At 44.4% G+C, this 144,179-nt stretch overlaps 2 protein-coding genes and 3 pseudogenes across 2 annotated transcripts; 4 read left to right on the top strand and 1 right to left on the bottom strand.

Moving 5' to 3' along the window:
* Positions 1-5,219: 5,219 nt before the first annotated feature.
* LOC120665577 lies at positions 5,220-17,569 on the top strand (annotated as a pseudogene).
* A 13,539-nt stretch (positions 17,570-31,108) lies between these two features.
* Positions 31,109-43,641, top strand: LOC120665569 (annotated as a pseudogene).
* Positions 43,642-63,215: 19,574 nt separating this feature from the next.
* Positions 63,216-65,341, top strand: LOC120695053 (annotated as a pseudogene).
* A 5,241-nt stretch (positions 65,342-70,582) lies between these two features.
* LOC120695052 lies at positions 70,583-90,544 on the top strand. The gene is made up of 4 exons (XM_039978373.1): positions 70,583-70,966; positions 87,544-88,665; positions 89,756-90,251; positions 90,522-90,544. The coding sequence occupies exons 1-4, from the start codon at positions 70,583-70,585 to the stop codon at positions 90,542-90,544; spliced, it is 2,025 nt and encodes a 674-aa protein (XP_039834307.1).
* A 20,221-nt stretch (positions 90,545-110,765) lies between these two features.
* On the bottom strand, positions 110,766-113,713 carry LOC120665560. Its single transcript, XM_039945157.1, has 2 exons — positions 113,560-113,713; positions 110,766-112,407 (listed from the first exon to the last, which is right to left on the bottom strand). Exons 1-2 carry the CDS (start codon positions 113,560-113,562, stop codon positions 110,986-110,988), a joined length of 1,425 nt encoding a protein of 474 aa, XP_039801091.1. The 5' UTR covers positions 113,563-113,713; the 3' UTR covers positions 110,766-110,985.
* Between the last annotated feature and the right edge of the window lie 30,466 nt (positions 113,714-144,179).

Here is a 144,179-nt window from a genome sequence, read left to right as displayed (position 1 = left end):
CCTTTGGGGCCTACCACTCTGGACTTCTTCTCCTTGCCACTCAAGCTCCTGCTAGAGCGTTCTAGCATAGCTGTGCTGTGAATTATTCAGAGCAAATCCGTAACAGGAAAAGTAAATCTTGCATGGATGAGAACAATGGGCGAATATCTAAGTCTTGTTGCTCACTCAAGGGGATAAATTAGCTAAAAGAAAAAAAAGATACGGTTTGCGATAATAATCGATCACCGATTATTCTCAGTAGGAATGATTTTCTATGATATATTGGCATCTAATTCGCATCAGAGTTACGTTCAATTCATCTGATCAGTAGCTCACAAGAACTATGCTGCCTTTAGGTTGTTTCCTGTATCATAAAGCTCCCATGTTTATCCTTTTTTAGGGGACATGGCTAACCTTTGACACAACATTCAAGAACATTCCCAGAAAGCAAATCACAATTAGATGCTAACTTTAAACAATAAATTGAAATATTGAATACATGCCGATTTGATCTGAAACAAAGTGTGGTTTACAGGTTAACCAATAGGCAGATCTGGCGTTACGACACTGCACTTTTTTCTTTAACGTAATTTGACACAACACAAAGGAGTTGTGAAAACGAAATATAGCATAAAGAAAACAAAGACAGACCGGAGTACAAACCAGAGCAGGGGCTATGACAACGAGAGGCACGGTCAGAAGCTTCTGTAGAAAACCACCTCAAAAAGTTGAGATGCAATCCTAGATAGAGATGGACATTGGACAATCATGCTGGAGTGAAAATCACAAACTGACAATTTTAAGCCAGAGAGAGCGATTTCGTTCCTATCACGAGAGTTAGAGCTGCAATTCATTCCACTCCAAAGAATTTTTCTTTTTCAACAGTACTTGTATTTCACAATTTAAGCCTGGCAAAACTACATTTTAATCCTTTTTAGTTATGAATAAGAGCGCAGCTGAACACGGTAAAACTTCTGACATGGCTCGACAAAACACGGTATTTTACCCCACGGGATAGTGTTTTTCAAGTTTTAGAAAAAACCAAAACTAGTATCAAAAAAAGAAAAAAAACCAAAACCTCACATTCCATGCAAGTTTCATAAACAGTAATTCAGATGTTCAAGCAAATATTCAGGATTGAAAGTAGGCATAAAAAATTCAGCCAACTTCATGTGTAAAAATAAAGTTTCGATGTTTGAAGATGCAAAACCCATGTCAAACATTTTTTTTAAAAAAAAAACACTTTTGCAGGACCTCTATCTAATCACTTGGGGGTAGAAAATCAATGTTCCAAACAATTTTCATCAAAAGTTTCACGGCATTTTACCCAAAATCCAAAGGGATTTTATGAAGAAATGATGAAGCTTCAGTCGAAGAAGAGTAAAATGAGACAGATTCAGACACCAATGTGTGCAAGATATGGAAAGACGTGCTAAGATAGCTCGTAATCGGAGGCGATTACTAGTCCTAATTACCAGGTACTGTTATCCAAAGATGTATTTCGAATGTGGTTACTGATTATATAAATATAAACATTAAAAAGATACATTTCGAATGAGCACCCAGGATCGATGTGTTGGAGGGTACGTAGGTACGCCCCGCTTCCAGTTCCAGGGAGGGACATCGGGCACGCCGTGGCTGGCAGACCAGCCGCCAGCCCGCCAGTTGCGGCGGCGGCAGCGGCTGCGGCTGGAAGGCGACGGCCAGCAGCGGAGCAGGCAAACCTGGGCCACGGAAGGTAGGTCAGACGCGGCCCACCAGCGCTCAATTCTCCGGCCCACCAGAGCGGGCTCATTTTTTTTCTCTGTTCGCCTCCCCTCCCCTCCCGTCCGGGCGGCCTCCAATGGCGTTGCTCTCTCCCCGTCCTCTGCGCGCCGCCGCGGGGCTCCTCCAGGGCCCGCCCAGCCTCGGCTGCCGCTGGAGCCGCCGCCCGTCCGCCTCGTCCCGCTCGCCGGCAGGGTACGTACGTGCCGGTTGCTGCTCTGAAGCGGCAGGTCGTGGCGGCTCGACCCCCCTTCGCTCGACCATTCGTTGCAATGGTAGCCCGGGAATCTAGGAAGCGACAGGCCAACGAGTTCTTCTCCGCGGGCGCACGCAAAGGTCTGGTGAGCGAATCGAACCACTTGCTAATCTTGTCCCTGCTGGTTCATCCTTCCCGACAGCCCCGGCCGGCTCCTTTGCTTTTTACAGCACGAAAGAGGGGAGAGATTATGCTTTAGCTAGCTTTGGTCGTCAGGTAGCTTTGGTGAAATCAAAGCTGGGAACGCAGCGTCCCGTGCGCCTCCTGACTGCAGTAGTGCAGTACAAGCACCAAAGTGATCACAAGGATCAATAAGCTTCGTCACAAATGTACGGATAAGATATATAGTTTTCGTTTTCTTCCTTTTTTTTCTTACCTCAATCACTTGCACCTGCTAATACTATTGCCGACATTTCGTTAGGGCCCGAGTCACTTTCTTGGCCTGAACCTTCACAGCTCAGTGAGAAGTTCAGAGAGCACAGGTGCGACCGTGCGTGCATGTACATGTGCTTCTCTGATTCGTTCATGTAATAACTATGCTCACGAGATGCCTCGCTCTAGCTAGTATGTCTTGGGACCCGGACACTAACCCAACATTTGGTTGCATACTTGTTGCATCCTGTAAAGAACAAGGCCCCGATAGGCTATAGTTCATGTAATATATTTGAGGTGTCCAAATGACAGCCGAGAGACGAGTCGGACAAAGTGCAGCATGAATACATGTGTCGGCCGTTGGTTGAACCGGGTATAAAAGTTGACCGGGTTGGTGCAATGGAAGTTGCAACTAGCCAACTACGATCAAGAGCTGGAAAGGAAAGAAATTGAACTAGTTAAACCGACGGGTCAGAAATTGAACTGGCCGGTGCATTGAACAGTGTAAATGGAGATCAAGTGAAAAAAGAAAGAAGAGGCACCGGTTAAACTGATGGTGTATAAGAAGTCGTCAGTGCATTGTTAGTTGCATTGTCCAGAGAGCATGTTAAGGGCGAAGGGACAAAGCCTTCAGGATAGGGTTGAACTGATGGGCGTCGGTGCAATGACGTCAGCAAAAAAGGACAGTTGGAGTTCAATGGTCAGCTCAACGGCTAGTTGCGGGATCAATGTGACCTATTAAACTGATGGTTGTAACCGGTTTAACCGACACGTTGTGCAGTTTTGGCCCAACGGCTGTGTACCGCCCCCTAGCCTATATACAGGTGTGGGCCCAGGATTTCAAATATGGGTATTCAAAATACTGAAGAGCAATTTTTTTGGCAGCCTAAACCTAATTTTTGGCATGTCTAATTGATTGTAGCATCAATTAAAGCTAATTGTACACTAATTATATCTAGATTTTTCTTCTGACTTATGCAACTGACATTATTAGACCGATATACAACAAGTGAAGAAGCATAACTAAATTTTGGTGGGGAGGGCCGGAGGGGTGGTGTGAGCTATTTCATTTTGGAGCCTCTGTCATGCTGCTGTGGTGTTCATTTTTCAATCTTTTTCTTCATATACTTGAGAAATACTATATATATAAATTTTTGGTAAAAAACAATGGGTATTCAAGTGAATACCCTTGCTCCGACTTGGGTCCGTCCCTGCCTATATAAGGGCCTCACTCCAAGCCATTTGTGGTTCACTACTACAGAAATCTTTACTGAGATGGACAAAAAGCATTAACCGAGACGGTTTTTGCATCCGCCTCGGACCCAAGGTCACGGTAAATGACCTATTTCCCGAGGCGGTTGCGTTGCCCGCCTCGGTTAATCAAATAAAAAAATTATAAAAAGAGAAAGCCCGTCGTCAGGTAGCTTTGGTGAAATCAAAGCTGGGAACGCTGCGTCCCGTGCGCCTCCTGATTGCAGTACAAGCACCAACGTGATCACAAGGATCAATAAGCTTCGTCACAAATGTACACAGAAGATAGTTTTCTTTTCCTTTTTCTTTTTACCTCAATCACTAGCACCTGCTAATACTATTGCCCAAGTCACTTTCTTGGCCTGAAACTTCACAGCTCAGTGAGAAATTCAGAAAGCACAGGTGCGTGCATGTACATGTGCCTCTCTGCATTCGTTCATGTAATACCTGTGCTCAAGAGATGCCTCGCTCTAGCTAGTATGTCTTGGGACCCGGACACCAACCCAACGTTTGGTTGCATACTCTCCCAAATTTTCTACAGAATTTGGTGTACTTTTCGTGATTTGGTTATGCTGCAGGGTACGTTACTAAAGGGGTGAGTTTTAAGATAAAAGGAAAAGAAATTCACAGGGATCTGAACCTTTTCTGGTCTTTATTGCTATAACCCAAGGGTAACTAATACTTTGAAGACTGGTCCCAAGTAATATTGGGGCTCAATGTGGCTGAAATAATTTATGTGGCATAGTAACATAAATATTCAGCTTTCTTTGGCATATATCCTTTGAGTGTGCTAACAAAGCAAGCTAGGATGTTAATGCATCTTTTTTCTTCTCGTCATCTCAAAGCCAAAGATATGAACTGATTCAGTTCTTATCTGCACTGCAAACCAAAGTATATCTTCTTTTGTGTGCCTTCATATGCATGAAAACTTCAGGCTTGGTACCTTCTAAAGTCTTTCAGTTTTGTTCTGTAAAGTTTTTTTTCAGTCACTTTACCTGGTTTGTATAGTCTTGTTTTCTCTTTCATTGTGTAAATACCCTTTCTTTCAATAAAATTTCAACAGCGGGGACTTTAACAGAGACTTAAAAACCAGGTATTTAATTATTCTGATCATTAGCTTTTCCATGCACATTCTTTTCTTATGACTTCCTCAACCTGGATCTGCTTATCCACATATACTGTTCTCAAAGCAGAGTTCAGTGGTTTTCGATTTGGTTGAGCTGCAGGATTAACAAAGAAATTCACAGAGCAGTGAACTTTTTTTTGTCCAGGTTGCTAGCCCCAGGGTAACTAGTGTGTGGAAAATCGATCCCAAATAATATTTGGCTCAATGTGGCTGAAATTTAGGTGGCATTTTTTTAGATAAAAGAAATCTAGGTGGCATGTTAACATAAATATCGAGATGCAGCTTCTCTTTGGCATATAACCTTTGAGTGTGCTAGCAAATCAAGCTAGGATTCCGATGCATCTTCTTTTCTGTTCTTTTCATCTCCGAGCCAAAGATATGGACTGATTCAGTTCTCCCCTGCAAACCAAAGTATATCTTCTCTTGCGTGCCTTGATATGCATGGAAACGTCAAGCTTGGTATCTTTTAAAGACCGTTGTCTCCAACCTATATAATCATTCTGATCGTTAGCTGTTCCATGCGCATTGTGCTCTTACCACATCCTCAACCTCGACCAGTTTATCCACATATACTGTTCTAAAAGCATACCGTGTGTGAGAGAAGAAAAGGGTGGTCATGGAAGCAACAGGATTGAGTCTGGGCAAGTCGGTGCTGGGTGGAGTGCTTGACTATGCCAAATCCGCTGTCGCGGAGGAGGTGGCTCTGCAGCTAGGTGTCCAGCGTGATCAGGCTTTCATCAAGGATGAGCTTGAGATGATGCTCGCTTTCCTGATGGCTGCGCATGAGGAGCGAGATGAGCACAAGGTGGTCAAGACCTGGGTCAAGCAGGTCCGCGACATGTCCTATGATGTTGAAGACTGCCTCCAAGATCTAAGGGTTCGACTTGGGAAGCCGTCTCGGTGGTGCTTCCTCCGGACGCTGATTGATCGGCACCGAGTGGCCACACAGATGAAGGAACTTAGAGCCAAGGTTGAGGATGTTAGCCAGAGGAACGTACGGTATCAACTCATCAAGGGCACTGGCCCCAAGCCTGCAACTGGTGCTGGGCCATCAAACATTATTTCTGGTGCAACAATGTTTGGCATAGAGGAAGCAAGGAGGCAGAAGGACAAGGCTAAAGTAGATCTTTGCCAACTGATAAACGAGGGGAATGAGGATCTTAGAGTGATCGCTGTGTGGGGAACAAGTGGTCTTCTTGGTCAGACTGTCGTCATCAAAGGAGAGTACGATAATCTGAAGAGAAGCAAGAAGTTTGAACTCTACGCTTGGATCAGGATTGTGCATCCTTTCAGTCCCCTTGAGTTCCTCCAGTGCATTATGGGTCAATTCTACCGAACTTCTTTTGAACAAGCCGGGAAGGTGCAAGAAGAAACGAACATTGGAACTCAAATTCTTATGAAGATGGGGGCGATGAAGCAAGATGATTTGGTTGATTCATTCAGTAAGCATGTGAATAAGAAGAGCTATCTGATTGTGCTTAATGACCTGTCCACCATTGAGGAATGGGAACCGATCAAGGAATACTTTCCAAACAAGAAGAAAGGAAGCCGAATCATCGTATCCACAAAGCATGGTGAAGTTGCAAGCCTATGTGCTGGCCAAGAAAGTGTAGTGTCAGAGCTCAAGCAATCATCTATTGATCAGAGTATTTTTGCTTCCTACAATAAGGTAATATCTAGGCTGTAATCATCTAATTAATTTACCTCTTCCTGTTCTTTTAGATCATTATCATATCTGTTGTAAATAAAATCTTTGGTGATTTCTGTAGCCAGTATTCTTTAAACCATATTATCACAGTCAAGTCAAATAAAATATAATGTATTAATATTTAATCTACATTTGAAGAAGGATTCTGAAGACGAGTTCGATTGCACCCTAAGCATATCTTTGCACATGTATATGATAGTGCTTTAAGCTGGTCATGATTCTTGTCTAATTTCTCATTCATAATTGGGTCAGGTTTCCATTTTCTAAAACATAACAATTAGGCCATATATTTAGCTTAATTTATTTCTTTATGTATGTATTTGAGAAATTCTCAACAGATGTAGTTGAATATGAACCCTAAAACAGTTTGAAATGGATTGGAATGCTGAAAGAAATTGTAAAAGAGGTGAACGTATGAGAAAGACCCTAAGTTTTGCATTATTTTGTGACATTATGCATTGGTCCAAATGAGGGGAAAATGGACTGTATGCCCATTATTACATCTCGTTATCTATTTGGATCCGCCCTTGTCAATGTAGGCATTTGTGTAAAGAATTATATTTTTTAAATATAACTATGTTGTATATGTTCCAGCGATGTAGTTAAATTATAAGTATGAGACTACTGGAAAACCTGCTATTAGTATCGGTTGGGAACTCCCATTAGTACTTAATTCCCAACCGATACTAAAAGGCTCAATCTTTAATACCGGATCGCTCACCTGGTAAAGCTGCCTCTAACCTGTACTAATGGGTAAGACGTCCAGACAATTTCAAACTTAGAAAAAGGACGTCACGCCCGCACCGTTGCAAGTGACAAGTCACACAAAATATACAAGGGTGCGGTGCATAGGCTTCGAACCCATGACATCTTGCCTCATACGAAGCTTTCTTACCATCTCACCTACATAACAGATCTACCCTTACCATCTCACCTACACAGCAGATCTAACTTGTACATGCTTTCCTTTTAAATTAATCCATCCAGTACTAAATGCCTCCAGAATCTTCCGTCCACCACAAATAAACTGCTGTGAATTGGATCCGGTACTAAACATAGCATTAGTACCAGGTCAGATCTCCACCGATATATTTGTGTGGATGGAAGGCACTTTCTCCAGTAGTGTTAGATCCTTGTAGAGAATGTAATTATATTGTTCAGACTTATCTGAGCAATCGCGCTTGTCTTTCTATTATACACTAATATTCTTTAAAATTTCCCATATTCATTAGATATAAAGCATAAACTTGTTATGTAGCAAACTGAGTTATGTGTTGGCTCAAACTGAGAACAAGATTGCTCGTCCGATATAGTAAATTGACTATATATATATATATATATATATATATATATATATATATATATATATATATATATATGGATGAGTTTTTTCTACACTCACGTGTAGCTACTCTCACATCAGTATACCACCGTGTGTATGTCCACATACTTATTTATCACTTCGAGTATGTCCATATACTAATTCTAAGATACTTCAAAGGGGTATATATGGAAATTTTCAAAAGCATCCTTATTTTTTAATATATTATGATTATACTTTAGTACTAGTATATAAAAATAAGTATGTCCATATACTCTTTGTATGGTCACATACCCAACGCATATATCATCATAGATATTCTAGTATGATCACATACTCCATGTACATACTCTTCTTTGGGGTCAGATACGTCCCTCTCAGTTGCAAGTGGATCGGTTTGAGTTGCAACCGGGTCGGTCTGAGTTGCAACCGGTTCGCGTCCAGTTGCAACCGGGTCGGTCTGAGTTGCAACTCATTCGCGTCCAGTTGCAACTGGTTCGTGCCCAGTTGCAACTGGTTCGTGCCCAGTTGCAACCAGTTCCGTCCAGTTGCAATTGATCTATTCTCCTAGTTGCAATCGATGTAGTCTCACGGTTGCAACTACAGGGTGGGTGCATTTTGTAAAGAGAATGCACCTTGTTGCATTTTAGCCTCGTCATATATATATTGAACGCGTTGAAAGATCTTATTCTAGCAAGATGGTTTTACATTAATTTGGATATAAAATTTTCAAATAAACATTGCAGGTACACAATTCTAAGAAGTTAACTGCATGTTGCTATTTTTGTCTACAAACGTTCTGCTTTAAGGATTCCATGAAAATACTCATGCCAAATAGAAAATTGATGTCTATTGGATATGAAATTGTTTGCAAGAAATTTACGTCAAATACAATTAGGACAAAAATTGACAGTATATTTGTGTGGATAACATCTAATCGAAAAAAAATCAAGAGCACTAAAGTTCATTGAAAAGAACATGAAATTTTGATTCATAATCCTTGGATGAAGAAACCCTTCACATTTAGATACGGCATGATTTCTAATGTGTACCTTGATAATTATTTGTGATGATGTATATAAAACCCAATGTAATATTGAAATTACAAAGAAAGAAGTAAGACATATATGCACGCATATGATTTTCATGTTTCCAAATTAAATACTTGAAAGATGTAGATAGCCCAACTTGTCAAAAGTTCAACCAAGTCCTATCCACAATGTCAAGAATTTGTGATAAGTTGGAGGATATTCAAATTTCAATCCGAACTCTAGAAACGATTCCATGTTAAAGACAGCAACCATATCAAATTTTCTAGCTATTTGTCTCAATTTTGTAATTATTAGGATTTAAACATATAGAAAGGGCTCCATGTCAAATAGGATTCTAAACTTTTGTTTTTTTGTGGATACCAATATCTACTTAGAAAAATTTATAGTTAAAAGGTGTAAAACAATAATGTGATACATAGATATTTTTAGCAAAGTACTTAGCTAATTGTATTTACAAATACCTAGATTCAAAATATTAGAAAAATATTCCATGTAAAACAGTTCTTGCATATTTTCTTCATATATGGATGACTAGAACAAATATTAAAATTGGATTGATACACACCAAATAATTTCCTGTTGTTGTGTATCTGTATGTGAATGCATGTTTCAATTTAGAAATAAAATATAGGACCACATGTCTAACACGGGCTTAAAAGAATGATCTTAGGCAATAAGATCTCGATTGCTTGCCTTAATAATTTGCATTTCTTGTTTGTTTGATTGAGATGGTTAGGTAGCTTGTGATCTGAAAGATGTTTTGCATCTACATCATATTGTTAGTAGTATAGGAACATGTATGGATTGCATGCATCACTTCGGCATGCATCTAATCTCTATAGTCCAAAATTTGTCAGGTTTCGCCTAGCCACTGCACCATATCGTGCAATACCTAAGATCGATTAGATGAAGGACCAATGATTCATAACAATGATTGAGAACTACTAAGGAAATCCGCTTGAGTCACACACACACATGAAATATTTTGAGTAAGCTTTTCAATGTGAAAAAGGATGATGTCTACCATAAAAAATATTTTGAGAAAGCTTTTCAATGTGAACAAGAATGAAGTCTACCATAATGGAACAAAAAATTAATGTTTTTTCTCAATAATTCAAGAGAAAAAAATAATCCAAGCCCTTCAATCTATAGTTCTAGTAGTAGTGGCTTAACCAAAATAAACATTCCATAACGCCAAAATAAACATTCCATAACGGCACATGTTAAACTGGGTTTGGTTCTACAAAAGTAACCACGCAAAAAACCTTAATTAGTTCATCCCTTAGAATGATAATTAGAATACCACTATGTCTTAACTGTTCGGTATTTGTGGCGTTGGACCTCTCCTTGTGATCATGATGAGGTAGATGCCTCCCAGCTAGATGACGGATCAAATCAGAGTTTCCTTAGGTAGCCAGCGGTATATAGGTCTCCTTAAATTTTGTGCTTGGTTTGTAAATTAAGGAATAATGCATGGGATATTAATTAAAGTGCATGCCATAATTTTCTTCCTGCTTTGTTATTCAATTTTAAAATGCTTGAGTTATTGAATCAGTAGCTTGCTATAGATTATGTGTAGATCCTATGGTCTGCTGGGATTCTCATATTTATGAAGAGCTACAAAACTCATCTAAACATTTACATGACTACATGACATTGTTTACTTGTGTCAGGTTCTTCAGAGTCCAACCACATTAATGAAGCCAGGCTCTAGCTCAAGTGTAGTCACACATGGTGCTAGCAACATTGCGATGCCGACTGATGAGATTCTTGAGAATCAATTTGTAGGCGACAATGAGAAGATGGTTAGAAAGAGCTTTACTCGTATTGGGATGATCTCATGTGCTTTGGTGGAATCTCAACTTGTGGGTCGTGAGAAAGAGAAGTCTGATCTTATCAATCTAATTTCAAAGCAAGACGACCAGCAATGTACAGTGATCTCAGTTTGGGGGAATGGGAGGTCTTGGGAAAACGACTCTAGTTAAAGAGGTCTACCAAAGCCAAGAGCTAAGTGGTTTGTTTGAGAAGCGTGCTTGCATCACAATCATGCGTCCGTTTGTTCTCGAGGAGGTCCTTGAGAGCTTATTTATGCAGCTAGATGCAGAATCCTCTAACATGAAGGGAAGTAATGATTTTGGGTCAGGCCCAAGAAATGTAAAGGAAGAGTTGGGTAAGCTTTTGGAAAGAAAGAGGTGTCTAATAGTTTTGGATGATTTGTCTTCTGCTGCAGAATGGGACACGATAATACAAAGTCTCCCCAAAATGGAGAATGCGAGCAAGATCGTAATCACCACAAGAGAAGAGAATATTGCAAAGTGTTGTTCACCAAAACAAGAAGACATTTACAAGCTTGAGGTTCTTGAAAATAGGGATGCTCTTGATCTCTTCACCAGAAAGGTATTTATATCGTACATCTTGCTCAATTTGGTTAATTACTTTTAGATTAAAAGCGCAACACTAACTAATCTACAAAAAATGATCTCGGAGGTGGGTGTGACCAAAGACTAGAGACAACAAAGTGGAATACACAAAAGAAATGATTAAAGGAGACACCTAATTAGTGACGTGAAAACAAAATATGTCACTAATTTAAGATTAGTGACGGGGCTGTACCGGATGCATCACCAATAGAATGGTCTTGCCCTGGTGCAAACATATCAGAGACGGGTCTAAATACAACACTTACAATAACAAAATCATTGGAGATGGATAACTTTGAGATGCATCATTAATAATGGAACATAATAGTGACGCATTGTTATACCCATGTCACCAATGTGCTACATTATAATTATTTGCTATAATATAAGCCATCGTTCACCGGCCCGTTCATTCACCCGCTCATCCACCACTCATCCATGCATTTCGGCCGCCACCAGCCCCGACGCGCTCCGGCCGCTAGCCCCCACGCGCTCCACCGTTGTCGGCGACAAGCTCATAACAAATTAAAATTGGGACGGGGTTAAAAGGACACGTCACAAGTATAGATGTCACCTGTGACACTTATGAACATAGAGACGTCACTGATACACGACATCAGTAACATGGATAGGCTAAAGCTGTTACCTTTGTGGTATCAATAGTGATTGTGGTAAACATGCAGCCACCACAGATCAACTACATTAGTGACACGCATAGTCTAGACCCGTCACCTTTTTGGTGTCATTAGTGACGGCTTTTATGCTTCACCGATGTGATTCACATCAACGATGAAAATTTAGTGACGTGGGGTTCCGCCGTCACTAATGTGTGTCTAGATCCGTAACTAATTAGTGCTTTATGACGTAGTGATATGCTGTGACTAGCATTGCGCTCGAGTTGAACCTGTTGTTCTGTAGCCTTTTTTTTTGCTTAAGATGCACATGGGGACAGCAGATTCTATAGTGGCACCGTGATCATTATCTCCTTGCACTTGAATAGCACTGGTCATCGGAGCTGGATCAACAGGTCTGGTGGCATGGAGGTGGGCGATTGGCGGGCGGAGGGTAGCTTAGATCGTATGATGAGAAGTATGGGTGTGGTCCTGAACCTCTAGGCTCTAGGGTACAGCTTCGGTGATGATGAACATACCCACAAGGTAGGGACAGAAAGAGTTTGGGGAAAAATATTCAATCTATTGCTCGAATTTAGCCATTTTATTTATAGGCCATGATACATGTGCCTCACATTCAAGGTATCAAACACATATCCTAATAAACCGAAATGCTAACAAATCAAATCTCTCCAATGTGTATGGGTCTGTTTGGATGCTTGGTTTAGGGGCTAGCCAGGCTCCGGCAATGCAGGTTCCACTAGTAGAAAAGAGGCCTTAGGTACTGGTTAGTAAGGGCCTTAGGTACCGGTTTTTGAAAAGGTACCCCGAAACCGAGACTAAAGGCCTCGATCTTCGGCACCGGGTAAATGAACCGGTGCCTATGGAGAGCCAACCGGTGCCTAAGGCTCTCCATCCACCCCAAAAATACGGGCACGGTGGCTGGGATTGGAACCCGCGACCTCTTGCCTCGCGCGTAACTCCCTTACCATCTCACCTACACATCACTTGTGATTGAGAGAGAGATATTTTTCTTTTGAAGTAACCCATGGATGAGCCTAAGGTACCGGTTGGTAACACCCAACCGGTGCCTAACCGGTGACTATAGCCTTAGGCACCGGTTGAGTGTTACCAACTGGTACCTAAGGCTCTCCATAGGCTTCCATCCACCCCAAAAGTACCGGTATGAAGAAGAACCGGTACCTGTGCTAGCATTGGTACCGGGTCTTCTTCATGCCGGTACTTTTGGAGTGGACCTTTGGCCTCTTTTCTAGTAGTGTTCCACCGTTTGGATGATTGGTCAAGACTCTAAGCCATACCCCAGCAAGCCAAAAGAGGGGCTGAGGCTGGCTTGCTGGAAACACGAGCTGAGCTCGTTTGCAGTGCAGCTAGCTAGCCAGGCTGCAACTAAGCGGTCATATAACCTTATCACAATCTTCTCACCGTAAGTAACCATGCGCCATGGATGCAGTGCTCCCCACAGCCGGCATAGCTCACCCGACACCCGTCGGCCAGCAGCACTCCTACACACGGCGGCAGAGCTCCCCCCGCGCGGCCAGTGGCGCACCCCCTCCACCTCCGCTTCCCGCGCCCACCTTCCTGCCGGCCGAGTCAACCACTCTACCACTGCTGCCAACCTTTGCAACACGAAAACACCCGCACTCCACAATCCACATCTATTCTCACATGGAATCCAATGAAACAGCTCGACCGAAATCTGCCTTCCTGCCCCCTCTTCCTCCTCGCCGCCGCCTTCATCTTCCTCCTCCTCCCCGCCCACCTCGCCCTTTGCCGCCATGCCAAGGTTCCGCGACTTCTACCTCCTCAACTGTGGCATCATGTCCACACTACCGATGGCTACGGCCTCCGCTGGAAGCTGACGGCCCCTACGTCTCCATCGATGCCCCAAGGCACCCACGCTCCCGGGCCCAAATGGCCTCCTTGACCCCCCGCTCTCCACTCTCCGCGCCTTCCCTTACCGTTGTGCGGCCAAGTTCTGCTACGAGTTCCACTTCCATATCAACAAAAACCGCTGCTACCTGCTCCGCCTCACTTTCTTCTACGGTGCGCTCACCGCTATGATGCTCAGGATTAAGGAAGATATCTCACTGGTTATGCAAATTTCTAGTGTGCAATATGTGAAAGTTGCTAGGTTTTACCATGTTTTAGTTGTAAACTTGTAATGAAAATTAGCAACCTTTTGATTTTTGCAACATAAATATATTATCCTTGAGATCCTTTTGGTACGTATCATATGTGACTTCATTGAATCTATTTTCAAGAATTTCTACCGTGTTTATTCCTAAAGTGAGAGGCGACAGACGTAAGCTCACCCAAGCATGGATGAGGTGACTGTACTTGTGAGGAAGGAAGACAACCAAACAAGATCTAACCAACATAGGCTTAGCTAGTACAAGAAACCAAACACAAGCCTATTTGCATTGGACTACCCTGGCTCAATCTGCCTAGGCTAAGTATTCTTGCCATGCTAGCTTTAGTTCAACAACCAAACACGCCCTATGTGTCTTCAAGGTCGTGAGTAGATTGTCTAGCTACTAAGAACAAGTTATAATAGGCTGTAAGCAGGCTGAATGCTAAGGTGGAGGAGAAAGTAGAGAAGAGAGAGAATTACAGCCGGCTTCAACACAAAAACCAAGAAACTTTGTGAGAGAGACAAGGGGACCATGTATTAATGGTGAAGAGCTAACTATTGACGAGTAGGCTGAGAGATAAACTGCAAAAATCCTTGCAGCTAGCAGCTGGCTGTATTATTAACCTTGCTCTAACTATAGTAGTCAACTTTTATATCTCTTTGCCACCTAAGCAAAAAGTTGATGTAAGCACCATTATAGATAGCTGATTAGGCAGTGTTGGAGATGCCATAATAAGCTGTGGTGCTGAACTCTCTCTAAAAAGCATGTGGGGCATTCAATAACCGTATATAATTTCCTTTTTTCGGTTGGGCACCACTGGTTCATTATATGTGCACGAGATTCTATATGTAAAAAAAGGGTTAGGCTAATATCTGTACCATATATATATATATATATATATATATATATATATATATATATATATATATATATATATATATATACTCCAACACAAATTAGGAATTTTATTTATACATCATTTAGTATTACAATACTTAAGCATCTTGATTCAACCAATTGCAGGTATTTAAGGAAGCCATAGATTTGAATGAACATCCCGCACTGATTGAAGAGGCAAGAACAATCCTGAAGAAGTGCAGTGGACTTCCCCTTGCAATAGTCACCATAGGTGGTTTCTTGGCAAAGCAACCGAAGACTCTCATGGAGTGGAGAAAATTGAATGAGCATATTAGTGCTGAATTGGAGATGAATCCAGAGCTTGGAATAATCAAAACTATCCTTATGAAAAGTTATGATGGTTTACCATATCATCTCAAGTCTTGTTTCTTGTATCTATCTGTCTTTCCTGAAGACTACAGCATTACCCGAAGACGCTTGGTGCACCGGTGGAGTGCAGAGGGTTACTCAAGCGAGGTGCGTGGCAAGTCTACCGGGGAAGTAGCTGATAGCTACTTCATGGAACTCATTGACCGAAGCATGATCCTACCTATCAAAGAACCAACTGGTAGTAGGAAAGGTATTTCCTCTTGCAAACTCCACGATCTCATGCGTGAAATCAGCATCTCAAAGGCAATTGAGGAGAATCTTGTCTTTAGAATGGAAGAAGGCTGCAGCATTAACACCCAAGGCACCATGCGTCACCTAGCTATAAGCAGCAATTGGGAGGGTGACCAAAGTGAGTTTGATAGCACAGTGGACTTGTCACGGATAAGGTCTTTAACTGTATTTGGGAAATGGAAGCCATTTTATATTTCTGACAAGATGAGGTTGCTGCGTGTGCTAGACTTGGAAAGCACCAAGGGTCTTGTGGATCCCCACGCCAAGTCAATTGGGAAGCTCGTGCACCTGAAATACCTTTCTTTAAGAAGATGTCAAGATATATTTCACCTGCCAGATTCATTGGGTAACTTGAAGCAACTCCAGACACTAGATATTACTGGTACACGAATAATCAAGCTGCCGCAGGCCATTATCAAGCTTAGGAAGCTGCAATACATTCGTACCGGGGGATATTATGGAATTCGTGTCGCAGAGTCATACAACGGATTTGTGGAAGATTTACCAAAGCTGATGCGGAACAAGCTATGCGTGTGGACTTGCGCTTTTGTTGGCCTTTTGTTTGTCAAGTTGCAGCCTTGAGATTGGGAGGTCTGTTACCACCGTTTATCATGATAACTTAATTAATAGGCGTGATGTGTGCACCTGGTGGTGCTGCTACATGTTCCCTTTTATAGCGAGGCTTGCAGATGCACGCGGCGTGGTAGTTCCAAGGCCCTGTTTGGAACTAAATTTTTTTCAAAAGTCCATATCACATCAAAAGGAATCTTATTATTTTATAGTATTAAATAAAATCTGTTTATAAATAATTTTTGACAGCTGAGTGTTTTTTCGCGAGACGAATCTAATGAGCCTAATTAATTCATAATTTGCTACAGTGATGCTACAGTACCATCCGCTAATCATAGATTAATATATTTCATTAGATTCGTCTTGCAATTTAGCCCTAGAGTTATGCAGTTAGTTTTATAATTAACCTTTATTTAATACTTCTAAATATTAAAAAGTTTTAGGGACTAAAAAAAGTCCCTGGTACCAAACAACCCCCTCACGAAGTTAAAAGACCTGCACACTCTGGGTACTGTGAACATCGCACGAGGGAAGGCCATCCTAGAGGATATTAAAAGGCTCACCTGATTGCACAAGTTAGCAGTGGCAGGCATCAGCAAGAACTGCCAAGAGTTCTGTTCCACCCTTGCCCATCTCAGCCGCCTGGAATCACTGTCGGTGGAGTCAGTGGAGGAGGCAGGCCTACGTGGCTGCTTGGATGACCTGCGCTCGCCTCCGAAAAACCTCCAGAGCCTTAAGCTGCGGGGCGCTTTGGGCAAATTGCCAGACTGGGTCGCAGGCCTCCAGAACCTTGTCAAGTTGAAGCTAGAATCCACCAAGCTAACGGAGGTCGATGGCACCATACAAATCCTTGGCAAGCTACAAAACCTGGCCATCCTTCGTCTATGGTACGAGTGTTTCGAGGCTGAAGAGCCCTGTTGTTTCACTTCTCGTCCAGAGGCATTATTCCCGAGTTTGACGGTGCTGGAGCTGCTAGTAGGGGCAGGCATCAGCTCGTTGGAGTTTCATAAAGGAGCAGCACCCAAGCTTGAGCTGCTATGTCTCGGACACGACGACGTCTCTTTTTCTGGGCTATCATCTCTCCGCAGCCTCAAGGAAGTCATGATTGATGAGCGCATTGCCTACAGCCAGGTGTGGTTTGAAGACGTGCGGGGCCAGCTTACCAGGAATCCGAACAAACCTGTTTTGAAGTTCGGAGCACTGTGGCGAGCTCCGTACACCACCAGCAGTCGGTCCGGGTGGTTTCCTTCACTTTGCTTCTTGTTTCCTGCTTTCCCCTTTTCCATTATGTGTGTCTAAACGGTGAACGAGGTTGCAATAATGTTTGTTTGTTTGGTGTGTGTGTGTTTCCATTTCTACTCCCTATCGCCTGTGTGTCGATCTGATGGTGCCGGCGTGCTCATCGATCTGATGGTGCCGGCGTGCTCATCGAATGTGTTATCTTGGACCGTCCCAATGCAAGTGTTTCCTTTGTGTTATCTTGCGTATGAATCAGAATAACTGGCGGGCGTGCATGCTTCATCCTGCAAGATGTAACTAATAAGTGAAACGACATGTCCAGTCCAGTAATCGTCCTCAAGAGACTCAGAGGCAATAGCATGTAGTCCTACTATTACGAGCTGTGCTTGTGCAATCAAGTACCTTTTGTTGGCGTGCCGCATGCACACAGGCGTCGGACATGGCTTTTTGTTGCCGGTTTGTTTATTTTTCTATCCCTATCATCCTCACATCTGCGACTTGCAGTCTCCTTCTGTGTACTGATGATAATAGTTTTACTTCTGACAAGATTTAATTTGCGATGGGTGTCCCCGCGCTGTTCCAGTTGAGAAACTACTCTCCGACGGGTCTTGCACGCTCTGCAGCTTGCCGTTCATCATCGTCAGTTCCCCGTGGCCGGCTGCCTCGCCTCCTCCGGCGACACCGGGCCGGGGCGGAGAAGGGGCGGACGCGTCGGAGTAGAGTAAGAAATATTCTATTGCGTGAGAGGAATTTGGCCCATGCCCGTTGGGTCCACCAGCACCGACGGCCCGGCCCAACTAGCGAGCGATGGAGATCACCTGCAGAGCTGTCCTTCCCGTCCAGCTTCTAGAAGCTTCCCGCCACGCCAGCAAATTTTTTTTAACCTTTTTTTGATAATATTTTAATTTTAACCCGTATTGGTTTTTATTTGCAGCGGGTAGCCCTTTTGGTTGCGCCAGGCCGCATGGCGCGACAGATAGCATCTGTAGCGCCAGTGCATGTGGTGCGACAGAGTGGCCACGCTAGCGGCCCGAGCCAGCGCAGCGCCGCGACGACGATGACGTGGCCCTCCCTGTCGTGCCACATGCACTGGCGCGACAAGCTTGTCGCGCCATGCGGGCTGGCGCGACATGGCCAATGTCCTGTTCCCGCGCCGGCCTCCTCCCCCACCCTCCATTTCTTTCCCTCACGCCTCCCCGCCCAGAGCTCCTCCAGGGGTGTCCGCCGGCCGCCGCCCCCCAAGATCCCCCCAAATCCGGCCTTTTGGGGGTGGGGGGAAGTTGGGGGAAAACGTTCCCCACCCTTCCCCGAAGGTATTGCTCCCATTTTTTCCTCCTTTATCCGTGCACATTTGTAGATATTTGGGATTCTTGGTGATGTTTTGGATTTGAAAAATCATATCGTAATTGATAGTTTTCTCATGATTAGGGCTTTAGATGATGCGTAGATGGTACTCTGCTCTTGATTTGGACGTGAGGTAGTACGTGCATGCATCGATTAATATGATTTCTAGGATTGAGTAGTGGGGATGTTAATATGGCTTTCACTAATGGATACTAGGCACCGTGAAGAATTGTTTGTGTAGTTCATCTAGATTGGTGTTACCATAGCCATCTATTAGCATTGCTACCTGGTCCAAATCCTAGTATGATAACAAGTAGAGTTTTGAGAGAGAAACAATTACTTGGAGTTGAGCTTATTAAATTTGCGGTCAGGTTCGTAAAAATCGGATCATCTTGTCATGGTTGGTTAAAGATCCATCTAGTTGTTCTTAGGATAAGGTGCAAGCTCATGTGATGTAATACTCGTAATATTGTTTCAAGATCCAAGGATTGTATAAGTGATGAAGGTACTCCGTTTTTTTGTTGTAGATGGACGAATTAGTTCGGGTTTTTCATGGTGGTATGGTTAAGGAAATTGGAGAGTTTGAGAATATGGTAGAGGATATCGAATTGTTCGATAGTCCTCCATTGTTAAAGGATTTGGTAGACCGGGTGGTTTCCAAACATTCATGTGGAATTGATGAAATATCTCTGAGGGGTAGATTTGATTGTGGTAAAGCTAGAGCACATTATGTTTTGATGACATTGGAATCTGAGATGCATTGGAGAAAGTACAAGGATATAGTAGCTCGTGCAAATGTGGTTTGTTTAGAAGTGGTTGTTGAAATAACCCGTAGAACAAGATTAGAAGAATTAGTTGGGATAGTAGATGAAGTTCAATTTCGTATTGAGAATATGACTCAAGAGTCAACTCTTGTAGAAGATGTCCCAAATCTCACTTGTGCTAGTGAATTTGTTGCGGACTATGATATGGCCGTTGCTTGCTTTCATTTCGACAGTGGTACCTTCGAGGAGGAGGATGAGAGGGGTGCTGGAGAGGATGATGATGTTTCTTTAGGTTCAGAGGACAATGAATACGATAGTAGTGATGATGAGGACGATGATGAAGCCACTGGGGAAGAAGAACCGGAGGGTAATGCTAGGGCGCCCCAAGCAGTGCAGGAAAATGATGATGGCGACGGATCCAGCCCTAGTCATGAGGACATAAGTGGTGATGAAGAGTGTAGGGATGGGGCAATGGGTCGAGTTGTTAATAATGCTGAGGCACGATTTAGTTATACCGCTGAAGAGTTGCGCATGATGAAGCTAGTCCACGTTGAAGTCCCGGCGGTTTCAAATGATAAGTATCTTAGTAGGATCCATAGAGCAATTTGTGGCTCATATGTCTTTGAAAGCGAGTCTGTAATTGATAGTGACAATCCAGAGATTCGCAAGGGCATGAAGTTCAATTCACTTCCAGAGTTGCAGTTTTTCTTAGCTGATTATGCAGTGCGTCATCATCGTCCATTTAATGTGGTTCATTCGGACAAGAGCGTACGGTACGATGTGCTATGCAAGCAGGGGTGCCTATGGGGTGTATGGGCACAGATTGTTAGGGGGCACGGGTAAGTGGAAAATCACCAAAGTCAAACAGGCTCACACATGTGCATCCTCCAGACCGAAGCAAGTTCACGCACAGTGCACGACACGTTACCTAGCACATCGCATTCTTGGTATTGTTCGGAAGGACAGCGACACATCCGTTCCTTCGCTTATGGAGTCAATTTTCGGCATGTGTTCTTACCGGGTGAAGTACTCGAAAGCTTGGCGTGCAAAACAGCATGCTATAGCTCTTTGCTGGGGAGATTGGCTTGAGTCATATGCAATGGTGCCCAGAGTCTTGACGGGCATGTCCCTATACAATCCAGGGATTACATGGTTCGTACACACGGGAAACATGATGCTTCCTCACAATGGAGTGTACAAACATGTTTTACAAAGGGTGTTCTGGTGCTTTCCCCAGTGTGCTGAATCATTCCAGCATTGTCGACCTGTGATCCTCGTGGATGCCACATTCTTGACGGGTAAATACAAGGGGACACTAATGATGGCAGTTGCCGTGGATCCAGAGAGGCAACTAGTTCCGTTAGCATTTGCTTTGACCGAAGGAGAAAACAACGACAGCTGGTCCTGGTACATGAAGCTGGTGCGGCAGTATGTCTTGGGTCCCTCCAGACAAGTTTGTATGATTTCTGACCGGCACCATGGCCTCTTAAACTGTGTTAAAGAGCACATACAGAATGATGGCTGGAGAGATATGGTAGAAGCACTGATTGGGATTCGGCCTCCAGAACCACCTTAGGGGGTCAAGGACAGGAAGATCTCAGGGGTTAGCTCGGCTTGGTTGAGGCAGAATTTTAACCATTGTCCTCAAGGAGCACCGCAGGGGGTTGTAGAGAGGTATGCTCGCGTCCTGGCCACGCGCCGGCCTCTTCTCCCCCACCCTCCCTTTCTATCCCCCACTCCTCCCCGACCAGAGCAACAGTAGGTCGTCGCCGCCGGCCGCCCCACCCCCTAGATCCCGCGAAATCCGGTCTTTTGGTTGGTTTGAAGTTGGGGGAAACGTTCCCCACCCTTCCCCGAAGGTATTGCTCTCATTTTTTCCTCCTTTAACCGTGCACATTTGTAGATATTAGGGATTCTTGATTTTTTCCTCCTTTAACCGTGCACATTTATGCTTGATTTTTTCCTCCTTTAACCGTGCACATTTGTAGATATTAGCGATTCTTGGTGACAGAGGGATTAGGTTGCGCTATGAAAACAACATTGAATATGCTCGATTCAATATGCTCAAAGAGAGAGTGAATAGGGATTTGAAATTAACATTGAATATGCTTGTTCATAGATTAGAGAGTTTGGGTAATAACTTGGGTATCAGGTGTTACTAACACAAATTTGAGGATGTACCGAAGGACATTCTCATTTGATAAAATCCCATTGATGGTTGCTGAAAATATCCTTCGCGGTCTTAATGTGCTAGTGCAAAGAGATAGCTAATAAATGTTTATTACTTTATTTAGGTCAACAACTGACAAATTTTGCTCCAATGTGATGCTCAATCTTTGGAACTCAGCATCTTAGAATCTTGATTATGTTCTTAGATGTGACACTCAAACACGTTTTGCTCTTCGATATGGTTTTAAATATTGTTTACATGTGGGTTTCCCATGATATAGTAGTTCCTATTCCTATTTTCTACTAATTGTTTACATGGCCCTACATATTCGAAACCGTCATTATATATATATATTCCATGATTAATGATAAAAGTTTTCCTTGCTTGTGTTATCTGAAATTTGTTTTTTCATCCACAAATGCTTCATATGGAAATTGTAGCATGCCCTTTTTCTTGTCAAGTAATTATTTTTTTAGCCTTAGGTGATCGAGACTGTGCAAGACATGTTTATAAATATGTTCAACTCAGTTATTTGTGCCAGTTATTCTACCAACTCAGTTATTTTGTTCTTGGGACTCAGTTATCCTTGTCTGACCACTCAGTTATTCTGGTATGCGGCCTCAGCTAGCCCCCCTCCCAGGCACCTCCTCCAAAATCAAGACCGCGGTGAGGCCAATTCCACCTACAACAACATCAGCAAACCCAGATCCACAGGTGAAATTTGTCTGTGTTTGCTTTGGTGGAGCAATTGAAATATCAAAGTTCTCACCAAATCCTATGACAATACGGAAGAAATTATCCAAGATGATTAGCTGGTTAGGTGGGTGTCTGCCCTGTAGCAACTGTGCTACCCATGTCAGTTGCTTCTCCAGCACCAACCACGACAACAACCCCGTCGTCACCATCAACTACTATGCCAATACTCCAAGGGAAGGAGAAAGTAGTGGTCACGGTACCCAGCTGGAAGGAGGAAGCCAAGGTCGCGGTAGCAAGCAAGATGCTTTGCCGGATCTTATATCGATGTAAGTGCTGGGAAGGTCTTATGAGATGGATTTCTGTTGCCTTATCTGTATGCATGTACATCTAGAGTATCGGTTTTCATGCTACTGAGTGCGTGATTTGTTATGGACTTGTTTGGTGATACTTGTGAGCTTCGTGGTGGACTTGGTTTGATTTGTGGACTTGTGATGATATCTGTGTACTATATGTGTGATATGTGGACTTGTTTGGTGATATATGTCATATTTGAGACATTTGTGTCATATATGTGACATTTGAGCAATTTGTGTGACATGTGAGGTGTTTGATTTGCACGAGCTGAAACTAAAAACAAAAATAAAATTGAATATATGAAAGCTTTGCCGAGTGTTTTGGCTATAACACTCGGCAAAGCGGCCCTTTGCCGAGTGTTTTGGCCAAAACACTCGGCATATATGGGTGCCGAGTGCCATCACTTTGACCTGTTGCCAAGTGCCATCACTTCTACGGTACGGTGTGCCTTCTCCTTAGGCGTTGTTACCACCTCCTCCTCATACGAGGTGCTCTGGTCAGACGACAAACCACCATCATCAATTATAACCGGACTCGAGTTGCGCCATTTTTCAGTAGGCTTGGCCGCCATTGGAAGCTATGAACAACAGACTATATGGAAAGAACAAAAGAGTATAAGGAAATTATAGAATCAAAGAGATCAATTATATATTCATGGTATAAAATATTTCTAACTCTAAAAAAAAATAGAGTATAATATTTCATACTACAAAGTCGACATTATCACTCACTCTTTTCTCTCTCTATGTATGTGTGTACGTATTTGTCTCTTGCGAATGAGACAAAGAAAGAATGGAGAAATCGCAGATTCTTTCTTATAATCAAACCGAGAACTCATCATATTTTCAACTTTGTCGCGCCATTCGGAGTGGCGCGACAAAAGGGATCTGCCGCGCCAGCAAGTCAAAAAAGCAGTCCTTACTGGCCTTGGGCACACAATGGCACGGCGGAAGGTCTTTGTCGCGCCAACACCACTGGCGCGACAAGCCTACTTTGTCGCGCCATTGTGTGCCCAAGCCCAGTAAGGACTGCGTTTTTTACTTGGTGGCGTGGCAGGTCCCTTTGGTCGCACCACTACTAATGGTGCGACAAGAACAGAATTCGGCCTTGCTGTTGGCTCTCGCTGCTGCTTGCTTCTGGTGCTGCGGCATTCCGGGTGAGTTAGAGGTTTAGAGCCGCCCTTCATTTCAACATGATCTAAAAAAGCAAAAGTTGGAACATAACCTGAAAAAGTACAGCTTTAAAATTTGGTGTTCGAACATTCATGGAAGGTATAACTGGCGGCAGGACAGCTGCCAAGATGCATTAGAACAAATTTTTTAGATAATGGAATTTTCCGGCCTCTATGATTTAACGTACACATCCTTCAATTATTACAATTTTTCCAGCTTCAAAAGCTACAATAGCAGGAGAACCAAAAAAATTATTGCAATGATACTTAACTCATATATAATACCATCGGTTGAAAACAAAAAAACTTATGTGGCAGATCGGGGACCCATCGTCTAAACTCATTGTTTACACGATATATAGCAGCTTCTTGCTTCTCTTCCTCTGTCATAGGTGGTGGATTTGGTGGGGGGAGGGACACATCGTCTAAACTCATTGTACGCCCACGACTCTGACCGATAATAAGGGAACAGCCGAATTCTAGGATCAAACTTATCCGGACCATCGATCCACTGAAAGAAAAAGCAGTGGCAAGGATTCAATGAATCATTCCACTTGCATATGTAGAATGCTCTACCGGCCGTCTTGGGATGCCTCGATTGCTTCACCTCTGCCAGCTGATTGCCCGGTTCACAACGACAGAATGGAACTGGAAGGGCATGAGGGACTGGGCATCCTCATCACACTTGGATGGGTACTGTCCACCACCAAGCACCTTGTACCGGGCATCGCTCATTGCCATGTGCACTGCAGATACATAAATTCAATTGCCATGTGAAATTAAAAAAACTTATGGAAACAAAAACAAAATAATCATGGAAACAAAGTATATACTAATTAAGCACAATATACCAACGCTCAAAATATAATATGTACATTCCTAAAACTATGGAATAAAATTACATGTAACTCATATTAACATCCCCACTACTCAATCCTAGAAATCATATTAATCGATGCATGCACGTACTACCTCACGTCCAAATCGAGAGCAGAGTACCATCTAAGTATCATCTAAAATCCTAATCATGATAAAACTATCAACAACACCACCATTTCTCATATCAAGAACCTAACCCTAATAAAAAAACCCACAAATAACTACTAATGCACACGGTTAAACGATGATATATTAGAGGCAATACCTTCGGGGAAAGGTGGGGAACAATTCCCCGTACTTTTTCCCCTAAAAATTTCCGATTTTGGGGGGGGGGGGGATCTGGGGGGTGGCGGCGGCCGGCGGCGACCCTGGCCGCGCTCTGGTCGGGGTGGAGCGACGGAAGGAAAGGGAGGGTGGGGGAGAAGGGGCCAGCGTCCCAGTACATTGGCCTTGTCGCGCCATGTCGCGCCAGGGCATGTGGCGCGAAGGGGAGGGCCACGTCATCGCCGTCGCGGCGCTGCGCTGGCTCGGGCCGCCAGCGTGGCCACACTGTCGCGCCACATGCACTGGCACTGTCGCGCCACATGCACTGGCGCGACAGAGGCTATCTGTCGCGCCATGCGGCCTGGCGCGACCAAATGGGATATGCGCTGCAAATAAAAACCAATACGAGTTAAAATTAAAATATTATTAAAAAAGGTTGAAAATAAAAAAAAATCCACGCCAGCCTGCCCTGGGGCCGGCAGGTTATTTTCGTGCACGCGTTCTGCTTAAAGGTCAAGTCTTGAAATTAAAGCCTCAAAGGGATCGTATGGACAGTTCTTCTGCACAGCGGAACAGGATTAAACCATCAAGGCATAAGGTCAGTCCCATGGTACAGTATCATTGTACAGTTATTTAGAGAGCCGTATCAGCTTAACACTAGAATAAAACTATCTCCCTTAGTGCACGGTTTCGTAGACAAGCTTTAATATTTAATTGTTAATTGGTGTTGGGATCAAAGGTGACATATAGACTATATAACACTTTGTACAATATTAAAAACAAATATGATATTTCATAGTCCCGCAGAGCTCAGAACAGTATAATCTTAGCTTGCACTGATTTGGCGATTGTCTGCACACGATAATGTATCTGTTCAAAGCAAGGAAACACAATGTATCTGTTCCTTTTTTTTTGTTCAATACATGTATCTGTTGGTGCTACCACCTCAACTGATACGAGAAACAAGCAGAAATTACCTGAGAAATTTGCGATTTGTGATTTCGCCATTCTCAAAACTGAGTTTCGCCGGAATACTATCCCGCAAATTGATTTCACCAGAATGCCATTATGAAATGGCACCATTATGCCAGAATGTGATTTGGAAAAGGCATTCCAGCGGGTCGGCGCCCTTTTGCAATGGCATTTCTGGCATAATAGCCACACATACTCCATCCATACTCGAAAAGAATTGTCGTTCTGGACAGCGACACGGTTTCCAAAGTTTAACTTTGACTTCTTATTTTTATAAGAGTTAATTATACCCATCATACGATAACTTGGCAGGTGGGTGCAAATTGGTCCAACAACTTGTAAAGTACTCAATTTAGTACAATAACTTGATAGCTGGGTACAGATTGATCCAATTACTTAGAAAATGCTTAATTTAGTGCAATAACTTGGTAAATTGGTGCATTCACACTCCAAACATTACATGATAATATCTTTGCTAACGTCAACTCACAATAAAGAGTATATTCACGTCGGAACGTATTATTTGACCAAAGATTTTTGTGTCGCAATGGACACCAATAATTTTATTTTCAGAATAAATTAATTATGATTTTATTAAAACTAATATATTATTTAATCACCATTACAACAGTAACATATTATGCAAAGTAGATGAACATCAATAATTCTTAAATTTTATAAATGAAAATTATTGATGGTGATCCGATTGTTGCTTTTCAACTATGTACTTTTTTATTAGTTCAAATACAAATAAATTTTAGAATTACACCGTTAGCATCACTCAAATACTGAAGTCGATAAGAGAGATCCTAAAACCTTAGGTTTCTTCTGCACTTCTGCTCATGTATTCAATAATTCTCATATTTGTTTCTATTTATTTAGCTCATTTTTCCTCTCTAACGAATATATGAGGCTTTAAAAATACATGTACCAAGCTCCTAAAAGGTATCAATAGCTTGTATCAATGTATTGGTTTTTTAAGTTTAACAGTGCATACAATCAAACATATCGGAAACATTGAGGGTGTATTTTTCAATATTGAATAACAAACTAAATAGTTTTAATTTAAATTAAATTAAATCAAAATATGAAAATAATTAATGTAAAGACATAACATTAATTTCTAAACAGTGAGACTTTTTATTCTGGCCAAATACATTGCCACGCAGGCGCAACACAAAAATCAATGGTCAAATAATATTTAATAATTTGTCCTAACATGAATATACACTTTATTGAGATTTTGCGTTAGTTACATTGCCGTGCAATATTTGGACTGTGAATGCACCTATTTACCAAGTTATTGCATTAAGTTGGGCATTTTACAAGTTGTTGGACCGATCTGCACCCACCTATCAAGTTATTGCACTAAATTAAGTATTTTACAATTTGTTGGACTAATTTGCACCCACCCGAGAAATTATTGTATGGTGGGTGCAATTTACTTTTTTATAAAAATATTTATCGCAAATTTATATATTTATATTTTTATGAAAGTATTTTTCAAGACAAATCTATTCATATGGTTTCTGTATTTTGAAACTCAGCAATTTGAAAGTTATTCATGATTTATATTCTCAATGTTTGATCTAAATCTTGTCCAAAACGATATTCTCTTCGAGTATGGAGGGAGTATGGATATATGGGAATAGCCACACATATGGACATATGAGATCCATCGTCAAACCACTCAAAAAATTGCCCCAGGGATCCCATATGTGTGACTTAGATTCTGTCCAAATGCAGAATCAACATGCCGAGGAGGATAGCATGCAGACCCACCCGCGGAGCCTTCTCAGTCAGCAAGTTTAACCACCCGAAGAGAGGGCATGAAAAGGGGATCAGAGAGGGCAAAGGCGGGTTATTTGGAGGCAGATAACGATGGCTTTGGCGCTCAATTTGGAGAAGAACAGCTGGTTTTGGCGCTCGATTTGAAGGAGTCGTTGGTTTTTGTGCTCGATTTGAAGGAGGCGAGCAACGAACCGAGCGGAAACACGGGAACAGCACGCGGGAGCGGATGCGCAGGAGCCGAGGGAGCTCACGGGAACCGAGTGCGGGACGGAGCGAGCGAAGTAGGGTGGAGATGGCGCCCCGAGCGCAGGCAGCGCCAGGAAGCAAGAGATCCAGCGATGAAACGAGAAGGGCCTTGCAAGTTTCATCCAGTGTCATGCGGCTTGGTAACCGTATCAGCACCGTTTTATCGCCCTGAAATGATTTTTCACTCTCTCCTCTTAATTAGCTTGCCAACTCAGCAGAACTGATGATGGGACATGTGTTTTAATGTCATGAGACATCCATTAAGAGTTTAAGACTGGCCTAAAGCAGCCAAGTGCGTAGCCACCAGTAGCGATGGGGGACATTTCAGCAAAAAAAATGTCTGTTTTTATGTTTCAGCATGCTCTGCTACAAGATTATTAATCTATCTATTATATTATTAAAGGAGTGTTAAAAGAAGCCACCACGTTCACCGAGAGGGTCTAGAAATTCTCACGTTAATCTAAAAAAGAGAAGAATTTAGATCGTTGGATTTTATGAAGATCTAACGGTCTAAACTAAGTCAAGAGAGTCCATATCAAATACTATTACTAAATAGCTAATTTCGAAATTAAAAAATAGAAAAAATTAAAAAATAGAAAAAATTAGAAATAAACTAACTCAACAATTCATATCAGATATTATTACTAAAGAGCTAATTTCGGAATTTTAAAATAGGAAAAACTTGGATATGACCAAAGAGTCCATACCACATACCAGTAGTAAAAAAATAAATTCAAAATAAAAAATTCTTCATAATAGCTAATTTCGAAATTAAAAAAGAGGAAAAATTAGGACTAAACTAACACAAAAGTCCATATCAAATACTATTATTAAAGAGCTAATTTCTGTTTAAAATATGAAAAACTAGAATATGACCAAAGAGTCCATACCAAATACGATTAGTAAAAAATAAATTCGAAATTAAAAATATCTAGATGCCTAATATGAGGAATGATATTATAAAGATAAAACATATGATATTAAGATTGTAGCTTACTGTTGTTATTAGATATTATAGAGATAAATATTATTACTAAAGAGCTATCTCAGAATTTTAAAATAGAAAAAATTAGGATATGACCAAAGAGTCCATAACAAATATGATTAGTAAAAAAATAAATTAAAAATTCTAGATGTCCAAAATGAGGAATGATATTATAAAGACAAAATGCATGATAATAAAATCGTAGTTCATTGTTGTCGTTAGATAGAAGGAATAACATCTGTCCTAGCTACCTCCAAAAGACCTAGATGACAATGCCAAAAAAATAGAACAGAGGAGGTGGCGCCAACATCTGGATGTTCCAACAGAAGCTAAAGATGTCGAAGACTTGGGACGTGGTCATCCGGTGAGTTTAGCAAAAGGCCATTGAGAGATACGAGATGCGTGCAAAGAAATCGGATCGGAAACACATGTATGTTCCTTATTTATGTTAAGTATACTCTCATACTTAGTGTGCAATCATATTTGAAATGTGATGCACGGAGCAGATACATGGTGTTCTACGTAACAAGCAGCCTCATGGGAAGTCAAAAGAATATATGGTGCTGCAATATGGTAAAAATCAGCTTAGGTAAATAAATAGTAAAAAACTAAATTATAAAAAATGAAAAATAGCATTTCATTTCCAATTGATATTTAGAAGCAAATTATACTTAAATAAAGAGCACAGATATTAAAATTTTCATGCTATTGCCACTACAGGTACAACTTCATTTTCTTCTTTTAAAATGAATTAACCATTGTCTCAATTACGTATGTCTACAACTTGCTTGATTAGTTGTCTGGCACTGTAGATTATAACAACTATGTAACTGCAATTTTCATTGGCTAACATTAAATTTTCCTATGGTACCAATAATTTGAAAAAGTTAGAAAGATGCATGTTTCTACTTTTTATCAAATTATAAATAACCAAATAAATATTAATTATTACATATCAATCACCATATATCGAAAGCTAAGTAGTGATTTGACTATGACATTCATTGAGTCTTGCATGCCCTTCATTATATGTCAACATCTCAAACACTAGTACGTTCGACGGTAACACAAGTAACCCTAACAATTATTAGGGTTTTATTTGCTGGGCTTCTCCAATAGTTTGTGATAAAGTTCTAACAAATGCATAAAAATAAAATAGCTTCGTCCAAGAAGCCCAAATGAAATCCTAGAATAGCTTGCAATATAGAAGAGGAGAAAAAAAATAGCTTCACCGGCTTCTTCTCACTCACTAAATTGTAAAGTGTTCTCAAAACTACCACATTGCCATCAACAAGATAGTTCGCTAAATATTTAAAAAAGCAGTTTCAACTCCATAAAAAAATTTGTTTCACCTTTAAAATCAAAACTAAAGAAGTTTTAGGAGAAAATGATTGGGAGCTGGTTTGGGGAGCTGTTGGAGTCCGAAATTTGCTGGTTACTTCCAAAAATGAGTTTTGGGAATAGATTTAGGGTACTTTTGGAGATGGTCTTAGTGTGCAATTTAGAAAACATGTTAACAACTAAAAAACTATTGGCATGGCCATGGAGAAGTACAATTTAATAGCATTTTACTAAAAAACTATGAATAGAAAAAAGTTAATACAACTAAGATTTTGAGAGAGTGATGATGACCATAGAGGAGGGTGAACATAAAAAAGTAGATTGTACCTTGCCGGCTATAAAAATAAATTTATAGAGCATGCACACGACACGTGATGGAGAAAAGATACCGCAGCCATTAAATCAAAATAAATGCATGTATGAATAAACTTTAAAAATTGGAGATGGAAGAATAAAAATAAAAACTAGCTACCCGCACTATTTGTGCGGGCCACCTTGCTAGTTTATTTATAATTGGATGGATGAAGAGCTTAGCGAGGATGCATATCAGCACATTAAGCATATTAGTTCTCCAAACATTCTGATTTTTAGTATTAATCCCTCTTCCATACGTATCATGAATTGTTGGAGATTGTCATCTACCCAAATACTCGCAGACCTAATGTGTATTTGATTTTGACCTACTTGGCTTCTTCTGTCTGCTTTCGATTAGCTGTCATCAAATGGTAGTTGGGACTTGGGAGTAGGTACATGGGAAACTGCCAAACTGGGAAGCCGAGCGAGGTTGTCCGCAGGCATTGGTTTTGGTACCTTGTCTGGTGGTGGAATCTCTCATCGTGCTCCCCAGCTGTTTGGTTCATCCTCCCAACTGCCATTAGTTTTCAGTCTACCTAATTTGGTTCATCATTGCCGTTATTAATAATTCAGCATTCACTATTTGATAACCAATCATTTCTCTTTTTCTTTCCCTTTATTTTTCTAACTCATTCGTTCCCCTTCCTAACCTTTACCATGATGTCCAGAAGCGCTGCAAGATTCCCTGCCGCCCGTGCTTCTCCGTGAGTCCGCCGTCCCAGCTTCCTGTCCGCTGCTGCTGCTCATCCTGCTAGGCTGCTACCCATCCACTGCTGCTCCTCCTCCTGCTACGTACCCATCCGTTGCTGCCCCAGCGCCGGCGCTAATCGAGCTGTGGCCGCCGGCGGGTCAAGCGCCCATAGCGGCCGCCGCCGGTAGTCGATCAGCGCCGGGATCCGATGCGCAGCCGCCGGGGTTCATCCATATATCTCCTTTCCCTGACCGCCCTCCGTGCTCGCACGCCGACGGCAAGTATTCTTGATAGCTAGGTAGGATGAGTTGACCAGGCATCCTGGACTCCTTGTTCTTCTTGTCATCTCAAAGAAGAAAACAAAAGTTAAGAGCTGATTCATCTAGCCAGGAAGGAAAACGGTGAGTCTGACATCTTTCAAATCCTTGTCTTCGAACATAATCATATCATTCCGATCATTATCTGTTCCTCAACTCAGCTGATCCATTATACTGTTCACAACCCCAGTGCGTGAGAGACGCGAAAAAGGGTGGCCATGGAAGCAACGGCGTTGAGCGTCGGCAAGTCTGTGCTGAATGGAGCGCTCAGCTACGCCAAGTCCACCATCGCGCAGGAGGTGGCTTTGCAGCTGGGCGTCCAGCGTGATCAGGCTTTCATCAGGGACGAGCTTGAGATGATGCTCGCCTTCCTGATGGCTGCGCACGAGGAGCGAGACGAGCACAAGGTGGTCAAGACCTGGGTGAAGCAGGTCCGCGACGTGTCCTACGACGTCGAAGACTGCCTCCAGGATTTCGCGGTTCGCCTTGGGAGGCCATCTTGGTGGCGCTTCCCACGGACGCTGCTTGATCGGCACCGTGTGGCCGCACAAATGAAGGAGCTCCGAGCTAAGGTTGACGATGTTAGCCAGAGGAACGTAAGGTATCGTCTCATCACGGGCACTAGTGGCCCCAAGCCTGCTGCAACTGGTGCTGGGTCATCAAGCATTTCTGATGCAACAATGTTTGGCATTGAGGAAGCAAGGAGGCAGAAGGACAAAGCTAAAGTAGATCTTTCCCAGCTAATCAATGAGGGTGACGAGGATCTTAGAGTGATCGCTGTGTGGGGAACAAGTGGTCTTCTTGGTCAGAGCGTTATCATCAGAGGAGAGTACGATAATCTGAAGAGAAGCAAGAAGTTCGAGCTCTATGCTTGGATCAGGATCGTGCGTCCTTTCAATGCACTGGAGGACTTCCAGTGCATTGTGAGTCAATTCTACCGAACTTCCTTTGAAGAAGCAGGGAAGTTACAAGAAGAAACAAACATTGGGATTCAAGTTCTTCAGAAGATGGGGATGATGAAGCAAGATGAGTTGGTTGATGCATTCAGTAAGCATGTGAATACGAAGAGCTATCTGATTGTGCTTAATGACTTGTCCACCATTGAAGAATGGGATGAGATCAAGGAATACTTTCCAAACAACAAGAAAAGAAGCCGAATCATCGTATCATGGTGAAGTTGCAAGCCTATGTGATGACCAAGAAAGTGTAGTGTCAGAGATCAAGCAATCATCTGTTGATCATAGTATTTTTGCTTCCTATAATAAGGTAATATCTATTGAAGGCTATAATCATCTAATTAACTTACATCTTCCCGTTTATTTAGATCATTATTATATCTGTTCCAATAAAATCATTATATTGGTGCTTTCAGTAACCAGTATTCTTTAAACCATATTATCACAGTCAAGTCAAATAAAATATGATGTATTAATATTAATCCAAATTTGGGCGAAGGGTTATGAAGACGAGTATGATTGCACCGCGAGAATCTTTGCACATGTATGTAACAAACATGGCCTCATTTAACACTAATACGAAAAGCATTTGTTGGGGCGGGTAAAAACGCATTTTTGGGGGTGGGTATAGCGCGCCCGTTGTTAGTTCTCGCTACTAAAAATACTTATTTCCAGAGGCGGGTAACGAAACCGCCCCTAAAAACACATTTGCAGGGGCGGGCCACCCCACCACTCGCCCCTACAAATCCATTTTCAGGGGCGGGCTACCCCTGCAAATGAATTTCCGACCCGTCAAAATAATTAGTAATTCATTTTTAATTTGTTTCGCAGTGTGTTTTAAAATTCAAATTCTCGCTTTATATATCAACCAAGCTAGATCTATATTGACCCATTCTGATCCAACACTCAAATAACAATGCAATCAAATCAAATTTCATAAGATAAAGGAGTAGCAGTACAAGCTGTTCAATGATAATAGTAGCGATACATCCATGCATATTACAAATTTGAAGCTACTGAAATGCTCGCAACCGTAGATATCTAAGATAGTTGAGGTCTCCAATCGTCCACCGTAGAACTTCATCAAAATATACAAGAGCACGAACAAGTGCACTCTCCTCCGCTTCCCAATGCCTACCACATATAAAACTACAAATATTGAACAATGGAGTGTTAGACTGACTTACCCTGCAAAAGGAGAGCTTTGCTTGAAACCTTAAATCTCTTGTAAAATATGGCTCTCCACCCATGCAAGTCAAACCTAAAGTGTCCATGACTTGATTCAGAATAGCCCGAAAGCTAACTGCTGCAATCGTATATTCACCATCAATAAGATCCTGAAAGGTGATAATAACATTATAAAAGTTGAAAGAATAATGCAACATTACTAAAGTTAATAATGACTAAAAAGTAAATCTCATACTCTGTCTTGTCGAGTAAGCCGACAAAGCCTCTCTGTAGTCAGAATAACATTGAAAAGTTGGGCACAAAGTACCCATGATCCTTAAGTTGCTGCAGACATGCCTCCACCGCTAGCCTCTCATAAGTTGTCCAAATGGGTGCCTCTCCACCCACTGTGGCAATTGAAACCATGAGTATCATCGAGGAGGATGGATCCTCTCCTGGTTCCATTGAGGAGAAATCTACATGTCGAACAGGTACTTGAAAAGAAATATGTGCCCTTTTGATATCCGGTTGCCGAACAAGCTCGAGGTGAACCACAGGAGTAGTACCACCCAAACCTTCGACAACATCTTTAAACCATCTAACAAGGTTGATAAGTTACATTGTATGTGAGCAAAACTATATGAAAATAACAAATGAAACTTACAACATTTGGAATTGATTCGCGCGTTCGATCACTCGGTGGCAAGGCAATGGCTTGATGGAAGTGTATGCCTGGCTGTTGAGCATCACCATCGTCCATAAGCCCACGACCGCCACCACGACTGCCACCACGAAATACCTAACAGTATTCACATTGAGTAAATATGAGTAATGAAATTCGTAGTGTAATAAAAATTCACTAATTCATGTACTCCTATTCACATTGAAATGAAAAAAGTTCTAACCCTAATCCCTAACCCTAACCCGACAGGTTCTAACCCTAACCCTAACCCTAACATGCATGGCCCACTCGGCGTGGTCAAGGGGAAGGGGAGGGAGAGGAAGGGGAGGGAGCTCACCATGTCGAACAGGAGGCGAAGGAGCGGCGCCGGAGGTCGGGGCGGCGGCAAATCGGGGCATCGACGGTGGAGGAGGAGGCGGCGGCGGCGGCGCGGAGGAGGATGAGCGGCGTTGGTGGAGGCAGGGGTGGTGGCGTGGAGGAGGAGAAGGAGGAGGACAAGGAGGAGGTGGTAGCGGCGGTGCGGAGGAGGAGGTGGTGGCGGCGGCGTAGAGGAGGAGGAGGAGGAGGGCGCGGAGGAGGAGGAGGTGGTGGTGGCGGCGGCGGCGAGGAGGAGGAGGAGGATGTGGCGGCGGCGCGGAGGAGGAGGAGGAGGAGAGGAGGAGGGCGCGGAGGAGGAGGCAGACGGAGGGGAGGCAGGCATATATGGAATGTATTTGTAGGGGCGGGTGGGGCCTGGCCCGCCCCCACAAATCGGTTTGTAGGGGCGGGAGGGGACCCGGCCCGCCCCTACAAATATTTTTCCAAATTATTCAGAAAATTGGATTAATGGAAATAAAATAGTAAAACACATGATAAAATTGTAAAATTTTTACCATAGAAATATTATGATATGTGTAATATAGAAAAAATATCAAAATCATATATTAGAGCATATAATGAATAAAAGTTTTGAAACAATAATATATACCTATGTCACACTACTATGTCATACAACTTAAGGCTAACTTTGTGTTTTCAACATTCTTTAATACTAAACGTGTCGAATTGTATTTTTCATATTTTTTTACAGTTCTACGTGACAGTACATGCTTATGGTAAAAATTGCACATTGTTTTGAAATAGTTTGCATCCCCATTTGAAATAAATAAATTTTTGGAATAATTTGGAAAATTATTTGTAGGGGCGGCTCAACCCCTCAGCCATTTTTAGGGGCAGCTCACCCCCCCCCACCCGCCCCTAAAAATCGCACCCATTTTCAGGGGCGGCTGAGGGGGCGAGCCATCCCTACAAATGTCATATTTAGTGATGGTTCATTTCTACAGTACCAGCGCCCCATTTATAGGAACGGGTGACTTTTTGGTTCGCTCCAAAAAATATTGAGGCGTTGCTTCAAATTGTTTTTTAGTAGTGTAAGCCATTTCGAGTGATTTTGGTGATCGAATGACAACGCAATCAGTGAAACTAATGAGTTTGTGAAGTGAACATTGCTAGATCCTAGAGATGAAGTACAAAAGTCCTAGCAAAGCAACACACGAAGAAAAAACTTAAAGAAACATTGAATTGGACGAGTTTGGCTTAAAATAGCAGCACCGCTTAATATGATGCCCAGCCATCGGTGAAACCGATGGTAATCGGTTATTCCGATGCTCAACATTTGTTCAAATGAGATGGACCTCAACAGCATCTTGTAGAGAATTTCACAATCTTTCCATAGAGTACAAGATCATCAAAATCGGAGTTTCGAGTAAAAAGTTAGGATCAAAACACGAGAAAGCTGATTTCTGTGTGGCACCGGTTAAACTGATGCCCTATCACCGGTTATTTCGATGCTCAAAATTTGTCAAATGAGATGGACTTTAGCATAATCTTGTAGAGAATTTCACAAGCTTTCCATAGAGTACAAGATCATCCAAATCGGTGTTCATAGTAAAAAGTTATGACTATAATACGAAGCAACTTGAAGCTGATTCCTATAAGCACCGATTAAACCGATGCTACTAAAAAAAGCATCGGTGCAATGCACCGTACTATTATCCAAAGAGCATGTTTTTTTCTCCAGAAAGTTCCTTTAGCACCGGTTAAACTAATGCTATCACCGGATAAACCGATGGTACCATATTTCAGCTGCAGAATTTGTCATAAAGGGCCAACGGTTAGTTCAAGCTATTAGTGATCGGTTAAACCGATGACTAGGCACCGGTTAAACAGATGCTTACGCAGAAATGCTCCCAACGGCTACAAATGACTACTTCGAGTCTGTGGGCTATATATATGGCATCCTCCGGCCATTTTGGAGTTCCTGGAGTTCCTAGAAGTCCCATACACACCACCTCCAAGTCATCCAAAGAGCTTAGTGATCAAATATTTAGTCTTTAGCACACATTTGTGAGTGTTAGTGCTAGGTTAGCTCCTTAGGGAGTGTGAGAGCAAGGTGATGTGCCTTGTGAGATGGTTCTAGAGTGAACCACCATTGTATTTCTGTGCCGGCCTCCTTAGAGTCTTGGTGGCTTGCCGGCACGTCATCGACCCTCCGGCTTGGTGTGGAGCGGCGACGACAACCTTGTACGGGGAACGTGGAGACCCCTTTGTGAGCAAGCTCATTAGTGGGAAGCAGGATCGAGGTGACCGTGATTGTGTTCACGGAAGAGACTTGATTGCCGAAAGCAATACTCTTCGTGAGTACTTCAACAACGTGGATGTAGGGGCACCTTTGTGGCAATCCGAACCACGGGATAAATGCTCATGTCGAGAGTTTGCTTCCTCTCATCCCTCCTATTTAAGCTTCCGCATTTCATATTGCAATCTTTGTGCCTTTACTTTCATAGAGTAGTATCTTGATAGGATTGGCTCTATAGATTGCTAAACTCTTTTGGGATAAGGGTTTACACTAAGACGAAACATAGTTGCACATCTAAATAGCATATTTTAGATTAAATTTTTGTGCAAAATAGTTGGAGCTATAGGTTAAGGTTTTAAGTTTCCTAATTCACCCCCTCCCCCTCTTAGGCTAGAGCACCTGATCACTTTTAATGTATACGGTAATGCTCTCTGGTGGTCATGATTCTTGTCCAATTTCTCATTCATAATTTGAAAGTGATTCAGTGCTCATAGACTAAGAGTGAGAGGGGGTGAATTAGACAACTTAAAACCTTAACCTATGGCTCCAACTAGTTTGCACAAAAACTTAATCTAAAACGTGCTATCTAGATGTGCAACTATGGTTCTTCTAGTGTGAAACTCTCACTCCAAAAGAGTTTTGCAACCTATAGCCAATTCTAGCAAGATACTACACTAAGAAGGTAAAGGCACACAAGTTGCAATAATAAATATGGAAACGTAAAGAGGGGACGAGAGGAAGCGAACTCTTTACACAAGGATGTATCCCGTGGTATCGGTAGGCAAATGCCACCCCTAGTCCACGTTGTTAAAGCACTCAATCAATAGTATTGCTTCTCGGTCCCCAAGTCTCTTTCGGGGATACTTAACTTTCCACAAAGTCAATGCCACCAAGGCTTACACAAGTTCCCAGTCACCTTGGCCCCGTTTTCTACTAAGGAGCTTCTCCATGAAAGATAGGGGTCTCCACGCCCCCCGCACAAAGTTCGTAGACGCTGCTCCACACCAAGCCGGAGGGTCAAAGACTAGCCGGCGAGCCACCAAGACTCCAAGGAGGCCGACGCACCAAGATACCATTGTGGTTCACTCAAGAACCAAGACACAAGGCTAAGCACCTTGCTCTCAGACTCTCTGAAGAGCTAATTCTAGCACTCACACTTACAAATCTTGTGCTAAAACCTATGGATGTGATCACTAAGCTCAATGGTTGCTTGGAGATGTTTCTAGTTGTATATGTGTCTTCTATGGTCTCCAGCAGCTCCAAAATGGCCAAGGAAGGCATATATATAGACCAAAAACTTGAAGTAGCCATTTGTAGCCGTTGGGGGCTTTTTGCACAAAGCGTTGGTTAAACCGCTACATGGGCGTCAGTTTAACCAGTCACTAATAGCTTGAAACTAGCTGTTGGCCTTTTTGACAAGCTCTGCAGCTGAAATAAGTACCGTTGGTTTAACCAGTGATAGCGTCAGTTTAAACGATGCTAAAGAAACTTTCTGGAGCAAAAAAAAAATGCTTTCTGGACAATAGTATGGTGAATGCACTAATGCTTGTTTTATTGGCGTCGGTTTAACCGGCCACTCTAAAAAATCAGCTTCGTGATGCTTCGTATTTTGGTCATAACTTTTTACTCTGAGTTCTGGTTTCGATGATCTTATACTCTATGAAAAGCTTGTGAAATACTCTACAATATTATCCAGAAGTCCATCTCATTTGACAAATTTTGAGCGTCGTTTTAACCGGTGTTAGGGTGCCGGTTTAACCGGTGCCTCATAGAGATCAGCTGCTTCATGTTTTGACCATAACTTTTGACTTGGAACTCCATTTTTGATGATCTTGGGCTCTATTGAAAGCTTATGAAATTATCTTCAAGAATATCCAGAATTCCATGTCATTTGATCAAATTTTGAGCGTTGCTTTAACCGGTGTTCGGGCGTCAGTTTAACCGGTGTTGTTATTTTATGTGAAACTCGACCAATTCTGCATTCCTTTGAGTTCTTTCTCAGATCCTTGTTTAGCTAGGGCTTTGTATTTATCCTTGAGACCTAATATGATTCACTTGACAAACTTGTTAGTCCCATGATCATATTGTCAATCAATCACCAAAATCACAAGAAATGACCTAATGGGGCCATGTTCGTTACGTAATTGAGTCATGATTCCTAACTCTCTAACAATGCTTGAGAACTACTAAGGAAATCGGCTTGAGGCATATATACCTGCACAACATGAATAGCCCATGCAATTCTCCGGCCGTACATGATCATGGACATGCAGATGAAAATTGGACTTTATTCCATGGAATTTGTGGTGATCGCGCACACACACATGAAATGTTTTTTGAGAAAAAAATTTCAAATGTGAACAAAGATTAACTCTACTATAACTTTTATGGAACAAAAAACTGAAGTTTCTTAATAATTCAAGAGAAAAATAATCCAAGCCTTTCAATCTATAGTTCTAGCATTAGTGGCTTAACCACAATAAACATTCCATAACGACACATATGTTAATAACCTGGGTTTGATTCTACAAAAGCAACCAGGAAAATAACCTTAATTAGTTCATACTTAGAATGATAATTAGAATACTACTATGTATGTCCTAATGACAGTTTGGTATTTGTGGCATTGGACCTCTCCTTGTGATCAGGTTGAGGTAGATGCCTCCTAGTATGCTGATGGATCAAATCGGAGTTTCCTTAGTAGGTAGCCAGCGACCTACAGGTCTCCTTAAACTTTGTTCTTGGTTTGTAAATTAAGGAATTATGTACGGGATATTAATTAAAGTGCATGCCATAAATTTCTTCCTTCTTTGTTATTCAATTTTCAAAAGTTGGAGTTATTGAATCAGTAGCTTGTATGTGTAGATCCTATGGTCTGCTTGGATTCTCATATATTTATAAAGAGTTGGAAAATCCATCTAAACATTCACAAGACTACTTGTGTCAGGTTCTTCACAGTCAAACCACATTAATGAAGCTAGGCTCTAGCTCAAGTGTAGTCATACATGGTGCTAACAACATTGCAATGCAGACAGATGAGATTCTTGAGAATCAATTGGTAGGCAACAATGAAAAGATGGTTAGAAATAGCCTTACTCGTATTGGGACGATCTCATGTGCTTTGATGGAATCTCAGCTTGTGGGCCGTGAGAAAGAGAAGTCTGATCTTATCAATTTAATTTCACAACAAGATGACCAGCAATGTACAGTGATCTCAGTTTGGGGAATGGGAGGTCTTGGAAAAACGACACTAGTCAAAGAGGTCTACCAAAGCCAAGAGCTAAGTGGTTTGTTTGAGAAGCGTGCTTGCGTCACAATCATGCACCCATTTGTTCTTGAAGAGGTCCTTGAGAGCTTATTTATGCAGCTAGATGCAGAATCCTCTAAAAGGAAAGGAAATGTTGATTTTGGGGCAGGCACTAGAAATGCAATGGAAGAGTTGGGTAAGCTTTTGGAAAGAAAGAGGTGTCTAATTGTTCTCGATGATTTGTCTTCTTCTGCGGAATGGAACATGATAATACAAAGTCTCCCCAAAATGGAAAATGCGAGCAGGATCGTAATCACCACAAGAGAAGAGAATATCGCGAAGTGTTGTTCACCAAAACAAGAAGACATTTACATGCTGGAAGTTCTTCAAAATAGAGACGCTTTGGATCTCTTCACCAAAAAGGTATTGATACCTAATCTTTCTCAATTTGCTTAATTACTTGTAGGTTATGAGAACAACACTAACTAATCTAGGAAAAATGATCTCAGAGGTGGGTGTGACCAAAGACTAGAGACAATAAAGTGGAATAGGTTGTGACTAGCGAGCATCGCTAGTTGAAGTGTTGAACCTGTAGCCTCTTCTGTGCTTAAGATGCATGCATGTGAATAGCAGATTCTATAGTGGCACTGTGGTCATCAACTCCTCGCACTACAATAAAACTGGTCATTGAAGCTGGAATGGAGGCGGGTGACTGATGGGCGGAGGGTATAGCTTAGATAGTACGGATGAGAAGTATGGGTGTGGAGGGGTGGTAATGGGTTATGGCTCTAGTGACCTCTTCACAGCCCATCAAGACTTTTAAATTTTTTAGCTCAAAATTGTATAAGATTAGAGCCCAGCTCTTTTAGGGCCCGGCCCTTAGATTTTCTAGTTCAAAATTTTGGGCTCTTTACCACCCCTAGGTGTGATACTAGACCTCTAAGCTCTAGAGCAGAGCTTGGGTGATGACACACCCACAAGGCTAGGAATAGCAAGAGGTTGTAACGGTAGCCCAACTTTTATCTCTCTTCGTCAACTCCCTTGGCCACCTAACCAAAAAACTTATATATTTTTGTGGTTGGGCACCAACAGCTCGTTATATGTGAGATTATATATGTAAAAAAGGGTTAGGCTAATATTTGTACCGTAAGAACTTTATTTATATACCTCATTTAGTATTACAATACTTAAGCAACTTGATTCGACCAATTGCAGGTATTTAAAAAAGCCATAAATTTGGATGACCATCCCGCATTGATTGAAGAGGCAAGAACAATCCTGAAGAAGTGCAGTGGACTTCCCCTTGCAATAGTCACTATAGGTGGCTTCTTGGCAAAGCAAGCAAAGACTCCCATGGTGTGGAGAAAATTGAATAAGCATATTAGTGCTGAGTTGGAGATGAATCCAGAGCTTGGCATAATAAAAACTATCCTTATGAAGAGCTATGATGGTTTACCATATTATCTCAAGTCTTGTTTCTTGTATCTATCTATCTTTCCTGAAGACTACAGTATTAGCCGCAGACGCTTGGCGCACCGGTGGAATGCAGAGGGTTACTCAAGCGAGGTGCGTGGCAAATCTATGGGCGAAGTATCTGATAGCTACTTCATGGAACTCATTGACCGAAGCATGATCCTACCTATCAAAGAACCAACTGGTAGTAGGAAAGGTAGTTCCTCTTGCAAACTCCACGATCTCATGCGTGAAATCAGCATCTCAAAGGCAGTGGAGGAAAATCTTGTCTTTAGAATGGAAGAAGGCCGCAGCTTAAACAGCCAGGGCACCATACGCCACCTTGCTATAAGCAGCAACTGGGAGGGTGACCAAAGTGAGTTTGATAGCACAGTGCTGGACTTGTCACGGATAAGGTCGTTAACTGTGTTTGGTGAGTGGAAACCATTTTATATTTCTGACAAGATGAGGTTGCTGCGTGTGCTAGACTTGGAAAGCACCAAGGGTCTTGTGAATCACCACCTCAATTCAATTTGGAAGCTCGTGCACCTGAAATACCTTTCTTTAAGAAGCTGTGAAGGTATATTTCACCTACCAGATTCACTGGGTAACTTGAAGCCACTCCAGACACTAGATATTACTGGTACACAAATAATCAAGTTGCCGCAGGCCATTATCAAGCTTAGGAAGCTACAATACATTCGTGCTGGTGGATATTATGATAGGCCATTAAATAGGCGTGATGTTTGCACTTCGTGGTGCTGCGGCGTCGCGTTCCCTTTTATAGCGAGGCTTGCAGATCCACGTGGCGTGGTAGTTCCAAGGGGGCTCAAGAAGTTAAAAGATCTGCACACTCTGGGTACTGTGAACATCGCAAGAGGGAATTTCATCCTACAGGACATTAAAAGGCTCACCCGATTGCACAAATTAGCGGTGACAGGCATCAACAAGAAGAACTGCCAAGAATTTTGTTCCACCCTTGAACATCTCAGCCGCCTGAAATCACTATTAGTGGAATCAAGGGAGAAGGCAGATCTACGTGGCTGCTTGGATGGCCTGCGCTCGCCTCCAAAAAACCTCGAGAGCCTCAAGCTGTTGGGCACTCTAGGCCAATTGCCAGACTGGGTTGGAAGCCTTCAGAACCTTGTGAAGTTGAAGCTAAAATTCACCATGCTAACGGAGATAGATGGAACAATACAAGTCCTTGGCAAGCTACCAAACCTGGCCATCCTTCGTCTACCGAACTGGTCTTTCAAATCTGAAGAGCCATGTTGTTTCACTTGCCATCGGGAGGCTTTATTCCCGAGTTTGACGGTGCTGGAGCTGCAATGGCCCGGCATCAGCTCGGTGGAGTTTCAAGAAGGAGCAGCGCCTAGGCTTGAGCTGCTATGTTCCGATGGCCCTATCTCTTTTTCTGGGCTATCATGTCTCCGTAGCCTCAAGGAAGTTCTGGTTGACGAGGACTATTATTACAGGTCAGAGTTGGAAGACGTGCGGGGCCAGCTTACCAGGAATCCAAACAAACCTGTTTTGAAGTCCAAAGTATGGTGGTGATCGAGCTCCATACAGCCAATCGGTTCGGTGGTTTCCTTCGCTTTGCTTGTTCCCCGTCCCCGGCCTTTTTCAATACTAGATAATAGTCCGTGCGTTGATTTTGGATCACATTTGGACCTTTAAACTTAATCCGATCCATAGTTGGTCAAATTGCAATAAAGCCGGACCTCTCAAAAGGTTAGTCATATTTGCATAACTTTGAGGCTCCAAATCTTCTAGGCTTATGATCGAACTACAACTTTGTTATGGGGTGGAGTAGTTGATTATGCAAGGAAATTGCGTGCTTATCTCCATGGGGACAAAGCTCTAGGCCCAGCTTGCATGGTGCTCCGCCCGTGGAGCCATTTTCGTTATTGCCGTTTGAAAAGGCTTCAGCAGAAGCTGGAGCTGGAGTCCACTCCTACCAAAGAGGGTCTTACTACATCTTGGATTTTATCTTGTTTCTCTTTGATTTCACATGAGAAGAGATTTCAGTTTCAAGCAGTATATTTTGTCTTTGACATGAATGACGTGACCACCGACCAGCGGAGGACGTGCAAGTACCTGTCAGGCAACGAGCTCTATGCAGCATCCACCTAGCCCAGCCCAACCGAACAAACCGTGAACGGCTGGCCTAGTGGACCCACCCATTCTCTCCAACACTCTCCGCCTCCATCTCCTCCCCTCACTATAAGAAAATAGCCTTATAGCACCGGTTTGTGAGGCCCTTGAGTACTGGTTTTTCCAACCGGTACTCCGTAGCCAGGACTAAAAGTCTAGGCCTTAGGCACCGGGTAAAAAAACCGGTGGCTAAGGCTCTCGTCATCAAAGAAAAATATTAAATCTAGAATTTACGTACATGTGCGGTAGCTAGGATTCAAACTCGTGACCTCTTGCTTCGCACGTACCTCCTTTACCATCTCGTCTACACAACACTTGTGATGAGAAGAGATATTTTTTTTTTCAAGCAACCCATAAAGGGCCTTAGGTACCGGTTGGTAACACACCACCTGGTATCTAAGGCTAGATATAGGTACCGGTTGGTGTTACCACCCGGTACCTAAGGCTAGACATAAGTACCGGTTGGTGTTACAAACTATTACATAAAGGTATGGAACTTTAAGTACCTAAGGTTTATTCATAAATTCCATCCACCCTAGAAGTACTGGTACGAAAATGAACCAGTATCCATACTGATATTTTTGAGGTGGACCTAAAACGTGTTTTCTAGTAGTGCCTCCAGCAGTCCCGCAGCCCCCGCTCCCGCCCCCATCCCCTCCACCTCGCCGTGCCCCGTTGCCAAATGAAGGAATTCTGCTTCTATCGTAGTATGTGTATTTTTCCCGTTCTAGAATAAAAATAGAATTACATTTCAACTGAAATCATATACCAAACTGGTCTATTTCTTTTTTTTTGTGCTAAAAATGTAGCCCAGCCAGCTCGGCACAACTGGCCCATCAAACCTCCCAGCCCGGTAGCCCCCCACGACCCTCCGCTCTCCCCGAAGCCTGTTGTGAATGAGAATGTAAACGAACTGAGATTTGGGAACAATTGTTTGAATCATTTCATTGATCTCTGAATATATATGTACAGGGAGAACGGGGAGGACGCGTCCCTTCACCAAAGGACGCGTCCGTACACCAACGGACACAACCGTTGGGTTTACAAGGTTAACTGCTAATCAGTTATTAGTCTAATCTAATGGTTAGGATTAGCCCTAATCTATGGATGAGATTATCTCTAATTTTCTGATTTCTAACACTCCTCCTTAATCGAATCTTCTTCGAGATCAATGTGGCTTTAAGCTGAGATTCCTCGAAAAACCCTGTGGGAAAATCTAAGGAATATATGGATATGCCATAAAAACTCCTTTAAACCTTATAAGAAAATATGGAGAAAATAGCATATAGGTTTGTGATTTGAATAAATCACTATGTCATTGGTATCCCATTAAAAACCTCAGTGGGGAAAAAAATTGGAGATATGACATAAAATTAACTCCCTCAAAAATCTTTTAGGAAAAATATGAGGAGTAATATAAATTGATATGTCGCTAAAACTCCTTTTAAAAACCCAGTGGGAAAATTAGGAGAAAATATGACGACATATTATTGATATTGCCTCTTGAATAACTTCACATGAAAAACCTTTTCAGGAGAAACCATAAATGAGTTGTGAGGGCAATATGTGTCTTTGATATTTCCTACAAAAACCCCGGTGGGGAAAATAGAAAATATGACACATGCTTATGTTAATATTACCTCATTAAAAACTTCAACAAGAAACCTCATGAGTAAAACTTGTTAAAGAAAAGAGTATAATATAATGCCGGTATAGGTTAGCATCTATGAGATGTCTCCCCCTGATTCTTGCAAATCTCGAAGTCGTCGCATACCAATATCATGTACAAATTTTTGAAACATAGAAGTTGGTAAGGATTTAGTAAAGAGGTCAGCGAGATTATCACATGACTTAATTTGCAAGATGTTTATTTCCCCGCTTTCTTGCAATTCATGGGGATAAAACAGCTTAGGAGCAATGTGCTTGGTTATATTGCTCTTTATGTAACCTATTTGCATCTGTGTAATACAAGCAGAATTATCTTCATAGATAATTGTAGGTGATTCGATTGAACCAATACCACATGACAGTTGTATGTGGTTAATCACTCTGCGAAGCCATACACATTCACGTGATGCCTCATATAGTGCAATGATTTCAGAGTGATTAGTAGAGGTTGCCGTGAGAGTTTGCTTAGAAGACTTCCATGAAATAGCAGTATCTCCATGTAGGAATACAAATCCTGTTTGGAATTTACCATTATGGGGATCAGATAGATAACCAGCGTCTGTATATCCAATCATGTTGGGATCAAGATTTTTCTTAAAGAATAAACCTAGATCCTTTGTGCCATTGAGATATCTGAAGATATTCTTTACTCCCGTCTAATGACGCTGAGTAGGTTGAGCACTATGTCTAGCTAGTAAATTTACTGCAAATGCGATATCAGGCCTGGTGCTATTTGCAAGATACATAAGTGCTCCAATGGCGTTGAGATATGGAACCTCGGGTCCCAGTATCTCCTCTCCCGCTTCTTGTGGTCTAAATTGGTCTTTCTCCATTTCTAGAGAACGAACAACCAACGGGGTTTTAGATGGATACGATTTATTCATATTGAATTTCTCCAATATTTTCTGAATATATAAGCTGATTGATGCACTAGTATTCCTGAGGGAAGATGTTCAAGTTGTAAACCTAAGCAATATTTGGTCTTACCCAAATCCTTCATCTCAAATTCCGTCGTGAGGTGATTGCGTGCTTCTTCTATATCCTTTGGGTTGCCAATGATATTCAAATCATCAACATACACGGATATAATACAGAATCCCATTGGAGATTTCTTAGTGAAAACACATGGGCAATCATCATTATTTGGGTATCCCTTCTTAAGAAGGAACTCACTTAGTCGGTTGTACCACATTCGTCCCGACTGCTTTAAGCCATATAGTGACCATTTAAGCTTTACACAATACATATTGCGATTTGTGTTTGGATTCGGAATTTGGATTCCATCAGGAACCTTCATGTATATATCCGAATCAAGTGACCCATAAAGATATGCTGTCACTACATCCATCAACTGCATAGATAGATGATTTTGACCTGACAATGATATCAAGTATCGGAAAGTAATTCCACTCATTACTGGAGAATAGGTTTCATTGTAATCAATGCCGGATTTCTGCGTGAACCCTTGTGCTACTAGTCTCGCTTTATATCTCACTACTTCATTGTTTTCATTCCGTTTCCGGACGAAAACCCATTTGAATCCCACAGGAAAGACTTTGGGAGGTGTAGGTATTGCAGATGTGAATACCTCTCTTTTAGTGAGCGAGGCTATCTCAGCTTGGATTGCTTCTTTTCATTGAGTCCAGTCCGAGCGCTTTTTGCACTCTGTCATGGTCTTGGGATCTAGATCGTTTAGGAAGATTTCTGCAATTGCCGCGGAGAAGTATATGTTGACAACAGTAGTCTTACGATCGTATGATTCTCCAGAGTCAATGTAATTGATGGAAATTTCTTTCACCCCTTTGTGTGACTCGTCATTTCCTAAGACTATGGAGTCAGGGTGTTCCAATGTCCCGGGATCAGTATTTGGGTGCACCATTGATCCGGGTTGTGGATTTGGTCCTGGTATGGGATTTGTATCCACTTTTGGGCATCTACCAACTTTAGGTTGGCTTGTATTTACTGATTTTGTAGATTTAGTTCGCGGAATTCTCTGATGCTTCGTTTGAGCATCATCCTTGGGAGCAGCCTTACTTCTCCCCCTCTTCTTTGGAAGCGGGAGGAGTTGAATGTTTTTGTTTGGTACCTCTACTCTTTCGGGTGCATTCCGTGCAGGATAAGAGGACTTTGTGACACCTTTATAATCAGTAAATGCTTCTGGCAGATTATTTGCAATATGTTGCAAATTTATTATTTTCTGAACTTGTTGTTCAGTTTCTTGAGTACGTGGATCTTAGGAGGAAATGCCTTGGGCATCCCAATTGATTTTCTGGCATTCACTTTGGTACTTATAATCTCCCCCTAATGCCGGAAAATGATCCTCATTGAATATGCAATCAGCATACCGGGCCATGAATAGGTCCCCTGTGTGGGGTTCGAGGTATTTAATAATCGACGGTGATTGATACCCCACATAGATCCCCAGTTCCCTATGTGGGCCCATAGCGGTACGCTTAGGTAGTGAGATCGATACGTATACCGCGCAACCGAATTTTCGCAGATGGGAAATATTTGGCGTATTCTCACGTACTAATTGCATAGGAGAGACTACATGATATGCAGTTGGTCGCAATTGAATTAAGTCTGCAGCGTGTAAGACTGCATGACCCCAACATGAAGTTGGAAGGTTGCAATTTTGTAGTAAGGATCTTGCAATGAGTTTAATTCTCTTAATAAGAGATTCTGCTAAACCATTTTGTGTATGGACATATGAGACAGAGTGCTGAACTTGAATTCCTAAAGCCATACAATAATAATTGAAAATCTTTGAGGAAAATTCAGCAGCATTGTCCATTCGAATTGATTGAATTTGGTGTTTAGGATTTTGTGCTCTAAGTCCAATGACTTGAGCAATAATCTTTGCAAAAGCATGGTTACGTGTGGATAAAAGACACACATGAGACCATCTAGTAGATGCATCTATTAGAACCATGAAGTACCTGAAAGGTCTAGATGTAGGTTGTATGGGGCCACATATGTCGCCTTGAATGCGTTCAAGGAATTTGAGTGGCTCATTTTGAATTTTAACGTGTGATGGACGTAAAATCAATTTCCCCGTAGCGCATGAAGTGCACATAAAATCCGATGATTTGGGAAATTTAGCAATATTTAACTCATGACTATTTGAATTGCTGATAATTTTTCTCATCATCCCTACACCAGGATGGCCAAGGCGGTCATGCCAAGTTTTGAATGTATCAACATTCTAAAAAATTACCTTATACGTAACATGTGGTACGGGTTTAATGTATGTGTAGTACAATTCAGATGGAAAAGAAGGAATTTGTTCAACAATTTGTTTGCCATATCCGTTATTTTTAGTAACGAGGAGAAATTCCTCATTATTGTCATCACCGGTTTCAATATGAAAACCATTTTGACGGATATCTTTATAGCTTAGTAGGGTACGCTTTGAATCAGGATACAAAAGTGCATCCTCAATTGTAATATGGGTACCCATAGGGAGTACAACAGTGGCACGACCAGTGCCAACTATCGTTGCATCGCGTCCCGCGATTGTCAAAACATTTCCTTGTTTCTTTGTAAGAGTTTGGAAATATTTTGTTTCCCTAAGTATAGAATTTGTGGTTCCACTATCCACAAGGCACAATTCCTCGTCCATTGGATCGACTCCCGTATAAATCTATATATAAATGAAGAATTTAATATGAAATTCATTGATGATATATAGAATACATACTATATTTATTGAATATCAAATGTATCCAGTACATTTATTTTATATGCAACCTAAGAAAGTGATGACCTTATTTATTTACAACACTTTAAGACATAAATTGTGCTAAATATTACAAATACTAGTAAATAGGACATCAAGACTTTGGAATCTTTTGGAGATTGGGAGCCTATTCGAGGTCTCCAAATATGTCGTTGGAAGCGTATTCCACGATCATATTCTCTGTAGCAAGATCCTCGCCTCCTGGTATGGGGTTGCTGCTTGGTTCCTCGGGAACTTGTTGCGAACAACTAGCCTCTTCCCTGGTGGTGTCAGGTTGATAGTTGAAGTGGGCTTCATACTTCTGTCCTTGAGTAGCACGTCCACGTCCCACGGACTTTAAGTAAAGATCAACAAGATGACTCGGGGTACTACATTTCTTTGTAATGTGGCTGTAACAGCCACACTTTTTGACACACAGGTTTGTCACTTCTGTGTTTGGAAATGTTCTTACCCTTGTTGGAAACACAATTCTGGAATTTCTTGTTGCGTTTGCGGATTTTCTTACCCTTCTGTACTTCAGGCAATGGAGCAGACCCTACAGGGCGTTGCTGATTATTCCAAACCATAAGTTCGGAATGTTTTTCGGCCTCAAGTAATGTATGAATAAGATCGGAATAAACCTAAAAATTCCTTTTACGATATTGTTGTTGAAGAATCCTTTCAGAGGGAAGCATAGTAGATAGAGTCTTTTCTATCTTATCCGCATCTGAAGGTTCTTTCTCGCAGAATTGCAACATTGAGCATATCCTATGAACAACATGGTTATAATCACTTACAGTTTTAAAGTCCTGTAAGCGAAGTTGGGTCTACTCATAATTGGCCGCGGGCAGGATAAGTGCCTTTTGTTGTTCATAACGTTTCTTAAGAGAAGTCCATAAATTTCGTGGATTTTCTTCCAACAAATATTCGGCCTTAAGATCAGGATGAATGTGACTCCTAATAATGTATAAGGCCGAGAATACATATTGATCATCAAGCGGTTCAGCACCCTCTACAGGTGGTGCAACTGCTCGATAAAGTCCACGGGATGAAAGACTAACTTTTACGTCCACAGCCCATGTTGGATAGTTGTGGCCGTCAAGAGCTAATTGTTCGAACTCTTTGGCATCCATTAATCCTACACATGGTAAACCATCGAAACATTTTAAGTTATTAAAATGTTGTGGTGTGTTGTAATTATGGGATACAAAATAAAAACAAGATAAATCTTGTATTATTAATGGTGTAAAAAATCTCATGTGCATAATAAGAGAATGGAGGTAGTCACCATAAAGGCGTAGACCTCAAAATAGGCATAAGCTTAACACAGTAGATGCCAAATAATTATGCAAGTTATATAAACACGTCTTAAGATAGTCATCAATAATTTGATGTAGACCTTAGCTAATTTAGCAAACGAATTGGGTACGCACGTTGAGGATAGTCACTAAGTTGCGGACTTAGTGTAGATCCTACAGTAGCAACTAGAGTGCTACCTTGTGTATGGCCAATAGGAATGCAAGTTCTTGGTAGTCATCTTTGTGAAAAAATGTAGACCAAATGTTCTAATTTGTGATGTTGGGTACGCACGTTGAGGATAGTTAGTATCCCGCAGTAGTAATTGTGGTGCTACCTTGTGTATGGCCAACAAACAAATAGAGAACATGCGTGTTATACAAATGTGAGAAAATACACTCAAAATGCCGCATCCATTGTTTAAGCGCATAGTGCATTAAAGTTGAAAAGCATAAAAGGGCTTAAACAAAATGATCGTTTGCAAAATAAATAAATAAATAAACATATTGCAGGATCAATGGTCGTAATAACAAGGATATTATTTATTGGATTTGTCATACATACCAGGACAAATACTTTGAATAACATCATAAATGGATATTTTACAATGGTAAAATATTACGAGTACAATTATTGTAAATTCAACAACTGAACATAATCGTACAATATGCTACTGCTAATTTTACAACATAAAATTATTGGAGACTTAACAGAGTCTTATGCGAATTTATGCTGAAAATTAAATAAACAGAGTAAAATAAATAAGTCGCCGCTGTGCCAAACAAGTTCTGTGAATGAGGTTCATTAGGCACAGCAATGTGCACAGTAGAATGGAGGAGGGATTACGTGGATGGGCCCTAAGCCCAGGTGACGTTCAGGCCATAAAGGCCTGCCAATCCATTGCATCAAGAAGCAAATCCCTAGCTTCTTCCTCCCACGTACTGCTCCCGATCCTCAATTCCATGGTGCCGCCGCCGCAGCTGTTGTTCTCAGTTGGAGGACTCCCCCTCATGGCCTCATCGGGAGAGTAGAAGCCACCGCCGTAGGCTCCCATGTTGAGCACCTCTGCACTCGGAAGTCCGTGGATCGCCGGGTTCCAAGAACCAGCGCGGACGTCGGGGCGCCGGTCAACTGCCGGGCGGCCGGCGAGGTGCCGAAGTGTTGGGGTCGGCAGCGCCTCTGCCGGTGGAGGACCTGGGAGGGCCTGCGCCTTCATGCGGCCCGCGGCTTCCGCGCGTGTGGCGGGCGGAGGTGGAGTCGAAGTTTCTTTCTGGGGCGGCGGAGAACAGGGGCTGGGCGCCACGACGACCCGCGAGCCTGCTGCCGAGTGTGGCGAGAAACCATGGATGGAGAGGCGGCGCTGAAGCAACCGGTGTCGGTGATGGCATCGAGTAGGAATACTCGAGCGTGTGCGGCATCAGCGCGAATTCCTTGCAGAAATCACACCAGTAGCGTGGCGGTGCTGGTGTCGGAGACATCGGTTCCTGCATGGGAGCGTAGGCGGGCACAGCGACAGTCTCTGCCACCATTTCGTCAACGGGCGGCGCCGGGGCTTCAACGACTGGTGGTGCCGGGGCTTCAACCACTGGTGGCGCCGGGGCTTCAACCACTGCTGGCGCAACGTTGCTTGGACCAGCGCCGTCCTTGCCTAGGCGAGGGGACGGAGGCTGGCTCTGCAGACGAACAATCCGTGGAGAAGCATGGCGGCCACTACGGATCGGACTCCATTGCCGGCGGTTGCCGCTAACAGCAGAGTCAAAAAAAAAAAAACGGCCAAAGCGACGACCTCCATTGCCAGCGTTGCGGCGGATACGAGGCCCAAGGCGCTCGAAAACGCTGCGCCGCTGGCCATGGCGGCCATAGTGGTGGAACGAGCCACGGCGAACACCATTGTTGCGACAAAGGGCGAAGAACAATCCTCTGGCGACATGTGACGGTAAGTTCAAGTTTACTGGTGCCATGAGTTAACGATGGATTTCCAGAGTGCGTTCTCTTTCTCTCGTCGTTCTCCTTCTCTCTGTCTCGCTCGATAGAGACAGTGCTGATAACTGAATGAGAATGTGAATGAACAGAGATTTGGGAACAACGGTTGAATCATTTCATTGATCTCTGAATATATATGTACAGGAGAACAGGGAGGACGCGTCCCTCCACCAAAGGACGTGTCCGTACACCAACGGACACCTGTTGGGTTTACATGGGTAACTGCTAATCAGTTATTAGTCTAATCTAATGGTTAGGATTAGCCCTAATCTATGGATGAGATTATCTCTTATCTTCTGATTTCTAATAAAGCCGAACGCACGGAACGGAAGGCGCGGAGGCTCGATCTTTTCTTCTCCCCGCGGCACTACTTGCTTCCCCCCCCCCCCCCCCCCCCCCCCCCATCCCCCAAATCTCTAAACCAAGAGATGGCAGATCCACCCCACCAGCAAGCCGCGCACGGCGCCCGGGCCCAGCAGATGCCGTCCAGTCCGGTGCGCGCCCGCGGAGAGGCCGGTCGGCGCCGGCTGCCCGTGGTCAGGAGGGCCTGACGCCCTGACCACCTGAGTCCTGAGGGCGAGGCAACAATGGAATACCCCCAACTCCAGAACGCTGGTTCCACCACCCCCGCCCACCGCCTCGGCCTCCAGTTCCTTCTCCGATTCCCCGCGCCGTCATGTGCCGCCGCCGTCGCACCATCTACAGCCGCAGCCGCCGCATCCCCTCCACCCCAGCTATTCCCTCCCTGCCTACCCCGCCGCGTTCAGATAGAGACGTGTATCTGAACAAGGGCAAATGTTTTTTTTGGGGCGGGGGTATTTCCTGTTGTAAATCAAAGTCAAGAGAACAGTATATTGCACACACAAATCCACAAAATCAAAGTCACCAGCTAACTGCTAAGCTAACACATATACGATATTAAACAAAGATAAACAACCATTCTTAGGAATGTGACTTGTGTGCTGCTATCATTTCTCTCTGGATGTGAAGATTATCTTGCAGAATGACTATCGAAAACCATTAAAGAGGTCAAGCGATTAAAAGTTAAAAGAATAATAGTTAGCTCACATATATCACATCCAGCATATGGCAGCAATTTAATTATTAGCAACTGAAAATGTAGTACTTATATGTAGTGATAGAAAATTACAAATGTTACCACTGTTCTAATTAGCGCAGAGCCGTCCTGCATGGAAGAAGTATAGAGCACTAAGCATAATTGGTTATGGAGGAGTAGTAGAAGCCTAGTGAATTTCTTACTGACCATATCTTGAATAAAAAAAAAAATGGATGCGTGAATTGTTAATATAACCAGCAATCTTCATTGATTATCACATCATAGTAGTTATATTATTCTAAAGGAAAATTTTCATCTAACCCTATTCTAAAGGCTAAGGTTATAGGGTGAATGATAAAATTTTATGGCAACGTAAAAAATAAGAGCAGCTAAAAAAATTCGCAATGGTAACACGTTAGCTGCCATCTCACCTTGATTCATCATATTTGGAAGTAACCCTATTCGCATTGGTAACCCTATTCTGCCATTCTCACGTAGAACTTTATATTCACCTGAAAAAAATAATATCACGGAAGAGTTGGTTGGAAGAGTACTTCTGTCTTGTAAAATAACATCACCTGCAACCAAATTTCCATTAAATCTCGAATTTACCCTCTAAATTGAAAAATTCACACATCACAGAATATTGCACATCACATCCCACAATCACATATAGAATCACACCACATATAAAATCACAATCCTCAAGTTTCATGCATAAATATTGTGAACAAACGTAGCACATCACATTCTCAAGTTTCTTGCATAAATAAATGTCTCACAATATATGAACATACATAACAATGTACCACATAAATATTATATAGTACATACTATAAATTAATATTACAAAGATATTAAATCAGGCACTACAGGTTTTGCCTCGTTGTTGTGGTTCGGATGATCATCTCTTGTGCAGTTGGTGGCGACGCCGCCACAGCATACCACGTTGGTCGTACACCCTGTGCAGTTGAAGCAGCCTAAAAACCATTTTGCTAGCTTCTTAAACGGTTTCATCACTAACCGTGGGTTTTCTGAGATATATGAAATATGAACAAAACCACCAAATAAAACACAGAGAATTCGAAAATTCGTCTGCGGGTTCAGTGAATTTTCTGCTACAGGCAAAATCCTAGTATTGCAACCAATACACCTTACGGACGGCGGCGGAGGAGGCCCGGACGGACGGGCGGCAGCAGAGGAGGCCCGGACGGACGCCAGCGGAGGAGGCCCGGAGGGACGGCGGCAGCGAAGGAGGCCCGGAGGGATGGCGGCGGAGGAGGCCCGGACGGGATGCGGAGTCGGACGGGTGGTCTCGGCGGCGGCGGCAGCGGAGGCCCGGACGGGCGGTAGCGGAGGAGGCCCCGAGGGACGGCAGCAGCGGAGGAGGCCCGGATGATTTCAATTAATTACCGTCATTAGATTCATCTCAAAATGTTACATCCATCTCTGAAAAGGTTTTGCAAATAGACTACATTTAGTACTCCATGCGGAAGTTCGTTGTTTTGTGAAATCTTGACAAGACCGTTTACCAAACACGGCCTTGGTTCATCACCGAGCCATTTAATCTCACGGACTCCTCACAAATAGCAATGGCCTCCGCCTCCGTTGCCGCCGCGAGCCCCCCTCCGATTCCGCCGTCCGTCCGGGCCTCCTCCGCTGCTGCCGTCCCTCGGGGCCTCCTCCGCTGCCGCCCGTCCGAGCCTCCGTCGCCGCCGCCGCCGCCGAGACCACCCGTCCGACTCCGCATCCCGTCCGGGCCTCCTCCGCCGCCATCCCTCCGGGCCTCCTTCACTGCTGCCGTCCCTCCGGGCCTCCTCCGCTGGCGTCCGTCCGGGCCTCCTCCACTGCCGCCCGTCCGTCCAGACCTCCTCCGCCGCCGTCCGTAAGGTGTATTGGTTGCAATACTAGGATTTTGGCTGTAGCAGAAAATTCACTGAACCCGCAGACGAATTTTCGAATTCTCTGTGTTTTATTTGGTGGTTTTGTTCATATTTCATATATCTCACAAAACCTACGGTTAGTGATGAAAACGTTTAAGAAGCTAGCAAAATGGTTTTTAGGCTGCTTCAACTGCACAGGGTGTACGACCAACGTGGTATGCTGTGGCGGCGTCGCCACCAACTGCACAAGAGATGATCATCCGAACCACAACAACGAGGCAAAATCTGTAGTGCCTGATTTAATATCTTTGTAATATTAATTTATAGTATGTACTATATAATATTTATGTGGTACATTGTTATGTATGTTCATATATTGTGAGACATTTATTTATGCAAGAAACTTGAGAATGTGATGTGCTACGTTTGTTCACAATATTTATGCATGAAACTTGAGGATTGTGATTTTATATGTGGTGTGATTCTATATGTGATTGTGGGATGTGATGTGCAATATTCTGTGATGTGTGAATTTTGCAATTTAGGGGGTAAATTCGAGATTTAATGGAAATTTGGTTGCAGGTGATATTATTTTACAAGACAGAAGTACTCTTCCAACCAACTCTTCCGTGATATTATTTTTTTCAGGTGAATATAAAGTCCTATGTGAGAATGGCAGAATAGGGTTACCAATGCGAATAGGGTTACTTCCAAATATGATGAATCAAGGTGAGATGGCAGCTAACGTGTTACCATTGCGAATTTTTTTAGCTGCTCTTATTTTTTACCTTGCCATAAAATTTTATCATTCACCCTATAACCTTAGCCTTTAGAATAGAGTTAGATGAAAATTTTCCTTTAGAATAACATAACTACTATGATGTGATAATCAATGAAGATTGATTGTTATATTAACAATTCACGCATCTATTTATTCTTGTGATTTAAGGATATGGTCAGTAAGAAATTCACTAGACTTCTACTACTCCTCCATAAGCAATTATACTTATTGCTCTATACTTTTTCCATGCAGGACGACTCTGCACTAATTAGAACAGTGGTAACATTTGTAATTTTCTATGACTATATATAAGTACTACATTTTCAATTGCTAATAATTAAATTGCTGACATATACTGGATGTGACATATGTAAGCTAACTATTATTCTTTTAACTTTTAATTGCTTGATCTCTTTAATGGTTTTCGATAATCATTCTGCAAGATAATCTTCACATCCAGAGAGAAATGATAGCAGCATGTGTTACCTTAGCAGTTAGCTGGTGATTTTGATTTTGTGAATTTCTGTGTGCAATAAATCTACTATGGATGGCTCTGGCTCCACTCGCCGTCGGCCCGGATGTGCCGAATCGCCGCCGTCATGAGGATGTGCGCGCAGATCGGGCGACCACCGTCCTGAAGACCGGTGAAAGCCACAGATCGAGTCCGACCCCAGCAGTGGTCGACGAAGGTGGCGGGCCAAACCACCGGCGCGGCCTCCAGCCGCCCGGCCCCCGCCTGGGCGTGGGTGTCCCCTGGCCACCAGCGCGCATCCCCCGGCCTGGCCACGGGAGCGCACGGGCGCCGCCGCCGCCGCCGCCCGGCCCCAGCCACGGGGGCGCGCGGGCATCGCAGCGGCCCGGCTCGGCCAAGGGCGTGCGCGGACGCCACCACCGCCCGGCCCCATCCACGGGGCGCGCCTGGCCACGAGCCTCCGGCCATGGGCGCGCGGACGAGCTGGCTGCCACCGCCGCCGGCCGGCCTGGCGTGCGGGCGGACCGGCCACCGCCGGCTTGGCCTTCCCAGGCCGCCGCTGGACCCGGCCGCGAGCACACGGGCGCGCCGGCCGCCGCGGATGCCGCTGCCGCTGGCCCCTGGCCGCGGGCGTGCAGGAACGAGCGCGTGAGATGCAGCAGCAGCTGCTGGCCCCCGGCCGCGAGGGCACGGGCGCGCCGGCCGCCGCGGCTGCCGCTGCCGCTGCCGCTGCCGCTGGCCCCTGGCCGCGGGCGTGCAGGAACGAGCGCGTGAGATGCAGCAGCTGCTGCTGGCCCCCGGCCGCGAGCGCACGGGCGCGCCGGCCGCCGCGGCTGCTGCTGCCGCTGGCCCCTGGCCGCGGGCGTGCAGGAACGAGCGCGTGAGATGCAGCCGCCGCCGCTGGCCCCGGCCGCGGGCGTGCAGGCGCGTCGTCTGGCCGCCAACCCCGCAGGCAAGCCAAGCGGGCCACCTCCCCTCCCCGTGGAAGCCTCCTGAAGAGGATAAGGGGTGTGTCCTCTCAAAAAAAAAAAAGAGGATAAGGGGTGTGGAAAGAAAAAAAAGAGGAGAGGGGGAGAAATGAAAAATACAGATTAGGGTTTAACCCTTCTCGTTTTATATCTCCCCTGGAGCAACGAGGATCGTCCATCGTGATGGACGGCCTCAGTTGTCTGGGCCTGACAGGCCAACCCAACAAAGGTCCGGTTGGGCATTTTTAGGCCCTGCACAGTAGGGGTCACACAAAACTGTCTTTGTGCAAAATAGTGGCCCAAAGCCCACTATGACACCCAATTTCCGGCCCAAAGTCTGGAGAATTTTAGTGGCCTGAAGCCTATTATATTTACTTTTACCGCATGTTGCTTGTTATCTCATGCATTTTACTTTCTCACATTTATTTCCCGCATATTTATTGTAAACAATATAGTGGCCTGAAGCCCACCTCAATACACGGCCCGAAACCCGTGTAGTCGTAGTGGCCCGAAGTCCACTCCAATACTCAAAATGACACGGCCTAAAGCCCGTGGATCTTTAGTGGCCTGAAGCCCACCTTATTTACTTCAATTTGTTTCTAGCATTTATTTAAATTCTGCAAATTTAAATTCTTGCAATTTATATATTATACGTTTAATTGCAAAGTAATCCTGAAGATTACAACTGGGAGATTGCATAGTTTCGAAGACTATGCATAAGTCGTAATCCTGAAGATTACGCATCGACAATGACTTTGTACATCTAATGTACAGATGTCGGATATCGCTAAGAAGGAAAGAGGTGATGATAGTGGGGAAGAGCAAAGATGCTACAGATGCCAAGCCAAAAGGGCATTGGTCTCGAAACTGCCACACCCCCAAACACCTCGTTGACCTTTACCTGTAGAGTAAAAACAAAGAAAATGTCAATATGAGTTCCCCCCTCGCCATTGAGCCTGAAGCTCAGAAGTGCAATGACACCACCGGGCCTGAAGCTCAAAAACGCATCGACATAAAGATCGACGCGAACGGTGGAGACGTCCAAATGGACGACCTTCTTGATGACTTTGATCTTTTGGGGAACCTGCAGTAATCACCAAAATATCATGCTATGTCCACAAATACTAGTCGGTAATATTTGGCCATACATGCTCCTTAAGAGCATTTGTGTAACGTATGGTCCAAATCTTTCTAATATTTCCCAGTAGTAAGGTAATAAAGTTTTACCTTTATTGGCTTATGTTAAATTCATGTTTATTCTATTTGAACAGAATCATTGGGAACCTTATGGCTGAAGCGGAGATCTGTCTGGTAGACAGTGGCACTACTAATACGATACTAAGGGAAACCACATATTTCCAAATGTTTACAAAGAGAAATGGAAATATTATGACCATTGCCGGAAGCAATGCTCATATTGTGGGCATCGGAAGTGCCACACTAGTTCTCCCAATGGGTACTAGAATCTTTGTGAAGGATGCATTATTGCATCCCGACTCAAAACGTACCCTTTTGAGCTTCAAAGACATCCGTGCGAACGGTTTTCATGTAGAAACCGAGATTGAGCAAGGTACTGAATACCTGCTAATCACTAAATTCAACGGATACCAGAAGCAAGTAGTGGAAAAACTCCCTTCTTCGCCATCGGATTTGTACTACACGTACATAAAACCCACTGAAGGATATGTTGCGATGAAAACCATATTCTGAAATGCTGAATCATTTCGAATATGGCACGACCAATTGGGTCATCCTGGGTTGAGCATGATGAGAAGAATCATCAATAATTCTGCTGGCCATGATGTTAATGGTTTCCCTAATCCTGAAGATTTTATTTTCTCTGCATGTGCAAAGGGGAAACTAATCACTAGACCATCCCTCCTGAAAATTAGGGATGAGTCGCCTGTGTTCCTACAAAGGATACAAGGCGACATTTGTGGACCTATCCAGCCCCTATCGGGACCATTTAGGTATTTCATGGTACTGATTGATGCATCTACCATATGGTGCTATGTGGACCTGTTGTCCACTAAAAACCATGCTTTTTCAAAGCTTATTTCCCAAATAATCAGGCTAAAGGCAAGTTTCCCTGATAACCGCATTCAGTCCATTCGGATGGATAATGTTGGTGAGTTCAGGTCAAAAGCCTTTGATGATTATTGTATAGTCATGGGCATCAAGGTAGAGCATTCAGTACCACATGTCCACACACAAAATGGTCTAGTTGAATCCTTGATCAAGAGGATCAAGTGGATTGCACGGCCGTTGTTGCAGAATTGTAAGCTACCAACCAGTTGTTGGGGCCATGCAGTGTTGCGTGCTGCAGCACTAATTCAACTCGGGCCAACTGCATATCATGAAACATCCACCTCACAGTTGGTGCATGGGAAAGAACCAAGTATTTCCCATCTGCGTATATTTGGCAGCGCGTTGTACGTGTCAATACCACCACCTCAGCGTACATCAATGGGACCCCACCGGAAGCTGGGGATCTATGTTGGTTATGAGACTCCGTCCATAATCAAGTATTTAGAGCCTATGACTGGGGATCTTCATATGGCTTGGTACGCTGATTGCATCTTCGATGAAGACCATTTCCCAGCATTTGGGGGAGATAGGCATCCAGAAGAATGCTGGGAAATTGAATGGAATACAATGGGGTTGCAATCCTTAGATCCACGCACCAGTGAGTCTGAGCTAGAAGTTCAGAGAATCATACATTTGTAAAATCTTGCAAATGAGCTGCCAGATGCCTTCACTGAGCATAAGAAAGTGATAAGGTCGTATATACCTGCAGTAAATGCGCCGGAGAGAGTTCAGATACCCCTGAAGGCTACCAACTCTACAGTCTCTGCCTCTAATCCTAGGAAGAGGGGGAGACCTCCAGGCGCTCAGGACAAGGTCCCGCGGAGACGTCCGCAGAGACGAGTACCTGAGCCACTTGCATCACTTAAGGAATCAGTTGAAGAACGCCCCTGAAGTGGCGGCTCGACCTGGAGTCGAGTTGGTCCCTGAAGGACCCCATCCTGAAGATGGAAACCACCATGCGTCATGCGCTCAAAATCGCATTGGTGGATCGGAACACCCCAGCTCAATCGTTATGGGAAATCATGATGAGAGGGAGGATGATCATGAGGAGATCGCCACTAATTATGTGGAATCAGGAGAGTCGTTTAATAGAAAGACCACTGTTGTCGACATAAATTTTGTCTCAAAAATTGCTGACTCAATGGATCCGGATCCAGAACCAAAGTCCATAATAGAGTGCTGGAAGCGCTCTGATTGGGACAAATGGAAAGCAGCAATTGAAACAGAATTGCGCTCGCTTTGTCAAAGAGTGGTTTTTGGACCTGCAGTCCAAACACCTCTAAAAGTCATCCCCGTAGGATGCAAATGGGTCTTCCTTCGGAAGAGGAATGAACATGGTGTGGTGGTAAGATACAAAGCAAGGCTGGTGGCGCAAGGGTTCACGCAGACCCGGCATCGATTACGATGAGACTTACTCTCCTGCTATGAGTGGCATAACGTTCCGATATCTCATATCTATGGCAGCAAACTTGAATTTAAAAATGCAGTTGATGGATGTGGTGACCGTATATTTGTATGGGTCACTTGATTCGGAAATTTATATGAGAGTTCCTGAAGGACTCAAGATCCCTGGGCCAAATCAAAACCGCAACATGTTTAGCGTCCACCTACAGCGGTCGTTGTATGGGTTGAAACAGTCCGAAAGGATGTGGTTCAACCATTTGAGTAACTTTCTCCTGAAAAGAGGCTACACAAACAATGATGATTGTCCCTGTGTGTTCATAAAAAAATCCACTGATGGATTCTGCATCATCTCATTTTATGTTGATGATTTGAATATCATCGGAACCACAAGGGACATTGAGAAAGCATCAGCTTACCTCAAGACGAAGTTTGAGATGAAAGACTTGGGTAAAACCAAGTTCTGTTTGGGCCTGCAGCTCGAACACCTCCCTGAAGGAGTATTTGTACACCAGTCCACCTATACAAAGAGGGTACTTGAAAAGTTTAATATGGACAAGTGCCACCCTCTGAAAACCCCTATTGTCGTTCGATCCTTGGAAGCAGATAAAGATCCATTTCGACCCAAAGAAGAGGATGAGGAGGTTTTGGGACCCGAAGTCCCATACCTAAGTGCCATCGGTGCACTAATGTACCTTGCAAATTGCACAAGGCCAGACATTGCATTTGCAGTGAATTTGTTGGCAAGTACAGTGTCGCCCCCACCAGAAGACATTCGGTTGGCGTGAAGACCATCCTCAGGTACCTACAAGGTACTCAAGATCTTGGATTATGGTATTCAAGAAAGGGGGTTTTCTCTATGGTGGGTTATGTTGATGCTGGCTATATGTCTGACCCGCATAATGCCAGATCACAGGCTGGTTTTGTGTTTCTCTATGGTGGTGCAGCCATCTCCTGGCGGTCTGTGAAGCAGACCCTGGTTGCCACATCAACAAACCACTCAGAGATAATTGCCCTGTATGAGGCCGCAAGTGAGTGTGTTTGGCTCCATTGAATGATTGACCACATCCAGAAGTCATGTGGTATGAATGCTTTTGACACCCCCACCATTATCTACGAAGATAATGCGGCTTGTGTTGCACAGATGCATATAAGCTATGTTAGGAGCAATCTCACAAGCACATTGCTCCCAAATTTTTCTATCCCCATGAGCTCCAGAAGAGCGGGGAGATAAAGGTCCTGCAAGCTAAGTCATGTGACAATCTGGCAGATCTGTTCACAAAGTCTCTGCCTGCTTCTAGTTTCCATAAGTGTGTCCGTGGAATTGGCATGAGATGACTTAGAGAGTTGCAGGGTTCAGGGGGAGACCAACCCTGAAACCATAGCCCATAATAGTGATCCCGAAGATCACGGGTCGGTTCCGAAGAACCGACGCAACATTAACTGTTATACTCTTTTTCTCTTGATGAGTTTTTTCCCACTGGGTTTTCTCATGCAAGGTTTTTAACGAGGCAATAGATGCAACATAAGCAGAGCTTGTGATGTACTCTTTTCTCCTACCTTTTTTTCCCCACTGGGTTTTTGGGAGGAGTTTTTAACGAGGCATACACATAGCATAAAATTGGCCAAGGGGGAGTGTTGTAAATCAAAGTCAAGAGAACAGTATATGAAAGCTGGACTTTGAAGGTGGCCAATTTATGAGGAGGAAGGAGAAAGTCTTTGAATTCACATTGTTGTAACTTGACCTCCTCTCCTATAAATAGGAGGTCACTCTCATCCTTCTGTAATCAGTGAAGAAAGAAATACAGAAAGAGAGCTCCTTTCCTCCTCCACATTCTGTTGTGTCTCTATGTTGATGTGTGAGCAAAAGAGCTGATTTCTAACATTTCGATTATTTCTACTTCTTGTCGCCTGTGTGTCGATCTGATGTTGTCGGCGTGCTGAGGGCAGTCCCAACCCTTATGAAAAGTTACAATAGTTTGCCATATCATATAAAGTCTTGTTTCTTGTACCTATCTATTTTTCCTGAAGACTACAATATTAGCCGAAGACGCTTGTTGCACCGGTGGAGTGCAGAGGGTTACTCAAGCGAGGTGCGTGGCAAGTCTATTGGGGAAGTAGCTGATAGCTACTTCAAGGAACTCATTGACCGAAGCATGATCCTACCTGCCAAAGGACTGTTTAGTAGGAAAAGTATTTCCTCTTGCAAACTCCACGATCTCATGTCTTTAGAATGGAAGAAGGCTGCAGCATGAACACCCAAGGCACCATACGTCACCTTGCTATAAGCAGCAATTGGGAGGGTGACCAAAGTGAGTTTGAGAGCACAGTGGACTTGTCACGGATAAGGTCTTTAACCGTGTTTGGGAAGTGGAAGCCATTTTATATTTCTGGCAAGATGAGGTTGCTGGGTGTGCTAGACTTGGAAGGCACCAAGGATCTACAAGACATTGGGCCTTCTATGACAATTTTCTAGATTATGACACACTTTCTATGACAGTAGCATATAGTCAAGGAAGGGATACAATGATGAGAAAAATATTGTAATTGTCACAATCCAGTGTGGATTATGACAACTTGGATTGTGACAACCTGGATAGTGACAATTACAGCCTTTTTTTGTCATTGTACCCCTTCTGTGACTATATGCTACTGTCATAGAAGGTGCGTCATAATCCAACAAATTTGTCATTGGAGGTCCAATCTCTTGTAGTTTGTGTATCACCATCTCAAGTCAATTGGGAAGCTCGTGTACCTGAAATACCTTTCTTTAAGAAGATGCAGAGGTATATTTCACCTGTCAGATTCATTAGGTAACTTGAAGCAACTCCAGACACTAGATATTACTGATACACGAATAATCAAGCTGCCGCAGGCCATTATCAAGCTTAGAAAGCTGCAATACATTCGTGCCAGGAAATATTATTATCCATGAGGCACGGGCTCGACCCAAAACTTGATAAAATGAACTAAAGTGGCATGCTATGTAATTAATTTGAGAGAGAAAATGAACTAACATGAGAAACCCCAAAACACCAATGGGTACCCACTTGCATCCCTAGGCACGGCAGTTCCAAGGGGGCTCAGGAAGTTAAAAGACCTGCACACTCTGGGTACTGTGGACATTGCACAAGGCAAGGCCATCCTACAGGACATGAAAAGGCTCACCCGATTGCACAAGTTAGCGCCTTAGCGGTGACAGGCATCAGCAACAAGAACTGCCGAGAGTTTTGTTCCACCCTTGAACATCTCAACCACCTGGAATCACTGTCAGTGGACTCAATAATGAAGGAGGCAGGTCTACGTGGCTGCTTGGATGGTCTGCGCTCGCCTCCAAAAAACCTCCAGAGTCCAGAGCCTCAAGCTGCGGGGTGCTCTGGGCGAATTGCCAGACTGGGTCGCAAGCCTCCAGAACCTTGTGAAGTTGAAGCTAGAAGCCACCATGCTAACGGAGGTGGATGGCACCATACAAGTCCTTGGCAAGCTACCAAACCTGGCCATCCTTCGTCAACGGTACAAGTCTTTCGAGGCTGAAGAGCCCTGTTGTTTCACTTCCCGTCCGGAGGCATTATTCTCGAGTTTGACGGTGCTGGAGCTGCTAGGAGGGTCACGCATCAGCTCGTTGGCAAGAAGGAGCAGCACCCAAGCTTGAGCTGCTACGTCCCGGATACGACGACGTCTCTTTTTCTGGGCTACCATCTCTCCGCAGCCTCAAGGAAGTCACGATTGATGAGCGCTTTCACTACAACAAGGTGTGGTTGGAAGACGTGCGGGGCCAGCTTACCAGGAATCCAAACAAACCTGTTTTGAAGTCCGGAGCACTGTGGTGAGCTCCGTACACAGCCAGCAGTCGGTCCGGTGGTTTCCTTCACTTCGCTTGTTCCCTGTCCCCTTCTCCATTCTGTGTGTATCTGAACGAGGTTGCAATATTTTTGTTTGGTGTGTGTGTGTATTTCCATTTCTACTTCCTGTCGCCTGTGCTGTGTGTCGATCGATCTGGTGGTGCCATCATGCTGATCGATTGGAGCACTCTGCCGTTGGACCGTCCCAATGCAAGGTTTTCCTTTGTGTTATATTGTGTACGAATCAGAATAACTGACATGCATGCTTCATCCTGCAGTATTGCCGGATTTAACTAAGTGAAACGACATGTTTAGTTCAGTAATTGTCCTCAAAGACTCAGGGCAGTGGCATGTATTATTACGAGTTGTACAGATACACTTTGTTGGTATGGTGCTTGCATGGAGTCGTTGGACATGATTTATTGCCATTTTACCTGATGGCGTTGCAAATGAATATTTTCGTATATTTGTTTTTTATCCACCTTCGTATCTACTCTCTCCGTTCCAAAAAATAAGTCATCCTAAGAATTTTAGGACGGATTAACAAGAATGTAAAGTGACCATGTTTGCCCCTATTTATTATCTATATTTGACATTAATTGATTCATGCACATGCACTTTCCAAATAGGGTAAGATGACTTATTTTTCGGACAAATTTTAAATCCTAGAATGACTTGTTTTTTGGGACAGAGGGAGTACAACTCATGAACTCAAGGTATATATATACTATCACCATAAGTCTCCTTGAATAATTTTTCCCTAGACATGTATGTGTAGATAAGATAAGCTCAGCTTCTGATGAAAGTTAATATCATTTGGACAGGGGAATTAGTAAAAAAATATTGACAAGGTCTCTAGTCTGTGTGTTTCAAGGGGACTTGATTGAAAGCTGTTCCACTACCGAGGACAAGAAGGGACTCGGACAATCAATAATATCAGCATCCAATCCACAAATTGTAAAGATATATGATGTGCATGAAGCACGCTAAAGAGTGGAGAAATTTTCTTGTTTGTTATTCTTTCTTCTGCCACAACACACCTAGCTTTAAACCGCCCAGATGACATGGCCATCTGTTTGCAAAATACTTTTGAGTGGCCACCGGTTCCCTTTTTTTCATAGGGAGCTGGCAGTATCCGGCAGGGTTTCTCTTAAGGGTGAATCCTTAGGTGCACCTCTAACCCTCTTTAGTTCAAAATTTTGAACTAAAGAGGGCTGGAGGTGCACCTAAAGATTATTAATTTGCACCCTTAGTTTCTCTTAGTATTTTTTCTTAAATGCCAAATTGGTCTGTATTTGAGTTTGTTAAAAATATAATGCGATGTTGCAGCCCCTGTACGCTGCAGTTTTTCATCTTTTGGGGGGATTAAAATTTCCCATCTCCTCAAGTCACGGGCAGAAGGAATGCACGCGCCATTCCAGATTAGAATGGCAGCATCACTATTCACAGCCGCATTACCTGATTAAGTTTCTGCTTGAAAATGATCCCCGAAGAACTTCAGCTGGCAAAGCATACTCCGTGATGTGCCAACTCATCTAATGGTGCTATCAATTCACCCAGGGTATTACACTTTATTTTTGTCAAACCCCCAGGATGTTACACCTTGAAGAGAACTTCACTGCTACAAAAATCTTAACCGAGGCGGTTAATGGTGGTCTTTAACAAAGGCAGTTTCTCTGCCCGCCTCAGTTAATCCTTTGACCTAGGAGTTTTTTTTAATACAACCGCCTTGATTAATCGAATAAAAAAATAGAAAGCCTGTGGACAGGCCTGGCAAGCCCATCCACGGGGGAGGCCACTGCCGCCTTGCCGCCACTGGGGGAGGCCAAATTCGGCCCCTACTAACTCGATACGCAGCCGCTCAATGGGGGAGGAATGCCGAGCGCAGCGCCGCAGCAGCCGTAGTCATGCGCCACCGCTCGAGCCAGGCCCGCACCGCCGCCGCTCGGGCCCATGCAGGCTCGGGCTCGCGCAACCTTGGCCGCCACTCAGTCTTGCCCAGTCTTGGCCGGGCTCGCACCGCCGCCACTCGCCGCCTCTTGGGGAGGGGAGGCACCACCGCTCGGGCTCGCGCGCTGCTGCCTCGGTCTCGCCCCGCGCCGCCGCCTTGGTTGGGCCCGCACCGCGCCGTCGAGAGAGGGAGGAGTGAGGGTGAGGGAGAGGGAGGGGCGGCGCTGAGAGAGGGAGAGCAGCGACCAAGAGAAAGAGTGAGGGAGGAGAAGAATGAGGAGGAAAGTCTAGCTCGTGTTTATATACTTCGAGTGATATATCGGTCCGAGATGGGCTGTCTGGGCTCTGAGATGGGCAAGTATTATTCTAGGCGGACCTTATAACGTGACCGCCTCGGTTAATACACATTATCCGAGGCATTTACGTTAAAACAACCACCTCAGTTAAGAGACATTAACCGAGGCGGATATTTTAAGGCCCCCACCTCTGTTAATCGATTGTGTGAGGCGGTTTTTTTAACCAATTCGGTTAGTAAAAAATGACCGTATCAGTTTTGCGAGGCGGACATGTTCCTCACGTAGTACATGTTAAATCGAGGAACCATTTTCATGCACACGCGTCCTCCCTTTGCTGTCAAAAAAACAAGTGCTTAAGGTTGTGGAAATGGAATGCGGCCATTAATTGATGGAGCATAACATGGGACTTTGAACTTGGAAATTCAGGTCGTCAGGTACAAGTATGGCAGGATACGTCAGTTCTTTAGTTGCCTCGATGGCTTACGGTTTCCTAATTTTCCCAAATCCCATGTTTACTTAATTTATTTATTATTGTGAATTTTTAGAACTGCTACGCGTACCTGAGCTCTACAGTACTATATGTCCATTGGTCGTGTTCGAATACAAACAATATTTGAAAATAACTAAAAATTAAAGGCAAACATATAATTATGTTATTTAAATATACTAATATATTTACAAATATATAAACAACACGACATTAAGTTAACAAATATTTACAAATATACAAATCATGTTTATAGTGCAAATACTAGGCCCTCACGATGTCGATGCGGACGGTCTATTGATGTGACTGTCATGGTAGAACTCGGCTCTAGGATCTAGGATCTCCCTCATAATGAATCCTGAGAGCTGTTCACACATGGCATTAATCCGATTGACATCTTAAACTTCGTCTAAGGTTTGAGTCATCTATCATTTTAGGGAAAAAAGATCAATATATTAATTCATTTCGTTAGTATAATTAGGAAAACGTAGTTGTGAACGGTTCGTACATACTCTTTGACCCTCTGCAGTAGCCCTCCCGCATGGAGTTAGACCGTGTATGTCGGTGTTCCGTGTCACCGGCTAGTGAATTTGTGTGCGCTTCACAGGATCGGATGGTAATACAAGTGGAGACACGAGTTTTTATATTGGTTCGGGCCGAATGTCCCTACGTCCAGTTCGAGCTCTCGTGCTCTTGTATATTCAAGTTTGTTGTAGGGGTTACAAACGGGCGAGAGAGGGAGCGAGGGTCCCAAGTCTCTGGTCGAAGGTGTGTGTGTGTGTGTGTGTGTGTGTGTGTGTGTGTGTGTGAACGAATGAGTGCGTGCGGATCCGGATGCCCCTGCATGGAGTGCGCCTTTCCCTTTTATAGCCCAAGGGGTGAGGACCTACAAAGACGGAGAGAGAGAGAGATAGATAGATAGGGGGCGGGGGTCAGGCGACTCCCGACCCCGTCATCTACTGGACGGTGGGGCCTTTTGACCCAACTTGACCCGGCTTGTGAGAGGTACATCGTCTGTATGCTTCTGACACAATATTCCCCCGTATCCTCGTGGGAACAGGATATCCGCCTGCCAACTGGATTCCCGCCCGGCTTCCGCGTCCTCCGTCTTCAGGGCATGGCTCCCTAGGTTGGCGTGGATGGGTTCTAACAGCGCATCCAGGCTGTGTCCCCGCCCGGATCTGCTCGTGCCAAATCCGCTGCCCACTCCGCATCCTACCGGTGGGGAGGGCAGTCACGTCCCTGATCCTCCGGGACCACCCCGGGTGGTCCGCCTCCATCCGACAAGTCTCCCGGCTTCCTGGGGACTCACGTCCACGGGGGTCGGGCGAGGCGGTCCCTCTCTCGTGAGAGTCGGGCGAGGCGGACCCTCTTTCGTGAGGGTCGGGCGAGGCGGACCCTCTTTCGTGAGGGTCGGGCGAGGTGGAAGTCCCCCCTCGAGTGTCGGGCGCGCTGGGCCCTTCTCTCGTGGGGTCGGCGCTAAGTCGAATCTCCACCATCCGAGCAGGCTGTTTTGTTCGTTCTGGGCCCCACGGCCCATCGGCCATTTTGCTGGGCCTTAGCCGTTTCACGTTGCTCGTTTATTAGCTTGATTGATTCTTAATAGACTGTGCTGAGATACCCATAATCCTTATCCCCAACAGTGTATGAACTCGCATATGTAGTCCCCACACCTATCAGTTTCATATTTTTGTCTTGCACACTATAGGAGAAATAAATTATTTATTCAATATTTGTGTATGCCTATATAGAACAATTGAAATTACTTTGTTTGCGACGCACGTACCGAAAAATTCATTCTAACATTCAATTCCGCCTTCCATAGACCAGCTCCTTTGTTCTTTTTCACAAATTGTTTCCACATCCTGCGCTTAAAATTAAGTTTGATGTTGAATAAAAGATCTAAAAATGAAAAGGATTTGATTTTGCAAATTGAATTTACCTATTCAATGGGTCTATGAACTTACCTAATTGCATCATTCAAATAATACATGTACATGAAATTCACAATGCAAATCTAAAATATTGTAATCTAGTTATCATTAAAACAACTAATAAAAATAACCTAACTAAACCCTAATTTTTGTCATTTATCAACAATTTAGAATATTGTAACTATGAATCTCTAAAAATTAAATATTTTAATTATAGACATGTAAAGAAAATAACTATCTAATTTATAATTTGCTTTCTGAATTAAACTTAAAATCTAAATTTAAACAACTAGATTTAAACCTAACATTAAACTAAATTGAACCTAAAAGCTAAATTTAAACTACTAGATTTTTAAATTAAACAACTAATTCATAATGAACTAGATTTGCAGACTAAATTTAAACCTCAAATTAAACTAGATTTTTTAAATCTTAACCTAACATTAAACCTAACCATAAATTAGATTTATTAAATTAAACAACTAATTTATAATGAACTAATTTATAGACTAAATAACCTAAAGGAAAATGCAAAATAAAATAAACTAAATAATAAAACAATCAAATAAAAAGAAAAAAGGGAGAGCCGGCCAGGCACCATACACGCGTTAGCAGGCACCCTACCAGCATGCGCGTGGTGGCGTAGGGGCGTGCTCGATAGCTGGGCGGGCTGAGCAGTTGGAGTCGCGCAGGGCAGGCGGCGGCATGCCGCGGGGGTCGGAGGAGGATGACGTGCTGGAGGAGAGGCCGGGCCGGGGAGCACGGAGGACAAGGTGGCCGGCCGGAGGTGCGGCTCGGGCGGCTATGTCGTGCACGGCGGGGCGGGCAGGGCGGCGTGGGGATGCACATGCCAAAGCGAAGGGATGGGCCAGAGTTGTGGTGGAGGAGCGACGACGTGAGGCGGAGCGGGTCGCGCGCGGCATCGATGCTTGGGGCTGGCGTCGAGGCGGGGGCACCGGCGCGGTGCCACACGCGCAGGGGGACAGGGCGGTGGCGGTCGAGAGGCACGGAAGGGCATCTAGGCGGCCAGGCAGGTCGCGCGACATCGAGGCCAAGGTGGAGGGATGGAGGGGGCGGCGGCTCGGAGACGGCGCGTCGGGGCTAAGAAGACGGTGCGACGGAAGCTCGATCGGGAGAAGAAGCAACAAGAAGGGGAAGAAGGGCCTGGGGATTATACCCCAGCCTAAGGTAATGGGAGAAGAAATCAACCGGTACCAAAGTAGGACTTTAGGTATCGTGTGACATCCCGGAAAATTCACCAAAATAAATCACTCGCTAAAAATAATTTTCAAAACCATTTTCGTCGTTGAGCTCAAATCATCTCTAAAATCTTTTTTTTCCTGTCCGAACTCCCAATGTCCCGAAATCTTTCCCGGCGAACCGCCGTCCCGACACCAGTACCAATCATCCGTCCAGTCTCTGTGCTCTTTCTCGTTCCGCGTGCGTTGCTTCCCGCTGAAGCCGCTGCGTGTCGCCGCGACCTCCGCCGTCTCTCTATCTTTTCCTCTCTCTCCTTCTCTTCTCCTTTTTCTTTTTCTTTTTCTCTTTTTTCTCTCCTCCTCCTTTCTCCCTCCTTCCTTCTCCCTTCTTCTCCCATGCGCAGCACACCAGGGTGCCGAGCAGAGCTCGACGCCGAGCCGCCCGTACCCCCTTGTGCGGCCGCCCTGCCCACCCCAGCCACTCCTCTGCACGCGCCGTGACCACTTGCCGCCTCAGCGCGCGTGTTCCCGCGGCGAGGGCCCCCGCACAGCACCGCCGAGCCGAGCTCGGACACGCGCGGCGCCCCGCCATTGGCGGCCGTCCCGTCCCCAGCACCCCTCCCCTCGGTGCCGCCGCCCTCCACTTGCGCTACACGCCACCGCCCACGCCTGCCCACCGCCGCGCCCCCACCGTCATTAATGGCTGCCGAACTCGCCATCCGGCCGGCCACCGCGCCTCGCCCTCTCCATCGCCTAGCGGGCCTATAAATAGGCCTCCCCATCGCACTCTCCACCCCCACAAACCTCACCGCCACCCCTAGCCCCCTCCCGAGCCGCGCAGGGCCGCCGCCCAGAGCTACCACCGCCGCCTCCCGCCGGCCCTCGTGGCCCGGCCTCCACGAGCGGCCTCCGCCCTTGGTAAGAGGGGCAATCAGATCCCCATGGCTCCCTCTTCCTTTTCCCCCTCACCCCAGCCGCTGCCGTGGCCCGGAGCGCCGGGATCGGCCCCACCGGCGCCCTTGTTCTCCTCTCCCCTGTTTCAGTCGGGAGGAAGGAGAAGACATGGCAAAATTGCCCTTAAGCCCCTACCCTTTCCTTCTTTTATTTAAGAGTCCCTTCCCTTTTTAACTCTTTTCCAAATAACCCTCCCATTCTCTCTATTTAAGAAATAACCCTTCCACTATACAAAATAATTACTCCTAGACCCCTACACCTCTCTAGTTCAACCCAGATATTTCTAGAATTTACAACTAAGTCCTTTCCTCTTCTAAAAGTATTTTCCAATAAGCCCCTCTCTTATTCCTTTTAATGAATAAGCCCTCCCACCATATAAACATAATTTCAAATAGACCCCTGCCCCTTTCCGGAGTAACACAAATATTTTTAGAAATTATAATCAAGTCCTTCCACTCTAAAAAATAATTACAAAGTAGCCCTTTAACCCCCCGTTTAACCCCTAACCACTCCTTCGACTCATCATTTCATGCGCCAAAAATCCTCCATTTGCCCCGAAACTTTACCATGCCATTTCTAACATAATTTTGGCCATGCCATTAGAGAACCACCCAAAAATATTACTCCCATCTCCATATCTTAATTTCTTTCGATTTGAGCTTGATGATAAAACCTTTATTTCTTTTACTTTATTGTGTGTTTGTTTGTGTGCGCCGTAGATCACGGTGTGAACGAGGCAGAACCCGTTGACGAGCAGTACCGCGAGTAGGTGTGCGAGGATCAGTACCGCAACCCCGAACCCGAAGGGCAGTACCTCGATCAGGACCTCCCGGAAGTCTTTGAAGACGGCAAGTTCAATCTCATCCTTTGATTGTATATTTCGACCCAGTTTTATAAACACAACCTATTAGCCTGTTTTACAAAATTGCATATGTTTTTACTGCTAAAAACATGATTGGATAGCCACCCCTTGATTTGTTACAACCATTCCTTGACCACCTAGATTAATGTCTAAATATGATTTATTATATTTGGATGTTGATCGCAGTTAGAGCACCGATTAGGACCTGGTACTTATTTTATTACACTCTAAAATGGTTGCAACATGCTTTATAAAAAGGAAAAATGCGTGAGTATTGAGAAAAGGGAGATTGGGTTATAAAGAATAAAATGTTAAGATGGGATAGATGAATGGCATTCCCTGGGCGGATTGTCATGCGTTGGAGGCTCGTACCATTGTGGTAGAGCAAGGAGGTTGGGAGATAGCCATCCTGTCACAATTAAGGACCGAGTTGATGTGTCATCTTTCCTGACTCAACTATCGTGCAAACCACTCGACCGTTGTATGTGGCAACGGCTTAGCATAAACCCCACTAGTTAGTCTGATAGCCATCAGGAGAGCTGAGAGCAACGGGTGACCAAGGATAAGGGATAAGGTCAGTGGTGACTTATGCCCCGGTTAAACCTCGGTGTCAGGTCAATGGCCCCTTGGTGGAGCCCGTGTTGGCTAGTCTGATCTAGCTAAGGTGGGTGATGGCTTTGATGGGATCTGCACCGACACTAAGGTGATCGTGCTGTGGTACCCCACTTGTGTGTAAAGTTGCACACCTCTGCAGAGTGTAAAACCTTTTCGAATAGCCGTGCTCATGGTATTGAGCGGGTTACGGTTTGGTCACACAACTAGGCTTTTGGGAGGGATGTTTTCACGATGTGAGTTGTTTTGGAAAGGTGTCCGGCAGTTGTGCCGTGAGCTACTGCGGATGAGGAGTCCGGTAGCATTAAAACTTGGATTCTTTGTGTAGGATCAACCCCACTCATGATTCGGATAAGAAGGAACTGCTTTAACAAAACCTTTTTCAAAACTAAACCCCTGCATGTGTAAAATCTAGCTTTACCGCAAATAAACCTCAGCCCTATCCTTAATTTATCCTGCGCATATATGTGTTTCCCCCTCCATGGATGGGGTTGGACTTGTTGAGTATTTTTGTACTCACCCGATATATCTTTATGGTTTTTTCTCCAGAAGAAGATCCGGACTTTGTTGTTGAAGACGTCGAGCAGAGGTTGCGTCCGAACCCCAACCTTGCCTGTGGTGTTGACCCTCCGCAAGATGATTCTGCTAGCGCATCACTCTGAGCCCGAGCTGGAGACTGTCTGGGTCGTGCTTTGGTGTATCACCGTAACTATTTTATTACTTATTATTGTTTGTATCGAGTGTCCGCCTCCTCGGAGATTTGTACGGTGACTGTACCATATGTTGAATAAATGTGTTATCAGTCTCCTGGGATTGATATTTGTATCACATTTAGTCTCTACTTATGTGGGGACGCTTCAGGTGGTATCAGAGCCGTAAGTTGGCCGTAGGACTTGACCCTAGGATCGAGACCCCTTTTTCGAGTCTTTCCACATTAGGACTTTCCTTTCTTAATCCTTTTTCCACACAAACACTTACCACTGATTATTGCCCTGTTCCAGAAGGCTGACAATGGATGTAGTGGTGGAATCTACCACGCAGAGCCTGGCCTCCCTAAATTATTGCTACTCAGCCTGGAACGCGTCGGAGTTGTGGATCCAACAGAGTACGTCTACCGGGAGTATGACTCCAGGGGCACTCTTCGGTGCGACATGATGATCTTCGTGGGAAAAAGCACCCGCTACCCTGATGTGGACCCCTGGTTCATCTCTACCACTGGCTTTCGCTTCCCAGATATCTATCGAAAGGCCGCCCGAAAAGCCCTGCAACATCTGCGTGTGGTCTTCAAGCAACATCTTCAGCGGACTCCTATGGGATTTTTCCTGCCTACTGGTGGAAGAGGACGCTCATGGATTGCCCAGATGAGAGGACTTGGGAGAGAAGAAGAAAACCTAGAATATACGGTCTCCCACCTATCCATCTACCTCACCGGCCTGGATGAGCTCTACCACGAACAGGTGGCACAACTGAAGCACCAAATTCACGGGCAGAAAAGACAACCCAAGAAATGGAGGAGCAACGGACAAGAGCCATACGAGCCGAGTATTCCCTAGCCGCTCTCCAAGCCCAATGGCAAGACCACGAGGCTCACAGAGGAGCAGGTGGATGGTTAGAAGAAGAACCCGAAGAAACCCATTGGGATAGGGGTACTCAGACTGAAGATGAACAGTGTCTTCCACCAAAAAAGCGCCCTATCCAGATCGAGGAAGATTCCCCATGATAGAAGAGTAGCACACCTAGGCTAGAGCCACTATACTAATAATCATGTATCCATGAAAAATGTACCCCACCTTGTTGTAATAATAAAGACCATCTACCCCCTTTGTACTCAAGTATTTATGCAAAGTTTGTTCACCCTACCTTTGTTTTCATATGGCTGAGGAAGGATGGACCTAGGGCATTTGCCAAGCTGCCCCTGGCCTCCCCAGCCTTTTGATCAATGCCCAGGAGAGTCTTGGTGTTTCGGAACGCCCAAGGTACTACAGCAGGGAGTACGAGCACCATGGTACCCTTCGCTGCAGGGTGATCCTGGTCATCGCCAAAAGTGACCGCTACCCCGACATCCAGCCATGGCGAGTGACCACCACCAGGTTTAGGTACCGAGACACCTACCCCTTGGTCGTCAGGAAGGCGCTTCATTATCTGTGCTGGATTTTTGAGGAACATCTCGCCCCCACACCAATGAGGATCTTTCCTCCGGCCATCAGAACCCCAGTTTGGGAGGCTCGCATGAGAAGCCTGGAACAATGCCGCCATGAAGAGGACCCCCTGTACCAAGTGGCTACTTACCTAGCCTCCTTGGATCAGCTCTTTGACGAGCAAGCTAGCATCCTGAGGGAGCAGACCCATCGGGCCGAGCAAGCAGAGCTCGCGATAAGGATGCATCAAATCCGGGTTGCTCAAGCCGAGGCAAGAGCCGCAGCCGCGGTCAGTAGTGAAGCGATTGCCCAAGAGAGCCTCAGGCAGGCCCAGGACCTGCGTATACAAGAATGGACCAGAAGTGGAATGCCAGTCCCGGCAATTGGAGAAACCCATGTCCTACTTGGGATGCCCATCATGGAATGGGGACCACTTTTTGGGACCCCACAAGCCCCACCCGAGAACCCTGAAGGGCCTACTGCCACCGTTGAAGGAGAAGCTACCGAGCAAACCCTGGAAAACGGAGACCTAGATAACGGTGAGCAAGGACTGCTCATTCCCCTGGAGGATGTGAGTTCTCTTCCAAGGGGAGAACCCACTCAAGCCAATGAGTCTGCCTAAGTGCTAGTGACCGTCAAGGGATGAAGTCGTGTGGTCCGAAGTTAGAATTGTGCCCCCCTTCTTTTGGAGTTGTGTACCCAGACGTGTAGTACGCGTTTTGGCCTTGCCCCAGTGTTGTACCCCCCTTGCAGTAATGAAATTGTTGTGCTTATTGCTTGCTAGTCTGTGTGTTTGTTGGTGTGCTTTCGGCAGGAGGTGGATTCTGCCTTTTCAAAAATACGAACTAATTAACTTAAACATCACTTAATCCTAATCCCAGTCTCACAAAGACTCTATCCAATCTACAGATGGCTTCCCAACACGGTTCAAGAGCCTCCCACAGTCGGAACTCTACAGCCCCTACGCAGGAGGACCGCAAAATGGACACGAACAGAACCCTCCTCAGAGAGAACAAGAAGTGAGCCAGAATGGAGGAGGAAACCAAGGAGAAGTGCCACTGCCACCACCTCCACCTGTCGGGGACCTGGCACAGGCGATAAACAATCAGACTCTCATACTGGAAGCCCTTGGCCAATGCCATCGTCAATAAGCGGCCACGAGAGCAGACCATGAATGACAAGCTGACAGCTTTCCTGAGAACCAAGCCACCCACCTTTGCCAGATCCAGCAACCCCTTGGAGGCAGATGACTAGCTTCATATGATCGAAAGGAAGCTCGAGCCATTTGAATGCCAAGACCGAGACAAAGTTCTTCTGGCAGCTCACCAACTCACAGGAATTGCCTTAGCTTGGTGGGAGAATTACTGTGCCGCTGCTGAAGATGCCACCACCATCACTTGGAATGAATTTGTGAAAGAGTTCCACCGCTACCATATCCCCACAGCCACCATGAAGCACAAGGCGGATGAATTCCGCGCACTGCAGCAAGGGAGCATGTCTGTGGAAGAATACACCTACCAGTTCATGGAACTTGCCCGCTATGCACCAGAGGAAGTGGACAAGGATGAAAAAAAGCAAGACATGTTCAAGAAGGGATTAAGTCCAGAACTCCGGACCTTGCTTACCCCTCAGATATACCCGGACTTCAATACTCTGATGAACATGGACATTCTCACAGAAAGAGCCAAAGCTGAAGAAAGAAAAGAAAACAAGCGTAAGTTCCTGGAAAGTAAGACCTGCCAGCAGAACCGCTTCCAGAGACCAAGAAGCTCCAGCTATACTGCACCAGGATCTTAGGCCCCAATGCAGTATAGGACCCAGTCCTAAGTAACAGGCCCCCAGACCCCTAACACACAGTTTCCGAGCCAGAACACCATGAAAGCCCCGCAGAGCAATGCCAGCCAAGTCACCAACAACAACAACAATGCCAGGGCATGTTTCAACTGCTGTGAGACAGGGCATTACATTGCCAACTGCCCATATGCCAAAAACAAGCCTGCTACATCAGCCTTCTCCACCTCGGTGAATGGGCCTAGGCCACCTGTATCTGGAGCCAACCGTGTCCCCGTCGGCAGCAACAACAAGGGCAACAACAACAGCCAGTAGCCTTATGGACGAGCCCGCGTCAACCACATCAACGCGCAGGAGGCTCAGGGTGCACAAGGAGTGGTACTTGGTGAGTTTCTAGTTAGCTCAACTCTGGCAACAGTATTATTTGATTCTGGAGCATCACACTCATTCATATCATTAAGCTTTGTGGGTAAGCATAAAATCTACTAAAAACACCCCTATTAACCCGGACGCCTGGAGGTGACATCAAGTGTCAACTAGGTTGTTTACGGGTACGGATCATCTTAAGTGGGGTAGAATTTCTAGCAGACCTAGTAGTACTTAAGTCTAAGGAAATAGACGTGATCCTTGGAATGGACTGGTTAAGCCTACACAATGGCCTCATAGGTTGTGCTGACAAGGTAGTACACCTAACCAACTCAGATGGGATGCAAGTGACTTGCCATACTCGGGGAAGTGGACCAGACCCAATAGTTTTCAGTATGGATGGGAAATCCCTAGAAGGAGTTCCAGTTGTAAATGAGTACCCTGATGTTTTTCCAGAAGAACTCCCCGGAATGCCACCAGACAGAGATATAGAGTTTGTCATAGAACTTATCCCCGGAACCTCTCCCATTGCCAAGAGACCCTACAGGATGGCAGCCTCAGAACTAGCAGAGCTGAAGAAACAACTAGAAGAGTTACAATGTAGTGATTTTATCAGGCCTAGTTCATCCCCATGGGGAGCCCCAGTCCTATTTGTCAAGAAGAAGGATGGGAGTATGAGGTTGTGTGTAGATTATCGTGCACTGAATGAGGTTACCATCAAGAATAAGTACCCTCTCCCCAGGATTGATGATCTTTTTGATTAGCTAAAAGGAGCCAAGTACTTCTCCAAGATTGATCTGAGGTCAGGATATTATCAACTCAAGATTAAGGAAAATGACATCTCGAAGACAGCTTTTGTCACCCGTTATGGGCAGTTTGAGTTTATTGTGATGTCATTTGGACTCACTAACGCACCTGCTTATTTCATGAATCTTATGAATATGGTGTTTATGGACGAGATGGATAAGTTTGTCGTAGTCTTTATTGACGACATACTCATCTACTCTAAAAGTGCCGAAGAGCATGAGCAACACCTTAGAGTGGTCCTGGAAAAGCTAAGAGCACATAAGCTATATGCCAAGTTCAGCAAGTGTGAATTTTGGCTCAAGAAAGTAGCCTTTCTTGGTCATATTCTGACCGCAGAAAGAGTAGCAGTCGACCCTGAGAAAGTTGAGGCCGTTTCCAATTGGCAGCAGCCAACCAATGTTAGTGAAATCAGAAGCTTTCTTGGTCTAGCTGGGTATTATCGGAGATTTATTGAAGGATTCTCCAAAATCGCCCGGCCCATGACGGAGCTGCTTAAGAAGGAAAAGAAGTTTGTTTGGACAGAGTCCTGTGAAAGGAGCTTCCAAGAATTGAAGAGAAGGTTGACGACCGCCCCAGTGCTGACCCTACCGGATATCCATCGGGACTTCGTCGACTATTGTGAGGCATCCCGACAAGATTTAGGGTGTGTCCTTATACAAGATGGTAAAGTAGTTGCATATGCTTTCCGCCAACTCAGGCCTCATGAGCAGAATTACCCAACACATGATTTGGAATTTGCAGCCGTAGTGCATGCCCTCAAAATCTGGAGACATTATCTGATCGGGAATAAGTGTGAGATTTACACTGACCATAAGAGTCTAAAGTACATTTTCACCCAACTAGATTTGAATTTAAGGCAAAGAAGGCGGCTGGAATTGGTTAAGGATTATAATCTGGAAATCCATTACCACACCAGCAAAGCTAACGTGGTAGCCGATGCCTTAAACCGGTAATCTTATGGACCCAAGGATGCCCATCTGCAAGAGGAAATGGCACGATTGAATGTGCACATTGTCCCTCGAGGCTCCAGCCACAAGCTGAGTGTCCGACCCACCCTGGAGGGCAGAATCTGAAAAGCCCAAGGATCAGACAAGGATTTAATGAGAATCCGCAAACATACCGGAGAAAACAAAGCACCATACTTTCGAGTAGACAAAAAAGGAACTTTGTGGTACAAGAATAGAATTTGTGTGCCCAAAGAAGGGGACTTCCGGCAAATGATCATGGACGAGGCTCATAACTCAGCATATTCTATTCACCCAGGGTCCACCAAAATATATTTGGATTTAAAACAAAAGTATTGGTGGAATGGAATGAAGCCGGACATTGCCTAGTTCGTGGCCCATTGCGACACATGTCAAAGGATCAAAACTGAGCATCAGAAGCTAGCAGGATTACTACAACCCCTACCTATCCCAGTTTGGAAATGGGATGAGATAGGAATGGATTTTGTGGTAGGATTGCCCAAGACCCAGAAAGGTTATGATTCCATTTGGATAATAGTGGACCGGCTCACCAAAGTCGCTCACTTCCTAACCGTACGGACCAACTATGGAGGAGGAAAGCTAGCCCAGCTCTATGTGAATAACATAGTAAAGTTGCATGGTGTGCCCAACAAAATCGTTTTAGATAGAGGGACCCAATTTACCTCTAAGTTTTGAAAAAACCTGCATAAAGCCATGGGCACAAAGTTGGATTTTAGTTCGGCCTATCACCCGCAGACTGATGGACAGACTGAAAGGGTAAACCAAATTATGGAGGATATGTTAAGGGAATGTGTCCTTACCTATGGTAAAGATTGGGAACAGAGTTTGCCCTATGCGGAGTTCTCATACAACAACAGTTACCAAGCAAGCTTGGGCATGTCGCCTTTTGAGGCTCTTTATGGAAGAAAGTGTAGAACCCCTTTGATATGGTCAGAAGTAGGAGAACGTACACTAACCAGACCAGCTCTCATAAAAGAGGTAGAAGAACACGTGGCTGAGATTAGAGAGAAGCTAAAAGCAGCTCAATCACGACAGAAGAGTTATGCAGACAAGCGAAGAAGAGAATTATGTTTTGAGGTTGGAGATTTTGTATACCTTAAGGTCTCTCTGATTCGAGGAACTCGAAAGTTTCAAGTCCAAGGAAAATTAGCCCCTCGGTATATTGGACCTTACCGAGTAGTTAAAAGAGTTGGAGCGTTAGCCTACAATATTCAACTGCCCGAGGAAATGTCAGATATACATCCGGTATTTCATGTGTCTCAGCTCAGAAAGTGCTTGAGGGTACCTAAAGAAGAAATAGTACCAGTAGAAATAATCGATCTGCAAAAGGATCTTCGGTATCAAGACATGCCTGTCAAAATTCTGGAAACTATCACAAAAAGAACAAGGAACTCAGAAGTACGGATTTGCAGAGTGCAATGGAGCAGACATGGAGTAGGAGAAGTTACGTGGGAACGCGAAGATGCGTTAAAGAAAGAATATCCCCATATGTTCAGAACTCAGTCCAATCTCGAGGATGAGATTCGTTTTAAGTGGGGTAGGTTTGTGACATCCCGGAAAATTCACCAAAATAAATCACTCACTAAAAAAAAATTTCAAAACCATTTTCGTCGTTGAGCTCAAATCATCTCTAAAATCTTTTTTTTCCCGTCCGAACTCCCAATGTCCCAAAATCTTTCCCGGCGAACCACCGTCCCGACACCAGTACCAATCATCCGTCCAGTCTCTGTGCTCTTTCTCGTTCCGCGCACGTTGCTTCCCGCTGAAGCAGCTGCGTGTCGCCCGACCGCCGCGCGTGCTCGACTGGTCCCGCGGTCGTCGCCGCGACCTCGGCCGTCTCTCTCTCTCTCCTTTTCTTCTCCTTTTTCTTTTTCTTTTTCTCTTTTTCTTTTTCTTTTTTTTCTCCCTCCTTCCTTCTCCCTTCTTCTCCCACGCGCAGCACGCCAGGGTGCCGAGTAGAGCTCGACGCCGAGCCGCCTCGGCGCACGCGCGCTCCCTCGGCGAGGGCCCCTACACAGCGCAACCGAGCCGAGCCGAGCCGAGCCCGGACACGCGCGGCGCCCCGCCATTGGCCGCCGTCCCGTCCCCAGCGACCCTCCCCTCGGTGATGCCGCCCTCCACTTGCGCTACACGCCACCGCCCACGCCTGTCCACCGTCGCTCAGCACCACCGCCGCGCCCCCACCGCCATTAATGGCTGCGGAACTCGCCGTCCGGCCGGCCACCGCGCCTCGCCCTCTCCCTCGCCTCGCGGGCCTATAAATAGGCCTCCCCATCGCACTCTCCACCCCCACAAACCTCACCGCCGCACCTAGCCCCTTCCCGAGCCGCGCAGCGCCGCAGCCCAGAGCTGCCACCGCCGCCTCCCATCGGCCCTCCTGATCCGGCATCCATGAGCCGCCTCCGCCCTTGGTAAGAGGGGCAATCGGATCCCCATGGCCCCCTCTTCCTTTTCCCCCTCACCCCAGCCGCCGCCGTGGCCCGGAGCGCCGGGATCGGCACCGCCGGTGCCCCTATTCCCCCTCTCCCCTGTTTCGGTCGGGAGGAAGGAGAAGACAGGGCAAAATTGCCCTAGGCCCCTACCCTTTCCTTCTTTTATTTAAGAGTCCCTTCCCTTTTTAACTCTTTTCGAAATAACCCTCCCATTCTCTCTATTTAAGAAATGACCCTTCCACTATACAAAATAATTACTCCTAGACCCCTACACCTTTGTAGTTCAGCCCAGATATTTCTAGAAATTACAACTAAGTCCTTTCCTCTTCTAAAAGTATTTTCCAATAAACCCCTCTCTTATTCCTTTTAATGAATAAGCCCTCCCACCATATAAACATATTTTCAAATAGACCCATGCCCCTTTCCGGAGTAACACAAATATTTTCAGAAATTATAATCAAGTCCTTCCACTCTCAAAAATAATTACAAAGAAGCCCTTGAACCCCCGTTTAACCCCTAACCACTCCTTCGACTCATCATTTCATGCGCCAAAATTCCTCCGTTTGCCCCGAAACTTTACCATGCCATTTCTAACATAATTTCGTCCATGCCATTAGAGAAGCACCCAAAAATATTACTCCCATCTCCATATCTTAATTTCTTCCGATTCGGGCTCGATGATAAAACCTTTATTTCTTTTTCTTTATTGTGTGTTTATTTGTGTGCGCCGTAGATCACAGTGTGAACGAGGGAGAAAACGTCGACAAGCAGTACCACGAGTAGGTGTGCGAGGATCAGTACCGCGACCCCGAACCCGAAGGATAGTACCTCGATCAGGAACTCCCGGAAGGCTTTGAAGACGGCAAGTTCAATCTCATCCTTTGATTGCATATTTCGACCCAGTTTTATAAACACAACCTATTGGCCTATTTTACAAAATTGCATATGTTTTTACTGCTGAACACATGGTTGGATAGCCACCCCTTGATTTGTTATAACCATTCCTTGACCACTTAGATTAATGTCTAAATATGATTTATTCTATTTGGATGTTGATCGCTGTTAGAGCGCCGCTTAGGACCCGATACTCATTTTATTACACTCTAAAATGGTTGCAACATGCTTTATAAAAAGGAAAATGCTTGAGTATTGAGAAAAGGGAGATTGGGTTATAAAGAATAAAATGTTAAGATGGGATGGATGAATGGCATTCCCTGGATGGATCGTCATGCGTTGGAGGCTCGTACCATTGTGGTAGAGCAAGGAGGTTGGGAGATAGCCATCCTGTCACAATTAAGGACCGAGTTGATATGTCATCTTGCCTGACTCAACTATCGTGCAAACCACTCGACCGTTGTATGTGGTAATGGCTTAGCATAAACCCCACTAGTTAGTCTGATAGCTATCAGGAGAGCTGAGAGCAACGGGTGACCAAGGAGAAGGGATAAGGTCATGGTGACTTATGCCCCGGTTAAACCTTGGTGTCAGGTCAATGGCCCCTTGGTGGAGCCCGTGTTGGCTAGTCTGATCTAGCTAAGGTGGTTAATGGCTTTGATGGGATCTGCACCGACACTAAGGTGATCGTGTTGTGGTGCCCCACTTGTGGGTAAAGTTGCACAACTCTACAGAGTGTAAAACCTATTCGAATTGCCGTGCTCACGGTATTGAGCTGTTACGGTTTGGTCACACAACTAGGCTTTTGGGAGGGATGTTTTCACGATGTGAGTTGTTTTGGAAAGGTGTCCGACAGTTATGCTGTGAGCTACTGCGGATGAGGAGTCCAGTAGCATTAAAACTTAGATTCTTTGTGTAGGATCAACCCCACTCATGATTCGGATAAGAAGGAACTGCTTTAAGAAAATCTTTTTCAAAACTAAACCCCTGCATGTGTAAAATCTAGCTTTACCGCAAATAAACCTCAGCCCTATCCTTAATTTATCCTGCGCATATCTGTGTTACTCCCCTCCGTGGATGGGGTTGGACTTGTTGAGTACTTTTATACTCACCCGATATATCTTTGTGGTTTTTCTCTAGAAGAAGATCCGGACTTTGTTGTTGAAGACATCGAGTAGAGGTTGCGTCCGAACCCCAACCTTGCCTATGGTGTTGGCCCTCCGCAAGATGATTCTGCTAGCGCATCACTCTGAGCCCGAGCTGGAGACTGTCTGGGTCGTGCTTTGGTGTATCACCGTAGCTGTTTTATTACTTATTATCATTTGTATCGAGTGTCCGCCTCCTCGGAGGTTTGTACGGTGATTGTACCATCTGTTGAATAAATGTGTTATCAGCCTCCTGGGACTGATATTTGTGTCACATTTAGTCTCTACTTATGTGGGGATACTTCATATCGGGTGTAATTCTTACCTGGTACCTACGGCCGGCCAACGTGCGCGAAATGAAAACCCACCTGGTATCGGTTCAAGATCACCACCTGATACCCAAAGGGGTGGAACTGGTTCGTGTCCCGCCCGTTTAGGAGTCAACCTTTGTTTTTCTTTTAATTTTTTTCTTTCCAGAAAGTACTTAATTGTGTAAAAAACAAATATGGTTTCATAAAACTCACAAAAAAATTTATACATTCTGTATTGTTTTAATTTTATATAAATTTTGTTTAGCTACTTAAATGAAAAATTCTTTTGCTACATAAAATTTAATCAAATTTCTATTTCAATTTTTACTAAGAATGGGAACTAATTATCTTAATAAATTTATACAAAGCCCATGCAAAATAAAAATAGTTAGTAGGAAGTATTAATGATTAGCATTAATATCTCAATATTAAGCAACAAAACTGCAATATCCACCAAATGTTCTAGATTAACCCATGATGTATGATTAATAAGCAGTCAATTAGAATTAAAATGGTCTTAGTGGTAAGATTTCTAAATGAATCGGCTAAAAAAATAGTTTAATAAACAGGATATGAATATTCATCTCGAGAGTTTAGGGATTGAAATGACACATTGAGACAAGTTTGGGGACCTGCATATGCATCTTGAGTGTTTAGGGATATGAATGACACCTCCGGACAAGTTTATAGATTTAAAAGTTCATTTTCAGAGTTTAGGGACCTAGATGACATTTCGAGACAAGTTCAAGGATCGCCAATGTATTTAACTCTTCAGTTTAATTGGTATTTTATTTTATTTTTTTTGTAGAGTTTGCTTAATTGTATAAACCCGGAGTATTTGGACATGTATCTGGAGTATCCGGTTTTTTTATACTGCGGAGGTACCTAATATGCATTTGATTTTGACCTACTACTAGTTGGCTTCCTCGGTCTGTTTTCGATTAATTAGATTGCTTTTGTTTTCAGATCTACTCAGCTCTCACCATAGTCTCATGCACGGTAGTTATTGGGACCTGGGAAGCTGGGAGCCAGCGAGGTTTTCGTCAGGCACATGCAAAGGTGCGTGGTGATGGAATCTCTCGGACTCTCCTTCTCCTCCAGCTTGATTTTGATTAATCTATCTATCCTCACACTGGGCCAGCTCCTATCCTTTGACTCTAGCATTAGTTTTCACAATACGAGATCCAATTTTTTAGAGCACGATGCTTCAAATTCAAAGTAAAATACAGGTCGGCACGATGTTACAAGCAAGAAAAAACGAAGACAAATTTCCTCCTTCCTGCGTTCTGCCGTCGTGGATCCACGTTCCGCGGCGTCCTACACTGCGTTCTGCAAGCCCCGGACCGACCTTACTCTCTGGCAATTCCTATACTGCAGGCTGATATATACATACATATATATTGTCCCTGTCCGTTTCCGATTGTTTTGTTTCTAAGCAGAGATCAAGATCTCATCGTAGTTGATCTGGGGAGCCCGCGAGGTTTGCGGCAGGCACATGTAAAGGTGCGTGGAGACGGAATCTCTCTTCGTGCTCCTCCGGCTGATTGGTTCAACCTCCCAATGGACCCGCTCCATTTCTTGTGGTGGCATTAGTTTTCTCGAGACGAGGTTGCATGCCCTTCTCAATTCTTAGAAATAATGCTTTAACCAGGGGCGGATCCATGAGATCAAGAAGGGGGGGGGACCCGATCTCCCCTTCTTCTTCCTCTTTTCCTTCTTTCTCTTCTTCTTCCTCCTCTCTTCTCCTTCCTCCTCTTCATCTAGGTTTAGAAATTGTTGGGGGCTTCAGGGGGCTCCAAAGGATCTATGGGGGTAGGGGGGCTCCAGCCTCCCTGCCCCCACGTTGGATCCGCCCCTAGCTTTAACTATATAGGTCAACACACTGTTAGAAACAATGCTTTAACTATATAATATACATGCTTATGTTAACAGTCATACGAATTATTTGAATGGATCGTGCATTATATCATGTATGCAACAAAATGGCTATAAAGATCAATTATGCACTAGATCACCATGAGTTTGTGTGTTAAAGCCTGAATTAATGACTCTGCAGACAACCAAACAGATAACCAATTGTACAAGCTGTCTGTTTGTGACAAAAAGACAGTTGTTGTTTAAATTATTGTACTTGCCCTAAAGAGCCCTTTCGTCCTATAGCCATTGAATCCGAAACTAATGCCTAAATTGGTCCCGGGGACCGGGACAAATGTTAAGGATCAAAGGCTATTTCTACAGTAGTGTCCTAAAGCAAAGTGACTAAACTTTAATCACTTTAGGGATAAGTTTCAAACAAAGTGACTAAAAGTGACTAAAAATATTTTAGTCCCAGTAGCCCCCGAAGAGTAGCTTAAATGAGGACTTGAGTGGGCATGCCCCTCATTTTTGTCATTTTGTTTGGAACTTTAATCTCTTGTAGTCACTTGAACCAAACAGAGGGTGACTAAAATTTAGTCGCTGCGTTTAGTAAGTTTGCTTTAGGAGATGGGATCCAAACACAGCCCTAGATACATGCTGCATGCCCCGGACCGACCCTACTCGCTGGCAGTTATACCGTACGAGCAGAAGTCTGAATCCGATTTCCTCATGAATGCAGAGACTCTGCCAGAGAGCTAGGAATTATAGTCCGGCTATCCTATATATACTGCAGACTGATATATACATACATATATATTGTCGTTTCCGATTGTTTTGTTTTTGAGCAGAGATCAAGCTCTCATCGTAGTTGACCTGACTCTGGGGAGCCAGCGAGGTTTTCGGCGGGCCCGTGTAAAGGTGCGTGGAGATGGAATCTCACGTCGTGCTCCTCCAGCTGATTGGTTTAACCTCGCAATGGACCCGCTCCATTTCTTGTGGCATTAATTTTCTCCAGATGAGGTTGCCCTTCTCAATTTTTAGAAACAATGCTTTAACTATAGGTCAACACACTGTTCCATGGAGAAAACAAAGACAAACTGCTCTGATGCACGCTAGCTGGATCCGCGTTCCGCGGCCTCCTCCTAGACTTGCCCACCTGCATCCACCGCAGCTCCCGGCCTGCGTTCTTGCATATCTTCTTCCTGATAGCGGCCAGTGCCCAGTAGTAGCTTTATTCGCTCATCCAGACTGCTCTATCTGCTGCCACATTTTTTTTCATCTTGTTCCTCACAAAACTGTAAACTGCAACGAGGAGCCGTGAAAACGGTAAGCTAGCTTGTAAGTTTTATTCTTCGAACGTAATCATTTCAATTATTCCATATTTATGCATTGCTCTTCTTCCTCAACTCAGCTGATCTATTACACTGTTCACAGACCCCAGTGCGTTTGGGAGAGAAAAAATAAGGTTGGCTATGGAAGGCTGGAAGCGACGGCGTTGAGCGTGGGCAAGTCCGTGCTGAATGGAGCGCTTAGCTACGCAAAGTCCACCATCGCGCAGGAGGTGGCTTTGCAGCTGGGCGTCCAGCATGATCAGGCTTTTATCAAGGATGAGCTCGAGATGATGCTCGCTTTCCTAATGGCTGCGCATGAGGAGCGAGATGAGCACAAGGTGGTCAAGACCTGGGTCAAGCAGGTCCGCGATGTGTCCTATGATGTTGAAGACTGCCTTCAAGATCTAGCCGTTCGACTTGGGAAGCCGTCTCGGTGGTCCTTACTCCGGACGCTGATTGATCGGCACAAAGTGGCCACACGGATGAAGGAACTCAGGGCCAAGGTTGAGGATGTCAGCCAGAGGAACATACGATACCGTCTCATCAAGGGCACTATTGGCCCCAAGCCTGCAATTAGTGTTGGGCCATCAAGCACTTCTGATGCAACAATGTTTGGCATTGAGGAAGCAAGGAGGCAGAAGGACAAAGCAAAAGTCGACCTCTCCCAACTGATCAACGATGGTAACGAGAATCTTATAGTGATAGCCGTGTGGGGAACAGGTGGTTTTCTTGGTCAGACAGTCGTCATCAAAGGAGAGTATGACAATCTAAAGAGAAGCAAGAAGTTCGAACTCTACGCTTGGATCAGGATTGTGCATCCTTTCAATCCACTGGAGTTCCTGCATTGCATTATGAGGCAGTTCTATGGAACTTCTTTTGAACAAGTGAAGAAGACGCAACAAAAGGCAAACATCGGAGCTCAAGTTATTAAGAAGATGGGAGCCATGAAGCAAGATGAGTTGCTTGATGCATTTACTGAGCATGTGAGTGAGAAGAACTATCTGATTATGCTTGATGACCTGTCCACCATAGACGAGTGGGATGCGATTAAGGAATATTTTCCAAATAACAAGAAAGGAAGCCGAATCATCATATCCACAGAGCACGGAGAAGTTGCAAGCCTATGTGCTGGCCAAGAAAGTGTAGTGTCAGAGCTCAAGCAATCATCTGTTGATCAGAGTATTTTTGCTTCCTACAATAAGGTAATATCCATTGAAGGCTATAATCATCTAATTAATTTACCTCTTCAAGTTCTTTTAGATCATTATTATATCTGTTGTAAATAAAATCATTGGTGCTTTCTAACCAGTATTCTTTAAACCATATTTTCACAGTCAAGTCTAATAAAATATGATGTATTAATATTTAATCCAAATTTGGAAGAAGGATTATGAAAACGTGTTTGATTGCACCGTAAGAATCTTTGCACATGTATACGATAATGCTCTCTGCGGGTCATGATTCTTGTCTAATTTCTCATTCATAATTGGGTCATGATTCCTAACTCTCTAACAATGATTGAGAATTACTAAGGAAATCGGCTTGAGTCATATAGACCTGCGCAACATGAATAGCCCATGCAATTCTCCCGCCCTAGGTGATCATGGACATGCAGATCAGCAGATGAAAATTTGACACTAATCCATGGAATTTGTGGTGTGCGCGCACATGAAATGTTTTGAGAAAGATTTTCAAATGTAAACAAAGATTAACTCTACCATAACTTTACCAAACAAAAAATTGAAGTTTTCTTAATAATTCAAGAGAAAAAAATAATCCAAGCTTTTCAATCTATAGTTCTAGCTTTAGTGGCTTAACCACAATAATCATTCCATAACGACACATGTTCATAACCTGGGTTTGATTCTACAAAAGCAACCAGGACAATAATCTTAATTAGTTTCATACTTAGAATGATAATTAGAATACTACTGTGTCTTAATGACAGTTTGGTATTTGTGGCATTGGACCTCTCCTTGTGATCAGGATGAGGTAGATGCCTCCTAGTGAGCTGACGGATCAAATCGGAGTTTCCTTGGGTAGCCAGCGACCTATAGGTCTCCTTAAATTTTGTTGTTGGTTCGTAAATTAAGAAATTATGTATGGGATATTAGTTAAAGTGCATGCCATGAATTTCTTCCTTCTATGTTATTCAATTTTCAAAAGTGGGAGTTATTGAATTAGTAGCTTGCTATAGATTATGTGTAGATCCTAAGGTCTGCTTGGATTCAAGAGCTGGAAAATTTATCTAAAACATTCACAAGACTACATGACATTGTTTACTTGTGTCAGGTTCTTCAAAGTCAAACCACATTAATGAAGCTAGGCTCTAGCTCAAGTGTAGTCATACATGGTGCTAACAACATTGCAATGCCGACAGATCAGATTCTTGAGAATCAATTGGTAGGCAACAATGTGAAGATGGTTAGAAAGAGCCTTACTCGTATTGGGACAATCTCATGTGCTTTGATGGAATCTCAACTTGTGGGCCGTGAGAAAGAGAAATCTGATCTTATCAATCTAATTTCAAAACAAAACGACCAGCAATGTAAAGTGATCTCAGTTTGGGGAATGGGAGGTCTTGGAAAAACAACACTAGTCAAAGAGGTCTACCAAAACCAAGAGCTAAGTGGTTTGTTTGAGAAGCGTGCTTGCGTCACAATCATGCACCCATTTGTTCTTGAAGAGGTCCTTGAGAGCTTATTTATGCAGCTAGATGCAGAATCCTCTAAAAGGAAAGGAAATGTTGATTTTGGGGCAGGCACTAGAAATGCAAAGGAAGAGTTGGGTAAGCTTTTGGAAAGAAAGAGGTGTCTAATTGTTCTGGATGATTTGTCTTCTTCTGTGGAATGGGACATGATAATACAAAGTCTCCACAAAATGGAAAATGCGAGCAGGATTGTAATCACCACAAGAGAAGAGAATATCGCGAAGTCTTGTTCACCAAAACAAGAAGACATTTACATGCTGGAAGTTCTTCAAAATAGGGACGCTCTTGATCTCTTCACTAAAAAGGTATTGATACCCAATCTTTCTCAATTTGCTTATTTATTTGTAGGTTATGAGCACAACACTAACTAATCTATGAAAAATGATCTCGGAGGTGGGTGTGACCAAAGACTAGATACAACAAAGTCGAATAGGTTGTGACTAGCGAGCATCTAGTTGAACCTGTAGCCTTCTGTGCTTAAGATGCATGCATGTGAACAACATATTCTATAGTGGCACTTTGGTCATCAGCTCCGCGCACTATAATAAAACTGGTCATCGAAGCTGGATCATTAGTGCTAGTGGAACGGAGGTGGATTACTGATGGGTGGAGGGTAGCTTAGATCGTACCGATGAGAAGTATGGGTGTGGCACTGGACCTCTAAGCTCTAGGACACAGCTTGGGTGATGACAGACAAACCCACAAGGCAGGAACAGCCAGGAGAATCTTGTCTTTAGAATGGAAGAAGGCTGCAGCATTACCACCCAAGGCACCATGCGTCACCTAGCTATAAGCAGCAATTGGGAGGGTGACCAAAGTGAGTTTGAGAGCACAGTGGACTTGTCACGGATAAGGTCTTTAACTGTGTTTGGGGAGTGGAAGCCATTTTTTATTTCTGACAAGATGAGGTTGCTGCGTGTGCTAGACTTGGAAAGCGCCAAGGGTCTTGTGAATCTGAGGAACGAGAGTACTCTATCCTGCTTGTGATGAGTGAATTGTCAACCGTGCGGAGTGATCATGCGCTTGGTCTTTGGATTGCAGGTACACGGGCATCGAGTGTCGACGGGGAGCTGCCGTGGAGGTGCTGTGGCCGATGGACCGTGCGGTGGACGGCGGTGAAGGGCAGCCGGGACCGGAGCTTGGACCGGGTGGCAGCTGTGGCGTCCACTCCTGGATCGAGGGCGCAAGCGGCGACGGAAGGCGGGTTTCTTGGTTTGCGCCATAAAACCAAGGAGGCGGACGGCGGTTGAAGATGCCAAGTCGTGGAGGCACGGGCGTTGGTCTCGGGACTGACGGAGGCGACGGGCGTCGACGGCGTCTAGGGCCTCGCTGCGGGCGAGGAGGTGACGGGCGTCGGGCGGCGTCTAGGGCCGTCAGAAGGCCGAGGCGGGAACGGCGTCTAGGGCCACGGCGCGGAGGAGGGAATCTTCCCGTGCGTGAGGTTTTGGCGGTTTTCTCAAAACCGGCCACCTACTCGGGTTTCGCGGACCCTCCAAAACCGCGGACTGGATCTTCATCAAGACGGCGGTATCGCGGAGAAGACTTCGTTTCGAAGAAAGAACCTCGGCCGTCGGATGAGATCGTTGTACAGGGGGTGCTGCAGGGCAACCGGTCTGACCGGTCCCTGGCACCGGTCTGACCGGTCTAACCAACCGGTCTGACCGGTCCAGCGTACCGGTCTGACTGGTCCCGCGGGTATAAATACCCCTTCACTTGTGTTAGGTTAATGGCGGCTTTTGTATTCTGTTCGTGGACTCTCTGTTTCTCCAGGCCGCCGCCCCTGCGTCTCCCTCCCTCTGTTCCTCTCTTTTGAGTTGATTTTGTCCATGGATTGTTGAAACCTTATAAGGGATTTGATTGGGAAAGGAGGCCCTATCCTACTCGTGCCCTCTGAGCTTTTGATTCGATTCAATCCCCTGGTTTTGTGCCTTGTGCAATGGATTTTTGATTTCGTTCTTGGCACACTTAATTGAGAGGAGGCTTCGAGTTCTTAGCTGTGATTCCCGTGCTTCTAGCCCTGTCCTACTCCCTCTGGAATCACAAGCTCTTTCGAATTCGAGTTCTTGAGTTTTAGAGAAAACCCCAACCCTTTTGATCTCCTCTCGAATTCTCAAGAATCGTTGATCTTTAGGACGAGATCTTTTGGGGATATGTTCACGGGGTAGGGCGAAGCAATCCCCCAAGTTTCACCGATTTTCGTGGTCGTTTGCTCGAGATTCAACGTTTGAATCCAATTTCTCGGGGGTTTTCTGGGTGCTACCGGTCAGACCGGTAGGCACGACCGGTTAGACCGATCCAGCGCACCGGTCAGACCGGTCGAGCGCACCGGTCAGACCGGTCCAGGCAGATCAGTTCTGCAGTTTTCCCAATTCGCTTCCGATTTGCTTTGTGGTTCGCTCGCTCGTTCGAGGTCTTTTGTGTTGGTTTAGCTTTTCCATAGCTATTCCAAACTTTGGCCGGAACGCTTGAGGGTTCGGGTGATTTTCGGGATATAGGCCGATGGTTTGAATTTCGGAAGAAATTTTGATCGGCTCCCATTCACCCCCCCCCCTCTGGTCGCCGGCTTCGGTCCCACAATTGGTATCAGAGCTTGGTTGAGGTTTTCAGTACCTTAATCGGTTCGAAAACCACTCGGCGACCATGGCGAGTCTTGGTAAGATCCCGGTGTTTTCCGGTGAGGACTATGCCTACTGGAAGGTTCGCATGAGAGCCTTCTTGCAGAGTATGGGAGCCGAGGTCTGGGAGATTACCAAGAACCAGCTTTACGAGGTGCTGGCTGTTCGGACCACGCCCCTTCAGGTGACCCAGCACGAGGCTAACGCCAAGGCCGTCAATGCCTTGTTCGCTGGCGTTTCTCGTGCGGAGTTCTCACGCGTCCAGGGTGAACGAGCTTTTTTAGCAAGCTCAAGGCCACGGAGGTGGATAACCAGACATGAGCCAAGCTCAATGGTGCCCCTCCTTCCAAGCGTCGCTCTTGTGACTGGCCCAGGTGGATCGAGCTCTAACGCTAACTCTGCTCTTGGCTTTCTCTTGCCTCTTTGCCTTCTGTTTCAGATGAGCAGCTGGAGACGCTGGGCGACGACGACTTGTGCCTTCTCATCAGCAAGTTCCAGCGCGTCTACCACAACAGGCAGAGGAAGAAGAACCCCGGTGCTACAACTGCGGCGATCTATCTCAAGGTGAACACCATCATTGAGTCTGCTGGCTATGAGACTCTGACAGTGAACGAGCTTTTTAGCAAGCTCAAGGCCACGGAGGTGGATAACCAGACACGAGCCAAGCTCAATGGTGCCCCTCCTTCCAAGAGCGTCGCTCTTGTGACTGGCCCAGGTGGATCGAGCTCTAACGCTAACTCTGCTCTTGGCTTTTCTCCTTGCCTCTTTGCCTTCTGTTTCAGATGAGCAGCTGGAGACGCTGGGCGACGACGACTTGTGCCTTCTCATCAGCAAGTTCCAGCGCGTCTACCACAACAGGCAGAGGAAGAAGAACCCCGGGTGCTACAACTGCGGCGATCTGAATCACTTCATCGCCGATTGCCCCAAGAAGTCCAGCGGTGGCCAGAACAACTCCTTCGACTACTACCGCCACCCGCGACCGCGACGAGGGAGGCTCCAACAAGGAGCGTCGGCGCCACAAGCACCGCAGTCGTGACCGGGGAGGACGCTTCGACAAGGAGTCACTCAAGAAGCGCTTCCAGTACAAGGCCAAGAAGCGGGAGAAGGCCTTCCTGGCGCAGCTCAGCGACCTCGACAAGATTTCCGACACCGACCGCTCTTCTTCACCGACCTCCGACGATGATGACAAGAAGAAGAAGAAGCGGGACAAGGAAGCCACCGGCTTCATCGGCCTTTGCTTGGCGGCCGGTCGACGCAAGAGCTTCTGCACCATGGCGGGCGAAGCCGATGGTGCTCGTGCGTCTTCGGGTGGATATGCTACACCGACGCACTCCGGCTCTTCTCCTGGATCCGAGAGCGATTCAGAGGTAAACTCCACGATCGACCTGCTTGATACAGAGGTTAGGGAGTTGTACGCCGCTCTCGACAACCAGAAGAGGCTGCTTAAGGAAGCAGCTAGAGAGCGTAGAAAGCTTAGGGTTGAGCTGGCTTGTGCTAGGGAGAAGTCTAGTGAGGATGAGTGCGCTGGCTGCATGTCTCACATGAATGATCTTGTTGCTCTCCATGCCAAGCATGATGAGAACGTCGCGAACTTAGATGTTGCTAAGATTTCGCTTGCTGACGTGTCTCATGAGCTCGCTAAGGCCAAGCATGAACTAGAACTGGTTAAGGATGCTCCTATTGTTAGCGATATGCTTGAATGCGAGGAGTGTCCTATCTTTAAGTCTGATCTAGCTTCATTGCAGTCTAAGTTTGCTACTGTTGTGTGCGAGCTAGAGGAGATGAAGTCTAGGCCAGTTTTGCTTGGTGCTTGTAAGCTTTGTCCCACGCTTAGGTTGGAGCTAGAGGAGAAGAACGCTTTGATCAAGTCTTTTGGAAAGACTAAGGTCATAGAGTCTAGCCCACCTATTGACTGCTCTGTTTGCCCTGGTTTAATTTCTGATTTGGATAATCTTGCGGTAGAGAAAGCCAACCTGGAGAATGAGAATACCTATCTTAGGGCGATTCTTAGTTGGGTTTCTGCTAGTGAGCCGCAGTTGGGCATGATGATCAAGCAGTTCAAGCGTGGTGATGGGTTTGGGGTCGGTTACACGTACATGAGGTTAGACTTTGACAGGTTGTACGGTAAGATTGGCAAGGCTGCTGGAAACACTGCTAGCACGAGCACGCAGCCTTCGCTTGTTGACCCCGTGGATGGTGTGCTTAAAGAACCACCGAAAGCACCTCCGCAGAAGCAGGTTTGGGTTCCAAAGCCCAATGAGCTGAGGAACTCCCTCGACACGCTCCCTGCTGCCACAGCCCAGGTTGCCCAGAAGAAGAGGGCTGCTCCTCCCCGTCCGCAGGCTAGGCCTCCACCTCCCAAGCGTGAGGTGAGGTACCACTACGAGTTCTGTGACAGGGAAGGTCACTTGGAGGAGTTTTGCTTCAGGAGGAAGCGGGCTGTGAGGAGAGAGCAGAAGAGACGGAACGCGGACATGTACTCTGCTCGGGTGCATGGTCCTTCTCGGCGTGGTGGTAGGCGAGATGCTAGGACGCGCCGTGTAGGTGGAGGTCAAGGAGACGGTGGTGGTTACCGTGCTCCAGCGGGTGGTCGCTTTGCCGGCCGTGCTCCTGGTCGTTTTCAGTACGGCTATGGACCACGAGACCGAGGCTTTGGAGGAGGTTTTGAGGCTCCACGCTTTCCTCGCGGTGGTGTTCGTCAGTCACGCGGTAGACGGGACGAGGGATACGCTTTGTCTGGTTTTGCTAACCCTTCTGTGGAGCAAATGGCTCGACACTGGTTTGCTTCTCCCTTTGCTAACCCCAGTGTTGAGACATTTGCTCACCCTTTGTCTCACTACTGATGTGCAGGTCGGAGGCTTGGAGAACAGGTGGATCATGGACTCCTGTTGTTCGCGCCACATGACCGGAAATGACAAATGGTTCTCCAGCCTCACCCCGATGCGCTCAAAGGAGTACATTGTGTTCGGGGATAATGGAAGAGGAAAGGTACATGGACTTGGCGCTGTTCGGGTTTCTGATCGCTTTACCCTGAGAGAAGTTGCTTTGGTTTCGAATCTTGGCTTCCATTTGCTTTCTGTTTCGCAACTTCTTGATGAGGGGTTTGAGGTTCGCTTTAAGGAGGGCTGTTCGCGTGTTTTGGATTCCAGGGGAGATTTGGTTTGCCGGATTACACCTCGCGATCGAGTTTTCTTGGTTGACTTCTCTGGAACTCCTTTTGGCCCTTCTCATTGCTTGATGGCTGGTCCTTCTTCTGATTTGTGGAAGTGGCATAGGAGACTAGGACATTTGAGCTTCGATTTGTTGTCGAGACTAAGCTCACTTGGCCTGATCCGAGGATTGCCCAAATTGAAGTATGAGAAGAACCTTGTTTGCCATCCTTGTCGTCACGGTAAGATGATTGCCGCTTCACATCTGCCTGTTAATCAGGTGATGACCTCTCACTCTGGAGAGTTGCTACACATGGACACTGTCGGTCCTTCCAGGGTGATGTCTGTTGGTGGGAAGTGGTACGTGCTTGTGATTGTGGATGACTTTTCTCGCTATTCTTGGGTCTTTTTCATGAGAACCAAGGATGAGGCTTTCGAATTTGTTCGAGACTTGATCTTGAGGTTGAAAAACGAGCTACCCCAGGCCATGCGAGCGATCCGCAGTGACAATGGCACAGAATTCAAAAACGCTCATTTTGATGCCTTTTTGCAGTGATCAAGGGCTTGAACACCAGTATTCTTCTCCCTACACTCCACAGCAGAATGAAGTTGTAGAGCGGAAGAATCGGACGCTGGTTGAGATGGCGAGGACGATGCTCGATGAGCATAGGACTCCTCGCAAATACTGGGCTGAGGCGGTTAACACCGCTTGTTACGTGTCCAACCGCATTTTCTTGCGTGCTTTCATGCACAGGACTTCTTATGAGTTGCGGTTTGGACGCCAGCCCCGTGTTGACCATCTCAGAGTTTTCGGTTGCCGATGCTTTGTGCTGAAAGATGGAAATCTTGATAAGTTTGAGTCTCGCTCGTCTGACGGTGTTTTTCTCGGTTATGCTTCTCACTCTAGAGCGTACTGTGTGCTGATTATTGATACTAACATCGTCAGAGAGACTTGTGAAGTCACTTTCGACGAGACTGCACCGTGCAATTCTTCTGTCTTTGAAGTTGCAGGAGATGATGAGCTCGGCACCTCCATCTTTGAAGATGAGGAGGAAGAAGCTGCAGATGGCGAGGCTGAGGCTACCACGCGTGCTGTGGACCCAGCTATTTCTGCCACGAGCTCGGATGATGACGACGGCCCCGACCCGACTACGTCTACTTACCGGGGGCTGTTCGAGGAGGTGACTCAGGCTACACCAGCTGCACCTGAGGAGGCACTAGCTTTGGTTGAGGGGGAGGCAACTTCGACACGGGAAGCACCGCGACACATTCAGCGTCGCCATCCACCTCAACAGATGCTAGGTGATCTCAACGAGCGAGTCACCAGGTCCAAGGTAACAAGTATCGCTGGCTTTGCTCATTCAGCGTTTGTTGCCTCTTTCGAGCCCAAAGATATTGGACACGCTCTTTCTGATTCTAATTGGGTCAATGCCATGCATGAGGAACTTGAAAATTTTGAAAGAAACCAAGTTTGGGTTTTAGTCGAGCCTCCACCTGCTTGTAATCCCATCGGAACGAAGTGGGTTTTCAAAAACAAGCAGGGTGAGGATGGTATGGTTGTTCGAAACAAGGCTCGTCTTGTTGCCCAGGGGTTTTGCCAAAAAGAGGGTATTGATTTTGAGGAAATTTTTGCCCCTGTTGCTCGTTTAGAAGCTATTCGAATCTTTCTTGCATTTGCTGCTTCCAAGGGTTTTAAAGTTTTCCAAATGGATGTTAAATCTGCCTTCTTGAATGGTTTTATCGAAGAAGAGGTTTATGTGAAGCAACCCCCTGGTTTCGAAAATCCCAAGTTTCCAAACCGTGTTTATAAACTTCAGAAAGCTCTTTACGGTTTGAAACAGGCACCTAGAGCTTGGTATGATAGATTGAAAACGTTTTTGCTGGCTCAGGGCTTTAAAATGGGATGTATTGATAAAACTTTGTTTCTCATGCGATCTGGCACTGATTTTCTTTTGGTTCAGATATACATGGATGATATTATCTTTGGTGGCTCTTCTCACGCTCTTGTGTCCAAGTTTTCTGAGCAGATGTCCAGGGAGTTCGAGATGAGCAAAATGGGTGAGCTGCAGTTCTTCCTCAGGGCACTTTTGTCCATCAAGCCAAGTACACTAGAGACTTGCTGCGGAAGTTCGACATGAGCGACTTGTCTCCTCAGCCGACTCCGATCAGTACATCTACGGCGCTTGATGAGGACTTGGACGGCGAGGCGGTGGACCAGAAGGAGTACAGGAGCATGATCGGCTCGCTCCTGTACCTGACGGCGACGCGACCGGACATCCAATTTGGCGTCTGCCTTTGTGCGCGCTATCAGGCTTCTCCGCGCACCTCCCACAGGCAGGTGGTGAAACGTATTTTCAAGTATCTGAAATTCACCCCTGAGTTTGGTCTTTGGTATTCTGCGGATTCTTCTCTGGTTTTGGTGGGCTTTTCTGATGCCGATTTCGGTGGGTGTCGGTTGGATCGCAAGTCGACATCCGGCACTTGTCAATTTCTCGGTACATCTTTGGTGTCTTGGTCCTCTCGCAAGCAGGCTAGCGTAGCGCTTTCTTCCACAGAAGCTGAGTATATTGCCGCTGCTAGCTGCTGCTCCCAGATACTTTGGATGAAACAAACCTTGCAGGATTTTGGCTTGAGTTTCAGCAGGGTTCCCATCTTTATAGACAACATGTCAGCCATTAGCATTGCAAAGAACCCTGTCCTACACTCCAGAACCAAGCACATAGACATCCGATTCCATTTCCTGCGAGACAACCATGAGAGAGGACACATAGACTTGATCCATGTCCCTTCTGAGAGGCAAACTGCAAATATCCTCACCAAACCGCTAGAGCAGGACACCTTTGCTCGCTTGCGAGGGGAGCTTGGGGTTTGTTACCCCTTTTGATCGCTGACTTTTGTTTTGGTTAGCTTGGTAGGTCTTTGTTTTGCTTCTCTTTGTTTTTCTAGGTTTGGTAGTTGCATTGTGCATATGCATTGTACATGTTTGTATTTTGCATTGTCTCACTTGCACTAGCATTCTTGTATACATTGCTATGATCTTCTAGTGCCTGCTAGTGTGAGTTGATAAACTTGATCATGTATAGCTTGCTCCATTGTGTATATGACATCATCTGAGTTAAGCTATTTTGATTTGAAAATCTGAAAACATGATCACCCTGTCTTGGCTACTAGCATGTTAGGGCGTGTTGATGTGCTTTGCTATCTTATTCATGCTAGTGTGGCTTTTTGTTCAGCAATTCATATTTGAAATGATCTAAATCTGATAAAATTGCTTGAACTATTCTTGAAATGGATTGAAAAGATCCAGGTGGGATTGTTTGTCGCACTGATCGAGCTTTCGGGACGGCTCACTTTGCACTTGTGAGAACCCGGGCAAGACTGTGTATTACTGAAACGAGTGCTTTAAGCTTCTGATTGTCTTTTGACATAGGCTTGGCCTCGTTGCTAAGTAAAGCATGACAAGCTTTCAACCCCTGGCATTAAGAATTGATTGCTACAAATTTGATTGAAAAATGAATGTTGGCAACTTGTTTTGGCTTGTTTGGCTCACCTGTATGAGTTTGAGTAGCACTGCTTTCCATTTCCTACTTGTTAGTGCTAGATCATGGGTGATGCTTTTATTTCTCCTAAACTGAACTTGCCTAGCTCTAGACTGATTTGATATACCCTTTTGAGCTAGATGCAGGTCCTGTTTATGGATGCACACGTGCTTGAGACTAGATGTTGCTCATATCTTTGTATCCCTGAATGCTTTCACTTACACCTCCTGCATCGCATTCATTGCATAGCATCTGTTCAGGGGGAGTTTCAGCTTCAGGGGGAGCTTTAGGTCTTTTTAGACTTGATGTGTGCATGTGCCAACAAGGGGGAGAATTTTGAGAGAAGTGATCGAACAAGGGGGAGACTTGTTTGATTTTTGAAAAACTTGTTGTGCACAGGGCTTTGAGAGTGCATCATTTTGGGAGAGTTGCACTTGTGAGAGGGAAAAGCTTTGCTTGAGGAGTTTCTGCTTTGGTTTTGGCTCCTGGTTTTCTCATTTTCCCTCTGCTTCTTGCATGACTGCGTCGAGCGTTACCTCTGTCTTTGAGGAGTCATGTTTTGGCTTTTGATCGATTGCGTCGAGCCGTTGCCCTTGTCTTAGGGGATCGATCTTTGCTTGAGTAAGTGACTGTTCTTGCCTTTCTGAGCTTTTTGTCACTTGCTTGAGTTCTTCTCTTTCATGCTTCTTTGTTCTTCTTTGGTTTCACTTCTCTTGGTTCGTTTGTGGTGTGTTGACAATGCACTCATCAAGGGGGAGATTGAGGAACGAGAGTACTCTATCCTGCTTGTGATGAGTGAATTGTCAACCGTGCGGTGTGATCGTGCGCTTGGTCTTTGGATTGCAGGTACACAGGCGTCGAGTGTCGACGGGGAGCTGCCGTGGAGGTGTTGTGGCCAATGGATCGTGAGGTGGACGGCGGTGAAGGGCAGCCGGGACCGGAGCTTGGACCGGGTGGCAGCTGTGGCGTCCACTCCTGGATCGAGGGCGCAAGCGGCGACGGAAGGCGGGTTTCTTGGTTTGCGCCATAAAACCAAGGAGGCGGACGGCGGTTGAAGATGCCAAGTCGTGGAGGCACGGGCGTCGGTCTCGAGACTGACGGAGGCGACGGGCGTCGACGGCGTCTAGGGCCTCGCTGCGGGCGAGGAGGTGACGGGCGTCGGGCGGCGTCTAGGGCCGTCAGAAGGCCGAGGCGGGAACGGCGTCTAGGGCCACGGCGCGGAGGCGGGAATCTTCCCGTGCGTGAGGTTTTGGCGGTTTTCTCAAAACCGGCCACCTACCCGGGTTTCGCGGACCCTCCAAAACCGCGGACTGGATCTTCATCAAGACGGCGGCATCGCGGAGAAGACTTCGTTTCGAAGAAAGAACCTCGGCCGTCGGATGAGATCGTTGTACAGGGGGTGCTGCAGGCCAACCGGTCTGACCGGTCCCTGGCACCGGTCTGACCGGTCTAACCAACCAGTCTGACCGGTCCAGCGTACCGGTCTGACCGGGTCCCGCGGGTATAAATACCCCTTCACTTGTGTTAGGTTAATGGCGGCTTTTGTATTCTGTTCATGGACTCTCTGTTTCTCCAGGCCGCCGCCCCTGCGTCTCCCTCCCTCTGTTCCTCTATTTTGAGTTGATTTTGTCCATAGATTGTTGAAACCTTGTAAGGGATTTGATTGGGAAAGGAGGCCCTATGGCCTCCTCCTCGTGCCCTCTGGGCTTTTGATTCGATTCATCCCCTGTTTTGTGCCTTGTGCAATGGATTTTTGATTTCGTTCTTGGCACACTTGATTGAGAGGAGGCTACGAGTTCTTAGCTGTGATTCCCGTGCTTCTAGCCCTGTCCTACTCCCTCTGGAATCACAAGCTCTTTCGAATTCGAGTTCTTGAGTTTTAGAGAAAACCCCAACCCTTTTGATCTCCTCTCGAATTCTCAAGAATCGTTGATCTTTAGGACGAGATCTTTTGGGGATATGTTCACAGGGTAGGGGCGAAGCAATCCCCCAAGTTTCACCGATTTTCGTGGTCGTTTGCTCGAGATTCAACGTTTGAATCCAATTTCTCGGGGGTTTTCTGGGTGCTACCGGTCAGACCGGTAGGCACGACCGGTTAGACCGGTCCAGCGCACCGGTCAGACCAGTCGAGCGCACCGGTCAGACCGGTCCAGGCAGATCAGTTCTGCAGTTTTCCCAATTCGCTTCCGATTTGCTTTGTGGTTCGCTCGCTCGTTCGAGGTCTTTTGTGTTGGTTTAGCTTTTCCATAGCTATTCCAAACTTTGGCCAGAACGCTTGAGGGTTCGGGTGATTTTCGGGATATAGGCCGACGGTTTGAATTTCGGAAGAAATTTTGATCGTCTCCCATTCACCCCCCCCCTCTGGTCGCCGGCTTCGGTCCCACAATTGGTATCAGAGCTTGGTTGAGGTTTTCAGTACCTTAACCGGTTCGAAAACCACTCGGCGGCCATGGCGAGTCTTGGTAAGATCCCGGTGTTTTCCGGCGAGGACTATGCCTATTGGAAGGTTCGCATGAGAGCCTTCTTGCAGAGCATGGGAGCCGAGGTCTGGGAGATTACCAAGAACCAACTTTACGAGGTGCTGGCTGTTCGGACCACGCCCCTTCAGGTGACCCAGCATGAGGCTAACGCCAAGGCCGTCAATGCCTTGTTCGCTGGCGTTTCTCGTGCGGAGTTCTCACGCGTCCAGGGTTTTCAGGAAGCCCACAAAATTTGGACGTGCCTTGAGAACTACCACGAGGGTACACCTCAGGTGAAGGCCAGACTGTTCGAGACTCACCGGCGTGAGTACGAGAACTTCACACAGGAGCCGGGTGAGAGCATTGACCTGATGTTCAGTCGTTTTCAGTCGATTGTGAACAAGGTCAATGCGAACAGATCTGATGGTGCCCTTGAGTACACAGAGCACGAGAAGGCCCTCAAGTTGCTTTACGCACTTGATCGCTCTGTGTGAGATCTCAAGGTGAACACCATCATTGAGTCTGCTGGCTATGAGACTCTGACGGTGAACGAGCTTTTTAGCAAGCTCAAGGCCACGGAGGTGGATAACAAGACACGAGCCAAGCTCAATGGTGCCCCTCCTTCCAAGAGCGTCGCTCTTGTGACTGGCCCAGGTGGATCGAGCTCTAACGCTAACTCTGCTCTTGGCTTTTCTCTTGCCTCTTTGCCTTCTGTTCCAGATGAGCAGCTGGAGACGCTGGGCGACGACGACTTGTGCCTTCTCATCAGCAAGTTCCAGCGCGTCTACCACAACAGGCAGAGGAAGAAGAACCCCGGGTGCTACAACTGCGACGATCTGAATCACTTCATCGCCGATTGCCCCAAGAAGTCCGGCGGTGGCCAGAACAACTCCTTCGACTACTACCGCCACCGCGACCGCGACGAGGGAGGCTCCAACAAGGAGCGTCGGCGCCACAAGCACCGCAGTCGTGACCGGGGAGGACGCTTTGACAAGGAGTCACTCAAGAAGCGCTTCCAGTACAAGGCCAAGAAGCAGGAGAAGGCCTTTCTGGCGTAGCTCAGCGACCTCGACAAGAACTCCGACACCGACCGCGCTCGCCTCCGGAAAACCTCCAGAGCCTCAAGCTGCAGGGCACTCTGGGCAAATTGCCAGACTGGGTCGCAGGCCTCCAGAACCTTGTCAAGTTGAAGCTATCACGCACCAGGCTAACGGAGGTGGATGGCACCATACAAGTCCTTGGCAAGTTACCAAACCTGGCCATCCTTCATCTACAGTACGAGTCTTTCTTGACTATAGTGCCTTGTTGCTTCACTTCCGGTCCGGAGGCATCATTCCCGAGTTTGACAGTGCTGGAGCTGCTAGGATGGTCAGGCATCAGCTCGTTGGAGTTTCAAGAAGGAGAAGCACCCAAGCTTGAGCTGCTATGTTCTGAATATTCCGACGTCTCTTTTTCTGGGCTATCATCTCTCCGCAGCCTCGAGCAAGTCATGATTGATGAGCGCATTCCCTCCAGCCAGGTGTGGTTGGAAGACGTGCGGGGCCAGCTTATCGAGAATCCAAACAAACCTGTTTTGAAGCGCGGAATGCGGTGAGCTCCGTACACCGCCAGCAGTCGGTCCGGGTGGTTTCCTTCACTTTGCTTGTTTCCTGCTGTCCCCTTTTCCATTACGTGTGTCTAAACGGTGAACGAGGTTGCAATAATGTTTGTTGTGTGTGTGTGTGTATTTCCATTTCTACTTCCTATTGCCTGTGTGTCGATCTGATGGTTCCGGCGTGCTGGTCGAATGTGTTATCTTGGACCGTCCCAAACTCCCAATGCAAGTTTTCCCTTTGTGTTATGTTGCGTATGAATCAGAACAACTGGGAGGCGTGCATGCTTCATCCTGCAGTACGAATTGCCAGATGTAACTAAGTGAGACTCGGAGGCAATATATAGCATGTACTTTTGTTGGCGTGCCGCATGCACACAGGCGTTGGACAAGACTTTTGTTGCCAGTTCGTTTATTTTTCTATCCCCGTGATCTTCACATCTACGACTTGCAGTCTCCTTTTCTATGTCTACGTACTGATGATTATAGTTTTGCTTCTGACCAGATTTTCGACGGATGCCCCCGCTGTTCAGTTAAGAAACTACTCTCCGACGGGTCTTGCATGCTCTGCGGCTTACCGTTCATCATCATCAGTTCCCCGTGGCTGGCTGCCCCGCCTCCTCTAGGTTCCGGCGACGACGCGCCGGGGCGGAGAAGCGTCGGACGCGTTGGAATAGAGTAAGAAAAATTATGTTGTGTGAGAGGAATTTGGCCCATGCCCGTTGGTTCCACCAGCCTGGCCGCAGGGTGAACCACCACCCCCCCCCCCCCTCCCCCCACACACACCCCACCACACACACACACCAGGGGCGAAGCCAGCCGAGCTTGCCGCCGGGGTCGGCTCCATTGAGACGATGGGGTCTAGTACATATATAACAGTATTATACATAGGAACTAGCAAGGTGGCCCGCACAAATAGTGCGGGTAGCTAGTTTTTATTTTTATTCTTCCATCTGCAGTTTTTAAAATTTATTCATACATGCATTTATTTTGATTTAATGGCTGCGGTATCTTTTCTCCATCACGTGTCGTGTACATGCTTTATAAATTTATTTTTATAGCCGGCAAGGTACAATCTACTTCTTTATGTTCACCCTCCTCTATGGTCATCATCACTCTCTCAAAATCTTAGTTGTATTAACTTTTTTCTACTCATAGTTTTTTAGTAAAATGCTATTAAATTGTACTTCTCCATGGCCATGCCAATAGTTTTTTAGTTGTTAACATGTTTTCTAAATTGCACACTAAGACCATCTCCAAAAGTACCCTAAATCTATTCCCAAAACTCATTTTTGGAAGTAACCAGCAAATTTCGGACTCCAACAGCTCCCCAAACCAGCTCCCAATCATTTTCTCCTAAAACTTCTTTAGTTTTGATTTTAAAGGTGAAACAAATTTTTTTATGGAGTTGAAACTGCGTTTTTAAATATTTAGCGAACTATCTTGTTGATGGCAATGTGGTAGTTTTGAGAACACTTTACAATTTAGTGAGTGAGAAGAAGCCGGTGAAGCTATTTTTTTTTCTCCTCTTCTATATTGCAAGCTATTCTAGGATTTCATTTGGGCTTCTTGGACGAAGCTATTTTATTTTTATGCATTTGTTAGAACTTTATCACAAACTATTGGAGAAGCCCAGCAAATAAAACCCTAATAATTGTTAGGGTTACTTGTGTTACCGTCGAACGTACTGGTGTTTGAGATGTTGACATATAATGAAGGGCATGCAAGACTCAATGAATGTCATAGTCAAATCACTACTTAGCTTTCGATATATGGTGATTGATATGTAATAATTAATATTTATTTGGTTATTTATAATTTGATAAAAAGTAGAAACATGCATCTTTCTAACTTTTTCAAATTATTGGTACCATAAAAAAATTTAATGTTAGCCAATGAAAATTGCAGTTACATAGTTGTTATAATCTACAGTGCCAGACAACTAATCAAGCAAGTTGTAGACATACGTAATTGAGACAATGGTTAATTCATTTTAAAAGAAGAAAATGAAGTTGTACCTGTAGTGGCAATAGCATGAAAATTTTAATATCTGTGCTCTTTATTTAAGTATAATTTGCTTCTAAATATCAATTGGAAATGAAATGCTATTTTTCATTTTTTATAATTTAGTTTTTTACTATTTATTTACCTAAGCTGATTTTTACCATATTGCAGCGCCATATATTCTTTTGACTTCCCATGAGGCTGTTGTTACGTAGAACACCATGTATCTGCTCCGTGCATCACATTTCAAATATGATTGCACACTAAGTGGGAGAGTATACTTAACATAAATAAGGAATATACATGTATTTCCGATCCGATTTCTTTGCACGCATCTCGTATCTCTCAATGGCCTTTTGCTAAACTCACCGGATGACCACGTCCCAAGTCTTCGACATCTTTAGCTTCTGTTGGAACATCCAGATGTTGGCGCCACCTCCTCTGTTCTATTTTTTTGGCATTGTCATTTAGGTCTTTTGGAGGTAGCTAGGACAGATGTTATTCCTTCTATCTAATGACAACAATGAACTACGATTTTATTATCATGCATTTTGTCTTTATAATATCATTCCTCATTTTAAAATTCCGAAATTAGCTCTTTAGTAATAATATTCGGTCATAACTCTTTGGTCATATCCTAAGTCTTAATTTTTATTAAAAAAGTCCATAATAATATATTTTTAATTGCATTTGATATGCACTCTTTGAGTTAGTTAGGCCGTTAGATCTTCATAAAATCTAACGATGTATATTTTTATGTTTTTTCAATTAAGATGGGAACTTCTAGACCCTCTTGATGTTAATACCCTCTTATTAATATAACAAATTTAATTGTATAATATGTTATTTATTCATCATATTTGATATGGACACTTTGAGTTAGTTTAGAATGTAATTTTTTATAAAATCCAACAGTATATATTCTTATTATTTTTCAATTAACGTGAGAATTTCTAGACCCTTTCAACGAATTTGATAGTTTATTTTCAAACTTTGTTGTTAACGTAGGAATTTGTAGATTCTGTCATGAACGTGATGTTCCTTATTAATGTGGAAATTTTGAACTCTTTTAAACAAATATAATAGTTTTTTTAACACTCGACCTAGCCGCACACACATGCTAGCGCTGGACGTACAGACCTCGCTGCTGCCTTTCGCGCGTGCGCACGTGGCCTCGCCACCTTCGTGCTTGCTCGCGTGCCAGGGTGCCACCCGTGCGCAACTCGCTGCCGAGGCCTGGTTCATGCGCAAGATCGCTGCCAAGGCCTGGTTCGTGCAGAGCTTGCCACACCGCCATGGCAGCCTTGTCGCATTCAACGCCCATAGATGAAAAATCAAACATAGTGTCCGAAATCAAATGCCTAGCAAATTGACTCTCCTTTTTTTAGGGGAAATTGACTCTTGGATGTTTGAAATTGAAGTCTGATTACATGAATCATTAGCTATTGGAATGAATTGATAGGAAAGAGTGATATATGCTGGTAACACCGTACCTGGCGGTAGCAGGATTAATTTGACACGCACGCACACAGGCCCATGGCACCGAGCGGCGGTATGGAGTGCTAGCTGCCGAAATTGATGCTTGGCTGAGCATATGTAGAGGAGATCGTGAGGACCAAACAGCAAGGATTAGGCTCTCCTTGCATTGCTGAGAGAGAGATGGGAGGACGGATGAAGCATAAAGATTAGATTGAGGAGAGAGAATGGAGCCACGTTAAGAAACCGTATGGTTAAATTTAGCAGCATAGACACCATCCATAGATAATGTAGATTGGGACTGCCCTAACACTTTTTAATAATATAATAGATTTAATTCCATGATAAGCTATTTATTAATCGTGGACTCTTTGAGTTAGTTTGGACCGTTAGATCTTCATAAAATCCAATGGCTAAAATCCTTCTCTTTTTTAGATTAATGTGGGAATTTTTAGACTCTCTCGGCGAACGTGGTGGCTTCTTTTAACACTCCCTTATTAATATAATAGATAGATTTGCAGAACTCATCGGGGTCTGACGACCCCGACAGCTACATGTAGCTTCGCCACTGACACACAAGCAATTCGTCGTCGGCTCACCGGGGCACAGGTTATTTTTTGTTTCCCCTCTTCCGAGCGCTCCCTAGGGTTTCGTCGGGGATTTGCTTCGTGGTTCAGCCATTGGGATGCCTACTACCTCACTGTCCACCTGCGAATTTGGCCCAGAAATAGCGCGTCGTGCGGGATGCCATTAGCCTGTCCGTATGTGGCAGCGATGCCCAAGGAGGCGCGATCATCAGTCTGCGATCATCAGGCGCGATCCCCTGGTATGTTCACACTACACTGCTCTAGTATGACCTTTCTGCACATTATTATAATGTTGTTCTGTGCATATCTGTTCCTTCAACACGCCGTGGCTCCCCAAATAATTGTTGCTAGATAGGTACCATATTAGCGAACTTCATGTTGTAAGGGGAGTGTTTGTGAAAATGGTGGCTCAAAAAAATGCACTATATCATGGATTAAGTAATATTTGTATTTAATAATAATAGGCTAGATTTTTCTTATACATACGAGCTTCTTGGCAAATAACATAAAGGAAAAAGTTCATTTTACTCCTCACACAAATTCGCTTTGTTCGCTTAACCCCCTAACAAAACTTATTCCTGAACTAATTCATTTGGTCCAATATACCCCCTAATGAGATTTCTCTTTTTTTATTTCTCCACGTACAAGTGGAACTTAAACTTCAAATTTTGCAAGGTGACTTATAGTATGATGCCCTATGCTACAAAAATAAATTGTGAATTTTCATAATTACTTTTCGTGCAGAAATGTATCACCAAGACCAATTTCGTATTAAATCTTTCTAACCTATGAAAATAACTGTGAAAAATTCTTAATTTAATTTTGTAACATATGGAATCATGTCCTCTATCCACTCAATAATTCTAACTTAAAATTCATCTTGTACAAGAAAAACAAAAAAAAATCTCATTGGAGGGTAGATTTTACCTATTAAAATAGTTCGAGGGAGTAAACTAAGCCTAAATTTTACTCACGGGTTAAGCGGACAAAGTGGATTGACGAGGGTAGTAAAATGAACTTTTTCATAACATAAAATCAGTATTTTCATAAGTATTTCCGCTAAACTTACCATCAAAGGAACCTTCGTTTGGTTGGTTGATAAATACTTGCAAATATCGTTCAATATAGATTTTGCCTATCAAATAATAATTGTTCCCCTCAGAACCAGTATTCTGTAAAAAAAACTACTTTAAGTCTACAGATGTACCATGAAAATATCTCATACCTAATTTCTTTAAAAATTCACCACAAAATTTTACATTATTGTTGTACATAGGAATGACCGAATGATAAAACTCTCTGGTGGCTCTATGCCGTCCGGAGATAAAACTTTCCTGAAGAAAAAGCAAAAGGAAAAAGAAGAACAGTTCTGTAAATGTCATTCATCTAGATGAAAAATATATCTATCACATTACTCTGCTTGCTGGCCATCAGTCCTCATACACTTTTTTTTGGTACGGAATTGGCTCTTAGGAGCAGAAAACGGACCCAAAAGGTAGGGACACCGAGATACGAAGCTGCTAAATCTTCATCTAGTTTAATACATCAAAGACCTGCAAGACAGAGGGCAAATAGGTGGCAGGTTCCACAAGGAGTCAGATGGATCATTTCCGGTGTCAAACAACTCCTTCTCCTGAACTCTGTCCATGCCGCCATTTGGGACTCTGTCTATGTCAAACGACTCCTCCAGCTTAATCTTGCCCAGCTCTGCATCTGCGACCGCCCTGCAACCATTGTTGTTAGCCATGGCGCATCCATCTGTAGATAGCAGGCCGGTGTTGAGTGCCCAAGATTGTTCGTAGTGCTGTGAGGCCAGCTGCTGGAGCTCTTCGCTTCCACTGATAGTATGGTTCAGGATGCCGCGGATCCTAGCTGCGAGCGGCAGTCCGGGGACGAGGCGTGCTCGGCGGCGAAGAGTCTACAGGTTAAACAAATACAAGCAGATCTGACGTTACGACGCTACACCATTTTTTTTCTTTAACGTAATTTGACACAACACATCATCACGAAGAGTCGTGAAAAGGAAATAAAGCCTAACAGAGTACAAACCAGAGCAGTAGTGGGCTATGACAACGAGTGGCAGGGTCAGAAGCTTCTGTAGAAAACCACCTCAAAAAGCTGGGATGCAACCCCAGACAGAGATGGACGTTGGACAATTATGCTGGGCGTCGAAATCGCAAACTGAACAATTTGAAACCAGAGAGACTCAGAGAGCGATTTCGTTCCCATCACGAGAGTAATAAGAAGCAGCAATTCGTTCATCTCCAAAGGCCCTGTTTGGATCGCACTAGAATTCTAGTGCGCATATTTTTCAAAAAACAAATCTCGCATGCATAAAGTACTAAATGAAATATATTTATAAAATTTTTTTAGGGATGTATGTAACTTTTCGCGATGAATCTAATGACGGTAATTAATTGATAATTGTCTATAATGATCAATGTTTTAAATAGCCGGTTAAAGCATTTAGCGATCTATGTCTAAAAACAGGTTATAGCCGGCTATAACGGACTATAGCGGCAGCTAAGAGCTAAATTGCACATGAAAAATCTTATCTAAATCTCTTTCAAGCAGCTATAGTCGGAGATAGCGGAAGCTATAGCCGGAGATTTAAAACCTTGATAATGATGCTACAGTAAACATCCTCTAATTACACGGTCAAAGACCTCGTTAGATTCTTCAGGGTTCCTAGCGCAAAGGTTCTGGAGTTGGTTTTGCAAATTGACTTTATTTAATACTCTTAGTTAATGGTCAAAGTGCCTAGCATGAACTTTCTAGCACGAACCAAACAAGGTCAAAGAATTTTACATTCTCAATGGTACATTAATTTCACAGGCTCTCCAACATCGTCGTGAGAACAGGGCGAGGAAAAAGAATCGATAATCAATTTAAAACTACTCCGGCGTGAGAAGTAGCAGACTGGAATTTTTTTAGATAAAGGATTACCAATCCGGCCTCTATGACGAGACATACAATTCTTAAAAGGACAAGGATATCGCGCGACCCGTCGCGATTACCAGGGATCGCGCGACCCCTCTGGCATGAGCCATCTAACTGTGTTATTATTTTTTCACCTATTTTCTATACGTATCCTTATTTAGTGGTTGGAAATGCAAGTAAGATAGCACAACAGGGAGTTGCAGTAAAAAAGAGAGAGAGATAGAGAACACCGGGATGACAATTCTTTTTTTAGATTAAGGAAATGAATCCGGTCTCAGCCATCAAAGTTCCGAATGCTTACAACCGAACCAGGATGACAATTCAGATTAAAGAAAAATCCCACACAAACAATTCATGATGAACAATATATAAAAAGTAACCGAAAAGGCAAGCTGTGCTGCCGGAATCAACCGAAGAGTAGTGGCCAGTCGCGGTGGTGTCTAGCAGCACGATCAAGAACCTTTGTAATAGGCAAGTGCACTGTATACTGTCTGAATAAATGTCAGCACGAACAAAGTGATGGCGGCGAGGACCGATATGATCACCCATCGGTTGGGGCAGAACTGGCTCTTGAACTCCGAGTACGCTATACTGACATCTCTTTCATGATGCTCGATCACCTTTTCCGATAGGCTGTCGAGGTCATCGGGTATGCTGGCTCTTACTTCATCCACCAAGAAACACCCTACGTTGTATAGAAAGTTCAGAACATTCTCTTCCCCCTTCATCATGTTCACAATGCCTTTCTTCTGAAATAGTTTAACATCTTCTTTGGTCTGTAATAGGCTTTTCATACATGCGAAATGGGCTGTCACGGGAAGCCCATACGCCGGGTACCGCTGTTCAAAGTTCAGAAGCTGGCAGAATATTTCGTAGCTGTATGAGAACAAGTGCAGGGGTGTTACTTGCATAAGTGCTGATATTCTCTTGTTAGAGTATTCCACATCGATCGAGCTACTGTCGAGCCGTTTAAAACTAGTTGCGGATTCAAGCAAGTTCATTGCATTAGGAATGTAAAACTCCGCAAACCGTTTTGCAGGCTGCTGCTCTTGTTCGGGTTTTGTATGCACCAGCCACCTGCCTTCTTCTTCGGGTGTCCGGGTCCAATGGAAGATGTGCAGTAGATGTTTGAAGCCGCCGGATGGGAGGTTGCCGCCCTTAACCTTGGATTTGTTCACTCTAGGGTAGAGATCATCAAAACACGACATTGCTAGTCTGTCGATGCGGGTGGCACCAAACAGCCCGCTTAAGCTTGAATGTGCAAATACAGCCTCGACAACAAACCACGGAATCTGGTTTCTGATGCGCAACATGTCGATTTTGGTCTTTATCTGATCTTTCATTATTCTTTGGTATAGAATTGAAAATTGCAGGGACCTTTGATCTGCTGGATCACTATTGTTACCTCTGGACCCTCGTAGAATTTCGGCACCATTCCGGACCTTCTGCAACAAGAGAATCGCAGTAGCTAAAAAGCAACCGGCGATCAGCAATGACTCCTGGAGAGCGTTGCTTTCTCTAAAAACAAAGTACCTCTGATAATCCTCACCGCCGGAGTGATAGTAGCTCTTGACTAGATCTTCCCTCTCCTTCATGTATCTAAGGAACAAAGTCACGTCGAGACCGAGCCATCTGGTCATAAACGCAACATATTCCCACATGTGGTCCTTTTCAGCCACATTGCCCGAGCTCTTGAGGAGGAGGATACCGACAGGAAACCTTTCGGGATGGCTACCAGTCCAGTATATTGATGGCTTGTCCTTGCTGGTGTCTAGAGCCGCTAATGCGGGCTTTAGTTTAGTTAGATCGGCGAACTGTTCATCTAGTCGATTTCTTATGTTGACAATCCACGTTTCCTCACGAGCGTGGTCTACCTGGACGTATAAGGTTTAGAAGTATTTATTAGCTAAAGGAAAATTAAGCATTACTGGGTTAGAACAAGGTGATTCATGCCTTCAACAAGAACATCTAGCTACTACACAGTTCGGAATGGGACATCAACATTATATTCATTGCTAGGATGAGTTGAAAACTTGAAACATCGAGATTTGTCAGTAGGAATACTTCATTTTCAATTTTATGTTTTTGAATTGTGCCTCCAATTATTTAACAATTGTAATTAGTGAGTCGCTATGTTGCTATTACTAATTGAAGGCTCCTTTTGAAGCCTCCAGACGAAGCCATTTGTGATCCTAGATGGACAGTTTAAACAAATAGAGAAATCCTACAAATTCTCACAAAAAACAGAAATATCCCGCCATCAATTAAGCAACTCTAATCATGATAGCCATTGAATCTGTTATTTTTTCTAATAAATTACCCACCATTGCCATTATGAAAATAGACTAAAATAACCCGCTAAATATGTATCTAAATTACCCACATCTGTCATTATAAAAAATAATCTAAAGTAGCCCCATAATTTTCATGTAAATTACCCACTTATGCCATTATAAATTAATATCAAATAACCCCCTAAAGTTTTTTATATATATATATTATGCAATGATATCATAATAAAAAGTTAAAATAAATTCAAAATCTGAATAAAAAATATATTATTATAATAAAATCTTAAAGCGCATCAATATAAAATTCTAAATTACTATTTTTATTAATAATAATATATTATTATGCTATTATTTATATAAAAAAACTAACCATAATGTGTGTCACCATATATTCATGTATAAGAGAAGAGATAAGAATACCAATTTTTATGTTGTTCACATAGCTCAAACAAAGTGTTCAATTAAATGCATATTAAACATATATGGAGGTGTGATGCAAAGTGAGAAAAAATTGTTAGTAACTAAACTTGTCACACTTATTACAATTACATAATGATAAATATGTATCTTTATAGTACTTAATTAGAATATTTAGTTAGTTAAAGAGAGCATGAGATAGATAATTATTAGATATCTCTAACTCCCCCGTGTGGGAGCACATGTTGATAGACTAGTTATGAAATAATTTCAAACATAATTAAATTTAGAATAACTTGTGATGCACGACAAACTAACCATCTTAATTTGTCAACAGGTGCGGATCTGCTATGCACCAAAGAGATCCGGTAAAGCTGTTGCAGGAGTGGTTCTTTGAACAGCTTGCAGAAACATCAATTAGCAAGCTGGCAGTTGGGCAGAAAGGAAGCAGAACCGGTGCTTTGATGTATATTTCAAATAATATTTGTTGCAGAAACCTGAAATTGAACAGGGGGCAGAAAGATGCAGTGTGATTGAAACATTGCAAATTTTCAATAGGATTCTGGTTGCATGTCAGAAAGGAAGACCTCAGTACAGGTGGTTGTAACTGTGCAATTAAAAACTTTTTTCCTTAAGAACCAGTCTTTGGTCTAGTGGCTAAGGGCAAAGCTCTCCGTGTGGGAGGTCACAGGCTAGAAACCCGGATTGGGGGGTCTTTTATAGTCATTTAAATTTGAGTGGCTTGACCCTCATCTTTATCTCAAAAAAAAAAGAACTTTTTCCTTGTGCATGAATATAGATGAGTAGAGGAGGATATTTGATTGGTGTTTGATCTGTTTTTTGTTGGAATAATTAAATTTCACGACTGATCGATGTGATGTAATTTTTCTTAGTTTCAAACTTTCAATAAATTACTTGACAGCCAATGTCAAGCTTTCAGAAAGAAAAGAGGGGCAAAAAAAAAAGCCAAACCTGTATTTGCGGGGTGGAAGGCAACAAAGGACTGCTTCAAGGGACTCTGCTAGGTGGATAAAATATCTTCAGAAGCTTCGTCGCCATGACCGGAGGTTCTTGGAGCTGTGAAGGAGAGAATAAGTGAAGGCAAAGGAGAAGCTGACAAAGATATAACAAGCAGAATAGCAAATCGGTGACTGTGCGGTGAGAGAAGAACATTGTGCGTGAATATAGATGAGTAGAGGAGGATATTTATTGATGTTTGATCTGTTTTTTGTTGTAATATTTAAATTTGACGACTGATCGATGTGATGTAATTTTTCTTAGTTTCAAACTTTCAATAAATTACTTGACAGCCACTGTCAAGCTTTCAGAAAGAAAACAGGGGCAAAAAGAAAAAAAGCCAGATTAGTTATTGCAAACCTGTATTTGCGGGGAGGAAGGCAACAAAGAACTGGTTCAAGGGACTCTGCTAGGTGGATAAAATATCTTCAAAAGCTTTGTCGCCATGACCGGAGGTTCTTGGAGCTGTGAAGGAGAGAATAAGTGAAGGCAAGGAGAAGCTGACGGAGATAAAACAAGCAGAATAGCGAATCGGTGATTGCGTGGTGCGAGAAGAACATTGTGCAGTAAGGATGTTTATTGCTTTCAGAGCAGATAAAGTTAGTGGGGCCAAAGGAATCTGTATTTTCTGATAGCTTAAATTTTGAATTAGCTAGTACTGGAAACATGAGCATTTTTCTGAACTCAAAATTATTATACATGTACAGAAGAATTGCAGGGTTAGTCCTGTCATGTTTCACGAATATATATCGATCATTTGTAAAAAAAAAATCAGGAGTAGAACTTCAAGTTTCAAAGAACTATTAGAATTCTGATCAGCTAACGGTTTTGTGTTTGAAACTTTGAATACATCCTGCTTAGTTTTATTTTGAATACAGTTCCTATTTTAAATTTGATTTTGAAAGTGATCGGGTGCTCGTAGCCTACGAGGGGGAGGAGGTGAATTAGGCAACTTAAAACCTTAACCTATAGCTACAACTAGTTTGCACAAAACTTAAACTAAAATATGATATCTAGATGTACAACTACGGTTCTTCTAGCGTGAAACCCTCATCCCCAAAAGAGTTTAGCAACCTATAGCTAATCATATCAAGATACTACTCTATGAAAATAAAGACACATAAGTTGCAATATGAGATGCGGAAACGTAAAGAGGGGATGAGAGGAAGCAAAATCTTGACACGAGGATTTATCCCGTGATTCGGTTAGCCACAAAGGCACACCTACATCCACGTTGTTGAATCACTCACAAAGAGTATTGCTTCCCCGTATTCAAGTCTCTTCCGTGGACACAATCACAGTCACATTGATCCCGTTTTCCACTAAGGAGCTTATCCATGAAGGATGGGGGTCTCCACTTCCCCGCACAAAGTTGTCAACGCCGCTCCACACCAACACTACAGAAATGATTTTCAACAACGCTCCTACAAAAGGAGTGGGGTACTGTAGCAGTTGACCCGCCTCTAGAAATAGGTCTTTAGGGGCGGAATGGGGCTCATTTTTAGGGGCGGCTGATACCATAAGCCGCCCCCTAAAGATCTAATTTCCAGGGGCGGCTGGTGCCATTAGCCGCCCCTGAAAATGAGCCCCATTTTCAAGGGCGGCTGATGGCTTCAAACGCCCCTGGAAATATGTTTCTAGGGGTGGCTTGTGGGGGCACCCGTTTCTGAAAAAAATCATAAATATCTAGGCACGAGACCTTCTTCTTCCTCGCAACAGAACTCTCTCTTCTTGGGGGAGGTGTTGTCCGAAAATGCCATAAATCAAAAATAGAGGAGGGAAGGTTTTGAACTAGGAGGTAATTAGATGCTAACTCTATGGTTTTCCTATGCTTTTGGGTTAATTTGAAGGCTTAAATTGCTCTCACATTCCCTAGCTAGATCAATATCTCCATTGGATGGATTTACCATCTAAGCCACGATTTGCCTTAAGTTTTTGGATAAAGTTATGCTAAATTAGATGGAGAGCATAATTATGTAATTATTTTCAACCAATCTTCTTGTTTTAGCCTCATTTCTAGGAAAACAAATTACTAGATATATAAAGGAGAGAGAAAAAGAGTTGATTTCCCATTTTTTCACATAATGTAATGGGTTGGGGTTTGAATTTTTTCTCCTTTTATTTGTTTCCAATATCTACTCTTAGCTGTTGAGTTATTTAGCATTTATTCCCAATATTATTTAAGAGCTTGTTTTAATTTGTTCAAATTATCTATTGATTTTCTGTTGTTGGTGTTTAGAGATGGATAGGACATGGATGTACAAAGCACGAATGACGGATGCATATTTCCGTGAACAACTTAATAAATTTATTTAAGCTGCGGAAAACCATGCAAGAATTGAGAAGACACATCTGATACATTGTCCGTACAAACCCTGCAAAAATATGAGAGTATTTAGCGATACAACTATAATTAGATCGCATGTCTTGATTAGTGGTTTCGTAGACAACTACATGATCTAGAATAAACATGGTGAAGAAGCACCACCTCCGAGAGAGAATCAATTCGAAGAAATATTGCAAGACCCCCAATTTAATATATTGTTTGATGAATATGATGATGCATGCAGTGATGATGAAGTTGTTAGTGGTGGCTATAGTAATGGTTTGGAGGGGGGCCAACGATATTGGCAGTGATGATGATAGCGATGAACTTGACGATGGTGATTTCCTGAACCAGTTGTTGCGGCACATCAAAGTAGAGCTGTTGGTCGATAGTGCAAAGGGGATAGAAAACTTCGAGACGGTGAAGAAATCAGCAGAGGAAAATATATACGAGCGATCTAAAGGATGTCCGAAACACTGGACCATTCTTCGTTTTGTACTTGAGCTATTTACCCTAAAGCCTAAGCACAGCTGGTCAGATAGTAGCTTCAATGATCTCCTGGCTATGTTGGCCTGGTTGCTTCCAAAGCCAAATAAATTGAATGCAAACACATATCGAGCAAAGAAGCTTGTCAGCCCGTTCACAATGGGTGTGAAAAGAATTCATGTATGCCCAAATCATTGTATTTTGTATCGTGGGGATACTTTCAAAGACTTGGACAGATGCCCTGCATGTTCTACAAATAGATACAAAAACAATGCTAGTTATTGTGGTGGCGATAACCAAGGTCCAACAGACAGGAACAAAAGGAAGAGGCAGGGTGCCTCAGTGGAGCCACCAGACACTACTTTAGGCATATCCGAGAAGCAGAGATGAATTCCTGCGATGGTTATGTGGTACCTCCCGGTTGCCGACCGTCTAAGACGCTTCTTCTCGAACCCAAAGGATGCTGAATTGATGTGCGGGTGAGATTCAGATAAGCGCAAGAAGGGCGACGGAAAGCTTCGACATCCAGCCGATGCTTGCTAGTGGAAGAAGTTCGATGAGCAGTATTATCTGGAATTTGGAAAGGACCCGAGGAACGTTAGATTTGTGTTGAGTACGGACGGAATGAATCCATTTGGTGAAAGGACTAGTACGCACAGCACATGGCCGGTGATCTTGACGATGTACAACCTGCCTACATGGTTGTGCCAGAAGAGAAAATATCTTCTATTGTCCATCCTTATACAAGGACGCAAGCATCCTGGCATCGATATTGATGTTTTCCTTGAACCTTTGATGCAAGAGATGGAAACACTATGGAAGGAGGGTATCGATATGTTTGACGGTTTTACACGGCAGACCTTTAATCTCAGAGCTATTATCTTCACCACCGCCCCTAATTACCAGGCTCTATTTGTCCTTTCGGGACAGGTCAAAGGTAGGACGGGCTGCACGGTCTGCGTGGATGAGACTGTATCATTGTCGGGGACCACGATTAGGGACACCCTAATCGGGGTACTAAAATCACCCTAAAAACGCAAACACATACGAGGCAACTAGGCCCACGAAGGCCTACAACCTCTTTCTAATCTGAAAGAAAGGAAATGACTCAAAGAAGCCTAGCATGCGGCCCATTCGCAGCCCCCTCGGATTCGCGGGGTGATCTCCGTCTCGCTCGAGGGCTCCCATCGAGACCCTCGACCGCGCCCTGCGTCTCCGCCTCGCTCGAGGCAACCCCTCGACGTAAAAGACAAACGACCCTCTCGCTCACCCGCCCGTCGTACGGAGGCATTAAATGCCAACCACTCCTCCACAGTGCCCAGGACAGACGGCGTCAGGCCGCCATTCCCCACAGTGGCTGTGACCAGAATCCCGTCGGCCAACTCCGGTCACTGCTCCGCCATCCCGGGCGCTGTGGCAGCACTGTGGGAACCAGCGACGCGGGATGAGACATGCTCGGCACAGCTCCCATTACTATTCTGCCAACTCCGGCTGTCTGGACTCCACCTCACCACACCTATGGCACCGGACCCGCCACCAGTTCGGGAAGGGGTCCGGTGTCGCCACGTGCCCCTCAAGGAGGGACGCTCAGCACTAGCAGCCGGAGGCCCGGACCTCCCCCCCCCTCGAGGGGTCCGGGACGTCCACGTGACCCCTGGACCTCCTTTGTGCACGCGCTATCACTCCGCCCAGAGGGGTCCGGGATCACCGCGCGCCCCGCTACTGCTGGCGCACGTATATATGCAAGACCCTGGCCTGCAGGGCCCACGGAATGCCACCACGCCACATCTGGAAGACGGTACACCCTACAACGACGACCACGCCGCCTGCTGGGGATTGCAGGACGCCGGCACGATCTCCGCAAGATCAAGGACGATACCCAGGATAACTGCCACGCCCGACGCCACTCCCCACAGTGTATTTCCTACAGTGTTCGACCACTGCACCCCCGCGATTCGGGGAAAAATGATGACTTCCACAATCCCCTGCGCATGTACACCGTCCCTCCTTGTGACTATAAAAGGAGGAGGCGGGCTTCCTTTAAGGGGGACGTCGGCAATGTCGCGCGATCAGACCACTCGATAGAACAGAACACTCAGCAACACTGAGCACCCGATATTGGCACTCGCCTCAATCAACTTCTCCTCTAGCAGAGACCTGGGAGCTTCCCTCCCTCTCTTGCCTCGCCTGTATCCCCCTACTACAGGCACCTCCGGTGCAAGATAATACAGTGCCCTCGCACACCCCCTTGCTGGACGTACGGCCCCGCGGCCAGAACCAGGATAAACCCGTGCGTTACTGTGTTGCCTCTTGCATCAACATCTGGGACGAGAAAACACGCAGCATTACTAGTTGGGGTCCAGACCGTCGGGTCAGGACACCGACAATCATATTTTTTGGAAGGTTCCACTACAAAAAATTTGGTGATCCATGACGATTGAATTTCGTCACAGATCACTGAAAAACTATCATAAAACAGTATCTATGACGATCTCAAATAACGTCATGTATTGAGCGTCACAAATCACACCTTATGACGTTCCTTAAATTTTCGTCATAGATTGCTTGATCCATGACGTTTTAAAACCGTCATGGAAGGTCTCCAGGCCCCCTGAAGCCCAACCCAAGCCCATTTTCTATGACGAAAATTAACGTCACGAACAGTATAATTTTCGTCACAGATTCTATTGCCATGTCACACATTGATGACATGGAGGATGATGTGGCTGCTGACATGGTGATGATGTGGCTGCTGACATAGAAAGTGAGGCTGACATGGCAAGTGACGTGGCAGGTGACGTGGCTGCTGACATCAGCAACACAGCCCATGAATTGAATGGGCCCAATTCAAAGTGGGCCTGATTTCAGCCCAACAATTATTATTAGCTAACCAGAATCGGCTTTATACACAGCCCATTTAACAAAACAAAAGTTCCAGCACAGAAGTCACAATAAGCAATTACATCCAAAATTATAATGTCATATCAATAATGTTTGCACCCCAACATCATGACATCAGAATAATGGATCACATAAAGTTTTTTTCTATGTATCAAAACTAGCAGCCTAACATTACAGGAAAAAAGACAAACAAAATAGAGCAGAGACAACAAAAGATAGGTTTCATCAGGAGTATGAACCAGCAGCAGCAATTAAGGAAGCAAAGAATTCTTTTTCATCGCCACATCAGTTTTGATGAGTGTTGTGGCAGCACATTTGGCTAGCAATGATTTCTTCTCTGTGAGGCTTCTCTTCTATTCTAACTGCCAGTTCTTTAACCTTTTAAATCACCTGCAGAAATTAATGTCAATGCATAGTTAACTTTAGAAAATTGTAAGGAATAAAAATGATTGGCTGCTGAAAAGAAAGATGGTAGTTACAGACATACATGTCTCTTCAAAGTAAATTGAAGACAAACATTTTTATTTGAAGCACACATGCTAACATGCATATAATAATAATGAAAGGCAAGAAGAATCGAAGCATACCAGATGCACACTACCAAACTAGAGACCTGATCATTCTTACTCCTAAATCTGACAAGATCTAATTACAGGGATTTGATATGCATCTGTACTTGATCGATTGTTCCCAAGTGCTATTATAATATGGAGTACTAATCAAAATAGACAAAGCATGCAGCAGCAGAACATAATATAGCAGAAACTGAAGAATTTGTCATCAACGTGTACTACCCATACAAGAAACCAATGTAAAAGAAATGGCATCTTTAAGTTTCAATGGTCATTAAGGCTTCCATGATACATATATATAGTTCATTTAAGTTGACATGAACAGCGGTAATTTACATTTAAGTTGGTTATCCCCAGCCGAATATGGCACAATGGTGATCTACAAGATCATCAGAGTAGTTAAACTTGCACTAACAGAAACAAATTCCAGGAGGTAAGGTACCTTAGCAGCTTGGCAAAAATAGAAAATGATAGCAGAAAACCAGAACAACGCTAATTTCAAGTTTCCCTTTGATTTATATTCACCACCCACTGAAATCAAACAGCAGATATTATACCCCCAACCATATCACACTTCCTGTAACACAAGCAAGATCAATACTGAAATATCTTGCACAATCATGAAGGCTGAAGTAATGCTACTGGATTATCTTTTGCATATTGTTCCATAAAAGCTATGTTACTTAATCAACAAAGATAGCTGACAAGTTAATGCTACAATGGTTCTCACCTAAAATCAGAGCTTGAGCCGTTGCTGCACATCTGCAAAACACCAAAACAACCCCTGAAATAATCAGAAGCATAGAAAATAATCAGAAAGGTAGCAGTGAATCAGTCAAAGTGCAGAACTAGTACCTCTCTTTGTCGGCACATGACACCCTGGTTTGGAGACGAGCAGCATTGGCCTCGCAAAAAGATGAAAACACATGCTCAGATTTCAAATTTTATCTCATCACATCCACACAGCTAGTACTAAAAGGTACCAGAACCAGAATAATTCAACCATGGAGCATGAATGTCAAAGCAAACAGGGGGGAAATGTACTAGTTACCACAGCGAGTTGACATGCAGGACCGCTGCTTAGAAATTAGATTCTATATATCCATGCTTTCAAGCAATAGACACTTAGAGTTGACATACAAGGATAAAAAATATCAAAGATACTTTCATGGTTAGTTGTGAGGTACCGTCGCCAGGCTTTGGGAGCGAGGAGCCGAAATACTCAGTGCAAAAGGAAAATCCCCAAACTGTGGTGAACCCTAACCCTGGCTCTAAGAACAGATCGGGTTCTTACATGGTCAACGCGGTGCTCGCGTGAGGGCCCATGGGGGTGCATAAGCAGTGGCGGGCAGGCAAGCCATGGAGCCCCACGGCGCGTCCGAGGGCACGGCGGAGGAGATGGGTCGTGCCAGCTGTCGAAGGTTGAGGAGATGGGGCGCGCCGGATATGGAGAAGGAGATGTGGCGCGCCGGCCGTCGGAGGTGCAGGAGATGGGGCGCGCCGCCGTCGAAGGTGCAGGAGAAGATGGCGCGTCGACCGGCAGAGGCGGAGGAGATGGGGCGCGGCGGCCGCCCCAACTGGAGGAGAAGGCTGCGCGTCAGCCAGCTGAGGCGGAGAAGATGGGTCGCGCCGGCCGCCCCATTCGGAGGAGGAGATGGGTGCGCAAAGGCCACCAGCGGTGGCGGAGATGTGGTAGCGGCAGCGGTGGGGGAGATGGGGGCGCGGCGGCTGTGGAGGGGATGGAGGCGCGGCGGCTGTGGAGAGGTTAGAGGAGATGGGAGAGTGCGGCGGCTGATCTAGGGTTTTTAGGATATCTGAGGCCTTTGCGCGGGATGGGAGCAGTATATTTACCAAGGTACCCTTTAAAATTTGGTGGATGCAGTATAGAATCTGGTAAATTTTTTGGAGGAGATGGATAGGAGCGTCAATATGCTCTGTAAATTTTTTAGATTGCCGCCGAGAGGCCTTTGCGCAGGTTCCCTCCAATGAATTCGGCCCACACACCATATACCACTCCCGAAGCATCTTCTTTTCTAATTAACAAATTAAGCCATGTTTGTGAAGTAAATTGTCAAATAAACTATCTTAAATATGTGAATAAATTTTACTCATGTATTGGACAACATATATGTACCTGGTAGGAGTTTGAAGAATTTATTAGTAGATTTTGTATTTTATATCATTTAATTGAATTTCTACATCTTGGAAAATAATCCCAAGTAGAAATATATGTACCTCCAAACAGTTTCAAAAAACTTTCAAGAAAATATTTTGTAGCCTCTTATGTTCCACTGCACGCCATGTCTTGAAGATACGACAAAAAAAATTACATTGTCTTCTATAGACTATTCAAACTCTATCTTCAAATTACCATATATAATTACAATAGTATCTTCAAATTTGATAAAAAATTCTAAAAATTAAAGTGGTAACATAATTTTGGTTAATAAACTACCCTAAATTAAATTTAAAGTATTCTGGTATAGTTGGAGCATATATTGTTCACAATAGACACATGCCTCACATAGTTTCTAGTAACTCTCAAGTCAAACTTCTAGAGTTAAGTACAACATTACATTTTCGAACTCATATGGAACTCAAACTTGGATAGAACCTTATGCTTATCATACCATTAGAGAATATGAAGTTAGATAACCAATTGTTATAGAAAACTTTGGTTTATCAATTCTCTTTTGGTGCAAGAAAATAAGGCATTTTGAAAACGGGAAGAAACTAGGAACTAGTATGAAAACATATGATATTACATGAAAGATCGTGATTTTATAAAAATTCAGAAAAAAAATCTCCAAATTTGAAGTTTGTATGATCAAGAAGTACCAATTACAAATTATAATTACAGATTAAAAAGAAAAAAGGTGCGGGCAGCAAGCTTTGCGCGCCACGTGGCTCAACGCGCTAGAGTCATCACGCCTGCTCGGGGCTTTGATCCGTGGCGAAGCAGTCAACCAACTGGGTGCCGCCACGTGGTCACGAGATGTCATTTTGTATATATAAGATGGCATCTTCACATCAACCCCATCATAATATTAGCTCAACTGGTATTGCTTGCGTCCTCTCAGCTGTGAGGTGGTGAGTTCGATTCCTGCCTTGTGCTCATTTTTTAGTGTATGTTTATGAACGGGAGGGAAAATAAAACCTGAAAAGAGTTGGCAAAAATTATTCCATTACCGAAGGAGAACGTAGTGCAGTGGTAATGCCCCATCTTTACCTCAGCTATGTCGCAAGTTCGATTCCCTTGGAGCACAGGTTTTGTTTTTATTTTCCAGAAATACAACGACTATTTAATGTGTACTAAAACAAATAATGCGCTAATCAACCACTTGTGCGCTACCAGTCCAGTGGTAAGGCTTCAATGTTTCCATCCGTGAAGGACTCTGTTTGAGTTTAATTTTTGGCAGTTTTTTTTTTCAATTTTTCAGCCATTTTTTGTTTTATTACTCAGCCACGTGATGTGAAGGTTCGAACCCTGTCTTTGCCGCATTTTTTCACATTTTTATGAATCCTCCCCCCTCCAATTTTTCTTTTCAATTTTCTGTGGCTGAATGGGTTTGCTCTCTTCCCATTTTGAGCTTGCTCTACCTTCTGTTTTCGTAGACCACCACACTTGATGACCAAGTGGGCAGCCCGACAAGTGAATTACCAGCGTAGTGGTTGGGCGCTGCGTATTTATCCCCGTGACCTGGGTTCGAATCCCAGTTACTCTCCTTGTGCTTTTTTTCTCCGAATTAAAACAGCTGATACTTTAGTATAAAATAAATAATATCCGGAGTCATCACAAACGAAGGAGCAGTGCAGTGGTAACTGGTAAGCTTGTTTTATTTTGAAGACCAGGGTTTAAACGTTGTGGCCCAACGGCTCGGCTCGGCCCAACATCCGGCGTGCACGGCGTGCAGCGCCGGAAGCAGCCCAGCTCTAGCAGCTGGTGGGCCCGTTCATGCACAGGCGCAGGTCCTGCCGGCTATCAGGTTCTGAGCAGAGGGTAGCAATACATTGGTTTGTAATCTATCACTTTCGTGCTACAGTTTTTGATTAAGAGTTCTTTCTGCGCAAGTGGGTCCCACTCGACAGTCCACGTGGTGCGCTGACTACGCTGCCGACCTGGCTTGCAAAGGGGCCCCACTCGGCATACGTGATGCGCTGACTAGGCTGTTGACCTGGCTCGCAAGTGGGCCCCGCTCAGCAGACCACGTGTGCGCTGACTAGGCTGCCACGTAAGCATCAAATAAGAGAAGAAAAAACTTGAATTAAAAATGAAAATATCAAAACATATAGTTAAAATAGCTATGACGATTTTTATGACATTAATATTAAAACGTCATGTTTTGTGGGCTCAGTTATGACGAATTTAATAAAACGTCATATTTTGTGGGCTCAATTATGACGAATTCAATAAAACGTCATAAAGTTCTGGGCCTAGGGTCCATACCTTCAAATTCGTCATAGATTGTGTGCAATTGTGACGATCCATTAAAATGTCATAAAATTTTTGTCATAGATCACCATATTTCTTGTAGTGTTCTAGAAAGTTAGTTTACCTTGGGTATAGACGTTTCCTGGTGGAAGGACATCGTTACCGAAGTAAGAAGTTCCACAACATTTTTGATGGCAAGCCTGAGTTACATTCTGCGCCAGTAAAAAGAGATGGGCACTATGTGTTTCAAAATGGTGAGGGCCATCCAGGTCAGTTATGGGATGGTGACAAAAGATGAGAAGAAGAAAAATAGAGATAAGGCACCAATCGCAGGCGTACCATTTAAGAAATAATCCATATTCCACAAGTACTTGCCGTATTGGGGTGATCTTGAGGTCCGCCATGCAATCGATGGGATGCACTTGAAGAAGAATGTGTTTGGTAACACTATTGGGCTCCTTTTAGAGACATCATCAAAGACAAAGGATACCTTAAAGTCATGTCAAGACCTGGTAGCCATGGAGATAAGAAAGGATCTTCACCCTATTGAAAAAGGAAATGGAAGATATGAACTTCCTTCGGCTTCCTACAACTTGACACATGATGAGAAGAAGGCAATGTGCGAGAGCTCATGGGGGATCAGAGTGCCTAGTCGTTTTTCATCTAACATAAAGAAACTAGTCTTGATGAAAGACCTCTCACTATGCGGATATAACTATCATGATTGTCATGAATTGTTGACGGTGTTCCTCCCTATTGCAATTAGAGCGATCAAGCCAGTATACGTGAAGATGGTAATCACTCGGCTGTGCTATTTCTTCAATAAGATTTCTCAAAAGGTGATCAACGAAGATGAATTGAATGATCTTCAAGAATTTATTGGGGATACTATGGCACAACTCGAGATGTGCTTCCCTCCTGGTTATTTTGATATAATAGAGCACTTAATGATTCACATGGTCGACCAAATACGTGCACTGGGTCCACTTTACCTACACGAAATGTGGACGTACGAGCGTTTCATGTCCATTCTAAACCGGTACGTACTAAATCGTGCTTATCCTAAGGGTTCTATGATCGAGGGATACAGTACTGAGGAAGTCATCGAGTGTTGCCTTGGTTACCTAAATGATAAAGTATCCATTGGTCTGCCTGTTCCTTGCTTTTTTGGGAGGTTGGAAGGGGTTGGGACGATTGGGAGAAAAACATTTATTGACAAGGATTTCAAAGGAGTGCAACAAGCACATTATAGCATCTTGCAGCATCTCACGATAATGACTCCTTGAGTCAATGAGCACTTGAGCATGATTCGTGCCGAATGTAATGGCCGCTCAGATGATTGGATCATGAGAGAGCACAAGCGTCGATTGACTGCATGGTTGAAGGATATGGATCTACCAGATGGAGATACCTTGGAAGAACAAACGATTAAAAGATTAGCAGCAGGTCCATCTTGCCAGGTCACATCATGGCAAGGGTATGATATTAATGGATATTTATTTATACTGCCGCAAAGAATAAGAAGACCGTATCCCAGAATAGTGGTGTCCGCATTGAGGCCTTGGATGAGAGAACAGGCGAAAGTACCACTTACTATGGCGTCATAGACGATATATGGGAAATAAACTATGGTTACAATATAGAAATACCGGTATTTCGGTGTCGTTGGGTCAAACACCCTAGAGGTGTTGAGGTCGAGGCCTATGGACTCACGATTGTTGACCTCAATAATGTTGGTTACAAAGATGACTCATGGCTACTTGCTTCACAAGTCGCACAAGTACTGTATCTAGCTGACCCCGCAAAGAAAGCAAAACATGTTGTTATTCCTGAAAAACAAGATATCATAGGAGTTGATGGTATCAACGATGTGGAAGATTATAATCAGTACAACGAAATGAACCTCTTCACAGACATACCACAGAAGATGAATATTATAGAAGCAAGCTTAAGAAAAGATGACAAGCCATGGGCACGCAAGGATGGCGAATCGAGAATTGTTACCACTTGAATCAGTAGCTATTTAGAATCGAGTGCATGTAATCGGATTCATGAAACTTGGAATATTAGACCTATTTATGAAACTTGGAATATATTGTTGATCTCATATTTTTCCATTGTTCTATGGGTCTCAAAAATATTGATCTCAGATTGTCCCTTGTTCTACTGGTCTAAAAAATGGTTGGGTTAAATTTTCAAATTTTTTGGATATGAGTTGCTATTTTTTTTTGGATAGAACTCATTTTCTAGTGAATTTTTAAAAATATTAAAATACATTAATAGGGGAGGGTGACGGCACCAACCGCCCCTACAAACAGTTTCCAGGGGTGGGTGGTGATGTCACCCGCCCCTACAAACCATTCCCAGGGGGGGTGATATCACCACCCGCCCCTACAAACCATTTTCAGGGGCGGTTGGTGATGTCACCCGCCACTGAAAATGCTCCTGCTATATATACCCGAGGGCTTTCGACTTAGTCATTTTTCGCGGACCACGAAGGACGACGCCGCCAGGCTGCCGAAATGTGCCGCCGTCCTCCTCCGCCCACGCGGCTGCCGTGCCCCTCCGCCCGCGCCGCCATCCTCCTCCGCCCGCGCCGCCTCCGTCTTCCTCACACGTGGCGCCCGCGCAGATCTACGGTGCCGTCCTCCTCCACTCCGGCGCCCACCTCCGCGGCCGGAGTTAGCTTCCTCTCGCCGCCCTGAAGCTCCTAGGCCCAGCCACACCCCGAACCCATCACCGGAGCGCCGCCGCCGCCAAGAACTGCCGCCGCCGCCCCCTCTTCCTCGCCGGCGAGCCGCCTCCGGCCATCTCCGCCCCAGCCGAAACCTCTCTGAGGTAGCTTGCGACTTCCTCTTGCTCTCCCACCCTATTTCCCCCGCCGCCGGCGACTAAACCCGCTAGATTTCGGCCGGCGCGCCTCCCCTGCTCCAAGTTCGGCTAGGGACTGCATTGCAAGGCCCCAAATCTTTCCAGGGGGCTCTGTGCAATGTTTCATTTCTTTTTTTCTTCAAAACAGTGAACTTCAAAAATCCATAACAAATCGTAGAAAAGTTGGAAAAATACAAACTCAATTGTTCTGAGTTCATTGTAACTTGACCACACTTTTTGTTACATGCACTTTTTCATTTGACAAGTAGTTTTTGCTCTAGTATAAATAGACTTGTGTAAAGTTTAGAACTCCATTTGACTTTTCTAGCTGTAGGTTTAGTTAAAGTTTGCTTTATACCTAGGTAAATAAATATATTTTCTCCATGTTCTTATACTAGATTTATTGAGCACAAAATTTTACTTTTACAATATCTCTGTATCTAGTTGCTGTACAAAAAGTTTGAATGTTTTTAGTTAAGAACAATCTTATGCTGTTTTGGTTCATGATATTTAAGGAGGAATTTAGTTAATTTATGATTTAGTTGATATTGTAATATAAAAAGTAGGCATAAGATAATTTTTTTACCATTAGGCATGATATTTACTATATAACAAATTTGTTGATCAACAAGTATTTGTTGATTTACATGTAGATTGACCAACGCCGCGCCGCCGTCCCAAAGTGACCAGCCGATGGCAGATTTCTACCGTGAATACTTAACACTCATTGACGAACTAGAGCTCGAGTATAATATTCGGCGTTTTTTTGGCCGCATAGTACTTGTCACCCCAGCTCCATAACCAAAAGCTTCTCTACCTAACCCCTGTAAGGAAAATGGCCCCTTTTAGGGAAATGGCCTCTCATGCCATGGTTGCCATATTTCCTCAATATGTGTTTTGGTGATTTGATGACAACCCAACACTTGGACTAACATGTGTGTTAAAGATGATTATATACAGCCCTTAGGTCCAAGGGATGAAAATGAAGAAAAAGTTGAAGAAACCGACGAAGACTCAATGCAAGAAGCCATCAAGAGATAAACAGAAACATTTCTATACACCGGTTAAACCGACACTAAAGAAAATACATACGTCGGTGCATTGGCAGATGAAGACCAAAGGAAAAACTATACACCGGTTAAACCGATGATAAAGAAAAGACAAACGTTGGTGCATTGGCAGATGAAGACCAAGAAAAAACATACACCGGTTGAACCGATAAATCACCGGTCAATTACATCGGTGTAGTTGTCCAGAGAGTTGGTTTTTCGGGACAGCTACATTCACCGGTCAATTACGTCAGTTAATTAAGATAGCCATTGAAGTATAACGGCTAGTTGGAAAAAGGTGTTCACTGGTTAAACCGGTGATGACACAAAGTGAATCATCGGATTAACCGGTGTTTGCGCTTTTTGTCAGCCACTTTTCCAATGGCTCTTTTGGGGTGTGTGGGCTATATATACCCCCCAAGGCCGGTTGCAGCAGATGGTTGGAAGCCTCAAGAGCTGAAGAAAGTGTTGCCCAAGCAAAGATCCATCACCAACCATCCTAGAAGTGCTTAGTGCTATATCTAGCTTGTGAGAAGCTTTGAGAGAGTGCTTTGTGCACTTGTATAGGTTTAGTTCTTGAGAGAGCAAGCCTAAGAGAAGCCTTAGCCGAGGCTAAGCAAGTGTACTCATCGTGTGACCCTTCTACTTGGTGTGAAGAGGCAATGACACTTTGTGCGGGGAAGGAGACCCCTCTTGGTGAGAAGTGAAGACGGTGCCGTTGGTGACGCTTCGAGAGAGACGGTGGCGGTGGCCTTTTCTTGGTGACTTGGCGTCACTTAGCCTTTGCTTGCCGGAAGCCTTGGTGGCGAACGCAAGACGGTGATCAAGCGAAGAGACTCGGCATCACACTTGTTCTTGGTGGACAAGTGGCCGTGGACGTAGGGAGCGATTTGTTGTCCTAACCAAACCACGTTAAATCGTGTGTCTTGGTGTCTTCACGGGAGTTTGCATATTCTCTACCTTACCTCTTTACTTACCATATTACGTTTCCGCATTTACTCTATCTTGCGTGCCTTTACTTTCCTAGTTAGTTTGATTAGGATTGGCTATAGGTTGCAAGTCTTTTGGGATAAGTAGAGAGTAGCATATATAAACCTTAGTCATAACTAGCATGTGTAGGACGTGTTAGGTTTATCTTATGCAAGTAGATTGAGCCCTAGGTTAGAAAGTGCATTAGCGACCCTATTCATCCCCTCCCCCCTCTAGGGTCGGACACCCCGGTGATCTTTATAATTGGTATCAGAGCCATGTTGCTCGTTAGATCAATAGGCTTCACCGCCTAGCGAGCGTGTGTGTCCGACGGAAGGGATGAGTACCGATAAGGCTCCATTTTTCGATGGCACGGGTTTTCCACAATGGAAAGTCCTTATGCAAGCACACCTTCAAGCCCGGGGGCTTGATGTTTGGCGTGTCACCGAGGTTGGCAAGAAAAATGAGACTAAGGCCGAGCGACAATATGATGCTATTGCAAAATCTTCTCTATTGTCCGCTTTATGTGATAGTGTGTTTAATTAATTGTGTTTATGCTTGTGAAGATGCTCATAAGCTATGGACGCAAATCGTCGAGAATCATGAGGGCACAAAGGATGTTGCCAATCAAAAATATCATATTCTCGGCGAGGAGCTTAGTAGCTTTAAACAACTTCCAAATGAAAATGCTCATGACATGTACTCACGATTAAATATTCTTGTTAATGAAATTAATGCCTTAGGTCTCAATCAAGTTGAGGATTGGGAGATTAACCGGAAGATCCTCCGAAGCCTTCGCAAGCCCGACTACGACATCATCAACTCACTCTTGCAAAAAGATGACTTGGTCAAGCTTACACCAAACAAAGTCATCAATCAAATTATCGCCCATGAATATAGTATGGGGATGACAAAGAAGAATGAGCAAGATTCCACCTTTTCTTCAAGCCGCAAGAGTCTCGTCGCCAAGCACTCATGCAAGTATCAACCAAGGCGGCAAGACTCATTAAGCTCAAGTGAACAAGAAGAAGAGGATGAGGAAGAAAGTGATGATGAATAAAATTCAAGTGAGGATGAAGAATACCCAAGCGCCGTGCTATATCACCACCGCAAGATAGCCAAGCATGTACATGAGCTCTATGAGCTTGGGTACAAAACTCTCTTTAGAGAGAATGCGGTGGGGATGGAGAAGATGGCAAAGAAGAAAAAGTGCAAGTCAAGATCTCAAGCTCTCTCCACCATCCACAAGCCCAAGAAAAGTGGTGAAAGCTCAAGTAGCAACAACAAAGATTCCAAGAGCGCCACCACTCGTCGCCCTCGGAGATTATCACCACCACCAATGTGTCTTATAGCACAAGGTAATAAATATGAAGGTGATGACTCCTCCTCAAATGATGAATCCGATGTTGAAACCGATGAAACTAGTGAGATGATGACACTACTCCATAATTAACAAGAACATCTCACTAAAAAATAGAGAAATCAAAGCTCTCAAAGCTAAAGAAAAGCTTCATGCCTCATTTGTCTCAAGATATGAGAACTTTCTAAACAAATTCAATTTGTTAGACAATGAGCATGAAGAGCTTAAAAAGAAATATGAGAGCCTTGAATCTAAAAGTAGATCATCATCAGATGAATCTTTCCCTTGCAATATTCCTTGTGCAATTCCTATTGTCAAGGTAGATGCGTCTACCTCTTGTGATCTAACCCCTTGCAATGAGGATGTGATTGTAGAAACATGTGATGATCTCATTGCTAAGGAAAATGATGAGCTCAAACAAGAGGTAGAAAGGCTAATGGCGGATTTGAGGAGGCTCAAAGGAAAGTACACTCAAGAGCAAGCCCAACCTTCTCAAGATAACCCCTCAAGGGCGTGAACAAGCTTGAGAAGGGAGAAACCGTGACTTGCTTCAAGTGTCACAAAGAAGGCCACAAGTCCTACCAATGCAAGGAAAAAGAGGGCCAAGCAAAGGGCAAAGAAAACGTCAAGTCTAAGAACTTGAACAATAGCTAGAAGGGCCACAAGAAGGCTAAGGAGATCAAGAAAAACACATCTCCACACTTGAAGGCCTCATTGGTGTACACCAAGTCCACCCACAAATTCAAGCAAAAGAGCGACCGCTACATTCTCTAGAAGAAGGAAAATGGCAAGGTGGTTGCTCATGCCATGGGGTGGAGACATCAAGGATGGAACCAGCCTATTTGGGTGCCTAAGGAAATAATCAATACCATGGATGGCTCCCAAAGGGTTTGGGTTCCAAAGACTTAGAAGATGAGAGCAGTAATGGGGAATTTGGAGACTTGGCAAGTTTGGGGTGCATAAGTAGGGATGCATCATGCAATTGGATTGGAACCAAGTATGCAATCAAAGATTAGTGACCCAAATTCCCCACCCTACAAATGAGGTAATGAGCAAGGTAAAAATGTCAAAATTCCAATTTTTTTGATATCATACATCTTTGTAGCTCAATACCTCTCTAGGTTTGCACAAGTATAATTTCTTTAAAGTCGGTATCTTTTTGTTCAAACTTGTGCCTCCTAGTTTGCATATGGTAGTTTGCTTGTACTAATGTTTATTCTTGAAGCATTCTACATGAGCTTAATTTTGGTGTGAAATGCACCACTCTTACATGGCACATGCACTTCAATTAGGTATGTTGTTTCAATTGGTGCCATATTTTCAAGTTGTAGAGTTTGGTCCCCATTATGTGAAATACAAGTGCATATATTTGGCTATGTGATTCAAACACTATTGCACACATTTAGGGGGAGCTAACTCTATAACTTGTGTTTTTGTGACTAACATGCTTTCAAAGTGATATTTGTTGTAGTCACACTCCCAAGTCCAAATGATGGTACACACAAGATTGGACAAGGGAAGGAGACCAAGCCATAACTCCAAAAGATTGAAGAGATAAAAAGTTATCGGGAGGCATGGCTAGGTAAAACACCTCTCACGAAGTTAATTCATCTTGCTACTAATTCCCTTTCCTTGTGAGTGGCCGTTGTAGACCTCTAGGTCGCTTTTTGGGTGTTTGATGACAAAGGGGGAGAGATGTCTCAAAGCAAGCATATGATTGAAAGACCTCATGTCTTCAAACATCTAAGAAGAAGAGATCCTAGAAGACCATCATTAAGGGGGAGAAGAACAAGAAGAAGTGCAATGGCAAATGAAAGGCATGATGATAGGGGGAGTTATGTATCTATGGTTCACATTTGGCGGAGAAGTGAAATATCAATGATCCTTTGAACCATAGTGCTATACCATAATGCCAATGCTTAAGATCAACTCAACACATTCTCTAAATAAGCATTGGACATTGAGTAGTCATCCAAGCAAGCTAAGATTTTTTCTCAACTGAAGTGTCTAAATTCTTTCAATATCTACATATATTGCTTGCTTTGGTTGTGTTGTCACCAATCACCAAAAAGGGGGAGATTGTAAGGAAAATGGCCTCTTTTAGGGAAATGGCCTCTCATGCCATGGTTGCCATATTTCCTCAATATGTGTTTTGGTGATTTGATGACAACCCAACACTTGGACTAACGTGTGTGTTAAAGATGATTATATACAACCCTTAGGTCCAAGGGATGAAAACATGAAGAAAAAGTTGAAGAAACCGACGAAGACTCAATGCAAGAAGCCATCAAGAGATAAACAGAAACATTTCTATACACCGGTTAAACCGATGCTAAAGAAAATACATACGTTAGTGCATTGGCAGATGAAGACCAAAGGAAAAACTATACACCGGTTAAATCGACGATAAAGAAAAGACATAGGTCGGTGCATTGGCAGATGAAGACCAAGGAAAAACATACACCGGTTGAACCGATAAATCACCGGTCAATTACATCGATGTAGTTGTCCAGAGAGTTGGTTTTTCGGGACAGCTACATTCACCGGTTAAACCGGTGATGAAGTTACATTCACTGGTCAATTACGTCGGTTGATTAAGGTAGCTGTTGAAGTATAATGGCTAGTTGGAAAAAGATGTTCACCGGTTAAACCGGTGATGACACAAAGTGAATCATCGGATTAACCGGTGTTTGCGCTTTTTGTCAGCCACTTTTCCAACGGCTCTTTTGGGGTGTGTGGGCTATATATACCCCCCAAGGCCGGTTGCAGCAGATGGTTGGAAGCCTCAAGAGCTGAAGAAAGTGCTGCCCAAGCAAAGATCCATCACCAACCATCCTAGAAGTGCTTACTGCTATATCTAGCTTGTGAGAAGCTTTGAGAGAGTGCTTTGTGCACTTGTATAGGTTTAGTTCTTGAGAGAGCAAGCCTAAGAGAAGCCTTAGCCGAGGCTAAGCAAGTGTACTCGTCGTCTGACCCTCCGACTTGGTGTGGAGAGGCAACGACACTTTGTGTGGGGAAGGAGACCCCTCTTGGTGAGAAGCTCCGATAGTGAAGACGGTGCTGTTGGTGACGCTTCGAGAGAGACGGTGGCGGTGGCCTTGTCTTGGTGACTTGGCGTCACTTAGCCTTTGCTTGCTAAAAACCTTGGTTGCGAACGCAATATGGTGATCAAGCGAAGAGACTCGGCATCACACTTGTTCTTGGTGGACAAGTGGCCGTGGACATAGGGAGGGACTTGTTGTCCTAACCGAACCACGTTAAATCGTGTGTCTTGGTGTCTTCACGGGAGTTTGCATATTCTCTCCCTTACCTCTTTACTTACCATATTACGTTTCCGCATTTACTCTATCTTGCGTGCTTTTACTTTCCTAGTTAGTTTGATTAGGATTGGCTATATGTTGCAAGTCTTTTGGGATAAGTAGAGAGTAGCATAGATAAACCTTAGTCATAACTAGCATGTGTAGGACGTGTTAGGTTTATCTTATGCAAGTAGATTGAGCCCTAGGTTAGAAAGCGAATTAGCAACCCTATTCACCCCCTCCCCCTCTAGGGTCGGACACCCCGGTGATCCTTACACCCCCAGCCAGATCCATCGCAATGCTCTACGTGATGTAGTGTTACAGAACACTGGGGTAGAGCTTCCGCTAGAGTGTCTCATGTTACCTGACTGGTTACTTGCTGCTATCCCGTTGACCCGAGGAGGCCACTCGCATCTTGTCGGCACCATTCATCCGTATTGGGGAACATGTCCTTGCCCTCGCACCCTGGACGCCCGGTTTTGGTGCCACTAAAATACCCTGTGATGAGCAACTACCACAACAACTCCTGACACCAGCTAGATGCCCACGATCACTACAAAATCGCGTACGACTGCACCTGGTCATATCTGGATCGCCAATAGAGTCTTCGCAAACATATGTCAGCTCGTCGACGTCGAGAGGGATACAAGTGATTACTCACTCAGGGCGAACACATTTGCAGAATTGGAATCTATACCTAGTGGCGTATATGTAGGCATCCGGAAAGTTGGACAAAGTGGTCCCTACGTGCAGCTGTGGCCAGTTTGGATTCAACCATATCATCTGCAACCGGCTGACCCACAGGCAGACGAGCAACACGAGAATGGTAACTGCAGTAATAATAGAACCTTGCTTCGTTTATGTTACACTATTCCTTCTAACAATTGTCGCTCTTATTACAGATATCAGAGAAGTTCGAGTCTGATTACGTCTTTACCCTAAAACCACCCCTTGCCAGGGTGCGGGGCCTCCTGGACAAGGAGGTGCACAAGGACAACAACGTGTGCAATTATGTATGGTTCAACTAGTCAATACATCGTCCTAATTACATACTTGAGCACCCAAACAATCCATAAACTATGCTACCTTATGTGGATTCTCATGCAGGTCTGATTGAGAAATATGAAGGCAGCCCCTCTCCATGTGAACAAGTAAGTGGATCCACCATTGTGGAGGAGACACCACCGGACTCACCATCGGAGGGCACCGAACTAGATCTCAAAGCATATGGCGACGACAAAGATTCCGGCAACTACGAAGGTCCCACCCAAATAGTCTCCACACAAGGGTACATTTAGTTGAGCTTCAATCCTTATGTATACATCTATCCAACTAAAACATAAGACCTTGTCCATACGTCTGTTTGCTAACACAACTCCTTTACAGTGACAAAGAATAATAATTCGAAAGATGAGGAGGCACTGGAAGCGGCAAGCACTCTAGAAAACTGTGCTAGATGCCACGAGCACGTGTCCTCAGGCTTGCCCATGGAGTACCAGTCTGTTCAGCCCACCGGAGCAACGTCGTCGTCGTGAAATACTCGTTGCGCTATGTGTGCTTGTATCATTTCCCTTGCTTTCTCTATGGACTTGTGGTAATATGGACTACTAGCTAGTTGTATGGATTGCATGTGATATTTAATGTAATGTATGGACTTGTATCATTTACCTTGCGTTGTATTTCCCTTGCGTTCTGTATGGCATTGCATTCTGAATGATGGAATGATTGTAACGTTTAATGCGATGAATATTTGATGGAGTTTCATATCGTGTGGACGAGCAATTATTTCATTACCGTCGGTCATTCCTATGATTCTAGGGGTTGCGGGCCCGCACGTTCAGACACTCTTAAACACTATGCGGGCCCCATTCTTAAACACTCTGCGTGTCAGTCAGGCATCGTTCTTTCTCATCACAGCCACGCCGCCTCCGGTACAACGCGCCTCCGCCGCCGTCGTAATTGTTCGCAAAAAAGCTAAATTTTCTAGGGTTAATTTTTTGGATATAACTCATTTTCAGGAGACTTTTAAAAATATTAATTCTAAAAAATAGAGAACCTAAAATATATTCCGGTTTGCACACTATAAAATAAAAACACACTAAAATATAGTTCTCCTAATTTTCCCTTGTTCTATGGGTCTCCACAATGGTAGGGTTAAATTTTCAATTTTTTTGGATATGATTTGCCATTTTTTAAGGATATAACTCATTTTCAAAAGACTTTCAAAAATATTAATAAGGATGTCACCCGCCCCTACTAACATTTTTCAATTAACTTCAGAAATTCAATTAATTGATAAATAATAGGAAAGGAGCCCAAAAAAGCCAAAATTTAACCGTGAACCTATTTTGACCCATATAATAAAGCTATAATTTGAAAACTAGATTTCTTTGTTTATTTGCCTTGATGTTGTGGAAATCTAAAAGTATAGGGTAATGTCATAGTAGTGAGAGACTATATAATGGAGTTTCCACACTATCAAATATAAAACACACTGAAATACAGTTCTCCTTTTTTTTTCCTTGTTCTATAGGTCTCCACAATGGTAGGGTTAAATTTTCAATTTTTTTGAATATGATTTGCTATTTTTTGGACATAATACAATTTTCAGAATATTTTGAAAAATATTACTAGGGCCGGGTCATAATATCACCTGCCCCTATAAAATCATCTTTTAGGGGTGGGTCAAAACATAAACCGCCCCTACAAAAGCATTTTTAGGGGCGGCTAGTAACTCCACCCGCCCCTGCTAATAATTTCCAATTGCCTTTTGAAATTCAATTAATTCTAAAAAATAGTAGAAGAACTTAAAAAAAGGTGAAACTTTACACCTGCCATTATTGTGACACATATAACAAGGAAAAAATATGAAAACAAAAAATCGTTGTATATTTGCTTTGAGGGTGTGAAAATCTAAAACCATATAGTTATGTGATATAGTAGTGATAGGGTTATAATGTTATTTACACACAATAAAATATAATACATCCTGAAAACTTAATTCAATTATTTTTTCCTTGTTTAATTGCTCTCAAAAATGTTAGGGTCAATTTTTGAGTTTTTTTGGATATGATTTGCTATTTTTTTGTATATAAAACAAGTTTAAGGATATTTTGAAAAATATTTATTGGGGCGAGTGACATCACCACCCGCCCCTGAAGGCGATTACTAGGGGCGGGTTACATCACCACCCGCCCGTGAAAACGATTGCTAGGGGCGGGTGGTGATGTCACCCGCACTTAGAAATCGTTTTCAGGGGCGGGTGGTGATGTCACCCGCCCCTAAAAATCCATCTGCTATAAATATGGGTCATGGTTAATACTTGGCCATTTTTTCGATTGACTGCATCCGACGCTGCCAGGCTGCTGGATCTCGGTGCCGCCGTCCTCCCCCCGTGCCGCCGCCGTCCTCTCCTCTGCCCACGCCAGCGCCGCCGCGTCCTCCGCCGCCTACACACGTGCAGCCACCTCCTGTCGCTTCTCCGCCCACACGAGCGTCGCTGCGTCGTCCGCCGCCCGCTGCACAAGTGCCGCTGCCATCCCCGCACCCTGTGCGAGCCCCGAGCCGTCGGGACCCGTGCCGCCACCGCCGTGCTCGAGCTCTCTAGGTCCTCGCAGATCGAAGCCGGCACCGTCATCTCAACTGGCGCCATCCTCTCCGCTGCCGTGCCCCAATCCACCGGTGCCCTAGCGCCGCCGCCCCCGTCGATCCACGCCGCCGGGACCCAGGCCAGAGCGCCGAGCTCCTCCGACCTGCCCCTCCTCCGGGCAAGAGCGGCGCCCGCGGGCCGGCATCTCCTCCCCGCCCGCCCACCTCCTTCGCCCGGCCGCCCCGAAGACATAGGTTTTTTCTTTTTTTTCTGGTGGGCCGACTGACCAGTGGGCCCCGCTGGTCAGCTCCTGTAAATTTGTTATTTTTTAAGCAGTTAACTTGTAAATTTGTTTAAATAATTAAAAATAGCAAAAAAATTTCATACCAAAATGGCTAGATGAAAAAGCAATGAACTTGGTTTGAGTGTGTTTGAAACAATGCAAACAAGGTTCCATTTCTTGCCTGAATTGAATGTGTGGAACTAGATGTATTTAGTACTTGTAATTTCCTAGGTTAAATAAATTTCATAAATGTTTATTATTTATGGAGTAGTTTTATTGAATGTGTGGAACTAGTTTTATTTAGAGCTTGTAATTTCCTAGGTTAAATAAATTTCATAAATGTTTATTATTTATGGAGTAGTTTTATTGAATGTGCGGAACTAGTTTTATTTAGAACAATGAAAAATATTGAAAAATGTATTACTATTGTTATATGAATTATGAGGCAGAAGATAATTTTTTTTGTTAGATGTAGATGTCAAAATGGATTACATGTGTCTTGTTTTATTAAAGATAAATTATGATGTGTCCTCGATTTGATTATAAGAAGGAATCGGCAATATCTCCATTATTTCTCTCTCTAATTCGCGAGAGACAAATACATAGACACATTTATAGAGAGAAACATAGAGAGAGTGATAATATAGAGAGAAACAAAGTTCAGGGATATGGAAGTAACTGTAAATCTGTAAACAAACTTAACAGAGTGAAAAATAATAAAGAAAATGTCTCATCTACATTTATGCTTACATTTTCAGAAGTCGTAACGTCCCCTTCCCCCACAAGGGGAAAATGCGATGACGCAAGACGAGGAAATCGAGCAAATTGCATCCCAGATGGACTGGAACGATCATGGCGAAGCTCAAGGTGAATCTGGGTATGACGAAGCTCCGCAGATAGGACGAGGGGCTTACGTAGGCGGAGTGTGGTAGGATCCTCTTGATCCACATCCGTTCCCTGAGAAAGACGTTCAAGGTCAGAGTTTGATCCGGATTACGTTCCGAGTCCAATTCAGGTAAAGACTTACTAGTGAGCATTTATTATACAATTTCAACGACTGCGCGTACTAACTTGCCGAATTGTATGGTCCATGTAGGAGCCTCCGACAAAAAGAGGTGATCGCCGATGCCAACCTGCGAATGCAACAGAGGAAGAACTTGAAGGCAATGAAAGCTCTGGTCCAGAACCTCAATCGACTTCCTCTGGCAGCCAAAATAAAAGGAAACGGGGTCAACGTGGAAGAAACAAATACCCCGAAGGCCAATGGACGGTCAATGTAGTTAGTCCAGCAGGCGAGCCTACAAAGCCTCTTGATGTAAGTGCAAAGTGGCAACTATTGAGCCTCTTGATTGGCCAATAGTTCCTGAGGGTAGGAAGAAGGCGATGTGGCAACTATTGAGCCGAACCTTTATTTTGCCAAGAGGAAATCAAGATAAAGTGAAGCATTATGCTAAGAAGATGTTGGGTGAAAGTTTTCGCTGGTGGAAGAGTGTTCTAAATACCAAGTATGTGCAGAAGGGCCAAACACCTTTTGCAGATTATGGGGACATCACACCACAACAATGGGAAGACTTTGTTCGGCAAAAGAACTCTGAGGAATCTCTAGCTCTGAGCAAGAGAAATAGAGATCTAGCATTGAGCAACGTACATAAAGTCCGTCTTGGCCCGGGGGGATACCAAAGGAAGGTCGATCAGGGCTACCTGACCCTTTTCAAGGCCTTACTGATCGTGGCTGGTTCTGGCTTGAAGCAAGGAAGCCTAAGATAGTGGATGGCAAGCCACATTTTGATGAATCACAGACCGAGGCCGTCGCACAAAAAATGTATGAACTTACCGACCTTCAGAGTCAAGGAAAGTTCAAAGCCAAGAGGGATAAGGATGTGCTTAGTACAGCCCTTGGGTCCAAAGAGCATGGAGGTCGCATCAGAGGCGTGTCCTCTAAGTTGTCATTTAAGGATGGGTTCTAAGAGGACCGGTCAACCTACAAGAGGCATGACCGCTACAAGGAAGAGATGATACAAGCGGTAGAGCAAGCAGCAGAATCAAAATTTAAGGAAATATTTGCACAAATTGCAAAGCAGCAGTCTGGCCAGCTTGTGATGATGCCCCCTTCGGTATTAGCCCAATCGAATTCGACATGTGCTCAGAGCAGTGTTGCGTCAACGACAGCACAACCATACCCGATGGATTCTGTAACAACTATTACTCCATGCATGCTGCTCTATCCGATCGGTAGAGCTGGGAAGACGAAAGAAGTTGCCAAGGCCCACGTGGATCCTGCTGGGGCTTTATTTGAGGGAAAACCAATCCTGCCCCTATATGCATGGGTACGAGTGCAGGAGCTCCTGAAATCAAGCTATGAAGACAACGAGATAGACATCCCCACTGCAGATGGGAAGACCATGCTTGGACAATGCGTTGGCATCACCATGCTGTGGCACAAGCGAGATATTATACTGCTTGTTTCGCCAAATCTTACCTCGCCATCACCACAACAGTCTCTACCAGCTCTACTATATGTACCGGCCCCGCCAACATCGCCACAAGCTCCAGCATCTCCACCAGCTCCACCATCGCCAACAGCTCCTGCAGCTCCACCTTCGCCACCATCTCCTCAAGCTCCATCTTCGCCACCAGCTCCAGCATCTCCACCAGCTCCACCATCGCCACCAGCTCGTCCAGCTCCACCTTCGCCACCAGCTCCTCAAGCTCCATCTTCGCCACCAGCTCCAGCATCACCGCAACTAGCTCCTGCATCGTCACGAGCTCCAGCTTCCGAACCACCACCTCTACCTTCGCCACCAGCTCCAACATCACCACCAGCTCCTGCTTCCGGATCATCTCGTCTACCAGTTCAAGCATCATCAGCACCTAGGCAAGAATCACCACAAGCGCACACGGGCTCAATTCCACCACCACAACATGGCCAGTATGTACCACGAGTGATACGGTCTTATGAGAAGGAAGACTCAGAGATTGTAAATAGATGGCACGCAGAAAACACCAAGCAGAGCTCAAAGGATAAGTCCAAGGATAAATCAAAGGATGTTTCGAATTCTAGTGTCACCAGACGACCGGGCTTTTCCTTGCCCCGCACTGACTACGACTTCCATCATTATGTTGGGGTTGATGACATAGCAGATTTACCGGAATGTCCGCTAAAATTTGAATATGGTATGCCATTTCTACCCGACTCTTTGATGGAAGGGGTTCCTCCTTTTATGAAGATGATGCATAGTTGGTACACAAAGAGCATGTAGACTTGGACTCAAAACCATTTGGGCTCAGTATGATCCCGATATTTTTGGACCCAAATCTGAGGGTATCAATGATATCATGTTCGATTTTGAAGAGATCCAAGACATGTTCCGTCTCAAAGAACTCAACATAGAAATGGTCAGACTCTGGTGCATGTAAGTGTTGCATCCAAACTGATACCTTATATGCAATGACCTATAATTATATATGCATACATATCTAATTAGTTGGGACATTTCATTCTACAAGATGCAACAATGACAAGCGGATGCTATAAATCGTAAGGTTACGTTCCTTGACCTGTTCGCTATTTGTGAGTCAAGGCATTACGGGCCAATATTGTGGAAGGATGACCACGAAGAGCTGAACAAGTGTTCAACGCACAAAGCAAAAGCTGCAAAGCGAAGAGAGTTACACAAAGATATCGTAAGGAAAGTAGGTGCATACATATCGCTTCAGATGCAATTGTGGCAGGATAGGGATGTCATATGGGCACCATACCACTTCCGGTATGTGTAATTTCAATCATTTGTTATAATATGCACTTGCTTCGACTAAATGCCTATATGATATTTTTGTAGAAATCACTGGATTGCAATTATGTTACAGCCGAAGCTCGAAAAAATGCTTGTATTTGACTCTGCTGATTTTGAGAAAAAAACATACGCAGAATTCCTATCCATCCTAAAAATGTTAACGAAATTGTTATCCTCTACATTTATTTTTTCATATATCATATTGGACATCATACTAAATCTTCCATATATAAGTAACTTCTTATTTTATTTTTCCATAAAATAACAGGGCTTACAAGCACTACATTTTCAAAGGAGGAATTCATCCCCCAGATAGACAAGAAGAAATGGTGATACGCACACACTTTCCATGCCACAAGCAACCTGCAGGTTCTGTGTACTGTGGATACTACCTGTGCGAGCACATGTGGGAGCTCCATAGATACACAACAGATTCCCAATGTATAAGGGTCTATATTTTGCTAGGAATAGAAGCATAATTGCATATTTTTCTGCTTGCATCTAATGGATGTTTTATTTGCAGGCTTCACGGGAAAAACACCAAGGTCCACTCCATGAGCGACAACTTCTCAATGTAGTTGATGATTTATGTCGTTTCATATTGCATGAAGTGGTCCATATAGATGGATATTTTATTCATCCGGAGCATGAACTGTCAACTGACTCAAAATATAGAAGCCTCTGTCAGTGGGACAATCAGCAACTCCGAGCCGGCTATAGTAGCATTAGTCAGAAGAAATAGGACAAAACTATGCAATTAATTCTATGTGCAATTTCATGATGAATGTATGTACTCTAATGATACACTATACTAATACTTTCTTTATAATTTTTTTTCGAATATGTAATTAGTTATATTTAAGCATCATCGATCAGAAAATCCTCAATTGCGCGTAGGGATGGCAATTTTACCCGCGGATACCTGACCCGATGGGTGAGGGTATGGGTATGAAATTTTACCCGCGGGTATGGGTATGGGTATAAAATTTTACCCGCGCCGCGGGTACCCGTTGGGTACCTGAAATATAAAAAATAATCTAGTGAACTTGTATCATTCACAAATTTTATGTCTCATTTTCTTGTGATTGTATGAACTAAATAGATGGATAGTGAGATTGTGTGAACTAATATATGTGAAAATGACATTTACATTTTGCTTATTATTTGTAGTGAAGCGTATGATCATTGTTACATTTTTTAGATGAAAAAAATAACTAGAATTGAACGCATATACTTACATACAACTACAAAATAGATGATAAAAATAAAAAAAATGATGCAAGATGGTCCGTTTAGTTCTACTAATGCTTTGCGTTCGCTTATATGGATGATAAATTCAAAATATGCTAGTCAATTCGACCAAATGATAGGTTATTTATGCTATTATTAAAATACCCGATGGGTACCCGAAATCTGACCCGTACCCGGTGGGTATGGGTATAAAATTTTACCCGCTAGACTTCACGGGTACGGGTATGCCTTAAAGTTTCGGGTATTGTTGCGGGCGGGTATTTGCTCTACCCGCACCATACCCGACCCGTTGCCATCCCTAATTGCGCGCTAGCTTGATATGTGAAAATTCAAACAGAAGTGGGAAACATATTTGGTAAAAATTGGCGGGAAACAAATTTCAAAAACGGGTGGGGTGGGAACCAATTTTCCGGGGCGGGTTGTGCCACAAGCCGCCCCTGTCTCATTTTGAGGGGCGGGTAAGGCCATTGCCCGCCCCTGAAAAACCTTTTTCAGGGGCGCCTGATGCCTTGACCCGCCCCAAGAAATCTTGATTTATAGCAGCGAGAGACAGGGGTGGGTATCGCGCCCGCCCCTAAAAATGCTATTCTACCCGCCCCTACAAACCATTTCTGTAGTAGTGCAAACCGGAGGGTCGTTGACTAGCCGCAATGCAAACCGAAGTCGAAGACCTACAAAAAGCTTGTGAGGGCACCCAAATGCTCCACAACCAAATACCCTTCCACTCTTCAATGGAGAC

Source organism: Panicum virgatum, chromosome 2K (assembly GCF_016808335.1).
Source record: "Panicum virgatum strain AP13 chromosome 2K, P.virgatum_v5, whole genome shotgun sequence".
In the NCBI taxonomy this organism is placed as follows: Eukaryota; Viridiplantae; Streptophyta; class Magnoliopsida; order Poales; family Poaceae; genus Panicum; species Panicum virgatum.
This window is presented reverse-complemented; position numbering and strand designations above follow the sequence as displayed.

Bases quoted from the DNA above. Each gene is read 5' to 3' on its own strand.
- LOC120695052 (XM_039978373.1), top strand. From the start codon at position 70,583: ATGTCGTGCACGGCGGGGCGGGCAGGGCGGCGTGGGGATGCACATGCC. The intron at 88,666-89,755 runs GTAATATCCATT...TACTTGTGTCAG, and splicing joins TTTTTGCTTCCTACAATAAG to GTTCTTCAAAGTCAAACCAC. The intron at 90,252-90,521 runs GTAAGCTTTTGG...ATTTATTTGTAG, and splicing joins AAATGCAAAGGAAGAGTTGG to GTTATGAGCACAACACTAAC.